General features: G+C 39.9%; 6 protein-coding genes and 4 long non-coding RNA genes across 14 annotated transcripts in view; 4 read left to right on the forward strand and 6 right to left on the reverse strand.

Annotated features, from left to right (window-relative positions):
• Positions 1–12,772: 12,772 nt before the first annotated feature.
• AP3S1 (adaptor related protein complex 3 subunit sigma 1) lies at positions 12,773–41,791 on the reverse strand. 4 transcript variants are annotated; one of them, XM_066339257.1, is made up of 7 exons: positions 41,506–41,789; positions 39,429–39,520; positions 36,926–37,037; positions 28,475–28,546; positions 23,260–23,367; positions 20,314–20,355; positions 13,900–14,085 (listed from the first exon to the last, which is right to left on the reverse strand). In XM_066339257.1, the coding sequence occupies exons 1-6, from the start codon at positions 41,572–41,574 to the stop codon at positions 20,320–20,322; spliced, it is 489 nt and encodes a 162-aa protein (XP_066195354.1). In that variant the 5' UTR covers positions 41,575–41,789; the 3' UTR covers positions 13,900–14,085; positions 20,314–20,319. The 4 variants fall into 4 exon arrangements, with proteins under 4 accessions (XP_066195355.1, XP_066195353.1, XP_066195354.1 ...); XM_066339258.1 differs by lacking the exon at positions 20,314–20,355 and having other exon boundaries at positions 12,773–14,085; positions 41,506–41,765; XM_066339259.1 differs by lacking the exon at positions 28,475–28,546 and having other exon boundaries at positions 41,506–41,791.
• On the reverse strand, positions 32,565–36,162 carry LOC136374082 (uncharacterized). The gene is made up of 2 exons (XR_010745812.1): positions 33,409–36,162; positions 32,565–33,368 (listed from the first exon to the last, which is right to left on the reverse strand). It is a non-coding gene; the product is annotated as an uncharacterized lncRNA (long non-coding RNA).
• Positions 41,767–44,634, forward strand: ATG12 (autophagy related 12). Its single transcript, XM_066339260.1, has 4 exons — positions 41,767–42,043; positions 42,184–42,320; positions 43,803–43,865; positions 44,221–44,634. Exons 1-4 carry the CDS (start codon positions 41,872–41,874, stop codon positions 44,278–44,280), a joined length of 432 nt encoding a protein of 143 aa, XP_066195357.1. The 5' UTR covers positions 41,767–41,871; the 3' UTR covers positions 44,281–44,634.
• An 8,831-nt stretch (positions 44,635–53,465) lies between these two features.
• On the forward strand, positions 53,466–63,364 carry CDO1 (cysteine dioxygenase type 1). Of its 2 annotated transcripts, none has more exons than XM_066339820.1 (5): positions 53,466–53,703; positions 55,816–55,893; positions 57,783–57,940; positions 60,293–60,478; positions 62,588–63,364. In XM_066339820.1, exons 1-5 carry the CDS (start codon positions 53,525–53,527, stop codon positions 62,650–62,652), a joined length of 666 nt encoding a protein of 221 aa, XP_066195917.1. In that variant the 5' UTR covers positions 53,466–53,524; the 3' UTR covers positions 62,653–63,364. The 2 variants fall into 2 exon arrangements, with proteins under 2 accessions (XP_066195917.1, XP_066195916.1); XM_066339819.1 differs by having other exon boundaries at positions 53,480–53,703; positions 60,293–60,462.
• LOC136374453 (uncharacterized) lies at positions 55,886–65,681 on the reverse strand. Its single transcript, XR_010745902.1, has 3 exons — positions 65,131–65,681; positions 64,572–64,613; positions 55,886–55,953 (listed from the first exon to the last, which is right to left on the reverse strand). It is a non-coding gene; the product is annotated as an uncharacterized lncRNA (long non-coding RNA).
• A 30,761-nt stretch (positions 65,682–96,442) lies between these two features.
• On the reverse strand, positions 96,443–101,176 carry LOC136374075 (uncharacterized). Its single transcript, XR_010745810.1, has 3 exons — positions 101,056–101,176; positions 99,004–99,183; positions 96,443–97,089 (listed from the first exon to the last, which is right to left on the reverse strand). It is a non-coding gene; the product is annotated as an uncharacterized lncRNA (long non-coding RNA).
• On the forward strand, positions 100,666–107,576 carry TMED7 (transmembrane p24 trafficking protein 7). Its single transcript, XM_066339249.1, has 3 exons — positions 100,666–101,241; positions 102,569–102,814; positions 104,702–107,576. The coding sequence occupies exons 1-3, from the start codon at positions 100,738–100,740 to the stop codon at positions 104,936–104,938; spliced, it is 987 nt and encodes a 328-aa protein (XP_066195346.1). The 5' UTR covers positions 100,666–100,737; the 3' UTR covers positions 104,939–107,576.
• Positions 102,349–114,623, reverse strand: LOC136374074 (uncharacterized). Its single transcript, XR_010745809.1, has 2 exons — positions 114,434–114,623; positions 102,349–102,628 (listed from the first exon to the last, which is right to left on the reverse strand). It is a non-coding gene; the product is annotated as an uncharacterized lncRNA (long non-coding RNA).
• Positions 114,624–115,552: 929 nt separating this feature from the next.
• Positions 115,553–119,389, forward strand: LSM5 (LSM5 homolog, U6 small nuclear RNA and mRNA degradation associated). The gene is made up of 5 exons (XM_066339250.1): positions 115,553–116,768; positions 117,183–117,278; positions 117,499–117,526; positions 118,138–118,210; positions 119,123–119,389. The coding sequence occupies exons 1-5, from the start codon at positions 116,723–116,725 to the stop codon at positions 119,153–119,155; spliced, it is 276 nt and encodes a 91-aa protein (XP_066195347.1). The 5' UTR covers positions 115,553–116,722; the 3' UTR covers positions 119,156–119,389.
• Positions 119,390–136,222: 16,833 nt separating this feature from the next.
• The window catches only part of LOC136374248 (serine/threonine-protein kinase PAK 3-like), an 11,157-nt gene continuing 4,678 nt past the window's right edge, over positions 136,223–142,701 (reverse strand). Inside the window, exons 3-12 of the mRNA XM_066339552.1 lie at positions 140,964–141,086; positions 139,854–139,995; positions 139,397–139,460; positions 138,763–138,811; positions 138,344–138,456; positions 137,967–138,084; positions 137,470–137,569; positions 136,998–137,194; positions 136,768–136,905; positions 136,223–136,524 (exon numbers count right to left, since the gene is read on the reverse strand). Coding sequence (XP_066195649.1) covers positions 136,423–136,524; positions 136,768–136,905; positions 136,998–137,194; positions 137,470–137,569; positions 137,967–138,084; positions 138,344–138,456; positions 138,763–138,811; positions 139,397–139,460; positions 139,854–139,995; positions 140,964–141,086 — 1,146 coding nt within the window. The 3' untranslated portion in view covers positions 136,223–136,422. The remainder of the gene's footprint in view (positions 136,525–136,767; positions 136,906–136,997; positions 137,195–137,469; positions 137,570–137,966; positions 138,085–138,343; positions 138,457–138,762; positions 138,812–139,396; positions 139,461–139,853; positions 139,996–140,963; positions 141,087–142,701) is intronic.

Genomic DNA, 142,701 nt, shown 5'->3' on the forward strand with positions numbered 1-142,701 from the left:
ATAGATGTTGGCACCTTTCCACTCAGTGGTTAACAAGGTTAACTGGACTTCATGACATGCTCAGGAAGACACATCCACCATCAGACAGTGATTGTTGTGCTTTTTTTAAAACACTTATTCCTTGTTTCCTTTTTCAGCATCCCTGGCAATTATCTTTCCATGCATTGTGTTGCTTGGGTGGATAAACTCTCAGAAGTGTAGCTCTCCAAATCCAGTAGAGAATAAGCTGGGCCATGAAATCCAAGCAGAAAGACACTCCAGTCCCCTTTTATTGTTTTTCTGAAGTCTGGAAGACAATCCAAATAAGCAGATAGATGGAGAACTCCTTATTAAATTCCTTATCTTATGGCAGAGCCTATCATTATTAGTTCATTCATCTATCTACAGCTGGGCAGATAATAGGGATTTTTATCTGTGTAAAGAAAGAACCTTAATTAGGATTGCTTCTGAGAACTTTTGTTTGCAAACAAATTGCTAACTAGAAAAAAGAACACCATAAGCAGAGGTCTGAGGTTATTTCATGACCTTGGCTTAGGACAGTAGTAGTCACATGTTCAAATGCCTTTTAAATATGGCCCAATGGACCTTCTTGTCTCTTCACACACAGCCATACTGTGAACCATTTATGAATGTTAGGATTTTGTGGTTTGCCATGCTATGTGGTTTCAAAATAATGCTGAACTTGTCACCAGGGTTGACCCTGAAGAGACAGACTTGTTTAGATCATTCCTTGCCAGTCTTTGCTGATTTTTGCACTATTTAGACGAGTTTGTGCAAACTGTAATATCAAAAAAGCTCCCAGAACTAGAGGTCCCAAAAGAATACAAGAAAGTACAAACATGCATGGAGCAACACTGGCAAATCCGATACACAGGTTTCAGCCCCTCATCCTACTTTCAGGACCCTTTACAAAACTTGCTTAACCCCTTAGTCCCATTAAAAAATACTTGGTTAAATAAACCTGTCGTTAAAGCAAGATCTAGCTTCAGTTTCCATTGTTCCTGTCACAGTTCTATGCACAGAGGTGCAAGGGTGTCAAGGAAGCTGGTTTGATCAGTACTGCTTGGTCTCAGAAATGTAAATTGTAGGTTTATTGGTTTCTTTCCTAGTATGCAGCTACACACACTGATTGCTTCCACTAATTCTGACTGGAGTCTCAAACGAGAAGTTCAACTCTGTTAAAACTAGCATGACTTATTTTGAAAAACAACACTCTGTGGTCAGAGCTCTGGATTTCCTGATCCTGTTTCCTGGTGCTTAAGACTACAGAAGAAAAAGCTCCAGATGGTATAAGCCTGGCTTGTAACCTCTCCCTACAACCTCCTTAACTTAAATTAACTGGGAGGGATATGAAAAAAATAAAGATACAATGTTTCTTATAAACCAATAATGGTAACTGTAAACACAGGTATATTTCTCCCATATAACATTAACTGCCACCTAAAACAACGGATTTTCTCTACCTTCTGAAAGTACTAGATTTTTGTTATTGCATCATACAGAAAATGAAAATATCCATCTTCTATTAGTTTGAGATGTTACATACTGAGAAAAAAAGTCTTTTATAGTGGTTTTGATACAAGGTAGATGAATGTATTGCATGTTTTCAAACAGAAAAAAACTATGCAAATAAGGTCAAACCTCTTGTGGCTGAATCCATGAAGTAAATACAGAACATATTTTGTTTGTTTGGATCCTGGGGGAACAAACTGTTTTTATGTAGTCATATTACACTAAAGTAAGCACTGTAATGTATTGCATTTCAAAATCACATTATTTATATAATAGGGAATGTACTCACATCCAATATAATCAGTGTCAATCACAAAAACTGGAAACAATTCTGGAAAGTGAAAACTTGTAAAAACACTCCTTTGTTTTCTAAATGTTGACATACAAGGGAGGAAGAAAACCCACACTTACAGGCCTGAAGTAAACTTCACATCATTAGGATCCAATTGTGAAAAGCTGTTTATCATACATAACTTTCTTACACAAGTCTGATTCAAAGTGGCTATCTTTGAAACATCCTGTCTTGCTAAACTCCACTAGCCTCACAATCTAGGTCTTCATGATGCTGCATTTTACCTTGATTCCCACACTTGTGTTTCACTAGAGAAATGTCTTGATAAAAATAATTAATGTAATTCATCTTTAGTGAATAGCACTTGACAGGTATTGCTAAGGCTGAGTTGCTTAAGACAACTACAGTTTATTAGGGGTTAGGAGGAGTGCCTGGAAACTCTTCCAAGTTTGAAAATTATTCCTGCACCATTTAGGGAGAAACTCAAGATGGTTCAAGATTTCCTGCAAAAAAATTGGGAATGAGAACTTCAGAGTAGTAATAACACTTTGTTAATTTGGAATTACTGCTTGATTTCAGGGATTCAGCTGTCCAGGCACCAGTGCCCGCTTTGGTAGTTGTTTTGGTTGTAAGCAAAAGTTGCATGCAGAGAAAACTGTCATTTAAAATTCCTGTCAGCAAACGTTCACTCCTTAACAGCCATGGTCACAACCAAGCACCTTCTACAACACTCTAATTTTGCAAAATTCATAAACTGCTGAATTGATGCACCTCTTCCCAGATAAACAAGCTGCTCTGTTTTGATTTACAAGTGATTTAATTTGGGAATTCCTGTGTTGTAGAGAACTGTGACATTTCTAAATAAACAATGATGCTGAGCACAAAAATGCTAGTCTCTGGTTTGTGATCCACTGAAACATGAGATGGATCTCAATATTCCTAGAGGAGGAGTAAGTTTAGCTGATTAGTTTTAGGGATACAAATAAACATGTTTCTAATTACACCAGTGAGTCACAATAGAGGGCTGGTTAATTGGGTAGTTTTGTGCCTGAAGTTCTACTACCTCTTAAAAAAACAGTGTGCTTGTCCTTCCTTTCCCCAGGCACAGCTGACTTCTTAGTTAATCAACACAGCTGAAACAGTTTAAGTCACAATTCTCAATCTCCTTTATTGTGAGGACATTTAACTTGTCACTACAAAGCTCTACATAAGGAAGTAACACAGCCTCCTTGCTCGTTGTGACAAGTGGTATGACTGCTTGAGTGTGCAGAGTTCAATGACTGTTCTACTATACTAACAGATCTGAAAACATCCCAGTTACACCTGCTCAGACCACCTCAATTCCAAAACATTTAAACATCTACTTTTCAATGTTATTCTTAAAGGGGTAGAGAAGAACATATTCAAACATAAACCAAAATTCAAAACATAAAATCCAGGCTTTTTTTTTGTATCCTGTTACTTCTTAATTAGAGGCATGTGATTCTTCAGACTGGAAGTGCACCTTAGACAGCTACAACTCCAATTTCCTGACAGCTTTACTTTTGTATGATTCTGTTCAAGAGAAACCAGAGGATGGAGAAGAGTAGTTATCCAAAATAGAAATTTTATGCAGGTTTGGTTGTGGTTTTTTTTTTTTTTTTTTTTTTTTTTTTTTTTTTTTTTTTTTTTTTTTTTTTTTTGGTGGGAGGTTTGTTGTTCTAAACTACAGAGAAACCATGACAAATAAAGTTTAATTATGACAGCTGTGCTTATTCCTTGGTCACTGTGTACACTACAGTCATCTTGACAAAACTGCCACATAAAGTAAGGCTATGATTTATTCATCTAGGATGAAGTACCTTTCACAGTTAGAAAAGAAGTTCCAAAAAGGAATAGAACAATAAATTACTGTACTTTATCTGTGTATCTCTATTCACCCACCTATCTCATCTCCCCTGTAAGCCCTGTCCCACACACTTAGAAACAACTCCTACACAACTTTGAAATGTCACATTAATGAATTTCCAGTATATATCAGATCCCATTTTGCTCCATAAGCATCAGCAATAACTCCTAGAGCCCCACCTTGATTCAAATTCACTCTCTTCCAGTCTCTCCACCCAAACAATTCCATAACCAGAAAGTGACATGCCTTACCATTTAACTCTAAATTCATAATAAAACGATGCGCTAATAAAAACAACACAACTTTTATGTGTTCACTCCATGGCTAAGCAGCTATACAGCTCTCATTTGGACCTGTATACTTCGGCAAATATGGTAGCATAACTCATGCAAATTCTCTATAATGAATAAAGTTGATTATATATATGTATGCATGCATGTATGTATTTTATATTAGTGTGTTCACAAAACAGAATCAATGTGAGTTTGGTATTAAGATTTCATTTATGATGGAATGTCTCTCCACCTGGAGAAGACATTTCAGAGCCATCTAAAGAGAGAACTTCACCCATATTTCTCACCCCCAGGGGCTTAATGGGATCTATATTGTTTATTCAGCCAAATAGCTCTGCAGCAAAGCCACAGCCCCCCTGACTTTCTCATCTGGCAATCTTCTAACAGACTGCACCTTATGCCAGAGTCCTTCAGTAGCATCTTGATTCCTACCCTCCCATCCTACATTTGTGAGTTATCATTCTGTGTTTTTTTCCTTCAGAAATTTCTACATGTGGCCTCTGTGTGCCTGACCTCCTTCCTGTGTCTTTTTCCATCACCTCTCTCTGAAATCCCTTTTCCCAAAAAAATTCTTTTCAACTTCTTGCCAAGAAGTTTAACTTCTTTTCTCCTCTTGGCAAGAAATTCCCTTTTACAGTTTCTAATTGTATACTTCTACAAGTTTTCTACTTCTTTCATTTGAATCCATTAAATTAATGGATTTTGTCAAAACCACTCTTGCCTGATGTCAAGCAAGGAAGTTCAGTGACCTCTCACACAGAAACACTGGAGTTGCAGTTTCCTCTCCAGCTAAAGTGAGGGGTATGCAGCTCCCCATGTGTGCTGTAACCAAGGTTTTCCCACATAAAAAGCTGTGAACCTGAGCTGTCCATCGGATCACCTATAAACCATCACTCTATTCAAACTGCCTTCCCAAACCCCTCATCTGCTAAATTAGTAAGAATAATAATGATAATGATGATCATTGTCATCGTAAAGGGGAGGGGAAATATGACAATCTTATCTCTACAAAAACTCTAACTGAGCCTTTTTTTTATACTGGAACTAGAATCTAGGGAAGGGAAAAGAGAACAATTTTGCTACGGCAAAGAAAACATATGGTGTAATAATTAACCTGGAGGCAGAAAAAATTTTGCACTGGCCCTGTCCTGAAACCGTGTGTGCTAAACAGGTCTTCAGCCATTATATATCACTGCAACTCCCAAACCTTTGGCACAGTATTTATATGTAACAATAAGACTAAGTAAGTGAAAAGCCACTAGCATTTCTTCTGGCAATTGACTATCTCTATTTTCTTCACTGTTTCCCCTAACTTGAAACACCCTGCATTCAGCCTCCCCGCTGCTGTCTAGACACAGCTCTGCTTTTGCCATCCAACCTCGGGTGAGTCTGTAGCCTGAAACCACAGTAGCACATTCTCAGGTCTCTCATACATGCTGTACACTGAGGACTCACTGGAGGCTGCAGTTTCCCCCCCTAAAGAATCCAGGCTCCATGCTAATGTACCAGGTTTCTCTAGCTAATGAAGATGTTACCAAATGATAAATTGTCTGCACCTGGTGAGCTAACATAATGCTTGTTCTCCAGAATCACTGGCCTATAGAACTGCACAATGCCCATTGTGTAAGAAAGAGAACTGGAAGTACACCAGCCCAGTGCCCTGCCAACTCAGCCAGGTCACCTGGAACAGTGGGGTCTATGACCACCAGGGACCACCAGAGACACTCAGGACAGAAGGTAGCATGCACAAAGGGGAGGGGAAATAGGTTAATGATTTTGGGGAAATGTATATTTATTCTGGGATAATCAATCAATATGTGTGTAAAATACAGTATAAAACCAGAAACATTCCTGTGTTCAGCATACACAGATTTTGGAGGAGCTATGCTCCTTGTGCATCCACTCAAATAAAGAATCCCTGCTTCTTAAATACACTTGTGTTAAGTAGTTTTTGATTTTACCAAAATTTTAGTAACAAAGACAAAACTTAAGAGGATCAACTTGGGAGGAAGTGAGTGAACCGCCTTCATCTTGAAAGCTCACTTAAAACCCTTGTCATCTTCATTAACAATTCTAGCCCTCCCAACATATTCAAACCTTTATTTGGAATTATTTGGCTAAAAATTATGAGGAAGGAGTGATGAGTGGGAAGAACAATGAGAGACATTTGAAATTCCAGAAGTGTGTCCTATGAACAAGTATAACTGTCACAACACACATTGAACAATGAGTGAATGATAGACACCTTTACAATCAAACTTAGAAAAGAACTTCTTATTACAACTCTGAAGTATGAAAGAAACTGGTATTTTCACTCCTGATTTTGATCAAGAGGCTTTGTACTCCTTATATTCTCACAAACAGAAATATCTAAAAGCTTGAAAGATATGGATGCCAAGCAAACTTAATGACTCTTGAATATTATTCATTCTTCTGGTGAGCAGGAGAGAAATTTTCTTAAAGAAACATCACTTGGCAATCCCAGTCTTGGCACTAAAATTGACACAAACCCTGAAGGAATCCAGCCCTCCTCTCCTTTTAGTCTGTCATTTATTTAATAGGTAGTTTAGGTAGAAGGGGCTAGGGGAAAAGGGAGACTGGAGAACTCATCTGTCATCACTACATACCTTGAATATTCACCCCATCAGCAGCTCTATCACTGTTTTGCATCAGAAAGTGTACAAACAAGGTGTAAGTACTTTCTTATGTCCACAAATGCTGCTAATACTACATAGCACTTAACTAAGAAACAGTAAATTTTCTTTTCTCACATTTAAATCCATTCATTTTTTCATCTTTGTTAGTGCTTCCTTATCACTCATGTTGCCTTCAGATAAATGATTGTCAGAAAAGCAAAATTATATCAACCACCAACTGTCAGATAATACACACGTTTTAGCAGTTCAAAGCTCACTGCTTTTGTCTTTAGCCAAAAAACACCTGGGTTTGCAATAGCTATTTTCTCTCCCTCTCTCTCTCTCTCTCACTTAACCCAATAGATTATTTCTCAATTCTGTCACACTTTTATTCCCAGAGTATAAAATGACCTTTAAAACGCCTTCTTTTACAATCTTAGTTGCACTTGTTTTTCTTACAGCTTTTGGGCAGCATCCTTTCTAAGCTGCTCTGCGAACTACCAATTTCTTTTTGCCCAAGCCCTCTCTTAGTATTTGCCTCCTGGGAAACCTAAGTGAGTTTTAGCAGGAAGCCTTTTACCACACATACTTATGAAAGAATGAATTTAAAGTAATGACTTCATGCATGATGCAACGTCTTAATGAGTTACTACCCTATCACATCATCTTCCTTCATCCTACTCTCTCTCTTACTATTCCCTCGGAATTGGTTGGGATATATTTAATTTTCTTCAGCAGCACATATGATACTATATTTTGGGTATGTATCCAACCAGCACAGACAGCACCCCCATTTCAGTTGGTGCTATTGCAGTGTCAAGCAAGGCCTTTTGACATTACCCCACTCCAAGCAGGCTGGGAGTGCACTGGAAGCTGGGAGGGGACACAGCTGGGGCAGATGTTGTGTTGTGCTAACCCACAAAGGTTGGGTAAGTATTTTTGGGTAAGTATATTGGGTAAGTATATTATTAAGTATTTTAGTAAACTGCAAACAAACCAAGAAATACTATAGTGGAATTAAACTACTTAAATGGGCTGTAACAGATTCCTAAGAACTGAAACTTCCAAGGACAAGGAGACCTGTTTGATAGGGTAATACTTGCAAGCTTTTGCAATCTGTTGCACTGAGGCCATGAGGGAAAAGATGAGTACTGTTTCTTACTTTCCGATTTCCTGTGTGACTCTAAATTGTAAAATGCTCTCTCTGCTCCTACCTGCTGATTTTTTTCCTGAAGGTGATCTCTGCGATAGCATCTCTTGCCAAAGACCTGGATTAGGCCTGTTGTGTAGCCTCATAGCCCCTAAGCCAATTGTGTTTCTCATGAGGCAATGGTAACACCTCTTGAGGCTTCCTCAGACCATCAGTTCTATACCAGAGTCTCAAGTTACCCTCTGGCAAGAGGATTTCATACTAACTTTCATTCTCCCTCCTTTGCCTGCACTACAGTTCCAGCATGCAGCTCCACAGAAGGGCTTGTCTCTAACCAACCTTTAGCTGTCCTTGATTTTGAAGCACCAAGAGAAACCTCAGCCAGTGTACGGATGCCTGTATTAACATACTTCTATACAGAAACATGTTAATGGAATCGCTGAATGGTTAGGACTGAATATTAAATGTCATAGTTCCAACTTGCCTGCCATGGACACAGACAAATTTCAATAAATCAGGTTGTTCAGAGCTCTTTCCATGTTGGCCTTACACACTTACGGGGTGGGATATCCACAGCTTCTCTGGGCAACCTGTTTTACTGCCTCGCCCCATAGTAAAGAATTCTTTCCTAGCGCATATAATCTCAACTCACTGTCTCTCAGTTTGAATACATGTTTTACATGTTGCCAGCACAATCATATCTTGAATGACTGCTCTACACCTTGAGGTGGGACAGCAGCCATGATGTGCCCTGCTGAACTTTGCTGGAGTACCAGTCCTGAAAACACACTAAAGACAGGCAGACAGAGAGGCAGACATACAGACACAGACAGCAGTCCATGTGGAAACAGACTTTGTATGAGAGCCAGGCAAGCAATGACACATGATATGTAACAGTGTCTCCGGAAAGGAAAGGAATTATGAATTCTGTCCTCTGACCCAAACAGTTCTCACATGAAGTAAAACAGCACCTCACTTGGGAATGGGATGGCTGTTTGAACTGTGAAAGATCTTTGCTGTTCTGACACATATTAGCAGAGCAAATTATTGCAATGTCTATTTCAAATGCACTGTCCATTTCAATTTTGCTTCCCTATTCTGCAGACTGCTTGGTCGAACTTGTTCCGCTGGGCCTTTAGAGGGGAAGATGTGGGTGCCACACACTGTGGCTACACAAATGAAGTTTCTCAGGTGCACACGGAGACTGCTGATCACACAGGTATCCTACCACGCACATGGCTCATGCAGTTACCCAGCACACATCCTAACCTGTAGCATTCAACTCATGTCCCACAGCAAATCTGCTTGCTGAGTCCTAACAATCCCATGAGAAGAAGGTCTATGGATTTATCTGTGAAAGCTAACAAAAACCAAGGAGACTACAGAGAGGTGTTTATCCAAGCAGCTTGCAGCTGTCGTTACAGGCCTGTATTTATATGCAGGTCTGGTAACAAGTTCATAGTCCTGTTCAGAAAGAATCTGGAGAGGGCTTTGCTCTACTCCTCCGGCAGCTCTTCTGGCTGTTGTACAGCACAGCCAGCACAGAAAGGGATATACAAGGTCTGTGTGCTGCTGAGTCTCAGAAGAACCCAGCTGGGCAGGAAAGCAGTGCAGTATGTCACAAGTGTGCCTGTCAGTCTGTCTCAGGGGACGGATGTTGGATCAACTTCAATGTCCCTAGGATTCCAGTCACGGGCATATTTGCTCTGTGCAAAGAGAGGATGTCTTGACCTGTGGTTGCTCTCAGGTCAGACTGCACTCCTATTGTGCCTCAAGATCAAAACCATGACAAGAGAGAGGTGGCTGCCAAGATAACATTGCAGAATGACTACCTTTGTGGTTTTGCCCATGGAATGCAAGCACTGAGTATTCTGAAGTAAACACTGAACACCAAAAATTGCAAGGACAGATCATTTCCCTCCATGGCAAAAGATTTATGATTTGTTATGATAATTGTTCACAGCAAATAGCAAAACTTTTTGTAAAATTAATTATTCACCTTTAGTCAGGTTTCAGCAGTACTTGGTTGCTTTCCTTATTCCTCCTAAAAATTATGAGTACTCTGTGCTGAAGCTCAGAAATACATTTTCTGCAAGACCTAGGCTCTTTTTTTTATATACTGCATGTAACTTGTTTTTTTTTAACAGTTATAAGCAGACAATTCCTTTGATATGCCCTGCATTTGCTGTAATTCTGTATCATGGAGTTTTATGAGGTAACCCTTAGAACTTTAACAAGTTCTCATTTGACTATCATATGCCTAAGCAAATCTCAGGACTAATTTTAGCATTTATTGGAATATGCTGCTAGAAAAAAAGGTCAAATGTGCTCACAGGAAGGCAGGACCAATTTGAATTTTTGGCTTGAACCTGTTTCTCCTTGCAACAAATGACACTTTCCTCCATCTATCTGTGTCAAGCAGAAACAGCAGCAACACCTGTTTAAGAGGAGGAATTCTGTATACACTTGTAATGTAGAATTTTCCCTTTTCCCCATAATATATTCAAAACAGTGGTGTCTAAGGAGGAGAAGAACACAATGACACAGCATGTGTTCTATCTGTGCTGCTGATACTACAGACACAAGCATTCTCTACCAACGTGAGATACTTACCTTTTAACAAAAAGAGTCAAAATGCTTTTTCCGAAGTACTTACTGCCCCTGGTCCAGCAGGAAAACTAGTTGCTCTGTTCCAAGTCTGTGGAGGCAGATGATAATGTCCACTCACCCTACTGAAATATTATCCTTTCTGCCCTTCTATTTGTTTAGAAGAATCCATCTTGCAGTTCTAAGAGAGTCCTGGAGTTAGGAAAAATGGCTTTCAGTGATTAATTTACTGGTATCCTTAAGAACACCACTTAAAAGGCAGACCCTATGGATTTGGAGAATGACAAATTAGTAGCCTGTCTTTTATATCTGACAGATGACTCAAGATGACCTTTTCTTCTTTTTAACAATGCGCAGAAGACTTGATGTTTTTTATATATATATACATACATATAAACATATAAATATCCACACACAAACACCTGTATCAGCTCACCTATATCTGCTAAGGGTGGGTTTTTTCTGTTACAAAAGCATTAAAAACATTTACACTCATAATCAAGAGCTTAATAATTTAGCTCGCACACTTTGTTTCCATTTTTAAATCCTAAGAAGTGGTTGAGAGGAAACTGATGAAATAAGAGAGAGAATTCAAAAGGCACATCTTTCTCATGAAGGTGAAGAACAAAAGTAGATCAATATTGTGGAAATCCTATGAATATCTGAATGTAACAAGAGACAAGCCTTACAAGGTAAACAGAAAGTATACTATTACCATAATTTCTATTAAGCAAGTATCCCCTCTTCCTAGCAGTGTCTAACAACATGGTAAGAGGACAGTACCTCCCCAGGCAAAGTAAAGATATTCCTCTGGCAAAGGGGTGGCAAGCAAAGATTCAGCTACCCTGAGGAAGCTGACACGGTCATAGCAGCTGTGTTTATTTAAGGGGAAACCACTGAGGCTTTTCTAAGGACCAGAATTTCTCTTTGAAAGGAGTGCAATTTTACTGTGAAAAATCTGATAAAGTGTTTCTTCCCATCTAAAGATTTTCTGAGTAAGGAAGCACCAACTCTGAGCTACAGCCTCACATTAAATATTTTCTGGCTAGTCACAGTAAAGCTTCGTGAAAAGCCTGGTGTCTATGAAAGAGCTGTCCAGAGAAAAGGCCTTTTGGCAGACGACATACCAGGTCAGAGAAAAGCAGCACAGACAACAGTAATATAACCAACAAAAACTAAAATAAAAGAGTTTAGAATAGCTATATAATTGTTAAAAGTAAAGATGTAGTTCACTAAAATGAAAGACAGGCTGGCTATTGACAGGTGAGAAGTTAATCTTAAATATGCTTCATGTCAAGATGCATCTCAGACATACTTTCTTTTATTTGGGTGTTTCATCCAAATAAAGACAGAAAATATTTCTCTGCGAGGAATGAAAAATGTTTTAACTACATAAACTTACAAATCTGAAAAAAAAAAGGGAAGAAAATGAGACAAAAATAGAGGACTCAGAAGAATCTCTGAAATTTTGAGTTGCTTTAACAAATAGCCCAAAGAACATTCTGTAGGTCAGAGTACCAAATGTTTCAAAATGTCCTATTCCTCCTTTGGCAGAGAACTAACTATATCATCACAGAGGCAACAATGAGGAAAGCTTTCAACATCTTAACTTCGAATGTCACATATGCCATGCATTAGCAAAATAAACAGAACTAGGAGAAAGCAGGTAAAATAGTAACTTTCAGCTTTGTACTAAGATGTCCAACTTGGGAATACTAAGGAATACCTCACAGGGGAAAAAAAAAATGGCCGTATGTTTCACTCTCTCAATTTCTTTAGTCAAAATGATAAAGAGGCAGTCAATTACTTAAACCCTGCCTGAAATTTCTGGAAGTCTCAAACTAAGAAAGTTGATTTGGAGGAATAAATATTCTTTTCGAGAGGTCTGGAGAGAGCAAATGTGTTTTCAAAAGCATTTTTAAACAGTATATGTTAGTTTATGTTTACTTCTATTTACTGTTTACTACTTATTAAATATAAGTTATTATATATATAAGATATACTGTTTACTATTTATTAAATGTAATACAAAGAACATACATGAAGCTGTTGTTCTCCCCCCACTCCACCTTAAGAAATACATGAAAATTTCTTGGATTCTATCAGATTTTCTACCTCAAAAGTAATTTCTTCTTTTCTCTCTCAAATACTCTCAAAAGATGTTAGTTACTGTTGATCAAACAGAAAATGTGATGTGCTTTAAATTTTAGCCTACAGACCAAGTCTTAACATTCAACTGAAAGGAAAAGAACACTTAGTTTACATCACATACAAATCCCTGAAGTAATGCAGGACTTCTCAGATTAGTCCTGAAATCCGCTGTTGTTGATACAATATCACTGCATATACAGTATCAACTAAATACTTCTTTGGAGAAAAACAGACCTCGCAGAATTCTTAAATATCTCAATTATATTTTTATTATTCATTTGAACAGACTAGTACATCACACAGAGCATAAAAGCATGATTATAAAAAGCAATCACTATCCCCTTGTTATGTTTTTTATCACAGAAGAGTTTAGGAGCTGAGCAACTTACACAGAGGTGATAGCACTTAGATTTCTCTGAGGTCTTGACAATATTATGTGACTTATAAATCGAATTCTCAAAGTAGAGAATCACAAATGTCAAAGTAGAGAATCACCAGGCACAGAGTCCCTATTAAAGTATCCCCATTTATCTTTCCAGAGTGCCTTTCTTTATCACATTATTTGATAGACTGTCATGTACAGGTTTGAGCTGCCCAAATATAATCTCCTCAGCCCATTCTGTGCTTCTCAAAACAGAGAGCAATCACAGGGCCCATTTTTCCCCAAAACAAAGTCAGACCATCAGTGAAAGACTATCAGATTGTGTAAGTATCAACATATATATGTAAACAAAAGTAATCAATCTTCAATAAAGGCATTTTTTTCCTTCTGTATAATAATGAACAACTTTTGTGAGAAATGTAAAGAGCCAATATGTTCAGCACAATACCCCTCTGTAAGCCCTTCAGAGATTAAATTACAACATCAATGTCTGCTACAACATTTATATATAGTCAACTGGCTCCATGAATAGGAAATACCGTGGTTTATTGCAAATGGTAGACTTCAAAAAAACAGGTATTTCAAAGTTCAGTTTGTTATGATTTTATTTAAACAAAACATGAGTTAAATGTTTTCATGCAACACTTGCACTTAAGTCTTAAATAATCATTACAAACAGAAGTAGTTAAAGAACACACTAATTATAGACTTTGGTGAATGTATTAAAAATCTCAGCATTATACTTTATACAAAGTAAAGAACATCTTAAATACTTCCCCAAAATACTGCAGCAGCTGAGACACAGTGATATGCCTTGCAAGGGCATAGGAATGTAATTTAGAATTCACATGGGAACTACCCCTTTCCTTTAATTTCACAAACAAGACAAAAGCAACATTCAATTCCACACACTGATTTTTCAGGTTATGTCTATGCAGTACCTTGAGTTTTATCCAAACAGTAAAAGTTAGACATTTATTTAGTAAACAATTATGCAGTAAATCTCTATTACATTTCTTCCTTGGTATTACCTGGAGTAGTCATGTTATTTAAAAGTGGGCAGGTTTGGTACTTTTATACTGATGTCACCAATATTAATATTTCTTGGGATCTCTGGCAGATTCATATTCTTTACAGCTGAAACAGCCCGGGCTGGAGCTCCTGCTAAACCAGCCTGTATATAAAGTGAGGAAAAATGCAAGTCAGGCAAAGTTGGTCACAAGAAGATTCACCAGCAATATACACAGACAACTAACTTTTAAAGTATTTCCATGGTTACACAATTAGAAAAACCACATGGTAATTGTGTTTGGAATGAAATGGATTATTTGGAAATATTAAACCAGAAAGAGAAAACAGTTCACATATTCCTTTTTAAATGGTAAAACATGTAATGTCAACTGGATGGAAAAGTATGAGAGGAAGGAACAGGAGGCTTATCCAAGCACACAAAATGTGTACATTACAGATCAGACAGTCTCGAGGTATTGGGTATCCAATGTGCTGCCTTTGTCTCTTACCTACTCTAGCAGTTCACCTGGTTCACACTTGACTAACATTGGTTACAGGCTTAGAATAAGTAACCTCAAAGTAACAAGGTGCTGAATGTAAGTCAAATCAATGAACAGATACATACACACACACAGAGGCATGTGTATATGCACACATAAAAAAAATACATACATATACACACACAGTGGTTCTTCAAGGTGACTTAGACTAAGATGAAAAGGGTAAACACCCTGCAATTGTGGGTGATGAAAAGCATGCAAGACAGATAATTTCTACAGACAAACTAGAATAATCTGCTGTCCCATAGTAACTAATTATACACTAACATATCTGCATCCCCTTGGGCATTACACAACAACAGTTACGCTGAATTAAACTATTAAATTAAATAGCACCTATTTTTTTATAAAGTCCTCTACTGCATGCAGTCTCTTTGCACACAAAACTAGAGCCTTTCTGTACAAACATGCAAATTTTACAATAGAGAACTACTGACTTCCATTTAGTTCTGCTTTTAGATAGAGTAGCTGCCAAGTTTACACACTGAGATATATAATGAAATACTAACAATTTACAGCTCAGAGGCCTGAAAACATACCATAAATCATCCTTCCCTCTTGCTTCTGAAAATACCTATTCAAAATCTTGTTATTTTAAGGACTATTAAAACAAGACTAGGAAGTGTTACTACTATATTTGATGTTATGAAAAATACTATTAATTTTAAGTATGGAAATGTTTCTCCTATAAGTTCAGATTCTCTATGTAGATTTAGGATTTTCAGTGTGGTTTTACTTCAGGATTGCCACAAAAGTGTAAAAATAAAAATTATTTTCCCAAAGGAAAAAAAAAAAAAAAAAAAAAAAAAAAAAAAAAAAAAAAAAAAAAAAAAAAAGGAAAATTTTTAAAAGAAGAGCTCTTACTAGCAGAAAAAGACATCACAATCCAAATTCTGTGCATATGTAAAAAAAGTAACTTTTTTTAATGTTTTAAAAGTAAGCTTAAAAATATTCAAAAACAGTAAAAAATACAACAACAGTAAAAAATGATTTTCAGAACTACTAGTTTTAGAGTGTGGCATCTTGTAGACCCAGTAAAAAGCACCAATCCACAAGAAACAAAGCAAGATGCTAGAAATTCGTTTAAAAAGAGACTAAGCCTGTAGAAATAGAAGGTGTTTAATTTTAGGATTGTCAAAGACTGAAGAAATCAGTCCACTTACATATAAAGTATTTCTGAACAAGAAATATAGCAAAATGAAAGAAGAAGTCTTCAATAAGGTTGTGTCATTTTTGATTATTAAAAAGCATTGGTATGTGACTACCACTCAAAGTATAATCTGTTCAGATGCTTGGTTTTCACTGAAATTCATTGGAAGTGCAGGGTAAACTTACTGAGGAGTACACCTGACTTCCACCGTGTCCACCTGGCACAAAAGGAGACGGATACCCCACACACTTATCAGATAACAACTCTACTTTTTGAAGGCTATGAAAAAAATATTTTCTCCCTTTTACTGCTCTCTTGTAAGAAATAATTGTAAAGTCAAGCTAACGTGAGATTTTCACTTAAAATCCTACCTACTAAAATCCTTCCTTCTTCCTTCTCCCTTCAAAAACATAACCCAAGTCAAAAGAAACCAACTGAAGCTTCTGGTTTTGAACTAAACCTTTATGTGGAAAGTCTAAAGCATCACAAATCCCTACATTTTAGTCATGGGACAATTCCCAGAAGAAGAAATAGAGACCAGAAAGCCATGAGTCATCTATTAACAGTATCTTCCCCGTCAAACCCTCCTATGTGAGACAAGCCAAAGCTGGGAATAGTATGTGGGGGCTGAGAAGAAAGCTGAGAAAACTGAATCTCTAATGCACCCAAATTTGCTCTCACCTTGGCCCTGACATAAACAAATTACCAGTTCTCAGAAGTACAGACTAAGTAAAACTCAAAAGGTGCAAGAAAGTATTTTCAAAACCCTCTTTTTCCTTCATTTCCCTTAACACCACCAAGTCTACCAGGTCATTCACTTCAGAGGCTCTTTCAGTAAAGTAAAACCTGGACCTACCACTAGCAGTATTAAGACATGCAAGTATCCAAAACCTGCATCCTTGAATCTGCCATAAGTTAAAGGAGCAGTATTAGACATTGCAATTTCTTTGTATTTATTAAAAAACAATCCAGAAGGCATGAATATGCCCAACACTGTCCTTTTACATCTGAGAACTCGGAAATACTAATTTTAAATCAAGAGGTAACCACGAGTGAAGTCTTAGTGGATAAAACAATAAACGCTTTTAATCCTTTAAATTCTATTTGCAGTAATGGAAGAAAAATTCATTAAGCAAAATGGGGCGATGTAAACTGTTTTCCATAGAGAAGATGAAAATACTAATTAAAAGCAATGAATTATACAATTTACAACTGAAATAATGGGAAATCAGAAAAATATAATAAGTAATGACATGGTAGCACATGCCTGGCAATTCAAAGGAGAGGTGCCTTCTGAGTGACTTGGATGGAAATTCTTTACCCTAATTTAATGGAAGTTATTTATTCTTAATGGACAAATAACATTTTTAGTATAACTGGTCATTATTTTTACCTACCTGCTACTATCCTCTTTATACAGACTTACAGTCCCTGCCTCCTGCCCCAATGGCATAGGATACAATGGAGACACAATTGAGAATTATTAAAAATACCACAACTGACATGACCACTGCCCTTCCACCTCCCTACACAGTCACAACTTCCAACAGTCACGTTTCATGAGGACCATTCTGGATCAAGATCAGTGAAGATCCCTGACAAACATCTGTCGTCATCAGATTACCTATTTTTTTTTTTACAGTGAGATTATCTTTCACTATCAGATGCTGAAGTGAGATTTTCAAACTTTACATTCTCTTCTCTTCTAATTCTCCATCTTAAGTGAATTTGTAGAATAGTGGATACATAAAATGCATAGCAGAATGCTATTTAACACAATTAATGTCCACCCTATCAAGCACAACACAGTTACACAACATTTCTAAGAGAGAGCAAACAGTTCATAAAGAATGTCTAAAGGAGAAAATGACTGAAAAGCACTTGAAGTCCCAAGCTGGATAACTAATACAATTCAATTCAATATTTGAACTCCTTAGCACTCCTTTTTAGCATGTCAGGCAATAAACCAGTACACAGTCCTACCATTTCTTTTACTGGAAGTGAATGGTATTTACAAACACAAAGGTACAAGGAAGTACTTTCATCCCTATGTGCTTTCGAGGCATCTTACAGATGCCTGATTAGTACAGTTTTCACTGTAACACTGAACTCAACAAGTTCCACCTGTCTTTTTTATCACATAATTCAGCAGTAAGTTGGTGATGTGCAAAGAAAAAACTGTTCCACTTGAAAAAACAAAACATGTAGCAAGCTTTAAACATGCAATGAAGGATGAATTCTGTCACAGCAAGCAAATGACTGAAGCAAGTGAAACTGAAACTTCTTAAGACATAATTAATGCAATTTCAGAAAGACAATATGAATTCCATACAGCTGGTATAACAATAAACCAATACAACACAGTTTTGCTGCAGCTCCTTTGTACTCTCAATTTCAGTTGTTGTAGAAGGATGTGCTTTAATGTTGAAATGCTGCATATTAAAATTTTAGAAATGCTTGTAAACATGTTCATATACTTTTAAAGAGCAATACCATATATGCAAAAAAAAGACACTATTTCACAGGTTGAGAAAGACATATTTAATAACAGAATGTTTACTCTACTGGTCCTAATCTATCAAGTGAGAAACATAAGTGTCAGTAATTTACTTAGGTCATTATTCATCACTATAGGAATCAATTTTCTTTGTTCTTATCATCACCTTTTCTTAGAATGCACAACTGGTAACTCCATATCAAAGTGATCCCAGTAGCCTCATTTTACTCTTTAAAAAGAAATTCAGGTAATTTTTGAAAAATATACACATCACAAACATTATTAATACACATATACAAATAAAAATGTTCCAACTGTCATCCCAAATAACTCTACACAGAGCTGGCTAGCACTAGAATAAATATATAAAGAACCACAGCCTACTGGAAAACAAAATAATGAAGGCTAACACTGCAAAATATGCCACCCTTTTCCAGATACTTCAGAGGTACTAAGACCTCTCTGCTGCTGATGTTTCATAGCAGTGCTTCTTTTCAGAACAAGTATGACTTCAAAGCAGCAGGAATATGAAATCATGAAAGGATGCAATACATAATATAAAGGAATGATAATGTCCCCTGCTCATGAGGTTAAATAAATGAATGTAATTAGAGAAAAACCAAAATGAAGTCTGCAAGTATATTAAAATGAGGCCAAACAGATAAGAAGACTTAAGACATACTCTTAGGAATTTTAAGCACTTGAATCACAAAAAGAGTAATGGATGAGAATGACTAATTATTTCTTTGTTTTTCATTGCCAGACCCAAAAATAAAAACAGAATATGTGTGAGCAGAACACAGAAAAAGAAAAGTAGTTTTGCACAAAAAGAAAAACAAAACAAAAAAAAGAAACCAAACCAAAAATCTGAGATCGAGCTCCCTAGTGTTACCAATGAAACACTTGTATGTTACAAGCGTTAGTTAACTTACTAGGCAGAGGAAAGTCAAGTCCCTGATTTTCTTCATGAGCTGTAGCATACTTCAAATATAGGTTTAAATGTTGCATGTTACCAAAAACTACTTTTAGCTAATGCTTTTATAACTCAGTGTTACTAAATCCAATTGTAGAGTTGTATTTGTTAAATCTTAATGGTATTGCAGTACACTATGCTACGAAGATCACATAAAAAGTAAAGAGCAAAGCTATTAATAAATTAAATAAATTTCAACTGCTTAAGATTCCACCTGTTTAAACTACCTGCAGTTTGAATACACAGAGACTTATAACAAGTAGAAATTAATTTTGAAGTACTTCCTGTTAGTATTAACACTGACTGACATTCAAACTGTTGAGCTAAACTAGATATTTCAAACAACAAATAGCAGGTGACATTTGACCATAAACTGAATTTGAAATATATGATTTCTTTCTCATTTTTCTGTTCTTTGTTAACATTCGTGTTCAGGGACTGCGGTTACCAGGATATCTTAAAGCAAAATCCAGACATTCAGATTATAATGACATCAAATGTACATCTAAAGCTGAGTACATTCTGACAGCCCTTTTCATTTTATGTTCAAAATACTTAAGGCTGGATGATCAACTTCAGAATTTCTACATCATCTTTACAAATTGCACTGATAATTTTAATCTCTCTGTACAGAACTTAATTCAGTTTGCTGGTTTTGGTGGTGGGATTTTTAATGTTTCATTCACCTGAAGCTTATTCTGAAACTTCTCTTTGCAAGCAGGTATAAGTTCATTGTTTTTATCTGGAAATACTAAATAGTGAAGCAAAAGCATTCATATTACTCATTATAGATTATCAGGGACAAAATTCTCCGAACATTGAAGTTATTTGTATTATAGCATCATATTTTATTTTGTTATCTTTGTGTTCATTTTTATTGACATTAATTTTTCAGGGTTTTTGGCTAATATTCGCACAAGTTAATACTCTTTTGTTTCTTAACAATGATACAAAGAAAAGTTAAGTTCTAAAATGCAGGAAGAGAAATAAAATAAAAAATATGATGTCAATGAAAAGCTAGTAAAATACACTATAGCCAATAAAAAGATGAGGGAACTACAAGAAACTAGCACAAAAAGTAGGCTACAAGGACTAGTATGGGTATTGTTACACATAATTTTTGAGTCTGGCCTACGTAATTTATTGCCTTTGACATCATTTTGCTTTCCCTTTTTGTTAAAATTACATTTTTTTCTAAAAGTCAGCAATACCTTTGTCTACCTGTCCTGTCTGGGAGATTGAAAGATAAAGGTCTGTAAGAGAGAAGAATGGAAAGAGCCAGAAAAGATCAGGAGGTTCAGAAAAAATGAGGCCCAACTTAAAAGTCTAAATCACACGCAGTTGAACACTCCAAATAGAGAAAAGATAGCCCAGGTTTACCTACAATACTTCCAGAAGTTCTGAATACAATCCCAATGACCCCTCTCCCAAAAAATTCCCTCCCTTTATTACAATGATTCTTTGGTTTTAGGATTGACCAGAAACCCATTCACAGACTAACACTAAACTGAAATGCAGGGAAATGCATATTAGACAACATTTCTTAGGGTACAAATAGTTTCCTTTCAGCCCATCCAAACAGTATTAGCTGAATCACAAGTCAAAGTTAGGGACTCCTTTATGGTGGTTTAATTAATCTCTATTGAAAATATTAACAAATTCCTTGAGCTGATAACTTTACTCAAATATTAATACATGAATTTAATAAATGCATTCAATCTTTTTCACTAAATTCTAACTGAAAGCCTGTTTAGAAACCGAGTGCATAATTAAACATATACATGATATTAAATCGCTAAATTTTGTGTACTACTGAAAGCCAGATGGGCACATAAAACCAGAAGTATTTCTGAAAATGTAAACCAGTTACAGCTCCATTAGTTTCATCATTTCAGGTATAAAAGAAAAGGCAATTTAACTTAAAATAGCCGCTCTGTAAATGCAAGAGGTATGACAGTGGTCTAAAAGCCAAAGAAACTAAAGCAACAACACTGTGGGCAGAGGTGGCACTCCTATAAACTAGGGACTACATCAATAATAATTTCTAATTTCTTTTTTTTAATTAAAGAAAACTAAGAAGATCCACTAGTTTTGATTTCTTAGTGACCAGCATTCAAAACTTATTAAGTTATTACTTATTTTGATTTACATGGATTTGCCTTTGTCTTGAAAATATGTGTTCAGGAAAGACATACTTGAAGATTTACAATCTTGATCAAAAAGACAAAAGGTAAAGAAATAGCAATCAGGAAATTTCTGTGCATATACATGAAACAAATGATTAGTGATCAAAGGAAATAATTACCAAGTATTGTGAGGTATCTCAGCATTACAGTAACTGTTGAATTTGAAAAAAAATAGTCACTGAACTAAGGAAAAAGAAAGTATTTGTGGTGAGCAGACTGTGAAATGTCCTGCTTCATCCCAGTCACCAAGTATTTTAGTTTATCACTGCTATTCCTTTACCTTCCATAACTCATTGCTGAAGATAAAGGAGTAAGTACTCATTTGCTTTGTATACACTTCAAGTTCTATGTGGTTTTTTCAGATCATCTACCATTTACTTTTACACTAAATGTTCTTAAAAGAAAGACTAATTTACTGATGTACAATGGAAGACATCAAGTACTGGAGTTGGCTCCACAGAATCGAAGTGTTTCAGGAGACTAGTCAGAGATTGGTCTACAACTTGACCTGGTAACGGAATTTACATAATTAAATGCTTTCCAGTAGAACCAACATGTACATAATTCTTGGCAGAAAACAGCTGCTCAGCAAGTTCAGTTTTTTGCAAAATGGCTACTTTTCTATCAAATAAGGAAAAATGTATGTATACAGAAGTTATTTAAATATAGTAAAAATTTATGAAAATAACTCATATTCATCATAATAGTCACCTCCGTCATTAATGTTTCATTCTGAGTGTGAAAAAAACATTGAAATGAACACTGGACATGTTCAGAATCTACCACAGAATCCTTTCAGATCCATATTGCTATGTACTTTGTCATATCACACCTAGCTTTTTCTTGTTTTCCACATATTGTTGTCCTGGTTTTGGATATAGTTTCGAAGTTGTGCAAGACAAACAATTAAATGTATTAAAAAACCCCGTGTTGGCACAGTTTGAGACTGCACAGTAAGAAGAACAGTATACACTGTACCACAAAAAAAAAAAAAAAGGAAAAAAAAAGCTGAAAAATTAATTTCTGTCTTTATTGCATTTCAGTTAGAACTAAGAAGTTCTCTGGTCCTCTCCTAAAATGCCATTTAGTTTATATTTATGTCACCTGGAAGATTTCAGTCTACTCAGTTGACTTCAACTTTAGAAAGCCTCCAATTCATGCAAAGGCTTGTTTAGAAACAGACTTAGTTAAGATATATTAGGAGCATTTTGGCTTACAAGGCACATATGGTGACGTTAAAGGGACAGCAATATTCTGTATGAAAGATATAGTAATTCTAAGATCCTTTCTTAATCTAAATGTCTTTCCTAAACACAAGTTCAACAACTGATGAATTGAAAAAGGATTCCCACAAATCATGTGTGATCCCTCACTTGGCCTGTTATGGGCTAATACAGAATATAATTTTCTCACTCACTGTATTTTCTCTTCTCACTGAGGACCAAAGGCTCAGACTATCCAAATTTCAGAATTCATATTTACTTTGAAGTGTCTAAGATGAGGCTTTAAATTTTATCAAGTCCATTTCTGTCCAATTTATTTTCTTGTGTTGCAGTATTACTGCTGCTATTTATTTCAGGTGCTTTGAAACATGCTATCAGACAGGAATATGTAGTTTTGGAAGATACACTTTGTTTCTTTATCTAATTTTATTTTAGTGCTGAAGTCACTAGTCCAGCATAACAAGTAGGCTGGAAATAAAAGGTTTTCCACAAGAGAAACTTAGAGAAGTACATAAGTATCTTAATAGCAATGCTATTAGATACAAAAAGCACAATCTAATCAGCAGCGACTAAGCAGTAATAACTTATGACAAAAGCTACAACACCCTCAGATACACTGCAAATTTAGGCACTATAAGCAGGCAGCTTACACTATCTAGTTTGCTATAAAGGACAAAGAGCATTACGTAGCATGCATTTACTATAATCTTGGTTTTAGTTTAGAAACTACACAGTGCATGACTCTTACCTCAGATTTCTCCAGTTTATTTTGTGCATCAATCTGAGTGACAATTTCATTCATATTGGTCTCCAAAACCATTCCACCCATGACCATTTCAGCCAATATATTATGGACCTAAAAGAGACCAAAAGAAAATTTAAATATGCAAAATACTCTCCATACAATCTGGAGAGGTGATCTAGGTACCTCATTAGAGGGGAAACATGTATTCTGTAAGTCACTTAACTAATGTCAGCATCTAATCTAAAGCCAGTTGGGAACAAAGCTCAAATTTCATGTTCCTTTTTCCAGTATCTTCTTTCTTCACAGCTCTGTTACAAACTCATCAGCTATACCACTTACCAATGCTAAGAAACTTTCACATTCTTCGTTCTTTTGTTCCCATTTTCCACCCAATTATTAGAGTTTGAATTAGCATCAACAGCAGTAACACCTCTAGGAAACAGGTCCCACGAGACTAAACAAATCACTCACAAAACTACTCTGGGCTACACCTGAGAAGAAAGAGACTCTGATATTCACCCACCACAGATCCCAAGATTTGGCTCAGAAGTAGAACTGACATTCCTGAGACACAAGATAAATATGGCGTCTTCAGCATCTACAGCTAAGACTGACAGCTAGGACTCAAACTGCAGGAGCACATAAACCAGCTGCGGACATTACTGAAATGGGTATGTTTAAATATCCCTCTTTCCTGCAGCCCTGACTTGAGGATGAAAGCCTTGGTTCATGAATCACTGCTTCAGAGTCTGCACTCAAAGCATATTAAAGACTAGTTTGGGTTTTTTTTTTTTCTTTTTTAAAAAGCATCCTTCTGCACACCTACTAGTAAAAAATCCAGAGTTACCACACAACATATAGTATTTTAATCCGTTATTACTATTTAAATCTGAAGACAAGGAGCATTTTTTCTACTTTTTAGAAATAAACACGTACAATCTGGTATCTCAAAAGCATAATTCTAACTACCATTTTGGACATTCTCCCAATCTCCCTGTGGATTGAGGATAGAAGTAAATCTCTGAATCAAATAACCTGAAGATAGTACATAAAAAACCAGCACAGTTCTTGGTTTTGTGTCACCCTAAAAAAATAAAAAAAAATAAATTATTTTCCCTGATAAATTGTAAGTGTATTTTTGTATGAATTTATAATTTAATATATCTAGAGAGGCTGAAAACAGCTCTTCTTCAAGCCCCTTTGGGCTCTTCCAAATCCTTCCTTTCTACATGCTTCTTACTCCTTTGCCTGCAGTCTCTAGAATTCTTCCTCAATGCAAATAGCCCTATACCTTGGGTCATGCTTTTTACCTTTCTCTGCATTTTTTCATACATTCAGGATGCAATAGTGAAGCCTAACACACAGCATTTAATAATACTCAAAGCATAGATGCTTTAAAGAAACTCAAATATTTTATCCCTTTCTTCTAAAGGGAGGTTTTCTAAAAAACAGCATATAATTAATTTTATTTGGTAATCTCCATATGAAAGGAAATCACAGCTTTCACTAATAAAGTTTTGTAACTATTGTAATCCATTGATTCCCTCCTCTTAAATATATGTTTACTTATATGCAAGCAGCAGCAAGATAAAAATAAACAGTAACTGTTCTTTCTTTTCAAACTGCAAAATCACTGCAAATACATATTAGATGTATACATACACATTATTGCCTCTATTTTTTCTTACTTAAAAAATCATTATTTTCCTAAAGAAACAACAAAGTAATCTTAAATAAAAATGTGTTAAGTAGCTACAAAGTGCAAAAGACACTTCAACAGTGTATTCAAAATAGTATTTAAGTGAAAGATTGAAGACACAACAAATACCTTATATTCCAAAAGAGATCTGACTGTTGAGAACATCGACTTTTTAAAATCTGCAATTGCTGGTTTGTAATAGCAATTTTAAAGTGTTCTTACAAAAATCAAGAGCATTTTCTATTTATGTTCAATGCACGCTCTAAAAGCAGGAATGCATACTCTAAAGAAGAAGGAATGTACCAAGAAAAAACTCAGGAAAATTTGGCAAACACATTTTCTCGTCTTCAAGAAATTTGATTCTGGATGGTTCACTGTTCTGGTTAGATAATGAATCTTGCAAGAGATCATGATACTCCCAGAGATATTTCAATAGGTGCCAAATAGTTGTGAAAAACACCAAAGTATTCCCTTACGTCCCTAGCTGAATATATTCTATTATTTCAGCTGTATAATAGCTTCCAGTGATGCCTTTTCCATCAGAAAGCATTAGACTCTTGGACTTGGTGTAGGAATCAGTGCAGGACTGAAATAAACCTGCCCCTCCTCCTCACAAGACATGTCTTGCTCCAGCTGTAGCAAGTTTTTTTGGCTGCTTGTAATACAGATCATCTTTAAAAGAGAAGTTAAATTCTCTCCTGTAGAAACTACACGTCTTGACATCCCAAGTCCTCATCTGCTACAGCACATCAGAAACATTCATTCCCGCCTATATTCCACTCTCCAAATGAATTTCTCATACTGTATCAATATTCTTGAATAAACACCGGTCTTGGGTCCAGGTTACTGTAAGTCACTGCTGAGTCCTGTACAATTATTAACACTTGATGAACATAAATATTTCCTTACAGAAATGCCACATAAAACGTTATTTAAGGAGGCAACAGCTGTTGAGAATACATAGTTTAACTCTTCTACATGCCACATCCTCTATTTACAAGATTAAACATTGGTTTTGGCAACTCTCACTAGAGAATTGCAAGAAAGCAACGTCCCACAGCTTCATCAAGAACTGAAGACACAGAGCAACTCTCATTAAAATAACTTAGCCAATCCTCATTTTTCTCAATACCAGACCACTTAAAATACAAACATTTGAAAGGTTTCACCCCAAACAGCACCCACACGTCAGCACCCATTATAACTAAGAATGGCTAGATCAAACAGAAGCAACTACTCTTTTTTCCTTTTATAAACTTGAAATACATTAACAAGCCAGGCCACAAATACCTGACAAGAGAAAGTTAATGTATTAACTCTGAAGGCTCAGTGCATTATGCTTCTTGACAAGGTGACCTTATTAGCAGTTTAAAGATAATTTAACACTCTAATTTCACTCTCACAGATACATCTTCCTGTTCTGTTCTCAGGCCTACAAGAATACTGATGAACTTAAACTGGAGGGAAAAAAAAAGGAAGAATGGAGATGACATCAAATTAGTCACAGCGGCCCAACTAATGCTACAGTACAGCTAATGGCAGCCCTCCATTACCACAGAAGCTCACGTGTCTACAGTGAATTATTTTGTTCATTTACACTCAAGTTAAAAATCATTGCACTAGTTAAAGTCAGAGTTTTTTTAACTCAAGGTTTCACTGTCTTTTATTGTGAAAATGGATTACTTTTACTAAATATCTAACTAGTATTTAGAGTTCCCATTTTCCTCAAGTTTGAAAGTTCTAGTCTAAATATTTAATGGGATTCTCCAGCAGATTTTTAGATTTTTATATTTTTAGTAAATCAAAAGAAACAGTTAAATTCTAGCGTCCATTTGATATTTTCAAGAAGAAATATAATCTCATATCCAATACAAAGTAAAATATTTTTCAAGAAATTTAAGATTTTGAAGCACCCAAGTTGTCTACGTATTATCAGAAATATTTTATCAAGTTATGTTAAGCTGTACTCTTTAATTAAACATGCTACAGAGCAACAGCTCAGTGTACAGATCAGCCAAAGCATTCTTTAGCTAAAGATCAAACTTCTTCCCACAAAATGACTGCAGTACTTTCATTCTTTAAGCTCAGAAGCCAATATATAAACCACTCATAAACTCTTCTGTACTTTAATCTGTCGTTTTGGAACTATCCAAAAAGTTCCAGCCATGGAAATGACTAGAAATCCTAACTTGACCTAAGTATTGGTTGAACACTCACTCTAGGCAATTTGCATTTCACTGTCTGGTCAAGGTGCAAGTGTTTCCTCCAAAAGAACGTTCTAATTTTGAAACACACTGAGTCAGTTTGAAATAGTTCTTTCAGATACCTAACTAGGTATTATTTTTAATCTACTTTTTTTATCTTCCTTTCCTTTGACACCTTTTGCTGTTGTTTCAGAAAGATGTTCACAGATGAGGAAAGGTGACCGCACAGAAAGCAAACACAGGCACAAAACACAACTGAAGGAATAAATTCTGTGTATTAAATTCGCAGCATTTTAGGTATTACATAAAAATATGTCAAAGTCCTTTTAAATGAAAGGTGAGTATAGTAAGTGCACTTCTCTAAACTAGATTCATAAGTAAACACTTGTTTCTTATAGCTGGAATACTCAAACAAGAATGTTTCTAAATGTTTGAAAAAAGACAAAGTCTGTTCAAGATTTTAAACAGACAGATCCACACAGCATCTAAATTACACGATCGTAACAAATGAAAGGCACCTTCCAATCCTAACGGGAAAACACTTAACTTCAGTTCTGAGTTATATAAAACCTAATCATAAACAAAATGGCACATATTATTTCTTCAAGTTTTTCCTCCACTAAGGAAAACTTCAGATGTCTTCATTCATATGTCTAAAATTTTACAATTTTGTGTGCAATACTATTATGCAGATCTTCTGTATTATTTTCTTGTTCCTCAGAAAGGCACATTCCATTGCAGCTTTCAACTAATAAAAGTATTTTAGCAGACACAGTCTAGATTTCACTGATAATTAAATCATAGAATCATTGAATCAATAAGGTTGGAAAAGACCTCCAAGATATCTAAGTCCAACCTTTGACCAAACACCACCATGTCAATTAAGCCACAGCACATAGTGCCATGTTCAGCTGTTTCTTGAATACTCCTGGTTATGGCACCTACATCACTCCTCCAGGCAGTCCGCCTCAATGCCTGACAACTCCTTCAGTGAAGAAATTCTTCCTGATATCCCACTTTAGGCCATTTCCTCTTGTCTATCCATAGTTACTTTGGAGAAGAGACCAACCATCATCCTGTTACAGCCTCCTTTCAGGTGGCTGCAGAGGGCAGTGTGGTTCCCACTGAGCCTCCTGCTCTTCAGCCTGAACACTCCCTGCACCCTCAGCCACACCTCACAAGCCTCACTAGAGCCTCTACCAGCTTTGTTACCCTTCTCTGGAAAGTAAGGCAGAGTTTAATACCAGGTATCAGCTGAACCAAACATTTTACTTAAAATAAATTATAAAAATAGTACAAGATGTCATTACAGTACCTTATCTACATGGAAGATTAAATCCAGCTCACAGACATTTTCAAAACATTTGTCTAATGTTTCCACAAATACCTGCAAAAAGGAGAAAAAAGCGCCAAAGGTCAGTCTTTAATAAAAATGCTACAGTTCCATTAGGTGTGAGGTTTGAGAAAAGCAAAAACAGAAATCAAACACTGGTCAGATCTTAAGGCATTGAAGGCATCTACAGAAATTATGTGGTTAACATAATGCCAAAAGTATGTTATCTATGTAGATGGCAAAACTGTATGCACAAGCCAATTTAGGTTAAAACTCTGCTGAAAGGCACACTGCTTCAAACAACAGATACATCTTGAAAAAAACAGTAACATAACCTATACTATAATTTTCTCAGCTGTGATTCAAAGTACTCCTTCCCATTTAATTAGAATTTAATTATGAAGTTAAAAAAATCAGCTTTTCCCATCCTTGTTTCTAATAATTACTACATTGAAGGCATCTCCTAATTACCTAGACCGCTAACTTTGCTTTTAACTGTCAGCATCACTCCTTCCAGCAGCAGTACAGCAGCTTTCACTTGACTTAGGCACACTGAATCCACGACGAAAAAGGCATCTGTCTCAATGTCACACCCTCTGATCCTGTCAAGGCATACTACTGTATAAATTTAGAAAAGTCTAGAAGTTTATACTTATACAGGAGTTTATATTTACACTGGTAAATAAGTGATTTCCGAATGCAGAATACAAAAGCATAAAGCATAAAATCCAAGCAGCTGCTGAACTCCCTGATGCTCCCTGCCTGTACATCACCTTGCTCTTGGTGTTTCTGAAAGAGATTCCTTGGCATTTAAGTTTGTACTTTGGTACACCGAGAACACCCAATCCCCAATTAGTCCAGATAATGAAATTATGATTGCACTTGCAGTCCTGAAGTTCCTGAATGCCAATCACCATGTGCTAGTGCTGAGTGCTGTCAAAGACTCCAGTCTTTAAGAGTTGTATGCATGGTTCCCTTTGTCCAAGGGATAACTCCGACAGACACAGGTAATGCCAAGATCTCTCTAAGCTAAATGTAAGGTTGAGCTTAGTGTCTTCAAAGTTAGAAAGAATTTCTTAAGAATTTATTGATCTTTTGTTAATGGTGAGAAAATTACCTGCAACTTGTTGGAATTTTTTATCAGTTTATGTTTCAAGGCCATTTTGTCACAATATGTATTTAATATTATTTATTTAGCTGTCACTGTATGCAACTTTTATTCAATTCTAAACTGAAATATCCTAAAGAAGCAATACAGAAGATAAATATCTCATTCTGATTTTCTGTTCCACATGATTTATGAACTCCATTTCAGAGGCACCAGATTTCAAACTGCCTAGGCCCAGAAAAATAGAAATGAGAAACCATGTCCTGACATAGATCACAGAATTATTTAGGTTTGAAACCTAAAGATGAATGAGTTGAACAGGTAAGCCAGCACTGCCATATCCAGCTCTAACCCAAGTCTCTAGATGTTTGTAAAACACTAGGCATGGTAACTCCACCACTTCTCTGGGCAGCCCATTCCAACGTCCGAAAACCCTTTCAGTGAAATTCTTTCTAATATCCAGTTTAAACCTCCCTTGGCACAAATTGGGGCTGTTTCCTCTTGTCCTATTTCTTCTTTCTTCTTTCTTGGGAAAAGAGACTGAAGTATCTCTATAACCTCCTTTCACATAGTTGTATAGAAAGGTAAGGCCCTCCCAGCCCTTCTTTTCTCCAGGTTAAACATCCCGAGCTCTCTCTGCTACTCCTTTTAAGACTTGTGCTCCAGCCCCTTCACTGGTTCCAATGCCTTTCTCTGGACTTGCTCCAGTCCCTCAATGTCTTTCTAGTAGTGAGGAGCCCAAAACTGGACACAGGATTTGAGGCATATCATCAGCAGTGCCCAGTACAGGACAGACACTGGCCTCACTACTGCTGATCTAAGCCAAGATGCCGCTGGCCCTCCTAGCTGCCTGGGCACAGCTAGCTCATGTTCAGATGCTGGCAACCAGCACCACCAGGTCGTTTCCACTGGGCAGCTTTCCAGCCACTGTGCACCAGCCTGTAGCACTGCAGGGACTGTTGTGACCCAAGGTCAGGAACTGGCATATGGCCATGTCCAACCTCATACAATTGACCTTGGCCCAGCCCTCCAGCAGATCAACACTCTCACCCAGCACAAAGTCATCTGCAAACTGGCTGAAGGAACACTCGAACCCTTCATCCAGATCACTGATAAAGATATTAAAGAGATGTGGGCCCAACACTGAGCTCTGGGGAACACCACTGCTGACCAGATGCCACCTAGATGTAATCCCATTCACCTCCATTCTTTGTGGATAAAAGTCCTGCTTCTATAGACATGTATTTATACCTACTGACACAGTGAAACAGATATCCTGGCCATCAGCCATTCCCAACTGTCTACCTTGCAATATCAACAAAGATTACTTTTACATCTTAATTGCTGGTCTACAGATCCTGCTCACATTGTAAAACAGAGGACAATCACACTGTGCCCTTGCCATTACTACTACTATTAAAGTCTTCAAAACATTGAGGTCGTACTATAAACTAACTGATGATCCATGCATTTAGATCAAGGACTATTCTTTAATAACAAAATACAAATCTGTCACTTAAGCTAGGAACATAGAGCATATTCAGAGGCAGACTCAGGACGGTAAGGTTTGGTGACAAGTTAACTAAGAAAATGAATATGCTTCTGTTAAATTATACTGAAGCTAAGCCAAGCAGGGATTCTTTCAGTTGTTAATTCATTGTGAAAATAACAGTCTTCTACAAAAAAAGGATGTGAGCAAACAAAAACACTTGTATGTTAAGAAGAAAAAAGTACACAATTGACAACATGTGCAGCAGAACAAACCATCAAAGATACTCTCTTACTTTCCTTGCACCATAGAAGAATGCAGTTAACAAGGACAGTGCTGTTTGATTATTAGCTGCAAGAAGAAGATTGGAAACAGTGTAAATGCAACCTTTGTCCAATGGTTTTAGTTACAAGAGCTTAGAGTTTGACACTATTCCTCACATAAGTCACCAACTGTACACATAATTCACACACCCAACATCTGTCTAGCTCCTCAAAAAACAAAGGAACCCATTAAACACAAAGGCAACTCAAGAATCCAAAAAACACCCCCCTCCAGATACATTAATTTAGTAGCAGCATGCATGCCTCACACACTAACAACACAAAAGTTTAATTTTTGAGACATTCTTCCAGTAAATAAAGCTTCTATAGCAACACTTGATTCATTGTTGGAGTGGTCACTTTTAAACCTTTACCTATTACACAGCAACCCCACCACACACTAAATAAACTCACAAATCTCTGTTTACAGTGCATGATCAGTAAAGCACAACAAACATTTTTTAATCTAAGGGCAATCAGCTGGCACTGACTATTCCTTCACAAAGATTTTTCCCTGACTAAGGATTTCTCATGGAAACTTCAAAAATTTCCCTCATCATCCATTCATGACGGCAAGTTCAGTCAGAATAATACCAGAAATGATAAGGTCTACATTCATTAAAATGGTCTTTTAAAACACTGGTCTGCTAAGTAAACTAGATTTTTTACATTAACATTTCTTGGCCTATTTTAAGATGTTTTCAATGAATGAAATGGTAAATAAAATCAGAGTCACTTCCATCAGAATTTTAGTTGAATCAAATGAATTGCACGCTGTGGCAAGTAGTGCTAAAATTTAAGTAATCACTTCAGATGCTGAAGACTTGTAGACCAATAACCAGAAGACAAAGCACATCAATTTTTCTGGGACACATACACATCAGTTTAGACGCACCATGTGATGTTACTGAAAGAGTACTAAATGAGTGAAATAGCAGGAGAATAAGGATGCATACACAATTACTACTAGCTCCCTCTTGTGCTTAATTTTTGAAATGATAATCTTTTATGGTAAAAAGAACAAACCACGCACATCTCCATGTAAGTAAACAGAAAACATAAAAAAAAAAAAAAAAAAAAAAGAAAACCCCTACCCCTTTCTTTTGTAAGATACATGAATTACTAAGGAGAGATACCCACTGGGAACATAAATTATAGGAAAAATACCGGATTTTTATTGAATATATGTAAGCCATACATCAAAACATAAAACATCACCTTTATAATGAAGGGCTCATTTTTAAAATTAAATTATTTGAAAATACGCAACTAAGACAAAAAAGGAATAAATCATACATCAGTAGGAAGATAACAAGGGCAGCAGAACACTCAGAATACCTAATCAATTAAATATATCTAAGCACACATAATGTCAAACACAACAAAAGCAGGTAAAAAATGAGATAAAAATAATACTAGTATCTCATACCAAGAATATCCCCTTCTTCTTCCTTACCTAAACAGCAATGGTAAACCTGTAGACAGAAGTAATTCAATCTGCCCACCATCATATGGCTCTCCGATTTTTATTCAATTAGTTTTAAAGCATCTCCGGTCAGGATCCTTTGTCTTTAAGAACTGAGAAAAACATGTTACATAAACTGCACTGCATATCCCACACGCATCTCACTGAACACCACTATCATGAAAGGCTCTTTTGAATTTCCCATGGAAGACTGATCTCAAAACCTCCACTGCTTGCTGACGCATTATGCCTTCAACATACAGCCATGGGCCAAGACACTCACAAATTCTTAGGGCTGATATAGGCTCTTAGGTCCATAAGATAGCTAAGGTACCACTGTAAACATCCGTCATTTTTTCCTTATGGCAGCCCACAGCTAGTTTTCACATGCATTTTCCTTCCATACAGTAAAACCTTACACTTCACAGGCTAACACAAGGACCCTCAAAGAGCATAACAGAATTTATACTGAATCCAAAAGACTGCAAAACCTAAGCATAGGGTTTTGCTGAATCCAAAAGACTGCAAAACCTAAGATGGGTCACAGATGTTGACCCATCTCCTAGTCCAAGTAAGCAAATACAATAAAAAGAAACTTGTGCTTATATTAAGGAAAAAAGGGAAGAAAATGGTCAAAAATTAACAGTATGAATTTGCCTTAGGTGCTTGAATGAAGAAATCCAAACTGTAGACAGTATCAAACCCAAGGCAGAGTCTGTGATTTGTAATGCACGCAGAATATTCATAAAGCCTAAGTCAAGAAGACTTACCTGTGAAGCAGCTCTGACCTAACGAGGAGGTAAGTGGCATTCACAAAAGTATCGTAAGTACCAAAACAAAAACTTTCTGCTGAAAAAAGCTGCAGACTGCCATACATAATCTAATCTCCTGTGCATTTATGCAGTTTCATGACAGAAACCTCCAAAATGCTATACTGAGTTCTAGGTTCATTGCACCAGTTCCATCATAAACTGGTACCTTACCTATCTATTTACTTAGACAATTCATTGTATGAATGACTCATAACAAAGTTCAGATGTCTTACTCCTACCTGTGTTATCTCTGAACAGTAAGCAAAGACGTATAAGAATGGTTTAACACTACTCATGGAAAAAAAAAACCTTATTTGCTCAATTCAATATGCATGTATATATACTGTTAGTCTACACTGCATGTGGGATTGACAAGTAATGATAAACTTTCTGAGGGCCCTCTCTCAGTAAGGGGCCCTTTCAGATACATTTCATTCTGACTGCTACTGCTAAGAAGATTAAACAGATCCTTCCTCTGAGCCAGCCTAGAAATTAAAAATATTTAATTAATCTCTACAGTCTTAATACTCAATATACCTCTAATACTTTATACTATAATCAAATAGTTGAATTACAATGATTAAGAGAAACTGGAATCCTCAACAGCTGTGAGTACTGTGGCGAGACTGTATAATTTATAAACAAAATCATACAGGTCAGAAAAACAAAGTATTTCTACAAATGGAAATAGCATTTTTATTTCAGTTTTCTTTAAGCAATTATGTTGACATGCCATTAGGCACTGGGGCATTTGGAAAAAATGTGAAATACAAAGACTAGGAGATTAAAATCTACTGAAGTATTTTTGGTACAAGATGCAAAACATTTTAGAGGAAAGTCTGATTCTCCAATTCAAAAGTTTGGGGGCTATATAATTACAGTTAGTAGTAATTTCCTTCAACACCTGAACATACAAGTTAGGTTGCACTGCTTATGTATGAATATGCTTCTTTTCCCTGTTCAAAATATTCTGGCACTTCCAAGTAAGAAGACACACCATACAACAGGCAACTAAACAACCCTGTACTACAACAAACTGCTATGAACAGGTACAGCCATTGTGCACATGACTTGTTGCAGATACTGGCATTGGGGTTTGAGCCACCAGACTGGCCCTCAATCCTAGGCCTGTGGCGCAGCTATAAATTATGTTAAGGCGTGCACATGGAATAGTGGGTTTCTAGGTGTTGATATAGTTTTGCAGTGTGAACATTTTAGCCACCTTAAGAATAAGCTAAACAATGTTTGTTTGCATTCTTTTTATGACCTGTCATTGTAAACTATGCTGAAGAGTATAAAACACGTCATTTGAGAGAGAATAAACGGAGAACATTGTGCTAACCATATTGGCTTGATCTACGTTGCTCCTGTCCAGCCTCTCACTATTTCAGAGTCCCTGTCAACAACTTGTTAACGCTGCACTGTTCTGACCTGCAGAATGTTCTATGACTAAAGATGATTAAGAATCCAGAAGAGAATTTCCTCCCCTGTTAGCCACACAGGGACTCTTCTGGATCTACTGTCCAGAAGAGCAAGACTGGAGCAGCTGTTTTGAACAGTAGGAGGTGTCTATGAGAAGCTATGCAGCTTCAAGAAAGGTCTGCAGGGAATTGTGAGGCGTTTGAGACTCACAGAGCTTCTACAGTGAAATAACCACCTGATACAGTCCTATGTCTCAGGACAGATTTTAATCAATTATCTTCATGTACAAGCTTTTGAAAGGCTTAACAGTAAGTTATATTTGCTGTTTTATATACATATTCATATAAATACATTTAGCAGTTTAAATACTGGCCACAGCACCAAGCCTGCCTGAGTGTTAGAAGCATTTGAACAATGCCTTAAGGCACATGGTGTAATTCTTGTAGTGTCCTGGACAAGGCCAGGAGTTGAACTCAATGGTCCCGATGCATCCCTGAGCTGGAAGGAATTGTACCTGGAAGCCTTGCAGAAGACATTCTATTTGAGGAGTCAGTGATCTTGAACAGGCCCTGTCTGCTCTACTGGGCTGAGCAGTCTGGATCTTCTTAATATAATCCATAACCTATGATCTCCTTTGCAAAAATGAACTGTAGGAATGGAATGTACTGATTCTGACTAAGAGGCTTCTGCATGTTTAGGGGTTAGTCATCCATGTAACATATCCTGAATAAACACAAAGGCCTGTGCTGTGCTGCAGAAATTCCTTGGCTAAGGGATAAACTCAGCCAGCTCACTGTAATAGAGGAGCCTGCAGGCAGCTCCCACGTGGTGCTGGTAAACATGCCACCTGCATGGCCTTGCCATGAACTAAAACTGCAGCGAGTTTTCCTGAAAATATCCTTTGGCAAGAGTTGTTTTCCTGTGAGGAAATTATATAATAGCTCAAAGACTCAAAAGAGGGAGAGCTTCTCTCCATAGACAGGATCTGTATTTCCTCACACACTGTAGGAAAACCCACCTGGGCTCCACTGGGTGTCACATGAAGGTGGCATGCCCAACACTTGAAAGAGGTATACGATTTACCATCTACATTCATCTTCTCACTCCATTCTATTAAGCAGTTATCTTATTAAACCACTTGTGCTGTTGAGCCTTTCTTACTGAGACACAGAAAAAACCTAGGCTTATGCATCTTATTTCTCCAGACCAGCCTCCACCTTATCCATTCCAATTCCCCTGGCACAGAACACATACCTAGGGGAACATTTGCCCTTCTTTTCTAAGGCATACCTGTCAAAAAACTCATAAGGCACAAGGAAAATTTAATCCAAAGAGATTTTGGACATATTTATGTATTATACATTTATAGTAAATATATATGTGCATGAGTCTGGGTATATATTAATATACATAAATATGTATATACATACAAAGCATTGCCTATCAAAGGTCTCATAATCTACACTTGTATAGCAAATGTTAGAACTGCGCCATTTTTATCTGCAGTCAAAAAAGGTCTTGAAAAGCTAAAACAAAAAAATAGTTTGTGTTCAGGAGAATCCAAACAGTTTCCTCACTTTCCCATCAACTTGGGAAATGACTTTTTCAAAGACAGCCCATAAAACTGCAAACAATCTGAAAATAATACTCAGCACTTCTTAGTATGTTCACAGTATAAAACCAACCCTCCAAATATTACCAAAAAATAAAGGCAAGCAAAATATTCAAGTTCTAAGCTACTTCAAAGTTCAATAACAGTTACAGGAATAAAAAAAAACCAAGAAAACAACCCACAAAGCAGCAAAACAACTTACCTGTATGAGGTCTAAAATACCAAGCTCACTTTCTGAGGAATCCACACAGAAGACAAAATACAAGGTGGCATAGTGTCGGTAAATTAGTTTGTTATCAGATCCGCCTATTAACCTAAAGAGGAAATAAGACAAGGAAAGCTTAGGTAGCATCTCAGGATAAGCTGAGCAAATTCTCAGTTATTTAAATTAATAGGAGGCCTATTATTAAAAGCTGGAACTTTCCCAAATCCAACTATATTGCCACTTTTATTTTGTGATCTAATTGCAATAGAAAACTAAAGTAACAAGACAGACCAACTTATATTATGACACAACCACAGTTATTGTTATCCATATTGATAAAAATGACATCAAACTGTGCACCTTTTTATTAAAATCAATTCAAACAGATCACAAAAAAGCAGGTATTAAATGTACTTCCATTCCACACTAACAGGCAGGCACTGCACAGGGATTAATCTGCTTTACAGATTAACAGTGTGTGCCTATGAATCCTTCCGTGACCTTCTCAGAGGAGCATCAGGAGGAAAAAAACTGTAATGAAGACTGTTAATAACCAAGAACATATAACACTAGCGCTACAAATGTTTGGTATCTTGAGAAGTCGGACCATACTTCAAGCAATAGTTTATGAGGCAATGTTACAGGCATAGAAGCAACTGGATTTTTATAGACTTACTAATCATCATGGCACTGAATGAGAAGAGGTCTAAAGAGGTAGGTTTTCCACTCTTCTGCTATGGCTTTCCAAAAAAAGGCACATAAAGCATAGAAGATCTACATTAGATAACTGACATTTGCTTTGAGCTGTAAGTGGCCTGCTCCTACAGAAACAAAGTATTTTTGAGGCTGAATCTACATGACCATAACTATCACAGTTTTTCCTTAATTCTGTACCAGAATCGAATCAACCCATTTGGTGCACCATAACTCATCCCCTTAGTTTCTGTCATTATCACAGGGAGAGAATACACAGATCTTAAAAAAAAAAAAAAAAAAAAAATTAGGTCACTTCTGCTTAAGCATTCTGCTCTGCATTAATGCTTGGGAGAGGGCAGGGATGGGGGTAGGGAAGGGGGGAATCCTTTGTGAAGAGCAGAAATTATGTCTATATATCAGACAACACTATTACAAACAAATAGGACAGTGGAAAGACATAGCAATTAAGGATTCCTCTTTTGTGATATATTTACCCAATTCTTCCAAATACTTCATACTTGAAGTACACACAGTTCTACACATAAACTGTTGAGGCCTTTGGGTACACTGCAAACTATAAAGGGAACCCTGTCCTGAGAAAAAATACTGAAAAAAATATTAACCCTGTAATTAAGCAGCAGGAGAATAGCCAGAATTGTGCTCTGTCCCAGTTTATTCTTGCTAAGCAGCTGTAATTTTTTAAAAAGTTCCAAATGTCTTCTGCCTTTTACTTATAGAATTCAAGCCAGAATGTTTCCATCTTGAGATCACCTCCAAGAACCTAAAGATATAATCACCAGATCAAGAAGAAGGACATCCTAGCAGATATGGTACAGCTAACATTTAACTGAATCTGCACACAGAAAATCTAGGTGTTAGCAGACCAACTTTCACTAACCAGAAATTGCATAATATTTAACAGACTATGACAATCTCTACATAATAGATAGGAGATCATGAGCTTATTCCATCAATTCTGACTCCTTCTTCTAAAAGGTAGCTTTTTACCTATTTACTCCTGCTAATGGCTAATAAGTACTTCAAAGTAAAACACATCTTAATTTCAGAATTTCTTCAGCTAAAACAAGATGACTTTCAGAAACAATGAAGATGATTCAAAAAAGATTATTTTGCGTCTTACAGAGACAGGAGACATACGCCTCACATTTCTCCTATCTTGCCTTTCCTTTACTAATAAAGTATCTTGGTTGAAACTGTACTAGTTAGCACATTTAAGACCTTTTTTTTTTTCCTTCCTAGCTCAAATTTTAGGAGTTCAAGCCAAAGAACAGCTCCAAAGTATTTAATTTTCTGAAGATTTAGCTCAGTTGGGCAGAGCATGGTGCTAAAAACACCAAGGTTGGGCTGTGGATTCCTGTATGGGCTGTTCACTTCAGAGACATTGTGGGTCCCCTCAGAATACTCTGTGATTCAATGTGTATAGCAAATACTAATGCCTCTTAAAATGTGATGAGAAATCTTTAGCTTGATTATAGCAAAACAACTGCCTGTTCTTTCCCCACCTTTGTATCTGAAACAATCATGACACTAGATACAGCACTGTGGCCATCTCAGTGCTAGGGAAAAAAAAACTTTTATTGCCTAAGACATTTTGGTACATATAGCTATGCTTCAGTTAGTAAAGAATAAGTACACTTAGTGCAGAATGATAGGGTTCCTTGTGTATCAACAAATCTCAAGTGACATGGCATTTTACATTACAGCTGTGAAAAGTTGTACTGCGACCAGAAGTAACAATACTTGAAAGTCAGTACTGCGCATTTATTTCAAACTTGATACTTACAGTCCTCCTTCGAGAAAATTACAGACATTTTCATCACGTTTGGATACTAAATGGAAAGTTTCTCTGATAATTTGTTGCTGCGTATCTTCACTCTGTGAAAGAAAACACACTTTGCTAAAAATGATTGACAATTCAGAGTGTACAAGATCATAAAACACAAGGCATATCAGCACTCTTAGGCTATCTATTTCTGGAGCCTTAAATCTGCCAGTTAACAAGACGTGGATTGTTTGTACCATTTCAGCACAAAAAAAAGCGCCATTATTTACAAGTTGCAGAAATTGCATCATAAAGTCACCCTAGGACAAGTATTACTGAGAAATGTGGAAATGTGATTGTTTTTAAGCAACTTCTGTAAAAAAATTAATCTAAAACTAGGGGTTTTTTTAAGTAAACCAGAAGTGTTCTCAAGCATCTTCCATTTTCTGTATCTCCAACATAGCCTGAACAGTTACAGTCATGCTTTGAAACTACTTTTATCATAAACAGAGAGTAAACGAAGTTCCCAAAGCTTGAAGGGAGCAGGGAAGCTACAAACCCCAAATACATAACACTCCCAGAAATAGCTTAAAATACAAGGGCATCATGAGCAACAGGTTCTCCTTAACTCTCAGCAGATCAGAAACACCATTTCTGAGACTGAATTCTTCTGGCACTTTAGAAATTTAATTTTTAATATTGAAATTATGGACACAGGTCTATATTCTGAAAGACAAAATGATGGCATATATTTTAATTGCCATAAATTAATATTTTTCTACCTAACTGCAAAATATTATTAATTTGATTTTATGCAGTTTCCATTCTCAGCTAAAAAATTTAGATCCATTTTAAGTTTTGTATTACGAAAAAATAAATGCCTCTTTCACAGATCTGACCACATTAATCTCACTAGAAAGCAGGAGATGCACCTTTTGTAGAAAAGAGCTGAGATTTGCCTGCAGTACCAGTTCGATTGACACTAAAAAATGCATATGCTTCAAAAGGTCCACAAACAAATCTGCATTATTGAAATCACACATAAAAATACAATCTATATGATTGCATCTGTTTCTGCGCACCAGAAAGTTTCTTAGTTTAATCAGCTATTCACATCTTCAAAACTTCAAAGCATTCTATTTATACAAACACATTATCCTATTTTAAGCATTGAGAATTTAAGTTGAATTATGAAACTAGTAAATCCGAATGGTTTTACAAAAAAAAAATCTGGTATCCTCTGGAAATTTGTTCCTCTCCTTCTTCACTCACACATAATACCTGTATCAGTTACACTCTTTTAATTCAAAACCTGACTGTGCAACCTGAAGTGTCACAGTCATCATTTCTGCTCTGAGGTGTGCAATCCCTTCCAATAGACTATGAGTTCTGCAACAGCCAGAATTGCAAGAAAGGGGTCACAAATCCAAGTAACTGCACTGCTAGAAAAAGAGTAGTTTCTTTACATAACTTTAAGAAATACCAATTGTCTTGTATTTTAATGCCCAAGCAGACCTCAGCATATTTGTCAGAAAACAGAGTATGCTCAAAATATTATCTAAAATTTCTTATCCTTGAACTAAATCACGAGTTTTCAGTGCACCTTTTTTCCATTCAGATCGAACGTTTGAGCTCCATTTACAGAGCTGCTTAGCTGCTTGCCTTCCACAACTGAAAAGAATGCTCTTTTCTAGTTCGTTACGTTTTCATGTTAACTGCAATTTTATAGCCCACTGGGAGCTTCGAAAAGAAAAGGTTCTTCTTAGGAACCCATCTGCCCCGCTCTGCCAGCCTTGCCATAGCAGAGACACGCAGCCGGACAGCAGAGCTCAGAGCAGCGCTTCCACACGACAGCCGGAAGAGCCAAGCCTGCCGCTGGACAAGACTCCCTCCCTCCCCCCTTCATCTCCGGAGCTCCTAAAAGGCAAATCCCAGCACCGGCTTTCTTCGAAGCCTGACGTTCACGGTCTCACACGGCCCCTTTCCCCACGGCGCTGCCCTGGGCCCAACGTAGCCGGCAGGGCCGGGCCGGGGGCCCTCGCGTACAACGCCGCCGCTCGGCCCCCGCCCGCCCCGCCGAGCCCCGGCCCGCCCGTACATAGCGCTGGTAGAACTTGGAGAGCCGCGGCTTGCCGTGGTTGTTGAAGATGAGGATGGCTTTGATCATGGCGGGGCGGGGGCCGAGGGCGGCAGCCGGATGAGCTGTACTGTATCCCACTCCCTTCTCCTCCTTTTCCTGTTCTCCTTCCTCCTCTCCCGCCCTCTGCCCAGCCCCGTGCCGCTCTCGGGCCGGCGGCGGCGGGGAACGCGCACACGTCACCGGCGGGACGACTCGCGCCGCACGTGACTCTCCCGGAGTGTCACGTGACGGGAAAGCGGCTTCCCACGAGGGACAAAACACCTCGGGGGCGGAGGCCGCCCCTCGAGTGGCGTCACTTCCCGCCGCCCGCGCAGCAGCGGTACCATGGCGGAGCTCGAGAAGCTGCCGCCGCCCGCCGCGGCGCAGAGCGGCAGCCGGAGCGACGGTGGAGAGGAGACCCCAGAGGGCGCGGCCGCGGCGGGGCCCGCCGAACCGGGCCCGCCTCCGGCCGGGTCTCCGGGCACCGAGGAGCCCGCGGGCGACGCGAAAAAGAAAAGTAATGGGGCGGGAGGCCTCCGCCGGGGCGGGCGGGCGCGGTGACCGGCAGGCAGGGGGGCCAATGGGCGGCGGGGGCGGGCGCTGTGAGCCAATGAGCGGCGGGGGGGCGGGCCCACTGTAACGGGTTCCTCCCCGCAGTTGATGTGCTGCTGAAGGCTGTGGGCGACACCCCCATCATGAGGACCAAGAAGTGGGCGGTGGAGCGGACCCGGACCATCCAGGGCCTCGTGGACTTCATCAAGAAGTTTCTCAAGCTGATGGCCTCCGAACAGCTGGTACGGGCGGGCAGCGGACGGGGGCTTCGCGCACAAGGTCCACTCTGTCAAACCCTGCAAAGACACTGTTGGAATCCAGTCTACAGCTGCCTGTAGGAAACTTGGAGTAGGACCACCGAGACAACTATTCCAAGTAGACTCAGGATGTAATATTGAGCGAGGTGTAGCAGCGGAGTGGGGGTGTGTTCGGCACTGACCTTTGGGCTTTTTGCACTATCTGTATTTCTTGGTGTCTTGCCAGGCAGAGCTGTGTGCACCCTGGGCAGCCGTGTATCCCAGGGGAACGTTCCTAGGCACCGTGTACCTGGGGGAAACTGGATATAGAGACAGAGTGTTTGAGAAACAATCTGGAGTTTTTAGGATCAGCTTTCTGAGTCTTGACTGTCTTGTTTCCTTCAGAACATACATCTAAAATAGTGTCATTACTTCATAGGACTGATTTTGCTTTTAAAATGGGGAGTTGGGAGGTGTTTGCTCTTGGGCAGCAGATTACCAGTGTTATTTCTGAGTTATTTCCTGTGGAAGTGAGTAGCCAAAATGGCCTTGTGATAACACTGGAAGAGCTTGTAATACAATTGGACTGCTTTTGTTTTGCAGTCAGCTCTCAAAATCCATACTCAGACAACATCCAAGTCCAAAGTTTTTATTTAAGATATACAGTTAAAGCTAGACTCATTAAAGCAGTCAACTAAAGGTTAGCTGAATTTATTCTGGTTTTGTTTTGGAGGATCTTATGTAAGTATATAAGCGCATAAATGCGCCTTCTCATTCACCTGGAAATCATGAGGGGTCTGCTTTTCTGTGGTTTAATATCTCGAAGAAGATTGATAAGTATATTAACTAAGGACATTCTCTACAGTTCGATTCAGTGACTATCATATCATTATCTCAGGTCAAAAAAAAAAAAAAATAGGACCATGTAGTCTTCCTGGATGTGGCTGAAACCTAAGGCTATACTTTTAAGAACAAAACACCAGGAATTTTATATCTTTTATTTGGAAATAGTACTTGATGCCCCAGTACCCATTGCTGCCTCACATGGCAGATCCCAAGTCCCTCTTTGTCATTGTGGATTAGCTCCTGTACATGTAAACGCATTTTTTGGAGCAGGAAGTGAGAAGGATGACTTGAAAATAGAGCAAGATTTTCTGTAATGGCCATTCTAATTGAGCAAATCTGGAATAGTGTGAGTGGTTTGAGTTGAAATAAGAGCAAGAGTTAAACCAGTAAGTTCACTTTGTGCTGCTGTGTGGGAGAGTAACAGGTCAGCTTGCAGGAAAAGAAAGTCAGCACTTTGGCTTGGTCTGGCTGGCCAGACAGAGATGACTCCTCATGGTCATGTTGCCCCTCCACACTTAATGGAAGATAGTAACTGGTCATATTCTATTATATGCTTAAAGATTATGAGATAACTTTTGACTGCAGAATGATTCTTCCATGTTCGCAGTGAGAATTCCATCTTCTCTCTCTTTTTCTTTGCAGTTCATATATGTAAACCAGTCTTTTGCTCCATCTCCAGACCAAGAAGTGGGGACCCTCTATGAGGTAACTTCCATCTAAATATCCTTTCCAAGTGTATTTATCAGGATTTGTCAGCACACCTTGAACACTTGAAACGTGTTACTGCCCCTAGCAGTAATACCTTGCATTTAGTGTAGTGTAGTTGATATTTACAGATGTGTGTGAATGTGACCCAAAGAGATGCGACTTTATGCAGTCCTTGGAAATGCATTTCTTCATGTGCAGTGTGTTGTTATGCCTCTCATTGTAATGAGGAGCTTTCTCATGACAGGGTTCCATGACACGTTTATCTGATGGGAAGGCTTTTTGTTTTGCTTTGTGTACTTTGTGCTAATCCATTAATAATTGTAACAGCTTTTGTTTTTTGTTTTTCTTGCAGTGTTTTGGAAGTGATGGCAAGCTTGTACTGCATTATTGCAAAACTCAGGCATGGGGATGAATGACTGGCAAAACAGCTGTTCAGGTTTTCTCTTCAAAAATGGAGAAAGGACTAAGACACAGAAAGAGGGATTTTTGCATTGCTGCCTATGAATATATGATGCAGGTGAACAGCATAAGCAAAGAGCTGGCTAGACTGTACGATCACATGGCTTTTTTTCTGATGTATTTGGGATGCAGGAAAAACACCTGCATCTGCCATGTAGGGTAGAGCCAGTGCTCTTGCTGCTGACTACTTAATTGCTGTATCTGAAGGGAAACTATTTCAGTTTTCTGCAGGACTGACTGGACAGCTCTGTCTATATGCTGTACTGAAGATAAAAGAACCTTTTTATTAAATGTAACATCTGTTGTACATATGGCGTGGGATTCAGTTTACGTTTGATGTGTTGTACATCCATGGTGTGTGTCCTGTTCTTTGTGAAGTCTTCATCTTGCCTGTGCATTATCTCATATCATTTTAAGATACTGTTTTGATTTTTTTCTTGTAATATATAGGAATTGATATATAGTCTAATTACTCCACCCTTTGCCTTCATTTTATTGGTAATGTGAGTACCTTCTTTATAATTGCACAACTTCATGAGGGGCCTCACAATACATCCCTCCTCCAGAAATTTTGTAGTGATTTGTTGAAGACTCAACACTCAGCAGTTTTCCAGGTGTTTCTTCTGACGGTAGTTAATGACTTGCATCTTTAGCTGAATGGTGTAATTAGCTGTTGCATCTTGAGTTCATGAAGAAGTAGATAACATATGCTAAAAACTATATATATTATCTTTTTGACTGTTCTTAATTTTTCTGTTTCACCAGTTGGGTGGTCCACTAAACAGTAGAATGCAATTTATATTCTTTTGCTAAAAATAGCAGTGAGGATTGACTTGAGGTTTTTTCCATTTTTGAAGAGGACTTGGTACCTTGACTAGGGTGCTGAGTTTTGCTTTTATTTATTGGAGAGTTTGGGTGTGAGGGGTGGAGATTTTAATGGGTTTATTTCAAATGTCTGTTGTACAGTCTTTTATATTTGTTTAAGCTGAACCAAATTAGTTGTTTGCTTGTGGAATGTTCTTATGCTACATGACAGTTTTTGTCCATAATCCAGTTTTTCAGCACAAAACAGCCAGAGGTCGTTTCAAGCATGTTTCAACAATGGTCTTGAACTGCTATTTCCTACATAAGTGGCTCTTATGTAGTATCTGCAACCTGTGTATCAGATTTTTTTCACCTCAGAGGACTTCTGGAAGAGTAATACCCAGCTTAACTTATTGAGGTTGCCACAGTTACACAGGCATATGCCCTGAATGCTTGCTATGTGAATAACTTGATCTATCTTGGCACTTTTTAAGTGGAAAACTTGGGTTCACTTCATTAAACTAGCAAGGCAGAATTTGTTGTAAACTTAAAACTTCAGATAATCCGTACTTTTGCCTGCTCACAACCCTGATCTCATGAATCTCCATCTATTTAAAAGAACTTTTGCAGAGGGAAGCACTCTGATTTTGTCTGGTTGAGGAAATTGCCTGTCTAGTTACTGTGAGGCAAGCACAACCTCGACAGCCACTAGAGGGTACACAAGGACAAAGGTATTTGCATAGTTTTATCTAGGGCTCTTTTCCAATTTTTTTTGTAGTATGTCCACATGCTGGCCTTACAAATATAAGTAGTTTGTTCTCCCGTGTGACAGTATGTTTACCTAAGATAAGCTACTAGTCTGGTTCTTTTTAAAGAATGTTGTATTGGTGCCTTTCACCTCACTTGATCTTAACAAATGAAACTACTGATAAACTGTAAATGTGCTCTTCAGAAGTGAAAGAAGATGAAAGAAGGTTGATGTGTGTATGTGTGTTGTGTTTTGGTTTTAAAAAGTAAAAACACAGATCTTGAAGATGAACTGTAGGTCATTTTATCTGCCAAATGATTATAAAAGGTTGTCCTTTATGCTGAATCTATAAATAATTTTTATCTTCTGAAGTTAAATTAAAAAAACATTTGCCTCAAAATGTGATTATCCAATAATGTAAAAACCACAGTAATGGTCTGGATTTGCTTTACCACATGCATTTTTCCACCTGGATAAATGAGTCGTGAAGCTTTGAATTATTCATTTATCTAAGATTCAGCTTGTTCCTTGAACAATACTTACTTACTACTGTTTGCTTACTACTGTTGAGCATTTTTCTGCCCTCAGTTTTTCTCTAACCCCAAGTAATTTTTTCTTGGCCCCTAGTTTACCAGTATACAGTGAGTACTTACCTGAGCCAGCCCTTGCTTTCTGTTTCCTCAGTGTTCCTAAGTGGCTAAGTTACTTTTAATGGTTTCCAGCTCCAGTTCTGCCAGTTCTCCCATGAAACTTCTGTACCTTCTTTACAGAGAGAGTCCTCCTTTGTGTTACTGTTCCCTGTAGTTTTGTACCTTGTGTTAGGGAGGTGGTCAGTACTTACCTCTGGTAGGTCTCTAAGGACCATTGATTCTTTCTATCTGAAGCTGAGGTGTGGCTTTAGGTGGCAGATTTTTCTTTCTTTTTTTGTTCATATTCTTAAGTAAAAAACTAGACCACAAACATGTCAAGTAGATAATGTGTCAAATGAACAAATTAGTGATTGTATTCTAGAAGTACAAGACACCAAGTACATTGCTTGTAGAATTTGCAAAAGACATGTTAAATCTCTTATTTTTAAGAGACACTTACAGCTTCTAAAATCATAGATAATCCTGAAATGCTTATCTCTTTGAAAAGAATATATCAGAAGCGCAAGTTGAGTATGACCTGTGTTCTCTGCATTTCGTATGCCTTGAAAAAAAGTGACTATCATTTAAGTGACTTCAGTTGCTAGAGTGGGAGAAAAAGGGTATGAAAGTAAGGACTGACTCTTGGACAGATCAGTGAGAGCTGTACAAAACAAAAAAGTCTAGATTTACTCAGAATGTTGTGCTTAAATAATTATGGTACTATACCTGATGCCTTGAGAAGGCTGACCTGGACAGAGACTAGACAGAGCTAAAAGAACAAAGTAGGTATTTATTAAAAGGCCTTTAAGGGTACACTTTGAGCAGGACAAGAGCCTGGCCAGGGGTACACCCAAGGTGACCCAAAATGATCACAAAATGGATGACCAGTCATGAGGTCTCACACTTTCGTAAGTTTTGGTTCATTTGCATATTGGGTTTAATTGTCAAATTACAGCTTCAGGTTATGAAGTTCCATCTTCTTGTTTTCTCTCTTCAGACCATCTTTTATGTTTTTGGGCCTAAAAGTTATACTCATTGTCCTTGGTCTCCAGCAGGAAAAGGATTTTTTTTTTTTTACCAGCTCTTTGAAGCGAGCTTACTGGCACTTAACATGAGGCTCAGAATTACACCCCTAGGCAGCACAGAATCTGAAAAACATGAAAGCTAAAACTTAAGGCAGTATACTGATATACTATACTGAACTGCCGGTATCTGTAATGTATTTTAATTCACTTGATTTAATGTAATTGAATTAACAGAAAAGGCAAATTGAAAAAAAACCCTAATTTTTCATTAATTTTTAAAGACTGAGAAATAAGGTAAGTATTGGAAAGGGAAGTTACACATTTTTATGAAAGACCTACTACTTCACAACACCCTGATTAAAAAAATGCTATGCAAAATTCAGTTATTTCAAGTTAAGCACCCTATTTCAAGTTAATCACCAGGTGCAAACCCTTTAAACTGTGAGGCACTATTTTTATGAATTATTATAATGGTTTAGAGACTAGCATTAATGACAGATTTGTAATTTGTAGCTTGAACTAATCTTAAATGCACATGGAAACCTGAAGGAGCTAAATGAAACTAAATTTACCTCAAGAGTGAAATGATAAAATACATAGTTGTGCCATCTATGTGCATGCTGACCAAATGTCATCATTTCCAGGACTTTGAAGACTCGGATATCTGCTGCTAAGACCTTTACAGAAGGTGGTGTCTATATTAATTATCCCCACAACTTAATCTTGAACGTAGTGATACACAGTAAAGTCACAGTAGTGGGGGTTTGGAAATCCATACATCCATTCTTCAAACTCCTTCCAATTCCAAAGCAGCTTCTTTTTACTCATTGTTGCTGTTCATGCTCATTTTGCAAATCAGATTCTGCCTGTTTGCACAACTTTTTGGCTTACGTTTTTCTTGACTACCCTGAAGTCTTAGTTACTCTTCAGGAATACAAAGGTTATTCAAGACATTATACTACATCTTCATCTTAGGGATGAGAAAAAGGAAGGGGGAAGCAAAAATTCCTTTAACTCTGGGGTTTTTCGTGATGACTATGACTATTCTAAGCTTATAAAAGCTTCATAAAATTCAGCGTGCATTGAAAAATAATAGTTGTTTTTGGCCTTGGTTTGTATTGGATCATCAAGAGAAAAAAACACTTGACAAAAAAACATTAAATGTGGTTTTTTTTTTGCAAAGACCATGCTTCAGCTTTGGTACTACCATATTTAATATGCTTCCAAGGCTAAATGTCTTAAAAATCCATGCCTTCCTCTTGCTTTAATGGCCATAACGCTGTGAGATGTCAGATGCCTCTTTTTAGTCAGAATTAGAGCAACAAAAGCTCATTTAGAGATTGTTTCATCCTAAAAGAGGTAGTTAAAAATTGTTGAATCACATTTTTGACTGAGACCAAAATTAATACATTAAAGGCTTAATGTTAAACCTGTCACACTACATCTATGTCACTAGACTTGGTAGTACCAGGAAGTTTTCTGGGACAGTAGCTCAGTCATCTGTACAGTTGGTTGTTAGAACAGTTGCTGGTACAGATTTTGCCTGTGCTCAATTCAGGAGTGAACAGTGTCCCATTTCTGGTGGGCCGGTTGGATGTGATCAGCCTGTTACAGAGTTTAGAAGGTAAATAACATTGATGTAATCTGTTCTTTGCAAGCTGGCCCCTCTGCCAGGGATCAATCCTTGGGATACTTGTTTCTAGGTACACAGGTGAAATTCCAGGTGAGATTTGATCCCTTGTATGTGCAATGAGAAGAGTTAAACTTCAAAAGAAAAAAATGTGATCTCTCTTCAAATTTTGGAAGCAATCTAGGAACTTTTTTTAAATTATTGCCCTGCATTGCCTCCATGCAATCATCTCTAAATGACTAAATTGATAGGCTCTAAATGCCTGCCAGTAGCCACATTTAGCAACACTTTTTGTTAAGTGTGCAGATTATAAATGGTCACAAAGTACTAGCTATATGTCTTGGTTCAATCATACCTTCCCTTATTAAAAGTAGAACATTACTTAAAAGAACATTACTTTTTTTTTTTTTTTTTTTTTTTTTTTAAGTGCAGGAGTCTTGGAGTCCTTACTCTCTATCTTCTCATGTTAGAGATGATGGTTCCAATGCAAATTATTTATATAATGTGTTTGTATCAATTAGATGGACACAGTGTAGCATTAAAATATTATTGTTTGAGGGCCTAACTTGAAAAGATTTGAGTTCACGTGTTCCAATTGCAAAAATCAGTATATCATTTAAAGCAGATAAAGATGTTTCCCTTGTACTCTGTTTGGTAACAGAACTAATAGCCCTAAAGAGTTCTTAATGGGAAACCTCAAAGAAAAAAGATCTCCAAGCAAAATTATGCAGCAATACTCTTAATGCAGAGGCTAGCCAGCACTTTGGCTTTTTCATGTAAATATGATAAATTGAAAAAGACCACAAACTTACTTTCAAGTGTCTTTCTTGCAGAGAAAACTGTTAGTATTTTGTATTTTTTTATGACGTGTGCATGGTGTACTAATGTCCCACCCAAAGGGGATCAGATTGATTCTTCCAAGAATCCTTTCTGTGCTGTGTGGTTTAATGCCACACAGCTCTTTACTGCATTGTTTGGAGAGTTTTTACCTTCAGCAGCGCTCATGCGACTTAGTAGTAGTTGGTGTTTTTAAAGTATGACATAATTTTGTATGCGGTGTCCTCATTTCACTCAAGTTTTACTGTATGTTTTTATTCTGAAGATGATGTTTAACTGTGTGATGTTTGATACAATTTGTTCTCAAGTTTTTTTGAGAATTGCTGTACATGCAGCAGTTTCTCATGTAAGATCTCTTATGTAGTGAGTGATCAATATCACTTTACAGGTTATAGGACTGACGAACAGCTGAGGAACTGATACAATGATTCATGACTACATTGAGTCATGTAGTCCCAAAACTTGCACTACAACTGCAGATCCACGTTTTTTCCTTAGAGCTCTCTACAAACATCAGAAACTTAGGTGAACAGAGACTTAATGAAGGGATGACTTAAGTAGTCCTTCTATCTAGAGGAGGAGGTGTAAATACTCACTATGGTGTTGAAGTGCTGTTGCCTGGCCAGGCTGACAGACAAAAGAGACACAGCATTGTTGTTTGCCACAAGAGTCTGGTCATTCAGGCAACATGGATCCCACCTTCAACTAGCTCACAATTTTTATTTGGAGTTACAAGATGTAAAATAAAGTACAGCACAAGCTACATTTGCAGGCCTAGTAGGTGGTGCAGAGTGTCTAAGCTGGAGTTGATAATTCTATTGATCTGACTTGAAGATTTTCCTCAATAAAGCATGAGAGAAACCTTGTGAGCTGCACCCCAGTAGGGGGTGACTTGCCAATAAGTGCCTGAGCACTTCAGCTGGTTAGTCTCTCTTGGAGTTAGATGTCATGTCAAATTATTGCTTGATTTGATTATACCTGTCTTCTGGGTAATAGCGAAGTGCTTCAGCATTTGTACCTAAAGCAAAGCTTTTATGTTTAAAGCCCAAGCTCCTATTGTCCAAAACAACTTTTTAATAGAATACTTGAGAAATACATATAATAGTTAATTTCTGCAGGTGTATGATTTCCAGCAATAAAAGTGCATAAAATCCTGCAGTCTCCTCATGCAGAATCACAACTGATAATGTAAAAGCAATTTCCATGCTGTGTGGATTTCAATGTTCTCTTTTTTAATATTGAATTTTCAGTGACAGTTAACTCTTAATGTGCTCAGACTCTTGTGCCATTTCTGTCAATAGGGCATAAGCAAAAGCACAAGCTGGAGAGACATAGATATTGTTCCTAATGGTGTTCAGGCAGTCAAGTAATCAACTCCTGTGGAAGTTCTGGGGATCAAAAAGTATGTTGAACAATTCCAAATTAAAAGCTGTAAACACTTTTGAATAGGAGCAAATAAAAAGCATAACTATATAAACTGTAATAAACAGCAGCAATTGGAAACTGCAGTGGGTAGATCTAGCCTCATGCCTTACTTGTAATAGAGGAGGGTATAAAATTTCCTTTTATTAGTAGTATTTCACTAAGGATCTCATCAATACTGTGGCAAAGGAGTCAAAGTACTGAGGTGTCCCAGGGCTTAAGTGCAGTGGCATAACTCTTTTTTTCTGTGGATTTGAATACCAGGGAAAATACCTCCAAGCACAAGTGTACGAATAAGTAGAGAAATATAGCTGCTGAAAATTAGTTTCTGTCAGATCCTGTGAATATAAGAATAAGACAGAAAATACTGGAAAACTTACCTCATTCTTCATTTCACAACCCTTTATTGTGATCCTTGCAATTTATTCTTGAGGTGTGTTTTATTCCTTTGGGCAGTGCTTCCAACAGCCACCAAAAGAATTTGAATTCTGTCTTTGAAATAAATGAATGATATTTCACACCAATTCTAACTCTTTTAACCTACAGCAGTTTTAATGGTGCTGTATGAGACCATGTAGGTAAGTTCTGAAAAAAGGTGCTAGTTCCGCATCCAATCTCTTGAAACCACCAACTAAAATACACCAGAGGCAAGTTTTATTAAGAAATAACTCACTCTTAATTGTGACTTTGAAAAAGCTACCAAGGGAGGTCACATGTTTGTTCATTACCTGCATTTGGCCCAGGAAAACTGGACATGGCTGCTAAGATCAGTGCCAGGGTTGTGTTTAAGAAATTTGGGATAGTCTTAGGTTCTCTCAGACATTAGAAAATATTGGAATCATTGCAGATTTTTTTTTTCACACACATACCAACAATACTTTACAAAATACTGATATGGCAGGGTCTGCTTTCTGCATGCCAGGAGAAGTTCTGGAATGAGGGCTGAAAATGTACCTATTTGGTACATTGATTTGTGTTTTGCTCCAGTGTGCTAAATTCCAGTCCCATTTAAAACTGGGAAAGTATTCCCTACTGTAGTAAAGCCAGAAATTCATTCAGCCTCTTGAGCTTTATCTACTTTAATAATGGCACTTCTTTTTGTCATGTCTGTACTTTTGTGTACAGGTCAGGGAGAGGGAAGAGAAAGAAGGTGTTCTAAAAATCCCTTAGTAATGTAACTGTGGGAGAAACCACAAGCTGCCAGTGTTGTGAGCACTTTAGAGCCTCAAGAGCTATAGCAGCCCACATCACCAGTCTGCTTTACTTCCCGTTCCAGAATTATAAGGCAGACCTAAAGAGCTGAACCTTTTTGCTTTTTAAGAAATATGGATTTCCTTAAAACACTGTTCTGTGGTGTGTAGTGAATTCTGTTGCCAGAATTCATCACTAATCAACATTTTATTAAGAGCTGAAGTAGAAAGGAGACGGCTGGTGTGGCATCTGCTTGCTCTGGTTGGATAGATTGAGGAGCGTGGACGGTCTGTCAGGTTAGCACGGTCTCTTTTGTCCCATTCACTTTGTTTCTGGCTGTCATTCTGAGTGCTAGTGGTTGTGGCAGCCCTAAACGTTCCTGCAGAGTGCACTGGCTTTTAACAAATAGCACTTTTCAACGGGCAGGCTGTCTATAGGCAACCTCCTGCAATTTTCTGTGTTTTAAATAGTTGTGTGTCTTGTTTTGCTTTTCAGTTGAGCTTTTAGATGTATTTCTTCAAACCAACGTTTAAGTAACGGAGGCAGCGGCAGGCCGCGCTCCCTGGCAGAGAGGGAGAGATGCTTTCCACCCGGCAGCCATAGCCACTTCTATTTTTCTCGCCGGGGACACCGAAGCTCCAGACGCCCGCCGGCCCGACCTCCCCCGCTCCGCCCGGGTTCCGGAGGGGCAGCGGCAGCGGGCGGTGCAAGGAGCCTCTGCAGCCGCCTCCGGCTGCCCCCGCCCGCCGGGGCCGGTGGCCGCGCTCACGGGGACGGGGACGGGCAGCTGGCCGCGGGCCCGCCCGCCGGGGCGGTGGTAGGCTCCCGCCGTGCCTCCCGGCGCATAAAGGCAGGCGGCGGGGGCCGGCCAGGGGCAGCGGCTGGCGGCGGCAGGGGAGCGACCGGCGGTGATGGAGCAGCCGGTGCAGACGGAGACGTGGAAGGCGCAGAGCCTGGAGGAGCTGGTCCGAATCCTCCATCAGATATTCGCCGAGGACAAAGTCAGCGTGGACGAGGTCCAGGCGCTGATGGAGTCGTACGAGAGCAACCCCGAGGAGTGGTTGCAGTACGCCAAGTTTGACCAGTACAGGTAGAGAACACCACGGAGCAGGGAGCCCCCGGCCGCGCAAGAGGCGGCGAGGCAGAGCCGCGGACGGGACCTGGGATCAGCAGGGACGCAGGGCGAACCCCTCCCACCACCGCCTCGACCCAGCCGACAGCCGCTTGGCCGGCACCGCGGGGCCGAAGGGCAGAGGCGGCGGGGCGGGGGTCGCAGGGGGCACAGCGGCGGAGCCGGGGGCGGGGAGCGGGCGGGGCGGCCGCGGCCAATGGCGGCCTCGGGGCACGGGCGGGCGGCGGCCCCGCTGACCGCGGCCGCCCGCCGCAATGGCCCGGGGAGACACAGCGGAGCCACCGAAATGAGCGAAAAAACGCGTAAACAGAGTTGGGAGAAAGAGCCCGAGAGAAGCACGCCGGCGGCGCGGGGCGCGCTCGGTGTCCGTGGCGGAGCCGGTGCCCGTCTGCGTGCCCTGCCTCATCGGCGCGCCGGGAGCCGCCTGCCCCGCGCTCCGCCGGAGTGCGGATCGAGGCTCCCTGCTGCTCGCCGCCTGCAAGGAAAGTACCTGTTGCGGTTTTAACTCCCTCTTGCTCTGCTACCAACTGATTTATCTTTGCTACTGTTGGCTTCTCTGTCTTAAATTTCAAGATAAATACATTTCATTCGAGTACTTTTTTTTTTTTTTTTTTAAAAAAACCCAACCAAACAAAAAAAACAACCGAAAAGCCGCCCCGAACTCCAAAACTTTTCCTTTAACTGTGTCATAGTGAAAGCATCATTCTAGCTTGACTCTTTTTAGCCTTCTTTGACCTCTCTGTGACTATCTTCCATTTGGAACAAATCCTGGTATCTGTAACAGAACATAGGAAACTAAGAATCAGGAAAACAAAGTGTGTTAACATTGGAAGTATGCACGGCAACCTTTTACGTATTTATTTATTACTCATTGTTTATAAATTTATTTTGTCCAGCCAGAGCTGTGCAGAAAAAACAGCACTTGAAAAGTTCTGTCAAATGCTAGCATTGATTACTTGTTTTCTGACATAATTGGAAAAATATGTCTACATAATATGTGTTCAGGTTCTGGATGCAGTGAGAGGCAGTGTATGTTCGCTTTGAAAGTAGTTTGTTACAAGCATCCTTTCTTGAGTAAAATAGAGTGGATTTATGGGGATACTAATTTGAAAGCATTCAATTGACATCAAAGTGCACTTTCTGTGTGCCTTTGCTTGCATTTTGCAGGTGAGATGAGGTGTACCATGGTAGGTATAAATATTTTCTTTACTTGGCAAAGTGCAAATACTTATGATTACAGCTAAAATTAAATCTGAAGGTCCCACTGAGCTAGTTGTATCGTAGCATGAGTCCCAGATCAGAAGGGTCACACTATGAGAAGGAATAAAGCAAAATCCAAATCCCTTTTCTAGTGAACTTTTCAATAAAACATGATGATGAGCTGTTCAGGGAACAGCTTATAGGAGAGTAAAAGGAAACAAACATAAAATGTTATTTTAAAAGAAAAGTTGCTCTAATAAACTTTGTTTAGAAGTAGATGGTGGCAAAATGTCCTTCGCAGGTGCTTAATCCACACAAAAATGCTACAATACAAGACAGGGAACCTCCAAGAACAGAGTAGGAGGACCATGTACAGGAAGTCTGACATCTTCATTCTTTGTTATTTTGGCTTTGTACAAATGAGTTCTGTGTAAGAGAAGGAAAGCCAAGAATATCAGAAAAGGAACTGCAGAAAAATGTAACTATGTATTCTTCTTGTTTCATTGCAGTTCTCTGTTTCTAATTATAAGCCAGCTGCTGAAGTGACTTCATTCAATAACCATTTTGATTTGATCCTGTCTACCACTCTAGTCTGACTCATAGTTCCCAAACTCCAATCATCTATATAATTCAAAAGAAATAGGATTCTAAAATAATAGATGTTCCTTTTTCTTCCCAGAAAAAGAACTTTTACCAAAAAAAGCCAAACTTACAAATACAATTTCATTTTTTCTAAGTAAAACTTGATTTCAAGAAAACAGAAGAAAAAGAGGTTTTGTATGTCACAACCTTCTCTCATAAATATGTTTGTATAATTTTCTCTTTTATAGACATATTAGTCCAGTAAAGACCAAACACTTTGTATTGCAGGTATACAAGAAATCTGGTGGATAATGGAAATGGAAAGTTCAACTTGATGATCTTGTGCTGGGGTGAAGGTCATGGCAGGTTTGTATTCAAAGACTATGATTTTAGCAAACGTATAAATTCCCCATATCTTTCACTGTCCTACAAAATAGTTGAAAAATAAATCAGTTCTATGTGAGCTAACAGAAGGTGTCTGGAAAGTAAGCAGTGCAGAGCTCCTGTTAGTATAGCAGTCCTGAATATCTGCTTTAGCTTTTGCAAGTTTGTACTTCATGGCCATTTTTAAAGCACTCCTTCAAAAATGCATTGTTTTTCTACACAAGCTAAGCTTCTCTACTGTCAGAGAAAGTTTTTAGTCACAGAGATACAGTGATTGGTATGACCCTGTTCAACCTGTCCCATGCAAGAGACCCATTTAACACCCAACTTCAGAAGCAGGTGCAGTTAAAATAGTCTTTGTTCTCTCAAGTTGTTTAAATCTGCCTTTGTGGCAAGATAAGAAAAGTAGATTTGGATTAGGACTGCAGATAGTGAGGAGGGAGCCCCATTCCAGAACTGTTTGGCTTTCTCTAGGTTCATGCATCCACCTTTTCCCTCAAAATAGATCATACTGCTGATGCGTTCTCCTGAGTTGTGTGCATAGACTGTAGACTTGGTTGTGTTGTCCTACAAAATGTCAGGGCAGAATCTGTCTCTTGGAGGGTCTTTCGTGAAGTACAGGCCAAAGCAAAAAATACAATAGCAAAATATGCAGGTTTTGACCAAATATTCTCACATCTAAATAGAAAACCTAAGGAGATGTTGGAATAGTTTTTTGTTTGTTGCAACTGATCATGTACAGTATTCTTTAGGGGATGCCATATGACAGTCAGAGCAATATAGAACAGAGCTCACCACCTCTACTCCTTCTGGGCTGCTCCCCCACAGCCTGTAATTTATGTTAAACTGTGTTCAAGTTGGATGGGCATTTGTTACAGCTAGACTGAGACCAGTTGTTCTTGCTTCCTACAAGAAGAAGGTCAGATTTTCTTCTGTTTTTTGGAAGGACCATGACAATTCAGCATTTGTGTTCTGTCCTTGAAGCAAGCTCTGCTCTCTCAGCTTCTCAGTTTGCAAGAAGTCCTAGTGTTTGTTGACTGAAAACAGTAATGTACAAGTACCAAGTTTTTGATTGAAACTCATTGGTGCTTTACTTCAGAGGATCAAATTCCCTCTTCTCCTTTCCCCCTGATGAATGGAGATCCCTCCTTTTGGCCTAATTCCATTTACTTCTATAACAGTTAGTCCTGTACTTAAAAAAAACCCTAAACTAATACTAAATTAAATATCTAACCTATATGTAATCTCTAAATGTGTCAAAGAAAACACACTTCAGAGCAAGAAGAGAGATGAAGAAACCAAACAAATCCTACCAGATTCTGTTGGGTTTTAATGTGAAAATGCTGGTGAAATTAACAACTTAGTATAGCTGGTTGTATTTAGTACTACTGGAATACAGCATTTTTTTTTGAACAATGCATGTGAATTCCAGCAATAAAGGGGCAACAGAAATTAAGCAGAATTAGCTCATTTCGTCACATTTTGGGAGCAAGCAGGGTGGATCAGGTATACATGCAAGTTTATATCAGCCTGTCTGGGATCATGTTAGAAGCATTGTTTTGTTTCTTGGCCCAGAAGAGTTTCTGCATTCTAAAGAAATTTTCAGCCCTACACCTTTCTCCAGACTTTCTTTGTATTTCTCCATGTCAAAGTCAATATCTGACTCTTCTCCGAATCCTGCTGTACATGAACTTATCTCAATATATTTCTATAGTAGCAGTTTTAAGTAGACATCTCTTAATGCATGTCCCTTATGCAATGGAATTTCATTCTGAGGTTTTGTCCCTATACAATATGCCACATCTTCTGTCTTGCACTGAAATTACATATGCATATCATGCTGAGTTTGGTTATTCTTTTCACATATATAGCAGTATCCATGATCACACTGACTCTCACTGCTTTATGAAGATCCTCCAGGGAAATCTAAAGGAGACTCTGTTTGAATGGCCTGGGAAAAAAGGAAATGGTGAAATGACTAAGAAATCAGAACGAGTTTTGAGAGAAAATCAATGTGCCTACATTAATGGTAAGATATTAATATTGTTTTGACAACTATCTGTCCATGGGTCTTATTCCTAACAGAAGAGTTCATCTGCTTTTTAGTCTCCTACATTTAACAGTATAATACCTATAGCTTTATGTGCAGTTTAAGAATGTGACTCTTCAGACTTTGCACAAGACTGTATTTAGATTCAGTAAAATAACCACAAAAAAAAGTGCTTTTCACTCACTCTTGAAACACTGTAGAAATTGTTCGATAATTTAATATATTCGGTATCTCCTCTAGCCCAAGCAGCCTTTAGCATTGTGCCCCTGGTGATTATCTGAAATTGTGTATAAACATAAACGTGAATAGCATTTTTTAAGAAATAAGAGAAGCAAAGTTTATATAGCTTGATCACCTTCCTTTTTTTTTTTTTTTTCCCCCAAAGAAGTAATCCTTTGAGTCAGTCATGGAAAACTTATGTTGAAAATGTAAAAGCTGTCTATGAAATAGATTGACCAGCCAGGAACAGAAACCTGCAACAGTGCTACTTCTTGTCTAAATCAACAAAAGGCTGTAGTGCTGAACTGCAGTGTGAGCAAAACTGAAATTCCCAATCTACAAAAAAAAATACACAATATTGAGAACGACTAAGATTCCATCAATAAAACTCTTTAAGTATGTAAATCCATGCTATCGTCGCATGCTTTTTGTATTTTTGAATTACTACCTTGTGCTTTACTGGAGACCATCCTGGAGTTGCCATCTGAGTGTAATGTGTGCTGGTGCATGAAAGACACTGCACATCATGCTGAACTACCTTGAGTTCAACAGAACAAAGGTGAAGTAGCAGACAAACAGGTCATCTGCTTTATATATCATGGTTTAAACACTAGAGAACACACATTGTGGGGCTGACCTTGGGAATTTCCCAGCTAGAGGGAGCCTCATGTTGAGTTATGAACTTAGCCAGGGTGAGGGCACTGGGGAGAAAGACTGGTGTTCTGCAGCCCTCTGCTGAAGTTCTGCCATGCTAAGTGAAAACACTAAATTGATAGGGCAGGAAATGCAAGAAGCGGCTTGACACATCTGCTGATGCTCCTATGCCAGAGACATGGGTTCTCCATCTCAGTCAGGTTTTCCTACATATGCAGTTCTTTCCAGTGCAAACAATTGCAGACTGTGTGCATCTTTTCCAGAGCTTCCTCAGTTGTTTAAAACAAATTTGGTGTCCAGTTCTCTGAGGCTGTTTGGATCTCTGCCATGTTTCATAACAGATGTTTTGGTTTAACACATTAAACAAGCAGAAGGAAAACACTGACAGTGTGTTGATTGCTATAACTGCATCAATAGCAAGGGCCTTCATGATTCTACTGCATGCTGCTTGTTTGCTCTTGTACGTAAGGGTTAGAACCCACTAAACTGTGTTTATTTGAGTTCCCCGCTAGATGAGCACAGATTTAGGACTTTCCTCCCCAGCTTCTACATCCTCTATTTAGATAAAGTATGTTAACAACACTTAGGGCTTCCAATCAGACTTAAGAGTGTACTCATGACTCTCAAGGTACCATGGCTATGTTGCACAATACAGGTCCAGATATTATATAACAAATTCAAGTACAAAGGCCTGAGTTGTTTTTACAGCAGGGTCATAAATTAAATTCAAAGTCTCTCTTGAGTAACTCAAAATCTCCATTTTAGTGTAGAATGGACATGGTTTGATTCATGGATGTGATTCTTCATGCCCTACATTTTTAAGTAATAGCTTGATTGTGCTTACTATTCAGTCATGGCTGGAAGTATGCCAGTCACTATTGATTAGTCACCTTATTGGAAAGAGAAAACAAATGAAAAATGTGTTCTCCAAACCAACAAACTGGAACGATTTATTAGGAAACAGATGTCTGCAGTAGAAGACACCATATCTCTGCCCTAAGTCCATTCCCCAAGTGCACCTTGGTGACTTTTAACATGAAGAATTAGCAACACAATTTTGCCCCCATCCTGCTTCTGAAATACATATAACAAGAGCTCTCCTAGGAAAGTAAATGAGCTTGAAGTCCTTTGGGAATGAGAGCTAGAAAAATACTTACAGTATCATCTTCCTTAATTTTCTTCGGATTTCTGTTGGCTTTTATCATGTGGTAGATAATCTAGAAATTACATGAATTGTGAAAGGCAGTAACAAATTTTTAATTACCAATGTTTTTAGGAATCTGTGCTAGAGAACAGCAGTCAAATTTCCTGTACTGGGTTACTTGTTGCCCAAGGAAGTGTGGACTTGCCTATTTGCTCATGAGTTACAGTATAAAAAACATTCTTTTCCGGGCAATTGAGACCTCATTGGATCTTCCTGCTAATATACCTTCTCATTTTGTGCCTTTGCTGGCGTAGACTCCATTGGCCTGCACCGTGTGGAGAACATAAGCCACACAGAGCCTGCTGTTAGCCTGCATTTGTACAGCCCACCCTTCGACACCTGTAACACTTTTGATCAGAGGACCGGGCACAAGCACAAAGTCACGATGACCTTCTACAGCCAGTTTGGAGAAAGGACTGTCTGCGTGAGTACAAGATGTGGTGCTCCTCACTCAGCCCCGGGCTCCGAGTCCTGTGGGAACAGGCACAAGGTGCTGCCCTGCTGCCTGCATAGGCTACAGTGACTCTGCCCCAGAACAGGCAGAAGGGTCAGCACCTCTGCCCTTCCTGGGCCATCCCTGTCTAGGATCAGATAAAGCCTCTTTCCAAATATTGTTTGAATGGTTGAATTGCACTTCCCTTGTGTGGTGTTCCCTACCTCTCCTTCTGAACACAGAGGATTAATGAAACATCTGCTACTAGTAAACCATCTGCAGGCAGCAAATTATGGTATACAATCTACTCAATGGGAAGTGTGAAGTAGCTACATTATTTTGGCCAGCATTAGTCAGGTGAAAGGTTTCCTGCCTAAACTGTTCTGCCAAAAAGGATCACATTACAAAATGTTTTAAACCTTGTAGTTTATTGTAAATATTTCTTGAATCAATTCAATTCTTCAGAATCACCATACTCACAGATAAAGACTTTCTCTGAGGGTAAGAGTAGGCCTGCTGTGTGTTGTCCGCATTCTTGGCCAATAGCATGAGATTTTATTTGGGTAGGAAAGAAATCTTAAGACCATTTTTGGAGCAACCAAGCTAGGACATGTGGGAGAGATTAATAGGGTTTCAGCACTAGTCCATGCACTGGGAAAAATAACTGCTTACTTGTGGAGAAAAGACTGATTCTGGATGTTTAGCTGCAGATGTTCAAACACTGTTTGGTTTTGTTTGATACTTACTACTTACATTTTCCTTTAAGCCAGAAATTCAGTGCTCAGGAGTTTCCTAGTATGAGTCCTTAGTCAGATCAATTTAAAGTTTTATATAGTTGACAAGTACCATGTAAATTATTCCTCTGAAGCCTGTCACATTATCAAACAGTTGAAACACAAATTTTTGACCTTCCCAAGTTTGAAAAGTTATTGAGAAATAAATTTGGAATTATAGGTCAGATTTTAAAATTTAATTAATGTGGAAGAATTCTGAACAAAATTCATGCAAGGATTCAGTGTTTGTTTGCTTTCTTCTTGTTTTAAGTTTTTATTGAATATTAAGTAAATAGGATAGTAAGTGAGACTAGATATTTTGGCTTGGAGTTTTTCCCTGCTTGGATCTGTACCCATCTGACACTGTTTTCATCATTTGTGGGAAAGTGGATCTGGCTTACAGGAAAGAACTAAATCTTAATCATGGGGTCTCTCTCTGAATTCTTGTAAATGGAATTCCATTAAAGAAGAAGGTGATAGCAAATCTCATTCAGCTGCCTAAAATGACTTCATGCTACAAAAACTTTCTGGTCTCAGTGGCTTGGTTTTTGGAGAACAGACTGGAAAAGTAAACTTTCTTCTGCTTACCAGATCACAGAAGGACACAGGGAGGCCTCCAGGGAGGTCTATAAATTATAAATACCAGAAGAGTAATGTAAAGTACATTCGTGTACCTTTTATGAATGAGAAGATTGGCCTAACAAAAGTACATTAAGTTCTTCTTCTTTGTGTTAATTATTTTATAGGTAAATCACATGTGATTTCTTGCCTCTGGCCATGATGAAGTCCTGATTAACTTACTCTCCAGGAAATACACAATAAGTTATATAGGTTTAAAAAAAATAGTATGTGTGTCAAAGGACTTGCCCATGGGAGTAACTGCATGGTTCAAGTACAAACGATGAGACAAGTGATAGGAAAGTTCATTGACAGAAAATTTTTGTCTTGGGTGTCACAGCACACCAGTTTCTTCTGCCAGGAATTTTGCAGGGGGAGGCAGTATCTCTTTGGGGCCTGTCTTCCAAGCTGGACATCCAAGCAGTTTCTGTCAAAATGGAGTAGAGTGGGCTGTCAGGGAGAGAAGACAGCCTGAGGGACGAAGCAGTCCTCAGCAGTCCCTTCTGCCATGGGCTTACTCACTATCACCCAGAGCCAATAGACAGGGTGACTTTGTCAGGCACATAGTGCCTTCTAAAACACTTTGGCAAGGAGCACTGAAAATATACACTCCAAGTATTTTAAGGTGCTGAGCTACTCTGAGAACAAAGGTCCACAATGAGACCACAAAATAGGCAATGACAGTCTCTTTCCTTAAAGAAACAATCTCTCCTCTTTCTTTTCAGGCTACAGGAGTGCCGCAGGAGAACAACTGAGAAGCATCTGCATGCATTTACATAAGACCTGCTGAATGTTTAACCAGGGACAGAAGACTTGCATGGCTAAGGCTGACAGCCAGATCAATTTCAATTCCTTGTACGTTGGAGTATACTTGGGCAGCCTCCAGACCGCACGCAGCTTCCTCAAGCAAATGCCAATTATGGGACACTAAGCTAACTAGTGCCATAACCTGCTTCAGAGGTTAGATGCCTTTTCTTAGGCTCCTGTTAGAATTAAGTAGTTTGTTTTCTAATTCTAGCGCCTCTTAAACTCCACCTCAGATTTCATACTGAGAATATCAGAAATAGGCTTTTTAAACATCATCTGATTCTTCTCAATAGACCTATGGGGATGTATGCTCTCAATGTAATTAATAACTATATAAACTTCTAAGCTTCCAGTCACTTGTACCTATGTGTAGTACAGTAGATACAACTAACAGCAGTGCCTTTTTTTTTTTTTAATTAAGTCTTTTAGGTTTTAATGCTTTAGGCCATCTTGATAATTTTGTGCATTTTTTACTCTTTTTTTTTTTTTTTTTTTGTTACAATTTAATTTGTTAGATTCTGTTTTAAATAGGAACGGAGAAATGCTTCATGCATGATGATTTGTAAAACTGATTGTACAGATATTTGACTTTTAAGAAGACTAATCATACTTAATTCAGCTAATGTCCAGTTCCCAAAGTATTCTGTGTAGCTAATGAAGAAGAAAACTGAAATAAAACTGGATTTCAGCACAGATTTCAGAGTTTTCAGCATTTTTTTCATGGTAACTGAAATACTCATCACACTTTACCAAAATCCACATTCCTCATGAACATCTAAATATTTTCCAAGTTTACTGTTAGAAAAAACTTCTAAAAGCTGGCAGTATGTCAAACATGCAAAGAATCCTGACTCCAATTAAGTGAGTGGGGAGTTCTGTCAGTGAGTGTGCTGATGTTTAGTTTTATCCTCCAGATTTAGTGACAGGGAAAGAATCTTCTTAAAAAAGAGTTAACTGTAATTACACACGTAAAAATCTGCCAAGCTGTCTGCACAGAGACTATCCCATTTATTTAATACATTTAATAACATATTCTCAAGTAGGGAATATGTAGCAATTCTCCTAGTCTTGCAAGTGACTGCTGGTTAGTCAGCAGTTTAAATTTTATCAGTATTGGGTTATGATGAGTCACATATTTCCCTCTGTATTGATAAGCCCAGAAAATATTTACTTTATGTGACCCCATTTCCAGAGAGGCTGTGTCAAATTTTTAGAACATGTTTGAGCAGTGTAACTGTTTTTGAATGAACCTATGCCTTGTTGTGAAAGTGTGACAGCATGAGAGATGAGCTGAGGCTGGCAGTTTGGCTGTCATGCTTGTGCAAGGTCACCTACACCAGATTGCTCAGAACTATGTCCAGTTGGATTTTGAGTATCTACAAGAACCGAGGCACTACAGTCTCTCAGGGCTTTTGGTGTTTTATCATCCTCACAATAAAAAAGGCTTATGTTTAGACAAAATGTCCTGCACTTCCGTTAGCACTCAGTGCTTCTTGTTCTCCTCATCCTTCCTGCAAAAAATTAGCAGTTTCACTTAGCTAACTTCAATTACAGCATATTCATCAGGCTTTTGCTTACTAGGTAGAATTAGGAACAAACTCTACAGCTTGTAGACCACATATTTAGTCAGGCCAGGGGGAATGGAAGATCAGAGAGACAGCCAAGAAGGCACAGTAGTGATGAGAGCAGCTAGCTGTTCTAGGATGCATATACACAGAACTCCAGATAGTACTCCAGCTAGTCACTCATATGCCTAGCAAGTGGGACAGAGGAAATGCAGGCAGAAGTGATAACAGCAATCTACACAAGTTGTCCCAAATACCATTTAATCACACTAAGCATGATATCATACATTGCATAGAATAGTACAGGAATTTAGGTGTTTCAGAAGACGATACTTACCAGGTATTCGTGTCCTCTATACCTCAATATATGGGAGGTAGCCTGCCCAACATAAAGGGTAAAAATAGAGAAAACCTCAAGAGAAATGTTTAATTGGGTCCCAAGTCCTTAGAACACACACCACAGCCACCATCTTTGCTATGTCCTAAGCATTAGCTACATGAAATGTTCTGAACAGCACAAGCACAAAGCTACTACCTACTAAAAGAAATATTCAATTCAACAAATATCAACTAATATAATGAGAAGTATAATCACCTTTTTACTCTCACAAATATACGTGTATAACTTGTGCTGGTTTAAAACACAGGAATCAGTAATGGCAAAAAGTATTTGTACACTATTATGGCTGAACAGCCAAGGTATTAAATCTTCTAGCATATGAACTACCTTAGCTTTGGAACAGTGTTAACTGGCCATCTGATGAAGTAGCAATATGCTGTAGGCTGACAATTAGATTTCATTGGGCAATGAACAGATGTTTAGCATTTCACATGCTTTTACCTGAAAGGTGCTATTGAGCAGTGTCACTGTAAATTGAAGAGAGTTAAACATTTACCTGGGATACTGCTAAGATCCTTACGTGGTGGAAGATACTGCCTCAAATCATCCAGACTGGTAACAGCAGGAGGAACTCTGCCTAAATATGATTTGGTATTTACTTCCAATACTTCAGTGAATAAGCTGCAACAGAAAGACACAGGAAGGCAAAGTAACGCCAGGAGTGGAGTGAAGTGCAGTATTTACATAATTTCAGCAAATTCCAAGGGTGTGGTGTTTTTGGTTTGGAGTGTTGTTATTATTAAAAATTTAGCAAGAAGAGAAACTGTTTATCAAAGACATGTTTGAGATGGGACGGCTCTATAGCAAAAAGTCACTGAGAAGGCATGTGCCACATGCAAGGGAAAAGATGACAATGGGGACTCTCCAGGAATGGAAAGGCCATCTCAGTTTGTTTGGCTGTGGCTGACAAGGGCTAGATACACTGAAGTTGTAGATGTGTTTGAGGGAGGTGTTCACTTATGTATAACCAGCAAGTGAGCAGCTCTTCTGCTCCATATGCTGAGGTCTAGAACCTTTAGCCTGTAGCAGAAATTGTTGCTCAGAGGGTTCCTTGCTGCCTAATGAGTTTCTTAATATTCTTGCAGATAATTGAGCCTAGAGTTACTTTGTGTCTGACTCACTACAAAATCTTGGCATACACAAATCAGTTCAATTTGTTATTTAAGCCTTGAGTCTCTTCATGTTTGAACATTGTTCATCATTGTCCATTGCTGATGTATAGAGGAACACAGAATCAAAATTCACTCTATATATAACACTTCTTTCATTACAGGCTTTTTTCCCTTAAACCACAAGGATACAAAATAAGCTATTCACTAGCTAGTTCTTGTAGTTATTTTTTCACACTCCTCTCACGACTGAGAGAAAGCTGTGTTGCAAGAATATAGCCTTCCCAAGGGTAAAAGAGGTGACCTGCCTATGTTGACTGTTTGCAGAGACAAACAGAACAAATCAAGCAGAAGCTCAGTGCTTTTCAACCATACTATATACTCCGCTCTTGCCAGTTTAGCTCATGAAAGATTTCACTGTCTTTGAATGTTAGAGTCTTATGTTCTGTGAATGGAGAGTTATTCCATTCACAGTTGCCTGGTAAAGGAAGCAAAACCACCATGGATCTACTGTGCAGGGCTTCAAGACCAGTTCTGACACTTGTAGCTCTTATGAAGCTTTATTCAATAATTTTTAATCTCAAATCTTTGAATCCAGTGGTGCTTAAGACTACAGCATATTTCTTCAGGGATGAACAACCCCCAAAATACACAAAATCCGCTGAACTAATTGAACTTCTGTGCATGTCACACAAAGGGAAACGGGGTTTTTCAACAAGTAATGAAAATATCTCATGCCTTTTCCAGATCTGTCTCCTCTTCCCTTTGCTTTTATTCTCTAATTCACTAGAAACCTTTGGAACAGATAGACAAGTACATTATTTTCTCTAAAAACTTAACTTTGTGACATTTAGGGTGTACCTCCTTCCTCTCTCATTGCAGGTTGAGAGGAATTCATAATGTTAAAATCAAGTCTATTTGCACTTCACTTCCCAATAGGAAAAAATGCTTTACTGAACCAGAAAGATAAAGTCTATATGCTGTTCAATGACTTGTGGTTTGGTTTATTTTTCATGCCTATTCTACTCTTTCAGGCCCCTGTGCTTTCTCTCAGGTTTAGTTTAGCTATTTGGTTGACCTGTGGTGATGAAGAATATTTTAAAACATAATGATGGATACATACGAATTAATGTATTTCTTAGGAGATGAAACACCATTAACCTACTTCTTTAATTTGTAATGGTTAGAGGAACAGCATAAGAGGATTGTGTGGCACATGCTACCCTTATCTGGCCAGTTTCGCTGAGATCCATGAATCACATGAATCACAAAGCTACCATGAGAAAAATATATTGCCTGACCAGAAAGCAAAATTTCTGCTGCAAAAGGAAGCTGGCATCTTGTTCTCCATTCCCGCTCAGTACTCAGAATCAGATCCTCAGGATCTCTTGGTTTTCTTTTTCTGTTTGTTTCTGTTTCTGTTTCTGTTTTGTTTGTTTAATAAAATCACATTATCAATGCAAAGAGTTTGATTTTCATTGTAAACCACTGTTTTGGGAAGCTCTGAGAGCTACAGTCAGAGAAAGAAACTTCCTCTTCTCTCCCTAGTTGAAAAAGATGCCTCAGCAAAATATCCACTGTTAACTCTGATCAAGTAAAGTTGCTGAAAAATTGTTTCAGTCTGCAGGCATGTATACAGCTTTTCCATTAAGAGAATTACTAAACGGCTGTGTGAGTGCTTGGAACCAGATGCAGAGACCTCCTGTTGTTGATCACTTACTCAGTGGATGGTCCTGAAGTTGCATGTCCTAAGCATAAGGACAGGTATTTCTGAGGGGCAGCAATAGTTCTGGACATTGAAGAGCTATACTGTAAATGCTGAGGGTCTGTTGCTACTTCAAAGACCAAGTTCATTTGAGGTTTGGTTACATATGCTGACAGAATGCATGGTTTGAACCTTTCACAGGAATATTGAAAAAACCTACTGGAGGCACCAAGACCCGTGGCATATATCTACTCCTCTGTTATAGCTAGGGCTCTGAATGAGCCTGAGGTTGCTTGTATGAGAATATTTACCAAGTATATTCATAGGGAGAAAACAAGCACTTTGAAAAAGTTTTCTTTATAGAAAATGTGCAAAATAGTCCTGTTTAAATTCAGATGCTGGAGGACATCTTATCATCTTCGTGGGCTAAATTTTTATCCAATCAAGGTTGGAATAGCTGTGCTGTTGTCAATGGAATTAAAATGTTTTACACTGATTGAACAGCCATTACCAGGACTGAGTATTTACTTCTGGTTACTTATATTACCTGAGATTACAAACTATGTCCCTCCCTGAACATGGTTACTTATGAGTGAAGAGGTGCTGCTTGAGAAAAGATTTAGCGACCAGTTTCATGTCCACCAGGAGTATTCAGAATTACAGTCTTCAGACAACAGGCAGGTATGAGAGGAAAAGCCTCTTCCTACATCATTGCATCAGTGAAAACAAATAGCACACATCTCTGCTTTTGGACTTCACTTTGTTGCTGCATTGCAATGTAGACAGAGATTAAGAAGGTCCTTTAATTTGTTCTACCTATTTTGGGGTTCTGTTATCTTGCAAAAATGAAAACCTTGTGTTAAGGTTTATAATCTGAATTCTGGCCCCTGTTCTGTTGGCACAAAGCACTTGAAAAAACAACTTAAGTAATTTTAAGACTCCCAAACTTGGAATTTTTGCTAACACACTGTTTAGAGCATTTTGCAAAGTATGGCAATATTCCAATTGTAAAATTTCTTACACCAGATAGGAAAACAACCCCAAGGTTCTCAGTGAAATTGAATTGCAGAAAGTAGAAAAATGTAAATTATTGTTGCCTTTTTATAAGCAATGTGATATCTCTTACTCAATTCCTGACTCATAAAAGCATGTAATAGGCATTAGAGTGTAAATCTGAAAAAAATTGACTGTTGCACACAAAATGAGTTAAATTTTGCCTAAGTAACAAGTATAGCCTCAACTGCTTCAGCATCTGAGCTCCTGAAGGTTTTTATTCCTACAGTATCAAGGCGAGTAATATGAAGTTCTATAATTAGAAGGGAATTGAGCACAGAGAAATTTGTGGCCTTCTGTCAGACAGGGAAGATAGTTCTACAAAAATGTTGCAAACCTGTGCTATTTTTCAATAAATTTAGCTAATCTTTACTTCTGTTGCTGCATAAAAAAATATAATCTTCCATGGAGAGCTAAAACAAAAGAACTTGCTCTTGTAGAGCAACTATGTCCTCTATGAAGACAGCTAAGGAAGCTAGGTCTTTTCAGCCTGGAGTAGGGAAGGTTGCATGCAGACCTCAAAGCAACCTTCCAGTACCTGGAGGGGCCCTACAGGGAAGCTGAAGAGAGACCCTTCATCAGGAACTGTGGTGACAGGACAGTGGCTCCAAACTGAAAAGGAATAACTTTAGATTAGATGTTGGGATGAAATTCTTTACTGCAAGGGTGGTGAGGCTCCGGCACAGGTTTCCCAGAGAAGCTGCAGATGCCCAAACTCTGTCAGTGTTCAAGGCCAGGTTGGACAGGGATTTGAGATACCTGGTTTAGTCCATGGCAGGGTAGTTGGGACAAGATGATCTTTAAGGTCTCTTCTATGATTCTGTGATGTATCATTCAGTTACCCTGCACTTCTGTTGAAAGAATAAATTTGAAAATACAACCTAGAAATATCAAATGCACATTTACAGAGAAAGCCCACTTCAAAAAGGAGTAACATTAGGTATTTTGTAGTAGTTTTTGACTCTGAAGTCACAACCTTAACATTCAATAAAAGCAACTTATATAATCCAAAATTCCCAAACACTAGTTTTCCACAGGTCTTTTCCACAGAGCTGAAAATTATACAAAACAAATGGAAAATTCTTTTCATAGACTCATACTGAAATACAGGAGGGGGTTTGGAAACCAGCTAGTTCCAAACAAAACAACACCAAATATTGACTTGCCTTGGGAATTCCCTTATTTTCAACTGCAGAGCAGCTAGTTAAGAGGATCCCAAGCAGATGAGTGAGTCATGGAATCACTGTAACATTAAATGCTTACCTTAATTATAAAGCATTTCTCCAAAACAAGTATTTCTCTATATCTGTAAGGGATATCTCACTGTCACTTGAAAATAACGATGTAACTGCAAATAACTGCATTTTCACCCTGCTACTAGCTTGTATTTACAAGCCCTGTTGAAAGCCAGCTATACCATGAACCAGAGAGATTCCAAAGCTCAGGCTTTGCCATTTACTGCAGCTTCACTGGGGTCAGCTGTGTGAAGACATTTGTACACTTCAGTGAGGAGCCACCAGGACCAAGATTCACCAGTGGTTTGACATGGACAGGTCAAACAGTTGCTACCTTCAGCTATCCATCTGAACATATATGTTTCAAAGGCTGGAACCAATTTGTGGGTTAAAGATGCTTCTGAGCCACCACAGTCTGCAGCTTTGCATATTAAGGTCCAAATTAACACCAGATTTAATACATGCAGAGCAATAAATCACCAGAATTTATGAAGAGCTATGCAAACTTTCAGCTGCTCTTGGTGCAAGGTGGAAAGTGTGCCAGTAAGGTCACACTCGAAAAACAGTGAAGCAGCAACCTGTTAAAATGTAAATCTCCTCCTTATTTAGGACGTGAAGAAAGAAACATTTTGGTGTTGTACCAGGTATACTCATCAACATAAGAATTTGGAACTACTAGTGGTTGCTTTAACCCTCTACACAGATGTTCTGACCTTGTGGTTAAATAAATACCGTGGCTGGAAAGCAGCTTCATGACACTAATGAGAAGTGACAGCACATTAAGTTAGCACACAGATATTCCTACATACTGTGCTACACTCTGGTTATTAAGCATGGAAATTATCCCATGCATAAATAAAGAGAATTTGAACGGCCCTGGATAATGGACCATGCAGAAAAGAAAAAAAAGATGATGCCCTTGAATCAAGTAGTTCTACTGACAATAATTATGTGGTTCTAAAACCTACACAAATCAGAGGTCCTATTTGCCCGCACAAATCAGACCTCAAAAGAATATTTTATAGCAGTATGTAATCAATTTACATAGGAGCACATAAGATCTCCACATGCAAGATTCCCTTGAGGACTTTGCTAAGATTGTATCTTTAGAAGAGACCTAGAATTATTGATTGTTGAAAGGGCAATGACTTAGCAGTTAAAAGCCATGCTGATTTCTCAGTGATGCAAATAGCTTATACCAAACATTAGGAGTGTTGAGAAGATATTTAATTTTGTTTAATAAGGACATGAGGTTCCTATTAGGGGTCAAAATATGGGGCTTTGCCTGCTAGGGTAGGGACATCATGGGTTACAGGAGCCAGTATTGCCATCTCATTTGAATGAATCATGGGTATATCTCAACTAATTCTCTTTTGCTGATTGATAGGAATCTGTTGCATCACACCCACGGGAGCACGGTTCTGGGGTACACACTGGGCTCTTAAATGTCTTTGGGTAGCTGCAGCTTTGTTGGCATTTCTCCTAGGGAACACCTGTACTAGGTATGTTGGCACAGGATCTCACAAGCCAACTGACTTCTTAAGTAATTTCCTGTGTTAGCACTGGCTCTTCCAGATATGTCAGTAGTTTCCATGGACTCATCCTCTGGCATCACATTTCCAGATGAGAGACAAGGAAGGTAATTGACTTACAGAGAGTCATAATGGGCGCATGGGGTCTTTGTGATAGGGTGGATCTTGTAACTAATTTTTATAATTCATAAATTAGTAAGAATAATGCTCCAGAGACCCATAAAAAAGAAAACATTAATTTGTACAAGAGTCATTAGATCAGCTAGCACAATTAAGAGAACACAAATAGGAATGAAGGACAAGTTTCAGGCAAATACAATATCTTCCTGCATGGATATAATGAGCACATAGGATCAAATCTCAGAAGAAATTTATGTTTGAGATAGCAACCCACTGGTTTACAGGAAATTTCTTGATGGAGGTGAGATTCTTTTCTAGAAAGGCAATATCACCCTGAAGAAAAGAATATAAAATGGGATTGACAAGAAATTTGTAAAGTAAAACAATGTCAGAGATCAGAAAACTTTTCATATTAGTACTTTTATATTAAACTTTAACTATTAATCCTCAAAGAAGTAGAATCGGATGCAATGGTGTAGATCTCTCTCTATCCTAGTGATGTAATGGCAAGTTTTTGAGGGCAAGTTTTTGAGGTTGAGGATTTAGAAAGAGCAGCACCAATTCAGCAATGTTCATTATATCTCTCAGACCCCCTTGGGAGAGACAGCTGTGATTTAAAAATTCCTGTGAACTCTTTTGAGTCAAACAGGAGACAGACTGCTCTTTCAAGAAGTGCCTAGCACCAAAAGTGTGTGGGCTATCTGGGATCTGAGACTCTGTGGCAGTTTTTGTTATGTTCTGGCTCCAAACCACTTATTTTCTTTACTTTCCAATTACTTTTCATTGCAAGACACAATATTAGTTCATCTCACAGGAATTTGTTTACTGTTTTCCACAATTTCAAGCCTGTTTCCTGGTTAGTTTTCAACTTGGAAATTACATTTTTCCACATAGACACATTTTTTCCCCCTACACTTCTGATTAGATATTTTTTCCACTTTTTGCTTTGCTCCCGTAAGTACCATTACTCCTGACTGAAGAACACCAGCTGGCCTGCAGCTGTATTTTTTATGTTTGAAGGTCCTCTCCAGTTACGAGGGTGTCTTTGCTGGATGCTGACCAGTAACAACTTAGCAGAGTAAAAGCACGGAAAATAAGCCAGGCATTTTAAAGTGTGCTCCTGATATGGTTTGTAACTTATTTTTCATTATCTTGGGCTCGCAGGAATATGCTGTCAGCTTAAAATCTGGTTTTATTCCCTCCTTTCTCCCACCTTGCCATCTTGTTTTATTCCTTTTCCTTCCTGACTTTCTCTGCTATTTTCTTTCCCTTCTCAGCTTCCATCCCCTCCTGCCTTAATGGTATTTTCTAAGCATCATGGACTGTAGCCAGGAGAGGGAATTTGATTTTGTGGTGGAGCTCTAACAAAGCAAGAGTGGGATGCTTAAATGGATTGGCAAAGCATCACATTCAGTATGGAAGATATTAAGGTTTTTCATCCACTCTTCTACCATACTGTCTTTTTACAGAGATTAAACCTGCCAAATAAATGTATCAAATTGATAAAGTCCTCTGTCTTGCTTCCTTCTCCTAGTCAGTGGTGCTTATACCAATGCTAATATAGAGGCACAACAGAGGATTCTCTTTGCTTAGTGACATTGTACTTGCTAGCATTAAGTCAAATTCCTTCCTGTAAGTCAAACAGATAAGATGTTAAGGTTACAATTAGGGGACTGAAGGAGGAGGATATTGAGGTAACAAAGAAATTGTCATTTCCGAGTGAAAAGTCTCCACATTATGCGATACCTTCTTTTGGGAGTCCTTTTAGTTCTTAAGACTAAAATCTCAAAGGTATCACATTTCCAAAGAAAGCAAGAAGAAGGAATTGAAGAGCCAGATCTGCTGTCTGTGCAAACAAAAAGCTCAGCACCTTCCAGGATAGCCCTGATAGACATGCTGTGCACTGTTGATGATGTATCATCACACTGCTGTGAGCATGATGGAGTAGAGAAGTGGAACCAGCCCCTGCATTGCCAGAACACATCAAGATTAAGTGTAACATAAATCCTAGCAGCCAACATGAAAAGTTCTACTGGAATATTGCACAGTAGCAGCTGGAAGACATTACATTACAATTAGAATGGGCTCCTACTCTAAGACTGGTTTGTTTAAGATCTGAGTGCTTCTCTACTTCAGTAGTAAAATATTTTAAATTATAATACAGTTTTACATAGACATAGTCACACTATATACATCATAATATATACATAGTCACACTATAATACATCATCCCCACTCCCACCTGAGAAGGCAGAAATTTAAAAACTGTGCCATAACTTCAGATTTATGCCCATACTTCAGGTTTATTTAATATTTTCCATGGCTCTACTGATTTTCTACTTTCTAAACATATAAACTTAGCTAAACTGAACATATTCAGGCAAATAAATTAGGAGGGCTCTGATGAGTATGTTTTCCTGTTCTAAGAATATAAATCATACACTGCACCCCGAAAGGATGATCAAGAGTTCCTTGGCAAAGGGTTTTTTACTATAAAAATATTTACAGTGAGACTTGTGCTAAAGGACAGACAGAACCAACTGAACCTATGTTTGCAACCAACTGTATCTATGTGTATATAAACCAACCAACTCCCAAGAACTGTGTCTGGATCTGTGTACAGATTGTATGTGTGAGATAGGAATTACTATTTAAAAAATTAAATTTAATTCATGCCTGTCTGCCCTCAAAGGATGCATACAGCTGTGACCAGAGCTTGAGTGGGTGTTCTGTTTCTTCTGCTGGGACAATTAGAAGTGTCCTGGACCTCAGAACCTGCACTGCTAAGAGTAGAGTGCCTGGGGATTTAACTCATGCTGTATGTCAGACTCTGCAGCTCACACAGTCACATTCCTAAGGGACATCCAAAACAGAGCATGGAATGAAAACTGTGATGCTCTGGAAGGAGAAGACTCATTGTAGTCTCATGTCATGGTAGGCACAGAGGAAGTAGACGGTGCAAAATGAATCCAAGACAGTGGGCACCTTAGAAGAGAAAATACTTCTCCCTTCAGTTGAAAAAGGGCTGGAGAACTGGTTTTGTACTTTTTTCCTGAATTCAACTGCAAACATCCAGTTCTCACTGGTATTTATCAGATTGCTTTCCATTCTTTAAAATTATACACTGTAGTTGAGGTGACACATTTGACTTAAGTTCATCCACGAGTTTCTTCTCCTTCTGCAGCTTTAATGTCTGGTTTCTTAGCACATCTCTTATTCCTGTAGACATACTCTCTTGTGCACATAACATTTGAGCTATGCTTTGATAAATGTCTGGGATTTTATATTTTGTACTGCAAGGTATTTGGTTTACAGTTACCTTCATTTTCTGGGACTGCCATTAATTTCAACTTCTGTATCTTTGCTTAAACATGAAATGAACTACTCAGTGATGTGATAGCTTATTACACTTAGGTAGAGCTGGTGAAATCACATGATTATATTGATCTGAGCTGAAGTTGGGGTTCAGTTTTGACCTTAGACATACACAGAATTCCTGCTGATTACAATGAAAATTAGGCATATGCAGCCAAGGCCCAGCATTTGGCCTTTGGTCAGAATGTGTACTAGGTTTTGCTTTTCTCTGGAAATAGAAGTTGTGTCAAAAACATTGCCTATTTGAAACTTGTTTACTTTTGCTTGTCTAAAGCAAGTTTGTTCCCATCATCTGACCTCACCTGAAGGTCACAGAGCTAACTTCTAACTTTGCCAGCTGTAGTTCTCTCAGACTGCCAGTACTTTTGCATCAATTATGAGGACAGGTCACATCGCCTTGTTGACACAAAGATATGCCTTTGCAATGCAGCCCAGGGATGACACAAGTGACACTGTCTGTCCATTTCACAAGCTGAAGTATTACGTCAGTTCTTATTGGAAATTCCCCCCAGTCAGGCACCTAGTGAAAAACAGTGGTTTAGCTGTTTAGATGGTACTTAGTTCTGTTTATACAGGAACTATTAAACTAATTTAACAACAACATATTTTAAACTGCCACTTTACACAATGGAACCAAGAAGCTGGCAACTGCTGAAAGTAATGTTAATTTGAATGGCCTAAACAGAGCTGGCCAGATTTTTTTAGCATTTATTTTAGTGTCATTCCAACAGAGTGCACAGAAAGTTGAAGGTGAGGCAAAGTTTTCTCATTCTGGTTCCAGTCAAAGGCGCAGCAAGAGATTTCCTGCACTGACAGCTTACATTGTCTGAAGATAAAACCAGAAAAAGTTGTAGGGTAAAGGAAGAATTACTGTACAGTTGCTGAGATTAAAACTCCAGGCAAAGAAATAATTATTTGCTCAAAGTTACCAGAGGTTGTGGTGTTCTGAGGAACTCCACTCACTGTTCCTGCACAAAGCACCAGAGTATTTTTCCACCCAAGTTTTGCTCCTTGACAAATTATTAACATTTAATAATGTGCATGGCAGTGTATAAACACACATCAAGTCAAATCAAAGTGGTTCTGATCAGCTGTGGTTTATGCCTATCCACTGTGTGTCTATGTCACCCATAATGCCAGTGAAAATAGTTATCCAAGTTTTTAAGTGGTTCTAGAAGCAGAACTAGGACAGACATGAGGAAGAAGGGAATCACATTTACTGCAAAAAGAGACCATGAGGGTTTGGATGAAGTTCTGAGACACCCTTACGCATGTGACCACAGTTACTGCTGGGCTGAAAGCACCACAGAGTAGGGCTACATAAAATACTCTAAAGCTTGTGACATAGTCCACGTTGGACTGATAAAAAGGTATGCATCTCTGGAGACATTCTGTGCAATTTCCTACAAAGACTTAAGCCTCTCTAACTGAATTTAGTGATGTGCTTCTGATGCTAGAATAGTCCTTTCCGGTAGCAACCTCAAAGTCAAGTTTTGGAATCACCTGAATTCCAAAAAACCATGGCAAAAATTGAATTTGGAAGAAGGTTGGTCCTTATAAGTAAGTATTTAGAGATGTATGTACAAGACTTAGGCACATGTAAAGTAGAAAGCAAGGATTGTTAGGATTATCATTTAAGGAGGTAGGGCTAAAAGAGGCTTCTTTTTCTATATGAGGGGAAATTTTCTTTCTGAATTTTTAAGTTCTGTGGGATTGATTCCTTTTTCTGGTCTTGGCATACTACTTGTGCAGGCCCTACCAAAGTGATGACTGCATACCTTCAGGCAAAGTCCTCATTGTTTGGTAGGATCATTTCCCTGATTTTCCTCTGAAAACATTTAAAGCAGTTCTCCTTCATAAGATCAGTTGGTTTAAGTTTTTGTAAGAAAGAGTTTAAAATTGGAAGACAAAACTGCAGTCTAAGTCTTCTACTCAAAGTTCTCTTCTTCTCCCACTGTGCTCCCAAAATCTTGTGCAAAAAATGTATGCTTTAAGATCATGGTAAAAGCCTGTGGGACACTACAAAATAGCAGTTACTACTGAAAGTTTGATAGTTAAGTTGTGAAGAGATCCATTGTCATATCTGTTGGGAGGTTGATGACACCAGCTTTACTAAAGAAATGTGAGGAAATACGTCCTTTATTAGGACAGATTCTGAGAAGAGAATGAGGTAAGGCTTTTTTGCCAGACTGTCAGAGTCATATTCTCTCTAATGGTTTAAAAGTTTAAAAGAACATGAAGGGAAAGATCTGCTCTGTGTCAAGTAATGGAGGAGCACACGAATAGGTGAAAATTCATGAGAAGAAGGTGGGCCTCTTTCAGAATTTACACACTGAGGAATGTGACAAAATTATTTGGTATCCAGAAAACAAAATGTCACACAATTTTTTGTCAAAATGCTGGATTGGACATGTACATTTATACCTTTTTGCTGCTTCCCTCATCTTTTTACTGTCTTTCTCTCTTTTGAAAAATAGTAATCTTGATATTTCTATGCATTCAATTATTTCACATATATTTGACATGTCAGAATATTTGGAAATATTAAATTAGATAAATAGTCTCATACCAGCGAGACAATTCAAATGTTAATGTAACCATAGACGCTTTATTCCTGGTATATTATTACATGGTGAATATCAGGGCTGACTCTGCCTCACTTGCTATATACACATTCAAAAAGCCCACCTCTGAAACGAAAACACTTCTAAGTATTTTGGTCCATGTAAATGCCAAGTTTTTTCAATGTGTTTGAAAGACAAAGTCCAGCATGTTTACCCTGCAATACCCAGATAAGTGTTTTCATAGAATAATTGAGGTTGGGAGAGACCTTCAAGTAATCAAGTCCAACATTGAATCCAGCAATGCCCTAAAACCCCTAAACCACATCACCTAATGCCAGATCCAGATGCCTCTTCAGAACCTCCAGGGATGGTGATTCCACCACCTCCCTGGGCAACCTATTCCAACGCATGACCACCCTAACAGTGACAATTCTTTTCTGGTGTCTAATCTGACTCTCCCCAGTCTCAGCTTAAGACCACTTCCTCTTGTCCTCTCACTGCAGGCACTATAGGAGATACAGACCTCTGGCTCACCACAATCTCCTTTCAGGGAGTTGCAGACTGTGATGAGATCCCCCCAGAGCCCTCTCAATGCTCTCCTTTTAAAAGGAGAAATTTAAAAATTAAAGCTCAAAATATTAGAAAAAGGTAGAAGTAGCAGCTGTTTCATGGAAAGTTTGCACAAGTTCTTTTAGTAGACCGTTATGTGTAACTACTGCTTAAAAATGTGAAATAGCTTTTTGTTAAAAGATGTAAAACTTAAAATACCTGCCTATATTCTCTGGAGTTTTTTTCTGGTTTTTATTCTTTATATAGAACACAAGGTCTCACTACTTAACAAAGTCTATCTCTTCAACTTTTCTTTATTTCTGGCATATAAATTTTAAACACAGGAACATCCAGCACTTTTAACTTTGTTCTTGTTTCACTGAAATGATGTGGAGGAAACAAAACACTAAACAGAAACTAACATCTCTTTGTTACATCACATGCTGATGAGGAAGGTAGAAATATCTACTCTGAGTTCAAGGGTCACAGTTGGACTGGAAAAAAAATATTTTTCTTTCTTGCCTGGCTTTCTGAATCTCAATAATCTTTCAACAAAAGACCCTTTAGATTTGCATTTATTTGTGACTGAGGAAGAGGTATTCAATTTCACTGTTGCCTCCTTCCAGCCAAACCTATAATTCAGCAGCTTCCACCAGCATGCAGAAAAAGAGTTGTCAATCAGCGGTTAAATACTGACATGAATAATGCCTTTGTCAATATTTCTGCTCTGCCTTTGAAAGCACACAAGCCAAAACAAAAAAATCTTTCGACAGTGTGCGAAAAACAAAACTGAAATGCCTCAACAACTTTTGGCAGCTAGAAAACTCCCCACATAAAGTCTTAAAAATTGAATGATCTTTGTCAGGTGGAGGAAAGCTTGTGTTCTGAGATTTGATCATCAGGTAGTTCAGCAGTCCAGCTGTGTGTCTTAGAAAAGCATTTCTTAAATGTGTCAGTTTGTTGGTTGACTTTTATTCACAACCACAAAGCACATGCTGTCATTATTGTATTTATCTTGAGTGAATTTCCCTTTTAAAAGCATTAGCAAGACCCTGAGTTTCCAGATCCTCAGTCAGATTTGATACATTCTAAGTTCCGCCTAATTAATCCCCAAGCTGGGTGATTTCCTTACTCGGAAGAATAAGGATTTGAGTTTATGTTGTTTCCTTTTAAAATTCTGAATGTTCTTGGTGTCACAGATTCAGGATGACTCTTTGGTGGCACCAGCAGAAAGCACTAGGTAAGTCAGGCATAGATGAAATATTTTGTGTAATGACCTAATTCAATTAAGTTACACAAGCGTACCTCTGACTTTAAATTTAGGGATGATTTGAACTATTCAAGTGAAATGCTGCCCAGCTTCTGAGATATTTTGCTTGTTCTCCATGAGGGCTCCACTGGAACTGTTAGCAAAGCCTTTCTGAGTGTGAAGTGCAAAGAGCGGAGATGAAGGCAAAAAAAGACAGGCAATTTTTTAAGAGGCAGCAGGAAAACAAGAGCTTCACACAAGACAAAGAATACACTTTCCATATACATAAGCTTAAAATCATCTGTGTTGGATAGTGTCAAGGACAGGTATTGCAGAAAATATTGCAGGCAGCAACTAACTATAGAGTGTTGGAACAGTTATCTTGAGTTGCACAATCATACTTGCAAAACTGAATATTCAGACTTGTTCAGATAAAAGGGCACATAGGCCAAAGCTGCCAATTTATCTACTGCTTTTATTCTCATTTGTCTTGGATTTTAACTTTCACCATGATGTCAGGGAAATTATTAATAACTGTCTAACATCCAGCAGACTCAAAAGCAGTACCGCTGCTCAGTCTGCTCAGTCTGCTCAGTCTGCTCAGATGCTGCTAGGAGTCCAAATTCTCTCAACAGAATTAAACCCAAGACTTTGTGTCCCAGTTCTTTGTCAGAAAATTGTCTTTGATTTAGGCTTTTTTACAGGATAAACTGCTTTGTGTTCACACAGAACAGTTTGGAAAAGTTTTTTTCAATCATCAAGCATTTTTTGTCTATGAGCTAATATCCTTTGCAAGAGCATGTCTATGATAGAATTGTTATGTTTTCAGCAGTTACCTATAATTAGATTAACAGCTTCCTCTGTATAGTCATTGCTCAGATTTGCAGCTGATTTAACCTGTGTCTTTAGGTCAGTCAAAAGCAGTTCAGCTGACTGTAACCTTTCACTTAGATTTTAAAATTATTTTGTCTTGGTAAAATTCTAGTTTATTTATCCTCAACATAGTTTATATCAGAGCAGCCCAGCTGCCTACCTCTAGGTGCACTTGCTAGGAAGGTCCTCAATTCTATGATCACTGGGAAAAGGAAGAAAGAAATTCCCCAGCATACCAAGCCAACAACCCCAGAAAGCATGGATAGAAACTTGAGGGTCTTTGAAAAATGGGGAATGTGGAAAGCATCTAAGTGACTGCAGGTGCCAGGGAGGGATCTCTTTTCCAAAAAGATATTATTACAGATTCTTCCAAGTAGATTTAGAGCATGACAATAACAATCTTCTGGAAACTTAAGACACATGTGAATATTTAGGTGGTGGACAACTAGCCTGCAGTTTCTGCTGAGGAGAATACTGACAGCTAGAATGCAGGCTGGCATAAACCTCCTGAAAATAATACAGTATAACACATGGTCTTAATTTAAAGCAGGTCAGTGAAGGCTAGCTGAAACAGGAAGAGACAGATGTAATCTTTGAGATAGAAATAATTTCCAAATGATGCCTGAGAATATATGCATGTAGGTAGATGGAGAGAGACATATAGAAACATTTAGCATACAAATGGAAGCCTAAATTGTAGGGTTTTAGATCACATTCTGTAAAGATTTGTGGCATTAATCTGTTGTTTCTCATGGCACCAGGGATACTTCTAGCCTGCATTTTCTAATGTAGTAAAACTGGTGCCTTGGAATGAAGAGCAGAAAATAGCTGAGCAAATCTTGTTATTTTTCCTGGTGTAATATTCTTATCATGATAATTAATTAAAAACTTACAGATAAATTTTGAATTTGCAGTCAGTGCTTATGGTAAAATACATTTTTTCTAGATCTTTATCTAGGATGTGTAGCTATTCTGTCCACTGAAGTCAGTGAAGTAACAGTGACCTAAATCATCTGAGCTTTAATCCTGCCTGTGGCTGGAAGCCCAGTGTTTCCTTCTGAAGCTTTGAAGTAGCAGAAGAAAACACATTAGATGGAAATTACACTTAAGTTTTGAACCAGAGACCATTTATTTTCTTTGGCTTTGCTTTCTGGGTTGTTTCCCCTCATTTATTAATCTATTTATGAATTAGTCAACACCTACCAAAGGTGATACTGCAGGTGAAATGGTAATCACTTATATATCTGATGATCATTTGGACTATGATAAGTAGTATAACACAGCAGGAGTGGATCTATAAGATAAAACAATTCATGGCTGTTCCACATACATTAATTTCAGTAGGTTTTCTTTAGATTGATCCTGCCCTGATTCTGCTGCTCATTAGTAGCCAAATCAGTCCAGGAGCACATCTTCTGGATAGGAGTTACCTGCAGGTAGTCCAGATAATATGCTTTGAGACCTCTCTGCAGCATGGTAGGTGGGAAAAATTGGGAGGTTTTCTTAAAAGTTGTGCTTCTGGTCTCACCTGCAATGCAGTGTAGAAAGATGGTTTATCACCCTGTCCTGAAGATAAGCCATCAGTTTTCCATACTGCAGTAAGTGCAGTCTGTGTATGGTCTTGCAAGTTCTCCCTTTGTTAAAAGTCTTCCGACTGGACTATAGGTAAACTTGCTTCCAAAAGGATAGTTTCTGAGCAAAAGGATTGCTTCCACTTTTCTGTCAGTAGAACATATCTGGTGTATAGCATTGTTTACACTCTTCTTAGGCATTCCAGAGAACAGCTATTTCTTATTTTTGAAGTGTAGTGAAAAGGAGACAAATCTGGCAAAAAAGAGCAGGTGGTAATGGCTTAGAATTTGTGCTCCCTTCTTCAGGCAAGGTGCTTGACCCGAAGAACTTGAAACTGGAGCTAGGCAAGCTCGCTGACGCAATACAAATGTCAGAGTGATTGGAATTTCCAAAGAACTGACCAATACATTTTATCTGGAGAGAAAATTACTAAGCTATGAAATTTTATACATCTTCAGTTACATACTTTCATTTTTGATATGCCCAAATGACCAACATCACTTTATTTTTCACAAAGCAATAACTTCTCTAATCAGAAGGCAGACAATAAGAGATTGATTTGAAGTCATTTAAGCAATTAATCAGTATGCTTATTTGACAATAATGCTTCCTGGAATAAGTCTGAAACTACTGTTGGCCCAAATATCACATTTGGTGAGAACACTTTCCAGAGGGTAGCTGGAGGTGGCCCTGACAGCTGTACTGAACTGTCATGCTGCACATTCCATGGTTTAAACAGTAATTTATTTTGCAATCCCTGCATCATCAATTCTGGGATGTTTGTCCAGAATGTTTAATGTTTAAAGAGGTCAATATTTAAAGAGACCTGTTTTCAGCAAATAAAACCTCTTCGTTGCTTTAAAGTTAATATGTCACACACTTTGACGGTGATACAGAGCAAGAACTGTCACCCACAAAGTGCCAGTGCCTCTGTTAAGACAAGAAATTATGGTGCCAAGTGAACCACTAATGAGAAAGACTGTTTAAAACTTCTGACGCAGTTTCTGAGTATCTTAGTAAAGTTCACCGGAGCTTAAAGGAAAAACTCCATTTGTTAATTCTATCCAAGACATGCAGGGGAACAAAAAAGTGTGAAGAGTACAAAACAGGCTATATAGGATTTGCCAGTGCAGAGAAATCTGCTGCTCTGCCTTCTTCTGCAAGCCAGCGTGTGAATAAACAGGCATGTGTATTGCCAAACTGTGGGACACACTGCTGCTCCCAGCAATGCCTGTAAGACCTTACACAATATCTTCTTCCAGGATCTCTGCTTTGAAGTAGCATGGTAATGCTTGGCATTGAAGTTCTCAAAGGGATGCTGGAAAAACCAAAATAGCAAATTTGTGGGTTGTGCCACCCACAGGGGAAGGTGGTGGCAATAAAAGGTGGTACTACAGGCACAGAAGTTACAATGTACACTACTGTATGGTAATAAAAGCAAAGAAGTTAAGGGCTGGTGTAATCCTTTCCTGTGCTGGTGACTCGAGGTTAGCCTTTGCATCTGCTAACCCCTCTGCTTCTAGATCACCCCCTTTGCCTGACAGGGCTTTCTGCTGCCAAGGTCTGTGGAAACGACGCTGGGAAGTACAACCCGCCCTCCCTCTCCTTCCCAAAGAGGAGGAGCGCTCCCTTAAACAGACGAGCAAAAGAACGCTGAGTAAAATCCATAGTTATCAGAGTCTCAAGGATCTGTATGCACCTGTTAATTTAAATTCCTAGAAACATTAGTGAGGGGACTTCTGAATTTATACCAGTCTTTACATAAATACAAACATAAAATTTATTCTGACTCCAGGAAATTCACACCTACAAGCAAAAAGAAAACCATTCAACTGTTTTGGAAAAGCACCCTTTAATCTAAAATCATTTTATTTAGAGGTTCAGGTTAAATATCTTGATGTAGTGTATTTGTTGTGTAAGCACAACACAAGAAACATTCTTATAATTTTAATTTTTCTGATTTTTCAGAAGCTGTGGCCATTTGTTTCCAGATAATCTATGCAGTTTTGATGATTCTAGAAAAAGGGGAGGTGTTTAAAAACATATTGGCTCTTGACAAGGAAGTTTGGCATTTTAGGCTGATGTGATTTTCACTTACTGAAAAATCGCACCAGATAAAAGCTTTCCTTGGCCAGGAATATTTTTGTTTGCTTGTTTAAAAGGAGGACAAAACACAGCTTAACACCTCCAAGTACCATTTCTAAAGAAATGAGGGATGTAGTTTGTTTCACCAACCTAAGCAGTGAGGGCTAGAACTTCTGTAGTCCCTAAAGGGGACTTTCTACTAAATAGAAAAGAGAAACAAAGAAGATTTATAAAATAATCTCACTATCCAAGTCTCTGCACTCCCTCTCTCTCTACACTCTCTGTCTCCAGACCTAAAAATGCTGCGAAGTCAAGGCAAACTGCCAAGAGTTTCACACCCAGTGCTGAACTGGCATAGAGTCAAAGGTTGCTAGTTGCATTTGGATGCCAAAACAAGGCACTGCTCTCACTACTGGCTTTTACATGTTCTTTTACAAAGCTAGATACTTTGCAATTTTTGCCTCTTCTTCGAGCTTTCACTGCTTGTTTTTCCAAGTTTTCTCTGAGTGCTAATCTTGCAGCTGGAAAGAAAGTACATTGCATACTAAAATATCCCTCTTCAGTAGTAGATGTTGATGTATGTCCCTCTTCTGCAAAGGGAAGCTCATGCTTCAAGTGTTGCATGCTCTGCATATCTCAGCAGTACCAGCTCAGTGCTATTCAAGCCTGCTCTTTGGTCCACATTCACCATTCGGCCACACTGAGTCAACCCCCAAAGCCCCACTGAGAGGCTGCCTCAGTCTAAGCTCCACAGTGTGGATGGAGACAGACTGCTCTTTCTTAGAGCCCCCAAACACATCCAGACTTCCACTCAGAAAGAGAGCATGTTAAGTGCAATACTGCTCTGTCAGTGCAGACCATTGACCCTCAGTAACACTGCATGAATACACTCAGTGACTGACTACTGGAATTTAGAAAGCCACAGGCCACACCAGTTATGATCTGTCTCTGATCCCTGGTCACAAGTAATGTCTACTCTCAGAAGATATACTCGTACAGCAAGATTTTTGACCCATACCTTGCAAGCATACTTTTGGGATACCAATTAGCAACTAATAACTCACAAACTTTACTTTAAGCGCACTGAATAGTGTTAAATGCTTTAGGATCAGTCATGAGTGATGGTTTAAGCTCCCAGATCTGCCTAAAATCCTTTTATTTTATAAACACATGAGTGTATCAAAGCACCTGATGAAATGGCAGATTGACACACTGTCAAAAACTGGTATTATGGTACTTTAATATGAGGTTCTGCTCTCTGGGAAAAGCAAGGGCTCAGTCACAGAAAACTCAGTGTAACATTATTTCTTGGTGGATGTCCCAGTAGCCTCTAGAAGCAACCAATAAAACTGAGCAGATATCTCCTTGTACCACTGCAAAGTTAACTCTGGCAGTGGGGGGAAGAACCACTGCAACCTGTGGGGAAGTATTTAATCTCTGTTCTCCTGTGTAATTCTCATCAACACAGTAAAAGGAACACATACTACAATTAATGATTCACACATTTATAACTCTTGACCTTTGTTAGCCAAAATACCTAAGTAAACCAATCTCTACACTTAAATTCCTTGTAACAGCTGTGAATAAGGCAAATGTAAAAAAAAAAAAAAAAAAAAAAAAAAAAAAAAAAAAAAAAAAAAAAAGTTGGGCTGGAAGAAATACTGGTTCAATTCTTTAAGGTAACACAAAGCAGGAATACAGGAACAGTGAGATGGAGTTAAACAATAAGGCAAGTGGTAACTACTAAAAACAAAATGTAAAAAAGCTATTTTGCTTGTGTTGCACACTTGAATTTTGCAATAATAACAGGTTGTTTGTTTATCTCATCCAAGAAACTGTTTCCTCATTTCATGTTACAGCAAACAGCTGACTAGGTGAAAAGGGTTGATCAGTAATTTTAAGGATTATGAATATATCACTGAACAGGTTTCAAGTTATATAGTCATCAAAAAATCTGTTATCTTTGCAGCAGTTTATTGGACAGAGCATGGTATTTTGACTATTTCCAATTCTTAGGATGGCAGGCACATCCTAAAAGAATATGTAAAATATATACATATCTCCTTTTAATTGCTATTGTTTTTGGTTTTATCAATACACTAAAATGAACAAAGTCTGAAACTAAATTTTATGCTCTTGAACCACAGCAGGGTTCCTTTTCTGAGTACATCTCACTGAAGGTCCTAGAGCTTGTAGCTAGACTCTTGTTGTATGGCAGCAATGCATGCTTCCTATATTGCAGTAACAAAAGGCATAATGGTAATTTAGAAGCCTATTTGTGTCAGGCTAGCAAGGGAAAGCCAATGAAGAAGCAATGTTATTAGGAGAAATAGTGCATCTCACACTCTCAAGAATTCAGAGCTCTGTTAACCGCTAGTGAAGAAATTTCTACCTCTTTTAGCAATCTGCTTTGGAGGCCAAAAGTAAATTGGGATCCATAAGCACTATGGATTCCTGTAGCTCCACCTGTTATCTGTTACAGCAGGATCAAAGCTCTTAACTGAGTAAACCAATTTATGTTTCTGTATTTGAATCAAATATGCTTGACAGTGCACACCCTACTGATTAAAAAAAGGTGCTTAATCAGCATAAATGCATGCCTTGTGCACAAGAGCCCGGAGTTTCACTGGAAACAGACCGTAGAATTTCAGCTAGGGAAAATGTCTGTTGTCCAGATCACTAGTGATTTGGAAGGTTGCTTCTGTGTGGACATATTAAGTACACACAGAGACCTATAAAAGCGATGGCTGTTGGAGGACACTGGATCCACATGGCCGCAGAAAGTGTCAGAAAATAAATTGTTAGAGAGGTTTAAAGGGCAACAGAAGGACTCTTGTTTTGTCACCCTGAAAAGTGTAACATATAAACAATGAACATGGGAGCTCACTCAGCAATTACTCAGAGGTAAAGGGATATTACTGTGGCTTCCAACATAGAGACATAATGTAAGTAAGTTTGTGTCCTCCTCTAAGATTCTTCTTACAACTATTTGTTACTAAAGACAATTAACAGTTATCCAAACAAACAAACCTTTCACTCCCGACATTTTAAATAATCTAACAAAGGTTATTTTTTTCTTCCAAAACCAATTCCTGCTCTTCTCTTTTATGGACTCACTATTTCCTTCGTTCTTCATGCTCAGGACTCAAAAAGTAAAGAGGTTCTTCATTTCTGAAGTGAAATAATGCAGACTTAAGGCATATTTAGAAACAAACTTGTGGTTTCCCCCAAGCCTCAAGCTGCTCTAGGAGACAAAGACCTAATGTTCTTCACTTTCAGGACTGAGAAGCAAGAAGAAGAAAGGAAAAGCTCTCTTTAATTTTACTCATGTACTACTTGCGTATTTCCTTAAATAGAAGGCAAGCAATGTAATCTAAAACACCTCAAAACTGTTTTCTTTGACTTTAATTGGCTAGTAGTTTGAGATAAGACTCTCAACTAACATGAGCTTCAATGCTATACTTCAATCCATCCCTTCAGTGCTGTAACTACTGCTTTGTTATTGCAGTGTATACCTACAGATATTGCATCCACTGCATATTAAGGCATAAAATCTGGTTTAAAGGCATCCATGAGAATTTTGCTACTTCCTTTGCAGTCTCAATTTCACTTACAGCTTGTTGAATCACTGTTTGGTTTGGATGGTTTTTTTAAACAGAGTGCAAGATGCAGTTAGATGCTACATATCACATTAATATTTCTGATTATTCCATTGATAACCACCTGAATTTTTTGAACACTGTGATATGAGGAAACCTTCATGCTTTGTTTTCAGTATTATTGCTTTTTGCAAATAAACATTTCTTGTTAGTCTGCCTAAATGAGACTAAAACAAAAAAAGGAAAGCAGAACAAGGCTTTTAAATTTTTAAAAGAAACTTGCTGTTTCTAGGTATGCAACAACAGTTGCAAAAGCCATACCAGGACAGAAGAGCATCATACCAGGAAAATGAGCAACTAATCCCTGGAGACCTTGCTCTTGATATGGTGGAGAAGTATCTGAATGTTCAGGAACACAAATATTAACCTAGTATATTCAAATCTATGTTCTTTGGAAATGTGACTTCTCAGGAAAAAACAGATCTGCGTTAGCGAGCCTTGCAATAAGTGACCTTTGGTATTTTCTCATTAAAGTAAATAATCATACTGTTTTCTAGCTGTACTAATGATTTCTGTTGTCCAGTGAGACAGTTGTTCTTTCTCTCTTTTTGTCAGTGAAACAGGTGGAATATCTTCTTAAGATTAGAATAAGTGTATCAGCATAGTAAAACACAATTTAAGAGACAGATCTTTTTGAACCATGACAGTATATAAAATCACTGCTCCAGGTCACTTAGTTTTATTAGAAATGAGCAGTGCAGGATCCTTCATTGCCAAACTTGCCTTTCTGATTACTTTCATTTCTCCACCTTTCACTAATATTTCCATTTCGCAAAGCAAGCATAAACCTGCTCAGTTCGGCACAGATGCAAATGACTTAGCAATTGCAACCACAATTGCCCCATTATATAAGTGCATTTGCTTCCTATTTTAATCAGTGCAGCAAATTAGCAATTGTATAAATGTGCAATTAAAAAACCCACTAATGTTAGAAAACATGATAGAGAAACCTTCATTTTTGAGATGCCACTACCCTCCAGCTGAATACATCATGTTCAGTGCTATAGTTTTCGTCTGTAATGACACACTACCTAGTTCACCTGTTTCTGCTCTAAAAAATGTGCGAAGTTGTAACTTTTGTGCCCTTTTGAAGAATCAAGAGAATCAAGAAGAATGTGATGCCTTCATCTGGGTGACCTCTGCAGGCCCAGAGATGATCAGTTTGTTGCATTAGAGGTATCATGTATTGATCCATGGTAAAATTTAGCAATCTCCACACTCAAGATCCTTTTAGACTGGGGGTAGCTGATCTCACAGTGAAAGAATTAGCTCTTTCTAGAGAAAGGAAAAAGTTAGTTTTCCCTGTTTGTATTTCTTTATTTTCTTGGACAGATGATTTCAAAACTACAGCTCTTTCTCTATTCCCTTTGTAACACTGTTGAAATAGAAAAGCCTTTTTAGGACTGCCATCCTGGATAACTCTCCCCCTCAAGGTATGGCTAATATTCTGAATGTCAGCACAAGGAGTAAAGGTGTGCATGTCCCTTGACCTACACAGAAAATTAAAAATTATGAACAGCTTATGACAATCTACAGAGAGATACCAACACCTTTGGAAAGGAAAAGCACATACAGATATGGGGGAGGGAGTAATTTCATGAAGTCTTCTCTCTAATTTTTAAACTTAATATTATGGAAAGTATTACTCACAGTTTCAGGGGCTATTTTATTGCTTGCCCAAGCCCAAAGCTGCTTCAAGAACACAATATATGCATATTTAACATGCTTATTCCAGGAAGGAAACAGAGTTTTTTTTCATTTTTATGTTCTCTCACTTTCTTCAGCATCTGGTATATTAAAAACATACAAATGCAAAGGGTATTCATGAATGAAAGATTCCACCAATTCTGTTGGTCACCAGAACCATATGTATTGGTGTTCAGACCTGCAGAGTGCAGTAATGATAACTACTATAAATTTTGCAGGTACAGCCCTACAATTTAAATTCCTCACCAATTAGAAATAATATCAAGCCAGAAACATAAATTCTAACCCAGAAAAATTAGCAGAATATATACTATAAGCATCTAAATTCCAGGAAAAAAAATTGCATGGGTTTTTGCAACCTCCTTACAGTTTTTTCTACAAAATTCTTTAATATCAACATCAATATTTTGCAATTTAACTATAGGCATAATTTTTAAAGTCCTCTGGAATTAAAATGCTGCCACATGTGACTTTCAAAAAATGAAAGCAGTTTTCTAAACAAAGTCCCTGAATTTCTTGAAATACTTTATTTTCTCTGCAGTGTTTCCTGACATTAAGCTTTCAGTTTTGTCTAATGTAGAAAAAACTGTTGTCAAAATTCTGCCTGTACCATGGTAAGTTATTAAGCAAATTAAAATCATATTATGACATTAAACCAGATCTAGGTTTTTATTTCTGTTACAACTTTAATTAATACATACTTCTTAAAACATAGAGAGCTTTATCTTATTTTTGTATTGAAAATGTGACACAGTATCCTAACTTGTACAAAGATGCTGAAAATTAACAAGTGCAGTTCCTGGCACCAAGATGATTTACAAACACTTAGAACTTTAGAATAAAAAACATGTCCTACGAAACTGACTTTTGTTACTGCCTCTCACTTATCTTCAATAGTATCCTAACCTTTCTTCTGCCCATAAGCAAATCTAACTGTTGAAGCAAACCCTCACATTCTTGGTCTTGCCTTCCTACCACAGCCACTTTGGAACTCTTCTCCTCTCTGCTTTAAAATGCCTCTATCACACCAGACCAGGTTTGTCAGATTACTTGTTTACCACTTTTGCTAACTAAACAAATTAACCTTTTGCACTGAAAGAACCTGTGAGCATCTGAGACACAAAGTAAATTGCAAAATTATCAAGTCACTAGAAATGTATTTTGAAGGCAGCTGTAGGTACGTGTGTAATTTTACATACTGGCATAAGGATACTATCTTCCCATGTCTGTGATTAACTACAGCCATAATCAAAGACTTCAATATGTAATTCAAAACACAGCATGGACATCTCTCTGGTTTCATAGTCCATACTGGTATAAACCTGGTTATCTATTAACCTAGTGATAGCTACCTGTCTTACATGAATGCAATAGGCCCTGCAGACTGGACAGTATCCCTTATAGAGACAAATAATAAACATCACAAGTTTAGGTGGATTACTTATGCAAATAATTTGAAAATATCTTTAGAAGGGCCAGATGAGATGATAACCCAAGAAATTACAGTAAGTGGAAACAGAAAATATGAGATTGGAATAAAAGCCTTAGGAGAGAGAAAGGGAGCAGTTTTTATTGTCCATCAACATTACTATTTTCCTGCACCCATGATGCAGTAAAGAACAATAGCAATAACAATCAATCCATAAAAGCGTGGCATCACACTTGTTCTTTCTTTCAAAAAATATTTCTCTCTATTGCCTGGTGGATACCCCCATTCATCCCATTCATCAGATTTTATGACAGGACTTGCATTACTGTTTTCTCCAAACAGAGTGGCAGATGAGCAGCAGAGGCTGATCGTAATATCACCTCTAATATGAGCTGGTTTTGTACTTCCTCACAGGTGTTTGTCTTCCACATGACCAACAGCTGAGGCCAGTTCAAAAGGATGATTAAGGCTGCAATAGGTATGAAGCCAAGTTTCCTCCTGGCTTTTCTTCTTCCTGCTGTGCCCCTTGGCAGAGCTTTGTCATTATGGAATAGAGGTTGATGGAAGTGAATTCTTCTTAAGCAGACTGGCTTTTGTTCAATTTTGACCTAGGCTTCCGGCCCAAACTGTTAAGTAATTTGCACTGAGAAAGCTCTGTGTATCTGTGTATAAGGTTCGTGCTGGGTTTTGGTTTGGTTTTTAGGTTTTTGTTCGTTTGATTTTTTGGTTGGTTGCTTGGTTGCTGTTGCTCTTTTCTTAGAGGCTTTCAGTCAGAGTCAAGCTGTGGTACAGAGAGCCATTTTCTGAAAGTGTGCTCTGGGCAAAGGATCATCATTATCAGCCTTATGCTAGCACATTCTTTGAAGTTTACATGAAATTAAGCTTTAGATTTACATGCAAATGAAATTATTCTTAGGTTTCTATACCTCTATTTCTTTATGTGGGCCAATTGCAGAACAAATCAGGGAGGCATGCTGCGTTCTGTCACTTCTTGTCAATTAATTAATTTCTCTTTTCTCCCTGTTTCTCCCATTTCACAAATGGGTGAAAAAAATGGTGTTCACACACTAAATTTTTCTTTATGAAAAATGAACACATGATTTAACAGCTCATTTTCTGTCACAGCCATAATTTCATCATGTGAAATTCAAGCTTGCTCTGTGTTCTAAAATAGTCAGCATGTTCGTCATCTTTTTGTGGACAGGCAAGAGGCCAAATAGTTTAATGGGTTTTACTAATCCTTTTCCATTTTTTCTTGGTACAACTTCCAGAATGCAGTATCTCCAATGTCTCTGCACATGTCTACAAGCCGAGACACTCTTTAGCAATGTAATTTTTTGGGTGCCCTTGTATCAGCACAACGTTCACAGAGCATTTTGTGTAATTGTTGAAAGAGTATCCCTCTCTCATTTTATTAGCGACAATGGTAGACAACCAGTCCTATTGGTCTGTTAGAATTGTCATCACCCCTCACCCAAGTTCAAAGTATCTCTAGCCAGCCTTTACCTAACAGCTATTTTTGTTGAATGCTTTGGAAAATCATATAAAAACTGTATGTGCCTTTTGCTGCAATATACACTTTACAGATCCTCCAGTTACTTCTTTTCCAGCTAAAAAGAGATGAGTAAGGACTATAAATAGTTCCCATGTTTCTTCATCTAACTGTAAGTCCCAAAATGTACATTTACCTCCCTCTATCTTTTTCTGCACAAGGCAATTTTAGAACAGCTACAAGGTCCTAGGTAACAGCTTTGTTGTTATTATTTTTAATCCCACTTTGTGTGCTTGCTTTTCCCCTTTAATTCTGTTTTCCCCATCTGCATTCTACCTCAAAAAGTCCTTCTGCTGTAGCTTCTTCTCCCACTCCACACTGCTACATGGGGGTTTTATCCAGAAATTGTTTAATGGATGATCTTTGCCTAGACTTAATCTGTTACAAATTGTCACATCCAGGCTTGAACTCTTACATTTTAAACACTTTGACAATACATTGCTTCTCTAAATGCTTCTATTTTCTGTGAGAATACATGAATGTACCGATATCTTAAAAACCTTAAGAGCAGCAAAGCATACAGAATAAGTGAAAAAAGCCACAAAACAAAACTCCAGCTGATGCACAGTGGACCTGATTATTTTGCTGGAATCACTATGAATGGGGAAGAACCATTCAGTTATATTACAGAAAAGAAAAAGTGAATTATAGAATGGTTTTAGCTGGAAGGGCTATTAAAGATCATCTTGTACTAGTCTCCCTGCCATGGGAAGAAAATCCGGCCTTTAAGCACCATCCTCAAAGCCTTCCTCAAGTCCCACCTAACCCCATCTCAAGAACTTCCAGGGCTGGGTAATCCGCAGCTTCTCTAGGAAATCTATTTCTGTGTCTCACCATCCTCACAGTAAAGAACTTCTTCCAAATAACCAATCTAAACAGGCTTGTTTCAGTTCAAAGGTATTCCTTCTTGGCCCATCACTACACGTTCTTCCTCAAACTCCCTCTCCAGTTCTCTTGTAAGTCTCCTCAAATACTGGAAGGCCATTAAAAATTTTTCTTGGAGCCTTCTCCAGGCTGAGGGTTAGGGTTGGTTTTCTGGGCTGTAAATGCACATTGCTGGGTCATGTCCAGCTTCTTGCCCAACAACAACCCTCCAAGACCTTTACCCCAGGGTTACTCTCAATTCATTCCCTACCCAGCCAGTACCTGTGCTTGGGATTGCCCTGACACACGTACAGCATATTGAACTTGGCCTTGTTGAACTTCATGGTGTTCACATGGTCCAACTTCTCCAGACTATCTAGGTCCCCCTGGATGGCATCCCTTCCCTCCACTGTACCAGCTGCTCCACACATTCTGGTGTCATCAGCAAACTTGCTGAGGGTGCTCTGAATCCCACTGTCCCTTGTCACCAACAAAAATGTTAAATAGTGCTGGTCCCGAGGTTCTCTGACAAACATAGCTTGTCAGTATTCTCCACCTGGACATTGAGTTTTTGACGGGAATGACTCTCTCAGTGAGACCATTCAGTAATCTCCTTATCCTTTGAGTGGTCTAGATGCCAAACAAATGTCTCTCCAGTTTAGAGACACAGGTGTTGTGTGGGATGGTGTCAAACACTTTGCACAAAACCAGGTAGTTGAGGCCAGTCACTTTTCCCTCATTCACTGCCTCTGTAATCATGTCAGAGAAGGCTACCAAATTTGACAGGCATGATTTGCCTTTAGTGAAGTTTGTCATGAATCACCTCTGTATTTTCCATATACCTTGGCTAGTTACCAGAAGGTTTAGATCCATAGTTTGCCAGGCACTGAAATGACTGACTGTCCTGTAGTTCCCTGGATCTTCCTTCCTTATCTCTCTTTTTAAAAATACAGATTATGTTTCCCCTTTTCCAGTCAGTGGGAACTTCTCTGGGACTGCCATGACTTCTCAAGTATGATAAATAGTGACTTAGCTACTTCATAACCAGTTCACTCAGGACCCAGACAAGCATCTTGTTGGGTCCCACTGACCACCTTCAGGTTTCTTAGATATTCTTGAACTTGACCTACAGCAGGTGGTTCTTCGTTCTCTCAATCCCTGCCTTCACCTTTTGCAATTTGGATGGTGTGACTGGAGAATTTACTGGTGAAGAAAGAGGCAAAAATCTAATTGAGTACTTCAGCCTTTTCCATACCTTGAGTAACCAAGTCTCCTATACATCCTGAGAGTTCACATTTTTCCTAGTCTTCCTTTATCACCAGGGTACCTATAGAAGCTTTTCATGCTGCTCTTGATGTTCCTGGTCACATTTAATCCTATCAGTGATTTAGCTTTCCTAATCTAATCCCTGGATATTCAATCTCTCCATATTCCCCTCAGGCTACTTGTGCTTCCCCTAAGTCTCTGTAGGCTTCCTTTTAGTGTTTGAATCCATCCAGCAGCTCCATGATCATCTGTGCACACTTCCTAAGGTTTTTCACCTGGCTTCCTGTTCACTGGGCGGCTCCTGAGCCTGAAGAAGGTCATCCTTGAACATTAATCAGCTTTCCTGGGTCTTTTTCCCTCCAAGGCTTTAACCCATGGCACTCTACCAAACAGATCTCTCTGAGCTGAGACATCTCCTCTGAAGTCCAGGGCTTGCTTTGCCCTTCCTCACTGCCCTAAAACACCACTACTTCATGGTCCCTGCAGCCCAGGCTGGTGTCCTTGAGCTTCACATTCCACATCAGCCCCTCCTTCTTGGTGAGAACAAAGTCCAGCACAGCACTTCTCCTTGTTGGCTTCTCTATCACTTGGAGAAGGAAATTACCATTGAGGCATTCCAGGAAACTCCTGGGTTGCTTAATGCCCTGCTGTAATGTCCTTCCAACAGCTAGTAGGGTGGTTGAAGTCCACCATGAGGACCAGGGCTTGTGAACATGAGGTACTTCCTACATGCCCATAGATAATTCATGTCCCCTGTCCCTGTCATTCCTTTAATCCTGGCACATCATCCATCCCCAGGCAGAACTCCACGCACTCCAAGCTTGTCATTGACACAGAAGGCAACATGTCCTCCTCCTTTCCCCTACCTGTCCCTTTTTAAAAAGGAATATATAAAATATAAAGAATTATTATTGGTTTTGGTATTTTAAAATATGTCTACTATTATGAAGCCACAATATTGGTTCTAGTACTTTCAAAAAGTTTCTGTAGGGAGAATGATGTATTTTATTAAACCAATTATGTATAGTTGTAAAGATAGTAAGTCATTAAGTGTTATCGTGGTTTAACTGCAGCTGACAGCTCAGCCCCACACAGCTGCTCACTCATTACCCCTAATGGGATAAGGGACAGAATCAAAAGTGAGAAAGACAGTGGCTTGAGATAAAAACAGTTTAATAGGCAAAGTAAAAGGCACACATGCGCGCAAAGTGAAGCAAGGAAGTAATTCATTTCTTCCCATGGATAGGCAGGTGTTCAGCCGTCTCCAGGAAAGCCAGGCTTCATCATGCATAAGAGTGATTGGAGAATAGAAATGCCATCTCTCTGAACCTCCCTCTTTTCCTCCTTTGTCTTCCCTCAACTTCACATGCTGAACATAATGTCATAAGGTATAGAATGTGCCTTTGGTCAGTGGGGGTTCAGCTGTCCCAGCTGCAACCCCCTCTTAGCTCCTATCAAATCCCAGCCCACTCAGTGCTGGGGAGAGGTGAGGAGCAGAAGAGGCCTTGCCTTTGCATAAACACTGCTCAGCAAGGAAAACACACTGAGTTATCAACACAGTTTTCAATAAGTTCTGGACAAGTCCAAAACATAGCTCCATACTAGCTACCGTGAAGAATATTTACTCCATACCAGACAAAATTAGCATGAATGTTTTATAACATGTTATAAGTACCATTATAATCTGAGTGAATAAAAGTGCATAAATGAAAACGTAAACCTTTCTTTCATTAGGTAAAATGCAACAGAATTATCAAAATTCAGCCATGACTGGGAGGAAAAAAAACAAACCAAAATAAAGGTGAGCCACTGGGATGAGTGCTTTGGGAAGGAATGTTAAAATGCTTTGTTTACAATCTGGCCAGGGCATCCTTTGGGGTTCCTATCTAATTCAGTACAGCCAGCCTTTCATTCTCTTTTCCTGGATCTTTCAGCCCTTGCACAGACCCCTCTCCTTCACACCGCCCACAGAAGTCCAGCTTTGGACTAACAGGAATAGATCTTTCACACATCCTGAGCACTCAAAGTCCTAACAAAACTAAAATAATTTGGAATGGTCCTACTGTCATACCCTAGCACTACATGCTGTGTAACAGGGCTGGGGAGGAAGGCACCTGTCTCTGGAGGAGCCTGGGAACTGTCAGTGTCAGCCAGAGATTGCTGAGAGCAGGTCACATCGGCCAAAGATGCCAGAATAGAGAAATGTCAGACATTTCCTATGGGGTATAATTTCTTGATTTTCTATGGTGCAGATTTTGCAGCTCCCTCCCTGCTCACAAGATCAATGCTTGTAAGCCTCATTGCTGGAGATATCTTTAGGTCCTGGTACTTAAAAGACTATGTGGCTTTCACTCCTCAATAGTGAGCCTGAACAAGGTGTAGGCTTTAGATGTTGCATTCTGTTGAGCTATGCCTACATTATGTTTGCCCAAGATTGACAATATTTACTTTAATATTTTTAGCTTTCTGATAACCATTTATCATTGAATTGAAAGAATTAGTTTGAAAGGAAGAAAAGCTTAGGTACTGAATATACTTTGAATAAAAACTGAGAAGCGGGAACAAAAAGGGTAAGGATTTTAAACCAAAAGAGGGTAGATTTAGACTGTATTTAAGGAAGAAAATTTTTAGCACGTGGGTGGTCAAACACTGGCACAGCTTGCCAAGACAGGGGTAAATGCCTCACCGGGAACACTCAAAGCCAGGTCGGATGAGAGTCTGAGCAACCTGATTTAATTGAAGATGTCCCTGGTCATTGCAGGGGAATGGACTAGACAACCTTTAAACGTTCATTCCAACCCCAACCATTACAAGGTTCTATGTAAATTGTGTTGTCCCAGAGCTCCCTCTTGTGTGTCACAAAAAGAACAGCAGGTCCATGTCTCCACAGATCTCGCCCTGGGCCTGTAAGTAAATCTTTTCCGACATTTGCAATCATGTTGAGCTCCCTACCTTGTCTGAAAAGAAAGAAAGAAAAAAACAAACAATAAACCACCATGGAAAGGACATTTTGAAACAAATTCTAATCCATTCAACCTCCTAATGCACAAACGTATTTTTAAAAGACACTGAAAATCAAAGGACTGTGTTTATACAAATACAGGTTCACAAATTGTTCTTGTCAATAACTCAAGACTCTGCAAGAGTGCATGTAGGGTATTTCAGATGAAAAAAGGAGTCACATCATTCCAAACAGTCTCTCTTCTTTCACCACTTTGCACTGCAGCAGCTCTCAGCCTGCACCTCTGTGAAGCTCTACGTGTGGAAAAACAGTAAATGCTTGAGTTTGCCTAAATCTGGCTTTCATCTAAAACATTTATTTGATTTGTTATTTTCTCAGTACATTCTATTTGAATGTGTTTGGGCTTTTCTGTAATCAACTAACACAAGCACAGACAGTAGTGTGCTGACTTTTTAGACTCAAGCAAGCTCATTTCTTGTTTGCTGCAGTTTTGGAAACATGAGAACAGAGGTTAGAAAGTGCACTGAACCTTGAAAAAAAACGATAAATTCAAGCAGTTTTAAGGTCCAGTGACTTTTTCCTCCACAGCATGACTTTGCACAAATCACACTGAAACAGTGTGATGAAAGTGTTTTTGTATACTTGACTGCACTTCAAGTGTTTTTTGCAGATGCTGGGTTATTCAATGCCGCTTTTTGAAGTACAAGGGCTACTGAAAAGAAAGATTAATCTGTATTTTAGCTTGTCTCGTTTATTTTACCAATTTTAGCCTATCCAAAATTAAGTACTACATTGGGAAGTAAAGAGGAATTAATTATCTTGACATCAAGGTCTATTATTTATATAAAATCTGCCAAAGCAAGTGCACAGCAAAATGCTTTTAAAGTGGAGATAACTTAAAAGAGGGAAACTTTACCATTTTAGGTAGTTTGAGTAGCAAGATAAAGTGTACTGTGGCATATGCTTTAAATGAGAATTAAATTAAAATGTCAAAGTGGATTTTTTAAAATTGTTACAAACAAATAAATTTCTGGAAAGATATTAAAGGATGGCAAAGGTGAAGAAGAGGGTTTTTTTCTGTCTCACTATTTAAATAAAAGGAAACATTATTTCAGTCATAGGATCTTATAAGTCTGCAATTGCATCCGTATCTACAACCTCTACCATCTGTAAAAGGTCTCTACTTCAGGAGAAAAGATCAGAAACTTGATTAATCTACTAAGCAGAGAAGAAACACCAGCACCTGAATATCCTGTATTTTGCAGATTTCTTTGGTCCTTCTGCAGTGGCTTCCACATGTTTTTGAAGAAATGAGAACTGCTTGTACAACTATGGCTCATTAGTAGTCTTCAGGAGAGCACATTTTAACTGTCTGCACACAAAACCCATGTCTATTTAATTTTCCAATTTTAATTTTCCACATACAGAAAGCAGCAACATACACTTACAAATCAAACAAATGTAAAAATAAAATGAATCTTTGTTCTTTTTCTCTAATCTTTGACTTTGCATGTAAGGTAAGAAGGATCATTAATAAAGTCATGTATCTGTGCATGCATGTATGGCGGAAGTTGTAATACAGATTTCTGCTTGCAAATATTCTGTCATAATAGACAGAATCTCTCTGCTCACCAAATGTCAATCAATGTAAAACCAGCACATTGAGGAAAAAAGATGAAGATTTTTCTCATGCAAGAACTGTTCTGAGAAACACCTGAAACCAACTCTCACCCTGCTTAAACAGATTGTCCAGTAGGAAAAAAACCCTCTTCATATGACTCCCTCTAAAATATATTTCTTGAACTTATATTCTTAAAACGTATTTCCGTTTCAAGCTGCAAAAGAATTATTGAAATTTGTAAGTAGTTCATGACTGCTACATATATAAAACAATCAGTCTTTAACAAACCCACACAAGATGAGCTGCAGGCATACCACACAGTGGAGCTGATGCTATGCAGTTAGTGCTGACAGCTCTGCCTGGTGGTGATGTAATGAGGAGTCACCAGGGTTAAGGGGACCAGCCTTGAGAGCTTCTTGGACACAGCTTGCCTTCTTCACTCCGTTGATGTTTTACAGTCTCTGACCCCTATCCAAAAAAAAAAGCATTACATCTCATCTGCTTCTGCTGATTTATTTTGGGGATTGGAACATCTTCTGGGTTTTTGCTTATTCTACAGATGCCACTAGACTCCTTTCTTGTCTGCTCTGTATCTTTCCCCCACTGTGTTGTTGTATGATTATTTGGTGATAGGTTTCAAATCACCATTTCTTAGGTAAGCTTCATTTGGCCCATTCAGTGAAACTTTAAGAGAATGGTTGGTAAGAATGAACTAGGAAACTGTAAGCTGTAGATGATCACTTCATTTGCTGGGAAAAATCACAGAGGAAGTCCTCCTGAAATGAATTTCTTGCCACACAAAGGAGAAGGTGATTGGTTGATACAATTCCTACAAGTCTGTGGTCACTGATTTAAGTAAAATGACTGCAACTGCATCGTATGCCCCAGATATATAACCTGCTTTTGAGGAATCTCAGCTATCAGCCAACACTTAAATGCTATCTAAAATAAAACAGCGTGTTTAAATGAAAACAGCAAACATCTGAGGATTAATTGTAAATGGATAATGTCTGCCTTAGCTGCAAGATGGGTACTTGGTAGAGCACCTGCTGTGTCACTATAACCCACACCTGCAAATCTATCAGAGCCTTCTACTTAAGAATTTTGGGTATCTCTGCTCTGTGAAATCTACAGTCCTCAAACTGATGTCCAGGTTTCTTACGCAGTGGCAAGGATGAAACTCATACATTTCACAAGCTAGCACAGGACTTCTCTCTTCAAGGTGAGAGGATGATGCAGCAGCACCCCTTTGCGCAGTGCAATGTCTCTTTTGGCAATAGGTACTTCACGCAGGTTCAACCCCTCTTCCAGAGCAGCAAAATGGGTGACGGACCTGCTGCATTACCAGCTCATGCTCCTGCCTGGGAGGTTTGAGCTGAGTTTTCCTTTTCCTGCTCTGCCTAATTTGCCACAGAACTTAATAAGAATGGAGGATATCTTCGATTTCTTTTTCTGAATTTGTAAAAATAACTGAGAAAGGCTGAGAGTGTTGAGGCTAGAGAAGGGAAGGTTGTGTGCAGACCTCATAGTAACCTTGCAGTATATGAAAGCGGCCTACAAAGAAGCTGGAGAAGGACGCTTCATCAAGATCTGTAGTAGGAGGACAAGAAATAACAGGTACTAGCTGAAAGAGGGGAAAATTAGGTTAGACATAAGGAAACAATTCTTTATAGCGAGGGTGGTGAGACACTGGAACAGGTTGCGTGGGGAGTGTTCAAGGCCATGCTGGATGGGGCTCTGAACAACCTGATCTAGTGGGAAGCGTCCCTGCCTATAGCAGGCGTGCTGGGACTCACTGATCCTTTCCAACTTTCAACATTCTACGATCCCATGGAGTAGAACTTGAAAGCAGACACTCCTGCAATCAATGTGAGCATTTTGAACGATGTTTTGTATCTCTGTTTATTCATTAATCTCTCACTAATTCTCTGCAATGAATGTTCAAGAATCTGCGCAGCAGAACTCTCCAGATTCCTCCCTGTGTGTTCGTGCTTCTCGGAGGCCACCGAGGTCGCTCTTTGCATGCGCTCGGCCACAGAAGCCCGCCATTTCCAACTTCAGGGCCTAGCGGCTCCCTCAAGAAACTTAACCTGCGGACAACGGGGCCGAGCGGACACCCGGCCGCCAGCTGCGCCACGACGGGGGGAAACAGCGACGGCGAGGCCCCTTCCCCGCCCCTTCCCCGCAGCACACACGTCCCGGAAGCGGTCCGGGAAGGCGCCGCTGCCGCGCGGGCGCTTCCGGGTGCAGCCGCTCGTCCCTTGGGCCACGCCGCGTCCCGCCCGCAGCCCCGCAGCCCCGCAGCCCCGGCCGCCCAGAGCCCCTCCGCGTCCTCCTCACCTCTCTCCGCGCCGGGCGATGCCGCCACGGGGCTCCCGGGGGCCGCTGCCGGCCTTGCTGCTGCTGTGGGCGCTGGCGGCCTGCGCGACGCGGGCCTCCGAGATCACGTTCGAGCTGCCCGACAACGCCAAGCAGTGCTTCTACGAGGAGATCGCCCAGGGCACCAAGTGCACCCTCGAGTTCCAGGTATCCTGGCGGGAAGAGTAGCCCCGGGCGTGGCGCCGCGCTGGGCCGCGGCCCCGAGCCCAGGCCACTGCCGGGGGGACTCACACTCGGCTCCCTTCCTGTAGAGAGTATTCGGGAGCAGCGCCCGGCAAGGCGGCAGGGGCTGGATCCAGTGAGAGGCTTCCAGCTTGGCTGAGGGAAACTGTGCGGGAGCGGCTGGGAGGCTTCCGTGCAGTGCGGGGCTTAGTGGGACACAGAATTGGCCCTGAAAACTGTCTTTGTACCCTGGTCCTTGCCATGTTGTGCCCCACCCGAACAGCGCAGGGAGCACCTAAAGCACACTTGACCAACAAGGTGCAGCAGGCGTAATTTCCCTATGGTTTGTGAAGCATCGACAGGAATGAGCACAGTACGTCTTAAGAGCTAATGGTTTGTATTTTAGAGCACAATTCAGATTTGTGTTACATACTAAACAGTAAAAGGGTGATAGGAGAAGGATGCGGTACAGCCTCACTGTTTTGGTGCTTCTGAGGGTATCAGAAGGATTGGAACCTTTCAGTCTGTTACTTCAGTAAATTAAGTCACTGATAGTAAGAGTCATCAAAATACCAAATTGTGAATACCTAAACTCCCAATCAGTCTTTCTGGAGAATCCAGGTAATAAGACACGGTAGACCAACAGTAATCAAAGCCTCAAAAACCCCCTTGGGACAGTTGGGAAGTTTTGATTCAGTTTCAGGCATTTTGCAGATGTGCTGGGTTTTGGAAGAATTCCTGTGTCTAACCACAGGACTGAGGCAGCAGGTGCCCCAGAGTGTTGCTCTGTTGACAGAAGCAGACAGGAAGACTCGACAGATTGAAATTCCTGTTCTACTGGTCAAACACCGTTCCTGCAGCCTAATGCAGCTGCTATAGTAAGGCAGTAGCACAGAAAGGAAATGTGCTGCATGTTAGCTGGATGGATTCCATGGAGGACTTGAGGGTACAGCAAATGTCAGGCTCATTACAGTCATGTCTTTGCTGTCCCATGGAGTTTCATCTACTGCAGCCTTTGCTGTTGTATAGTTAGTAGTAACAAAGTAAATAAAATTGTTGTCCTAAGGGTTTGAAAATATGGGTGACATTGCATATGCTGAACTTAAAGCATTTTTAATTATTTTCTGTGTGTTGTTCAGGGGAAAATAATTTTGCAGACTTGCTTTGGAAGATTCTCAGATGAATGCATTATATTTTAAAACACCTGTCAAGGCAAAAAGCTTTGCAATTCCACCTGCCGACCATACTTCCTAGAAGAATTACATAAATGTCCATTTTTAAAAAAAGACAGTTTCTTGGTTTTTGTTTCCAGGTGATCACTGGAGGTCATTATGATGTTGACTGTCGGTTGGAAGATCCAGATGGCATTGTACTGTACAAAGAGATGAAGAAACAATATGATAGCTTCACATTTACTGCGTCCAGAAATGGAACATACAAGTTCTGCTTCAGCAATGAGTTCTCTACTTTCACACACAAAACTGTGTACTTCGATTTCCAGGTTGGAGAAGATCCACCACTGTTTCCTAGTGAGAACAGAGTTACTGCACTTACCCAGGTAAAATGCTGCTATGTTTGACAAAATTTGTTAGGTGAAGGCAGTTTTTCTTCGAGTTCACTGCTTTAGTTATCTACATCACTTTTGAAGATAAATTATTTGAAGCTTTTAAAATACTCTAAATTGCAACAAATAGGCTTTCTTTGTAAAGATAAGATTTGTTGAACACAAAAAAAGCTGAGAAGGAATGACTAAGAGGAAATTAGGACAGAAACTTAAAGCCGCTGTTGTTTGGGGTTTTGTTGTTTGGGTGTTTCTGAAGTTTTTTTTATTGTTTTCTGTTTGGTTGGTGGGATTTTTTTGAAGTTTCTAAGGGAACGTCCTTTTAAAGGCACAGTATTATGTTTCTTGACATGCGGATTTCACAAACTAGATATTGGTAGAATAGGGTTTAAAAAATTCTGAAGCTCTGGAAAAACTCTCAGAATTATTTACGTTTAAAACAATAGTGTCTATTTTTAGGAGGAGGACTCATGTAACTACTGTTTTTAAAATAGGGAAGGAAATTCCAGCAAAATAAATTAATAAAGTCAGGTGTATTTATCTGGCTTCTAGATATTTGGGCTTTATAAGTCTGTAAAGTGTCAGAGCATTGTTGTATTTTAAGGATTTTACAGTTTTGTAGCACCTCTACACAATTTAACTACCTTAAAACTTTCTTTGGAACATTTCGTTAATTCCTGAAGTGTTTTATTTTGTGTTCAGGTTCTTGATACTGTATCTCTTAATTTCTTTTCCTTGCTTCTTTGGTAAGGAGATTCTTTTAACAGTTGTGGTCAGGCTTGTGGCATGACCAAATTTGGGCAGCTTTTCATGGGAACAGTAAAGGTAAATCCCTAAAACCAGAGTGACCTTGTGTTTAAATCCCTTGTGCAGATCAGGATGTTTTTACAATTTACCAATAGCAAAACTTAGTTTGGAAAAACTCATCCTAAATTTTGTCAAGAAGATTATCTTAGACTTGTTCAAACAGGGTTCAAATATCTTGAAAGTCATTGACTAAAAAATACAGTTAGACACAGATATAAGTGACTGAGAGCAACCCTATATGGGTGCTAAACATTTCCTATATAATAATTTCTGCTGTTTCATCTTCAGGAACTACTCATTTTAAGCCATTAAAGAAATCTAAATTGTTAGTAGGAAATAAGTATTTTGAAGATCTATTGACTAATCCGTTAGTGATCAAAACACCGTGAGGAGAACCTTCATTTACAGCATATAAACTGAAACTGCAAGAAGTTTATATAAAAAATTATCTAGGGTTTGGAAAACCAATAATGCTTTATTTAAAATGAAAAATTATGAAACTGGTCAAGTTGGTAAGTATTTTTATATAAGAATGGTATTGAGTGTTCAGGAGCACTGAAGGATAACAGTTGTCCCTTCTCACCACTTTTTGTGTATGTGACTAAAAGAATGGTCTCTTGACAACAAAATAGACATTGTACAACTTGGGTGAGAATTAATCAATGAAGAATGTCAAATTTGTGAAACAGAAGCATTTAATATATGCTGTTTGTGTCTTAATATTATAAGCAACTGTTTTCCTGTGGAATTAACAGCTGGAGGATCACTGACATTTAAAAATATTTCTGATGTTCATTTTGAATTCAGGTATGAATTTAGAATTTGTTCATTAATTCTCATTGCTTTTTATTAGTTCTGTGGTTTTATCTGCATCTGTATTTAACAGTGTCACATTTTTGTGTGTAAAGTTTCGTCAGTCTAAGTTACATTTTACTGTATGTACAGTATTTCTATCTGACATTGGTCTGAGTTAATTCTTAGCTTGCAAAGTTACATGACTCCTTATTTTAAATTTCAAAGCACAAAACCACTGAAACGGTTCTTAATTCCATGTTGTGTATTTGTTTGTTTCTCCAGATGGAGTCTGCGTGCGTTTCAATTCATGAAGCTTTGAAGTCTGTCATCGATTATCAGACTCACTTCCGCTTGAGGGAAGCACAAGGCCGCAGCAGAGCAGAGGATTTAAACACAAGGGTGGCCTACTGGTCAATAGGGGAAGCAATCATTCTTCTTGTTGTTAGTATCGGGCAGGTATTTCTCCTTAAAAGCTTCTTCTCAGATAAAAGAACCACGACAACGCGCGTTGGATCGTAACCAGTAGCAGCAGTGCTTCGGGTGTGTTACTCATTACAATTAGCGGTTCTCAAATTTACTGTAGGTACAGCAGTCTGAATTTATGCAACGTTCAAATGTGTATACTCCTCATCTCTTAAAAAACACAAAACAGACCCAAAAGGTTATGAAAGGGACACATAATTTGAAATATTTTTAATGATCCTTTGGAATTTAAGTGTTTCAATGCCTATATTAAAATATCAGGCAGTGTCTAGTCTCTCTTTATTTCGACTGATACTAATCCAAATCAAGTTTGATTTTTACCAGTACAATTAGTCATCTGCAGTGTAACACTTGAAAATAACCCAACAGTCTAGTGTCTGATATGAGAGATGATATATATGAAAATCTCATTTCATTTTAATTTTCAGGCTGAATATCTTGGATTATAAAAAAGAAAATGTGATTACCGTAGTGCACTGTTCTGAAAAAATGCAATCGTACCCTTTGCTTATTTGTAAAACTGTTGAAAGCTTAGCACTACATTGTGGTGCACATTCTTTGTCAGTCTGGAAATTCTTCATCCTCAGAAATTGCTGAATTTTATACTACATTATGACTGCTTAAACATATATTCTTCTATATTAAAATAAATACATTTTTTCTTTTGCAATGCTTGTTTTACTGAAGAAATTGTAAACTGAGACTACTCAGGAAACCACTTCTGCATACACAAAAAATCTAAATTTCCAAGTTTATGTAAAAAACATGCAGTAGAGTAGGGAGACTTCTAACTTTGTCATTGAACCTGTGCACATATGCTGCTGCTACTTTTTGCATTTAAGACCAGAAGTAGCTTGGTTTGTTAAGCAGCACAGCACCAGCACTGGATGAGGTTGTATTATGTGCTATTTATGTAGAAAACCTTTTACTAAATCGTTTTCCTAGTAAGAGGGCAATTTAAAATTGATACTGCATTGCACAAGTGCTGTAAATATTCCTCTTCGACATGACAGCCTTGTGCATCTAATTGCCACCCTATTTTGTTAGTGGTCAGGAAATGTTTTGAATATTTCAGGTTATCTTTTTGTAGAGTTATTAGAGTTATATTGTTTTCACTGCTCATGTTCAGTAGCTTACGTACTGTAAAATTCTGTTTCATTTGGTTGTGGAAAGTAGTAAATGTGTGTACATGCCCCTAGCTTGAACTGAGCTGGTCACGTTAAGACTAAACTCCTTCAAATGGCACTGGAAAAAAAAAGTAGGCTGACCAATTCTTAAATGCACACAAACTAAAGTGAAAATTTGTAATGTATTACTTAGCTAAATCAATCTTATACAAGTTCTTGGCAAGCAGAGAAAGAGTGCTACACCCTTATTAATTGCCTGTAGTATTTCTAGCAAAAGTGTGAAGTTGCATGTTAAGGTGACACTTGAACAGTCTGAAGAATTGATCTAAGATGATGTGATTTTAAAATCATGTCATAGTTCAAAAAAATAGAAGTGCCCCTACTTTGTTGTGAACTGAATGACTGCTCTTTTGGAAACAGAAGGAGAATATTAGACATCTCAAAGATTACTTAGAAGGTCATTGAGATATTAAAAATCTTTAAGTAATATTCAGGATGTAAAATCCTCTATTGAATTTCTCCTTTGCTGTCTTCTACTGAATTTTGACTACTGCAGTCCCATTTTGGGATGCAGGTTCCCCAGAAATAGTTAGACCCACTAATATGAGAAAACAAAAGTCCAGGTCTTGCGACACAAATCTGTGCCTGCACACAACATTCTTGATTGAACCTCTGTGCTTTCTTGTCTTTCAGCAATTGATGTCTAGTACTTTTTGTGCTATATTGCACACAATAATGAAGCAAGTGGTACACTTTGGGTGCAAATGTCAAATGAAAACAAACTTACTTTTCCTAGTGTTCATTATTTCTGGAGTTTGAATATTAGTTATATAGCTTTAATCACAACAAAGGCATTTGTTTTAAGGCTTGAATTATACTGGGGTTTTTTTCCACTGAGTTGTTCCGTGTGCTGGCAAAATTGGTATGTAGCGCTATAAAACTGATGATGATCAGCTGTTGCATACATGTCTCTTTATTCTTTCATAATGTTTGAATGTGTGAAGTGGACTGTTCCATTCAATATTACTCCCACAGCAGAGGTTTAGTGGACTTGACTTTTCCATTAAAGTTGGGTGTCTGAACCAGTGTTCTGGCATCCTGCTGCATAATATGCAGCAACTGCTTAAAAAATGCCTTTAATTTTATGTTGTTAAAAACATGGCACAAACACACATTTAAACATAGCTGTATATAGTTTTTAACTTACTGAATAGGATATACTAAAACATACACGCTAACACAGTGAGTGAAGAAGTGCATTGTGACCTTTGGTTAAAGCTGCATCTTTTTAATATTATGAACAGTTTGGTTAATGGTGTGATGCACAAAACACTCTGTATTAAAGGGGATATAACTGTGTTTTTAATAGCTAAATGCTCTGGGTTTCAGCTATGCGTTGGATGTTTTATGTTTACAAGACTTCTTTTTGTGTCCTGAAATGTCGATTCTTTAGTTTGAGGGCATGTGGGGAGAAAATTTAGTTTGAACAAGACGAAAAGCAGACCCTGTGAATATTGTATGGGAAAATAAAAAAATTAATATATGAATGTGGTCTGATTGTTTTGTTTGCATATGGGATTGGGAACATTATTCTTAAAAAATAGCTTTGAATCTTAATTTGAATAGTCAGCTTGTGTTTTAACAAATTACAGTTAATCTACCTCTTGACACTTGATCATTACTTCAGCCATGCTTAGCAATGTAGTAAAGTTACTGGCTCTTTGCTCAGTACGTCAGTAATGCCGGCAGTCATATTCATAAATCTCTTCATGGTGGAGTTGAATTCAACGTATTTAATTGCAAATGCTAAGAATTATTTGGGAACTACTGCATCTTTTCACATTAATTCTGTAGATACAAAGTTACAGGAGGAGCTGGAAAGATGCCTTCAATTAGTGTTGTCCAATTACAAGATACGAACTTCAAGTAAGTAGTAACTGAATGTGTGGTTTGAGATACTTTAAATTGTGTTGCTTAGGTTTAGAGAACAGGTATGGTAGACATCATTGTTTTGTGTGGCTACTTTCCAGAATTACTCTTCTTGCTAACTCAGTTATTTTATAATCAGAAAATTTCAAGACTATGCAGTTGTTGGATTAAGAAAAGCTTTTGTCTAGAAGTATGGGTACGTTCTCTTTCAGGGATATGTTACTGTTATGGCTAAGTAGTTGTCTGTTGTATTTCTCTGGGGAATGGTTTTTTCCCCAGAGCCCCTGGAGCTTGCAACCCTATAGTTTGACCCTTCCTTCCTTTCTGGACCTAATTGGCTGAGTTCCAGCCATCCCCCTTCGCAGGAGCCTTGATAAGGTCCTGCTCTTCCTCTTCTCGCTCTCTTACTTCCTGGGATCCCCTCTTACCTCCTGAGGCCTTCTCTTACCTCCTGGGGCCTTCTCTTACCTCCTGGGGCCCCTGCCTCCTACCTCCTGGGCCCTTGCCTCTTGGCCCTCCTGCCTTCGCCTCCCCGTATGGAATAAACATCTTGGATCAACCCTGGGGGTAAGAGCCTCTTTTGGAATCTTTTGCCCTGGTCACCTCGTAGCATTTCCCCCAAAGCCTCCCAAGAAACAGAGCTAGCCCCGGGGGGCTGCGGGGGAGTGCTTCAGTTGTCTGGGGCTTTTTTAGGTGAATGGCACCCAGGATTTTAAAGTAACTTAAGTTATGGTCTGAAGTGCTTTTCTGCTGAAAGCTGATAATCATACAAAAATAAAAACAAAAACAAAATTAGACAAAGTGAAAATAGGAGTCAGTGGATCAAGTGACATGCATCATGATGATGATGAAGGCTTTTATCAAGGAGGGAGTAGAAATGTGCTTTGGACCACCAAAAATTTAAACAATTCCTGAACTGCCAGGCTATAAGAGGGCAAAAGTGCAGCAGTGATACCACAAGCACCTCCTTCAGGGGTGAGATGAAACCAAGAGTGTAACTGAGGTCCTAAATGAGATGGATGAAAAGCCTTTCACTTTCTTCGCCTTGACATGCAGGATCGAGTTCCAGAAAAGCAAGGTTATGCTATCTGCACACTCAGGGTGTTACTGATTTAATTTAAGTGTTGTGAGATGGGAAGAAAAGTGGTGACTCAGCATAGCTTAGTAAAAACTCTTGATGATAACAGCTCTCAAAAGGTTCATTATTTGTATTAAAATGTCCTGTTGCACTCTACAGGACAGGATGTTATGTAAACATAAGGTGGTTTTACTTTGCAACACTTCTAAGCAGATTGATTTGACTACTCACACCTTCTGCCTTACCTACTGACAAGAACCAGCACACAGTGATGGGAGTGGCCTGGTCAGTATCTATTGCACGTAACATTTTTAAGCAAGTGGACTGCTGTGTGTGTCCTTGTTTTATGTCACTTATTACAGGCTGTTTTGCTGGTGAATAGGAAAGGGAGTGGCATGGGTTATGCTGTAGTTTTGTTGCCACCCTCCTGTTTCAGGGTAGAAAGTCCTTAAATGAATTATCTGAATAGTGCAGAAATGAATCCTGAAAGAACACCAGGTTCCTTAATTTCACTGCTGATCATTGTGTGTTTGGATATCAGTAGAGGCCATTGAACAGAACTTCCTCCTCTTCAGGATCTAAATCTCATTGTGAGGCACTGTGCAGCTCAGAATACAACAGGATGCCATCCCTTCAACAGCTTGCATTGTTCAGGTGAACAATGAGTGCATTTTTTAGTGTGTTTCCCCAAAAAGGATGCAGTGACCTCCTGCAAACGTGTGACAGTGCATGGTCCATTACCAACTGCATATTTCAGAGGCCTCCACTTGATCGAGTATTCCTGACTTCAGCAAGAATCTTTTTGTTACAGATGACTTCTATGCATATCTTGGACATTCTTTCATAAATTAATGTACAGGGATTTTTCTGGCATCAAGGACAACAGATTTATTCAGACTATACTGTAACTGAATATTCATTATAAAGCACCAAAAAAAGAAAGTATATTTGATATGCAGAATATGAAAAACCAAAGAAAAGCATTTTCTTCCAGGAAAAAAATCAAATATGAGGAAAGAGGAGTTGGGAAGGCTAACACTGATATGAGGCAAGGGCTTTTTTGGCACAGTACTGTCTTTTGCTCTGGTGGTTGGAGAACACAATACCACTAGATGTTGAGAAAGTAACGCAACAGAAACAGAATGAGGGGGCTAAGAGAGGCAGAAAAGGGGAAAGAAAGGGAAGGAGTTAAGGAGTAATAAAAGGATGGAAAAAAGGGAGAGAACAGATGGGACAAAGCGGAGAAAGGAGCCTGTGTGCTTTGTGAGGTTTAAGGAGTATCTAGCTTGCTCCCTATGGACAAGAGGTGCTCTGTCCCCAGTGATGCTGGTAGCCTTTAGTGGCTGCTGCCCCCAGTACGGGTTTACAGCGCAATCTGCAAATAGCAGCTGAAAATCACACCAAAATCAACTCCTCCTAATGCATATTGGCACACATGTAATGAGGAATCCAATGAAAATTACCCTGGGGAAACTTAAACGTGTCAAAGGGTGTGTAGGGGGGATGTTGGAATAATAGGTGGCTGCTACAGGGAGTGAATGTGAAGAATAGAGAATGGTAACAACCAGAAGGAGCTGTCACCTGTGAAAAACTCTGCCTCACCTAAAACCAGCCTTTAATGCACTGATACAAACTCACAGTGACTGCATTTCTGTGTCAGTGATTGTCCTGATCTACTGACTTAAGATAGTCAGCTGCCTACCCATTCTGCATGTCCCTTTCACTCACAGACATGCCTAAGACATTAAAGACCTTGCTTATTACGACTCCATACTTGCTCTTTTCTGGAACAAAAGCCACCATAATCCAAAAATTCACAGAGCAGAAAGTGAGTCCATATTTCATGACTTGCACAAATCCTTAGGTCAAGCCCCTAGGGAGTTACACTTCATTAGGTGGAATTGTGCAGCAAATGGAATTTTCACCCTCTTGCCAGTCTCACCTTAGAAAGAAATTGCTTGAATTTCAAAATGCAATTAAGATCTTCAGAAAGCATTGGAAAATACTACTTTTAGATAAAGTATTTGGTATTGTCTAAATATTGCCGTTTAATTTCAATTATAGATTGTTATGATTTACAATACATTGGAACACAGCACATGACAAGATGTTTAAAACATTTCTTTCTTCAGGTTACTATGCTTTCCTGCAAGAATACTCTTGTTCAACACCAAAAACTTTCTCATACTTTTACCCCAAAACCTCAAAAGTTAAGAGTTGAGCTGCTGGCAGCCAAGAGTCCTGCACGGAGTGCAGTCAACAGCAGAGAACAATTGTGGGTGTCCTGGGAATCTGTATCACTTGGTAGGGTTGGGCTCAGGATATCTATTTCCTTTCCATAATATTTTCTCATGACCTTGAGTAGAAGCAGGACTGCTATTAACTAGGATTTGTTCTGATCACTTGACTGAAAGCAGCGATTGACTGAAGCAGCGATTTTTCTTTGAAGTACACCTAATGCATAGCAAAAAAGAAATAGGATGAATGGCACATGTCTGCAAGCGTAAATCAATATACTTCATGAATGCCAAGACACAAACATTGCTGCCTACCTTCAGCTCATCTCTGTAAGACTGAACTTTCTCACTATAAATCCTGACACTAGTGCATGGTAAAAGAATCCAATTAAGTACAAAAATGAAATAGAAATATTGAACTTCTGGCAGTCTGTTGTGGTTTGAAAACAAACCAAGTAAGAGGCTCTAAGTCAGGAATAAAATTCAATGAGAAGAAAAGGAAAATAAAATAGAATAAAATAAAATAAAATAAATACAAAAAGAAAAAACAGTGACAGAGTCAGAATACAACCTGATCAGGGTGATGGAAACAGTCCAGATGAGGTGGTCTTCCTGAAACAGAAATCTTCTAGAAAGGTCTGGTAGCTCCAGTCCTCTGGGAATCCAGTGGGTGAGGGCTGCTTCTACTGTCCCAAATCCCAGCTTATATCCAGGTGAGAATGCTTGGCTCTTCCCCATGGGCGGAGCATCTCACAATGGGATGATGAGTCATGGAAGAGAGCCTTAATGGCCCATTAAAGAGAGAGAGTCATGCAAAAGGCATTGATGGGCCATTAACTGAAGATGGTGATAGAATACATCCTAAACTACAACCCAGGACACAGTCATACATCTAAACCTTCATACAGAGAAGGATGACTGATTTAGAGCAGGGAGTACTAATAGCTGCATTGATAACTCATCTTCTTTACTAATGCATAAAAGAAAACAAGAGTCCATGGGTGATAGGAACCAGGTTCTGCACTGGAAGGTATTCAGAAATTACAATCTTGGGATGTCTTGCTGTGAGAATTTAATCTGAAATCACTGCAGAAACTATATTTCTGCCTGTCATTTTGGTCTGTCTGTCATCTACTGGCAGATCAAAATGCATTGTAATAAGGAGATCCCTGCTTGGTGAATACAAACTGTCACTTAACACTCACACTGCCTTTGGAATTTTGGATAGGGAAGGCTCTGATGGGCTTTAACCATATTCAAATAGTGATAATGATAAACCGCTTCATCTTTGTCATACCTGTGGTGCATACTGATACAGCCTGAATTCCCAATAAGCACAGACCAAAAGTAGTTCTGAAGTCATATCAAAAGTCCCGGGAGAGTGTGGCTAGCCTGGCACTTAAGCCGACTGGATGTGTCTTCTCCTCTTGAGGCCCTTCTCCTTCCTCAGGACATCTGTGCATTTTGTGACAGAACCATCCACTTCCACTGAACTCCTTGGAATATCGCAAGGTAAGAACAGGGATCATTTGGATCTGAAGAAGGCAAATCCTCTGTCTCAAGTTCCCCACTGAGCCTGTGGAAATAACTCCAAGGCAATATTTGACTCAGGCTATGAAGCAAGACTTACTGAACTCCATGTCAACTTTCAGATTCCAGGATGGCATGGCAACCATCCTACCCACTTTGTGAACTCTAATAACCCTTAGTCTTTTTCTTGTTTATGCTTTCAGCCCACCCAGGCCTGCAATGGCTGGTATCATGGATTAAATCACTGGGAAGTGGGAATGCAGGCACATGGAAGCCAGGGAAGGGGCGGGGTGGGGGGGGGGGGGTGGTGGGGTGGGGTGAAGCAGTTTGCTTCCCAGCACTTTTTCAGTGCCTGTGGGAATGTAGAGTATCTTCGAGGCTGTGGTGATTGATGATGATTCAAAACTGTTGCACAGTGTGTAGCTCTAGTGTAGCTCTTGAGCGGTAGTTGTAGAGGTTAAAACCCTCCAAAAGACAGAAGACAGCACTGGACAACTTGTCTGAGGGCAGTGCTGCACCCCAGGGATACCTTAAGGCAGAGCAGGTGGCTGCTCACTGATTCCTACTCTTTAAAAAAATCATTGATTTGGAAAGTTTATTTTCAGTATGTTGACTTTCCCGTTTGGCTGATTTGGGTGACTGGCTGTCAGTATTTTCCTTCATATCTTCATTTCCAAGAACTTCTTTCAGGTGTGAAAGAAACACCCATTCTTTGGTGTCTAACATTAGTACTGCAGGACAGCAAATGGATGCAAAAAGTGATCTGGTATTTTTTCTGCCAACATTGAGAAACTTGCAAGGACAAAAACTGTTGCTAGATGGCTTATGCAACAAGATCTTTGAAATAAAACAGATAACAGCAAACTCCTGAAGCTGAGTAGCTGCGTACTCTGAGCACATCTTTACAGTTTCTAGACCAATAAATAAATAATATACTAGACCAATAACTAATAATACTTCCTGTGCCCTACCAGGCATTCTGAGTAAACACAGCATTCCACAGCTTTCATGTAGCTCTGATGTTGAGTCCCACATTTGTTCCCTTGCCCTTTCCCCTCAGAATAAAGTGTATACATTGAAGTTAGCTTGGGTGTTTCAAAACTATGCTGCTCTTGCTGTAGTTTGCCTGCCCTGTGGCTAGGCTGCAAGACTTCTGCTGTGAGATTATTGCCCTGCATTTGGGACCCAAATGAATGACAATGTGTTTCCATGTCAGTATCCTAAAGATAAAGTCTTTATTGTGATTCTAGAAAGCAGAGAAGGACAGTGAACAGGTCAGTCTGCCAGTTTTGTGCAGAGTGGCTGGGCAGATGGAGAACACAGGTAAGTATAGGCAGTGTAGAGGCTGCAAAGCCAGATATTTCTCAGACCCAGGCAGAAGTAAAGGACAATAACTGAGCAGCACTGGGAACCACAAACAGGGAAAATGCTGTGGCCGTTCGCATCAGGTAGGGTGCAGAGCTGAAGGGATAGGACAACAGAAGGTAAATTAGCTCAATTAGCAGAACTACAGAAGTTCAGTCAAAAAAGTTTTCCCCAGATGGCACACTCAGGCTTTCAAGAAGGGAGAGACTCCCCAAAGATCAGCATTGCTAGAGTTGGGATTACTTCATGAGGGACAGTTTTCTACCTGTGGCTATGTGACAAGAATTCGCTTCTTGTGAGGAGAGAGTACTTATTTTCACAGCTGGAGAGCTCTTCAAATGGCAGCAGCTGAGAGAAATGCAGACACCTTCAGGAGAGTTGCAGGGCAGTAGCAGTCCTCTGAAATTTATGCTCAGACTCTCTGAGTTTCCTAGGCAAGAGAGCAATGATTGCAGTGCACCTTGGAGGAGCAAAGAGCATAAAGAACAGCAAGGAGCAACTTGATGCTGTCTGAAAGTTCTGTTAGTAGACACAGATACCTCTACTTGGGAAATTAAATGACAGCCAGCTGCTGGGCACAAAGGCATCAGGCTTGGTGCAACATGAGAGTCTCCAGGGTCGCAAATTCTTCAAAGAAAAATGGCCATCTCAAGAGCTTTATGGGATATGGATATCCCATAGAGGGATATGGAGGATCAGTGGGATTCAGTGGTACCTTACTGACAGTTTCATGGCAAGGAAGCAGTCAGGGCCTTCCTTTCCCTCTGCAAAGCTCTGGCCATTGCCCTTCTACCTCCCCCAGTGCCAGCAGAATACTCCCCATGTCCACTTCCCATGTCCCCATGTTCTTCTGCTCCTACAGGAATGCTGTCTGGGCCTTCATGGCCCATTCCCACTGGCACAGCTCCTGTGATGCCAGCCGGTGCCTGTGACCAGTGGGACAGGAGCAGGTGGAGAAGGGGTGAGTGCCAGTGACCCCAGTGTCCACAGTTTCAGGGAGCACCTCGTTCTCTGAGCAGTGATGGGGGCTTCCTGTGATGCTGGGTGGTAGCCAGTGACACCCATGTGCAACTCTGCCCAGTTTTAACTGGCCCCAAGGCAGCTCTCCCCATGCCCAGAAGGCCCAGAGGGCTGTCTCTGCCCTCAGTGGCCACTGGGCAAGATGAAGCCAGCTGGGAATGGTGGTGGGATGAAGTTAGCGAGTCAATGGACAGACGTGGGGAATGCAAATCGGCACATAAAACAGTGGGGCCAGCAGCACCAGGCATGATTGTCTCCTTGTGCTCGGCACTGGTGAGGCCACACCTCGAGTCCTGTGTCCAGCTGTGGGCCCCATTACCAAAAATCAGTAAAAATAAAAACTCCTAAACACTAATGTAGCATTAAGAAGCCAGCATTCTTCATTTAGAAGGATGCATGAGGGGATATCGCCTCCCAAATCTCATTCATGCTGAGTTTAGAGAAAGCTCTAGTATAAACTAGAGCTTATATACTGTATCTTACATACATATTGATAGGTTTTCCTAAAAGAAACATAGGTATGAAATAATTTCTCTGAAGTCATTAATAGATGCTCCCTCCCTTCTCTCCATGTTTTTCAGTCCTGGGGTCTCTTTAGTGATCCCTGGTGATCAGGGACCCCAAAGTCACAGCTGACGGCCTAGCGAACCAGTAGAAGTTGGCACAACTGGGCTGGTTGCTTTCCAATTTGTCTTGCTACAAAATAAGCATTCTGCAGTTCCATAGGTCAATGTCTTTTTGAAAAATAAGCATTGTTTTAACCCACTACGTGCAAACAATTCATCATCTGGCAACAGGCCTCTCTCTGCAAGAAGGATATTGAGGTACTGGAGTGAGTCCAGAGGTGGGCAACAGAGCTGATGAAAGGTCTGGAGCTCAAATCCAAAGAGGAGCTGCTGAGGGAGCTGAGGCTGTTTCGTGCCAAGAAAAGGAAACTCGGGGGACTTCCCACTCTCTACAACTGCCCGAATGCAGGTAGTAGACAGGCAGGGGTTGGTCTCTTTCTCTCAGGTCACAAGTGACCGGACGAGAGAACAGCCTCAAGCTGTGCCGGAGAGGTTTAGGTTGGACATCAGAAGGAATTTCTTCATAGAAAAGCTGTCCAAGGACGTGGTAAAGTCAGTGTCGCCGGAGTTGTTTAAGGAAAGATTAGATGTGGCACTCAGCGCTATGTTTTGGCTGATATGGTGGGATTCATTCACAGGTTGTCCTCGGTGATCTCAGACATCTTTTCCAACCCGACTGCTTCCGTAACGCTGTAAGAGCTGAGCCGTTACAGTGCACACTACACACACCGCGGCCCTGGCGCGGGGACTCACAGACACCGCCAGCAGCCCCGCCGAGCCCGGCACGACGACAAGGAAGGGCGCAAAGGGGCGGGCGTCCTTCAAGCCTCGCCTCTACGCGAGCAGCACGCCGCCCGGGCCCCGCCGGCGCCGCCACCGGAGAGCGGGAGGCGCTGCGGGGCGGGGCGGCCGCAGGCCCGGCCCCGCTCGGGGTGCGGCGGCGGCCATTGGCCCCCTCCGGTTCCGACATGGCTGCCAGCGCGGTGTCCAACCCGTCCCAGCTCCTGCCGCTCGGTAACCGCGGGGGGCTCCCGGGGCCCCCCTCGGGGCCCGGCCCGGGGTCTTTCTCCGGGAGGCAGCGGCGGCTGCGAGCCCCGCCGGGGGCCGAGCTGCGCCGGCGCCTGGCGGGAAGCGGGAAGGCGGGAGCGCCTGGCGGGGCCGCGCGCGGGCCGGGAGGATGTTGGGATCTGGCCGGGGAAAAAGGGGTGGAGTGGGCGATAGGTGTGCGGGTGCTGGGCCCTGCGGGGGTAAGGTGGGCTGTGGGAGTGGGGGTGGGAGTAAGGATGTCGGGGGGGGTCTGGTTGGTGTGGGAGAATGGAGGGTGTAGAGTGTGTGAAATGTGTCTCTCTTCGTGTAAATAAACACGAAAAACCTGAAAGGCTCGAAAGAGTTGCTTTGTAGAGCGTATGTTGTACTGTGTATCTACAGAACTTGTGGATAAGTGCATCGGTTCACGCATTCACATCGTGATGAAGAGCGACAAAGAAATTGTTGGGACACTTCTAGGATTTGATGACTTTGTCAGTATCCTTTGGTGGAAGTTTAAGGCTGTCTGTTTCATGCTCTGGCCTGAGTAATTTATAGCTCTTGAGAGTTTTGAGTTGACTGAATAGAACGTTTTATATGTATTATTCTGATATTTTCAGCTTCCAGGTAAAATCAGTTTTTGGTATAAAATGAAAATAGCATTAAATATTCTCATTTTAAAATCTGTGCTTTATTTGCTTTGAAACTGGATTTTCAGATATGGTGCTGGAAGATGTTACAGAATTGTAAGTATATTTTATGCTTCTTGTTGCTATTTAATGTTTGGTTCACTGAGGCAAAATACTGTGCAAGATCTGCTAGCAGTATGTTTTTACATTTTTGGAATATTTGGCAGCTGACAAGTTTAACCTTGGACTTAAAATATAGAAAGTGATCTGTTTAGGACAACTGTGCTATAGAGTAGCTATTGCATGGTTTATACTTGTGTGGGGATCCTCTTTGTAGTCTGAATGTTGCATGGGTTGTGTGGCAAACTTTCCAGTAGTTCATTTGTTTTTACAGTTCCTTAAGACCTTACGCAAACATTCAACAATGTTGCAATCTTAAACATTTTCAGTCATAACATTGTTCATGTGTCATATTCAAGAAATTGTCAAGCGTTAGAGGGTAAATACTCATCTCCATGCACTGAGTAAGAAGAGGCCTTTTTAGATGCTAGTTACCTTTCTGTACTAGGTGCTCCATTTATCAAGATCATACTGCAGTATTGCTGATTTATTTGTTAGTTCCAGCAATGGTCATCTTAATATAGAGATTTCTGTCGGTTCTGTGATCAAAACTGGAGCCATTTTCCTTGGTTCTGTGTTCTTACTTACTGTTTCTAATGCTCCTTCAGTGAGATCACACCTGAGGGCAGAAGAATCACAAAGCTGGACCAGATTCTGCTCAATGGAAATAACATAACTATGGTAAGTCATCAAAGGCTGCATTGTGTCTGTAAATCAGTCGGTGATTGTATTCAACTCCTTTAAGCTGAGCTTTCCTGACAGTTCCATTACATCAGGAAGTTTAAAGTAGCTTGTCTGCATAACTCGCCACAAAGCCTAGACTTTCAACACAAGTGTATTCTTAATTTTGTGGGAAGAGGAAGGCTCAAGTGGGAAACTATGGGTCCTAGTTGGCTCTGTATGAATGAGGAATTGTCTCCATTGTGTTGTTCTATCTATCTTGCACCTCTGCATTTTGTGTCTGAGCAGGTGCCATCCTGTGCTAATTTCTAAGCCATTTTCTGGTTTGGTTATTGTTTAGCATGTTGGAAGGACAGCATATGTTCTGACTCCTTGCATGGGGTGAAATAGTTAAACCGGTGGTGTGTTACTCTTGAAGAAGAACCTGGTGAATTTTCAGCAAGATGCAGATACATTTCTGCATTTGGTCTCATGTCTCTTTTGGGGATGTATCTTCCCGTATTAGGAGGTCCATGCTTTAGACTTTTTCTTACTTTGATCACAAAACCAGTGAAGCTTTTTCTCTTTAGAAGTGCTCAGCTGATTATGAGGGAGGTATCAGTAAAAGAAGTGGTTAATCCTTTTTTTTTTCTTCGTTCACATTTTTCCTTTTGTATTTCTTTTTCTGTTCTTCAGTACTTTGCTTCCTTCTCTAGGAGATGCTATGCTGATTTACTCCCTGCTGCCTTTTTGGTTTGTGCCTCTCTGGTAATAACTGACTTCCTCTTTTGGGAGAGTCTAAAAGCCACTTTCATAGTCTACCATGAAGTCTCCATGTCCTAACATGTTTGTTGTAAAGCAAGAGCTGTCGAGTATGGGTTTGCAAAGCTCAACTCTATGGTGCTAATGCAAAAATGTCTTACTCTTTTATAGTTGGTTCCTGGAGGAGAAGGACCTGAAGTATGAAGACATGATATCATATGTACTTTATGCATATATGCAAAATCTAAATAGGGATTTTGGGGTAGAAGTGTGTTTGGATATTGATTGTTTGTTTGCATTGCTTACAAACTTGACATTTTACAAAAGACAACCCTTTAGGAAAGGTGCTGGTGGTAATGTTGACTTTGTAAGTTGAAATCATTACTTTCTTGTAAAACCACATGAACCTCTTCTTAATAAAAGGCTTTTTTTTTTTTATTTTGTTATTGTTGGTTACTGTATTCTGTTATGTAAGTGCACAAGTTAGATAGTTTATAACTACTTGATGGAGTAGAAAATGACAGTTGTGCTTCAGTTGCCATCAGTCTTCATTTATTCCACATCTGTTGCATTTGTTTCTGGCCCAAGTCTATAATAAACACGTCAGGAGCCAGGATGTTGCTGTCCTTTGGCATACAGCCAGATACTGAGCTGGTGTTTTTTTCAAACGCTATGTCACTGGAAACCATGAGGCAGAGTTCCGTAGAGTTCTGAAAGCCCATCAGACTGGGTGCATCTGTTTGATGCTCAGCAGCCTTTGGTTCTGCTGGCCTTGAGGTTCAACTCTTATGGACCATTTTGCTTAGTGGATACTTACTTTCTTACTTGGTGGTACTCTGCTTTCTTACAGCAGAGGCCCTGTAATGGCATTTGGCAAGTGAGAACAAACAGACCAGACCTATTTCATGTTCTAAAAATCCCCAAGGCTGGTGTTAAAACTTCTCACTGGTGTCAGTGGTGACTCTGGTTTCATCACTTGATGATACTGTGTATACTCAAATTCAGAGCTGCCTGTGGCTGCTTGCATAGTTTGGAACACTCATTTTTAGAATAGGAGAAACGAGTTTCTGTTCTCCTGTGACAAATTCTTGCAAGCTACTATTTAAGGATAATTTTTTTGAGGAATTACTGTTTTGTTATGAGGCCGTGGTCCCAGAGCAGCTTATGCTCTGGGAGCTTAGTACACCTCTCAGCTGGCTTCTGTGTATAAATGCCTTTGGAGAGGAATGCTAGGTGCCTGCTGTCACTGTTGATAAGGAGGGTGCAGCATAGGCTCATGGGCTTGCAGGATGTGCTTTGCCTTCCTGTTAGCAGAAGAAGGAAGAGCTAAAGAAAGGGGCTCAAAGTGCAAGATTCTGCAAGGAAGCTGCTGTACTGGATCTTTCTGCTTTGCCCCTAATCTGACAGAAAAGCTGCCTTCTGCTAGCTGGGTGTGTGCTTACGAAGCAATGAGAACCTCTTGCCTGTTAAAAGGGAGAGGGAAGCCCTCCTCTCTCCCAGGTAGTGTGCGGCTTCTGGCTCATGTGTTCTGAATAAATGATCTGCGATTGCAGTGTTTAGATTGTGTCTTGGCAATCTATACCATTTACTCACTGAACATGTTTGGTTTTTTCTTTCTGTCTCTGTTTCTTCCTCCAATTTTGTCTAATGCATGTATTTAAAAAATACACTTTTTTTAAACTTAGATTTGATTGAAGTGTAATCTGTGGTTGTTTGCCTCAAATGCCTTCTTTCCTGGAAGTAAGTTGAGTGTTTTCAGAATAAATGAGAACACTTCAAAGATTTCTAGTTAGGGTAGCATTACTGTGTTGGGATATTGTTGAATAAAATTTTGATATTTCTCCAGTGTATGCACTTGATTTCTACTTCAGTAAGTGTTTTGAAAACAGTCATGCTTCTCGAGAAGAGTAGATCTTGATTCAAAAGCAGCTTTTACTCTGACAGCACAAACATCTTACTCTCTCAGGAATTTGTTGCCTTGAAAAAAACCCAAGCAACTTGATACTACCTTAGTTCTTGCTTGATTGGCTGTGTTTTGTTCCACTTAGTCCAGAAGGAGTGCTAGGACTTATCTATTAGAAAGATGTTTTAATTCCTGACTCACAGGTCTGTAGAGATCCATCTAAAGAGAGTTTGTGCGTGCAAACACTGTTAATTCTTTCTAAGATGAAACATCTTTTCACTGTCAGCTAAGAATACAAAGTATTCCAGGTGAGTCTGGTTCATTATTCCTGTAGCCTATTGATTTGGAAGTGCAGCTAGTAAGCTTGTCCAGTAAGTAAGTAGTGGTGGTTTTTGTTCTTTGTCTCCTAGAAATCCAAGTGCCTAATTATACTGCACTGTTATGGAAATCGGTCTTCTCCAGAATACTATGCAGGGTGCCACCGCATGTAGGTCATTTAAAATAATAACCTTAGGCTTAAAAAAGATAGAAAACTGAATGAGGCTTTAAGTTTAGAGCAAGATAGTCAGGTTGAAATAACTTTGTGGTTATGACATGCACAGTCATGATTCTATTGAAATTTATGTTTGTTTTGCTTTCTGTTTTTCTTTTGGATAGCACTGGTTGCAGTGATCTTTAGTTCTATTACCAGGTTGTCTGTCTTAGTATGGGAAAAAGTTCTCTTCTGCCTACTGTTTCAGTACAGTTGCTCATATTGGTTTAGGTGTAAATATCCCCTGAGTAACCTCACTGAAATTATTAAAATTAACTCCCAGGTCACTAGTAATTCTTAGCACAGTCAGTGCTTCTAAAGTATTCTAATACTTTATACTAATACTAAAGTATTCTAAAGTATTCTAATACTTTAATTTATACTGTATACTAATATACTAATATACTGTACACTAATATACTGTAATTTAGCACTCTCATCGGTAATGTGTTGTTTTGCAGGTGTAAAAATATTTTTGTCAATTGAACTACAGCCAGACACAATGTAAGCAGAGAACACTAGAAGATTTATTCCAGTTTCAATTCTAATGAAGCTGGCCTTGAGGCAGTTGATACAAGGAGTCAACAAGTATTTTCAGAAGCTTGCTTTGACATTTTTGTACTACTATAATGAACAGGAATCAAAATTCAGCTTTGTTTTGACTGCTGCTGCATTAATGCTGGGCCACACTTTTGCTTTCTGCTGAAAGAGAGAATGGATTTGAATTAATCATTAATCTGCAGCTTGATGTCATTTTCATGAAGACACTATGGTTCGTTAATTAAACTGTCAGAAACAAAAGCAGGGATTAAAAAATGATGCAATTTTATTTCAGAGGTCCTTGCTTACGTTTGTACAATATATTGGATAACCATTTTCTGCAAAACCTAATATATATTTAATGGCTTTTTTCTATAAGCTTTTACAAGCTCACATTCTCTTGAAGCCGCCTTCTAGAACTTCAAAATAAGCATGACAAATGAAGTATCTGTTGCTTTAACAGGAAAAGAGTTACAAGAAAAGATGAAAATATACCTGTTTAATCCATTATGAAGAAATACTTCAAGCAAATTGAATATGATCTTCATACATCAATACTTGATACAATTTGTTAGCTGTTTTCGTTCTTTTTTCTGTGATGTATTTAATCAAAATTTAAAAATACATGTTTAATAGAAAAAATGGCAAAGTACTGTAGTTTTATTCCAATTAATGGGTTCTCAAAACCCAGAGTAATCTTTTTAAATCTAATTCAAACCTGTAATTAGTCAGTCTTTGGTTAGGTGGCTGGTTGGTTTTGCATCCTTCTTGGATCCTCATGTTTTGTTTTCAGTACTTATTAAAAAGAGTGGCCCTCAGCAGCCATTAAGTGCAAAGTGATTTGTCAAGTCCTGCTGTCACCTGCATTCCCCTGGCATCCTGTTTGGTGAAGAACTTGACGTTGCAGCAGCCCCTGCACAGGAAGAGGAAAACACAGATTTATAAATAAGCAGTTAAAATATTTTTCCATTCAGTAAGCACCGGTATATTGTTGTGATTTAGGAATGTTACTCCCCAGTTCAGTGCCTCTACCGAGGCCCTCTCAAACTGTAAACAGTTTTTGACAGTCCATTGTTACTGTACAAATTTGCCAGAGGCTGATGGATGGTAAGGAATATGATGCCTACTCAATACAGTGCTCTCTCTCAGGGGTCTATGAGACTACTTTTGAAATTAATTCTATTGTCTGACTCGGCTCTTTCTGGGGTTCCATGTCACCACAGGGCTTGCTTTTCAAGGCCCAAGATGGTGTTTGGGCACAGGGTACATCTGCAGCTATCCAGTGATTGATTCCACCACTGTCAGCACATAGCACTTGCCTTTTGTACAGTTTTGACCATTGTTCCCCGTACTATAGAGGCTTTACTTGGTCTGCTTGAGTGCAGTGTACATTTCACAGTTAAGGAAAATCCAGGAAATAGTGTCCATGGTAAAGTCCACCCCTCAGTCATGAACCCATCTGTATTGTTGCTTCCCTTCAGTGATGACCTGAAGCATCATCGGCCCAATGAGCCAGAAATAATTCACTCTTTTTTTTGCCAATCCAGATCTACCTGAGACACTTTAATCTTGGCAGTCCAATCTACCTGTTGGTTGTTGTGATGTTCTTCAGTAGCCCAGCTCACAGGTGTGTGTGCATCTACATGATGTGCTTTTACAGCCAGCTTCTCTACATAGGCAGTGATGTCTTGTCATAGTTCAGCAGCCCAGACTAGCTTACCTCAGTGTTGCGAATTTATCTTTTTCCATTGATCCAGCTTCCCCTACAGAGCATACTTTTCAGTGGTCAGTGTAGAGGCAGGGCACTGCCCATTTCTCTCATACAGTGATATCTAAAGCCATCTGTATGGCTTTCAGCTCTGTAAATTGACTTGATCCAGTTTGTCCTGCAGTAGCTTCTGCAACTTGCCATGTAGTGCTCCGTATAGCAGCCTCCAAGTTTTGATTTATCTCCATGATATGGCAGGAACTGTCAATGACGAGGGCATGTTGCTTTCCTTTTTCTGGTAGCTCATTATATGGTAGGGCCTCCTCAGTACATGTCACCTATTTGTCCTCCTCTGATGATGATAGTCCAAAATGTTTGGCTTCCTTGATTTCTAAGCTCCGTGGGTGATTGGTATTTCTTATTTGAGCTTGCTGTCTGGTCAACACAACTCACTCACTCCATGTAGCATCAGTGGCATGATGTGTGGGACTTTCCCTTTGGATATCCAGCCTAGCACTGGCAGTTGGGGTGCCAGGAGGAGCTTTGGTGTGCAAAGCAGCTCAAAACCCTTCATAAGTTGCCAAAATATCTTTTTCAGGTGGGGTGTAACAGGCCTTGTACAGAGATCTCTTGTATCTCTAAGCCTCGAACCCCACTGGTCATCCTGAAGTCTTCCTGGGTACTTTTTGCCAGAGACCCAGGAAGGACCACTCTCCCCTTCCACAGTGTAGATCAGATTTTTCATATGTGCTTCTATCCTGACTAGCCCAAAGGTTACTGCATGAAGAATCTCCTTATTAGTTCATTCAAAAGCCTGCTGTTGTTCAGGTCCCCACTTCCCCACTTGAAATTATGCTTCTTCCATGTCACATGATATAGAGAGGGTTTACAATCTGACTGTAATCTGTAACGTGAATCCTCCACAAATCTACAGTGGCCAGGAAAACCTGTGCTTGCTTCTTGCTGGTTGGTGGGGAGTTGGTGAGGACACAGCTACTTGTTTGCTGACCACATCCATTGGAATCTGATGACATCCCTCTTGCCATTTTACTTCTAAAAGCTGAATTTCCTGGGCAGATCCCTTGAGTTTGCTTTCCTTTATGGCAAAACGAGCCTTCAGGAGGATCTGGGTTATCTTCTGCCCTTTCTCAAAAACTTTCTTTGCTATGTCGCCCCATCCAATATCATTGAAGTACTGCAAGCGTTCTCACCCTTTTCTAGTGCAGTCTGGATCAGCTCATGGGAAATAGTGGGGCTGTGTTTCCATCCTGGGGCAGCTGCTTCCAGGTGTACTGGATCCTCCTGCAGGTGAAAACAAAACTGTGGCCTGCACTCTGCTACTAAAGGAATGGAAAAAAAACACATTAGCAATGTCAATGGTGGTACTACTTCGCTGCCCTGCACTCCCGTTCATATTGCAGTTCCCAGCATGTCCGGCACAGCAGCGGTCAGAGGTGGTATGACCTTATTCAGGCCACTGAGCGTCTACTGTCAGTCTTCACTCTCTGTTAAGCTTACACATTGGCCATATAGGGCTACTAGAGGGTCAGCGAATCTTGCCAACCATTCCCTGGCTCTCCAGCTCTCAGATAATCTCCTGGATGGGTGTTACAGAGGCCTGTTTGGTGTTATATTGCTGACACTGAACTCTTGTGGTAGCCATCAGTACCTGTTTTTCTTCAACTCTCAGCAGTCCCACAGCAGAGGGGTGCCAGGCAAGATCATCTTTGAGAGAACAGCTTTCCCTCACACTTGACATGAGCTGCCTCTAGAAGCTGAGAGTTTCTGTTCTCTTCCCAATCCTCTGGTCAATGCCCACATTCCAAGACAGAGATCCCAGCTGCTTAGCCTCACTGCCATCCAGTTTCATATCATGGGCCAAGACCATGGGCTGTCCTGACTGTTGAAATGTATTTGTATATTTCACAGCTCACCTGGGGATCGGGATCTGGTGATTTTCTCTGGTCCTGCCTCTTCCTCCTGTTTTGAGGGCTCTGCTTCCTCTTCATCCCTCACAGAGTGAATTGATTACATGTTGGATTTCCTTTTCTTTATAGGGGTGATTGCTACTGGCAGGGGTTGTTCCTCTGGTTCAGCAGTAGTTTGAATGGCCATGGTGCCTGTTTGTCTGCCTTCTTCCTCCTCCCCCAAGAGTGATGTCTACTGTTGAGCAGTGTCTGGTAAACAGTAGCCAGACACATTGCAGAACTTCATGCCTCTCTGGAGCTGCTACAGCATTTTTCTTTGACGTATTTCATCACTTTAAGAGGTTCCTGTAGTTGTTCACGGGTGAACTGCTAAACCGTTGGAGAGGTCCTCGAAACACTGGTCCATAGTCCTCCTCTATTCCACTTGTTACTATTCCACTTCAAGACAAATCTCTGAAAAACCTCCCTAGAGATCTTTCTTGTCTCTAAATATGGTGTGCCCTGCACTGGCAGACCTAGAAACAAGAACATGTTTTCCTTAACATCTAAAGGGAGTTCAGAATTCTTAAAAGATGTTGTAATTGGCCTGAAGGGGAAAAAGGGGGTGAAAGGCTGGGTAAAATCATCCTCCTCTTTCCCCCCATAGACTGGATTCTTTTAGTAATGGACTCCTAAGGGTAGTGCCTTAGTTAAGGGTGAGAAAGCAGCACTGAATACACATCCCAAATGACCCTTAACTTTATCATGTCATGAGCTGCTATCAGACAGTCCATCAGAGCAATCCTGATCCCTCTCCATGCTCTGAAAAGGGGAAACACAATGGACACACAGTGCATATACGGGAATGTATTGAGTTTCTGTTGGCCAGATTTTGGTACTGAGGGGCTACAGGGATGGCTTCAGTGAGAGGTTGCTGGAACTTCCCTTACTGTCTGCTGGAGCCAATGGCAGCTAGATCTAGGACAGGAGTGTCACTGGCCAAGGCTGGACAAATTAGAAATGATGGGAATGCCTCTATGACAGCATACTTAAGAAAAAAAAGAAGAGTTATTGCACAGATGTAACTGTGGCCAGAGAAGAGCAGAAGAATATTTGACAGGAACAACTCTGCAGACGCCAAGGTTAGTGCGGAAGGAGAGGGAGAGTTGAGATCCAGTTGCAGTCTGTGGAAGAGAGCTACTCTCGGGAATGCTGACAAGGAAGAGGCTGTGAATTCCTGGGAAGCCTGTACTGGAATAGGCTCCTGGCAGGGACCTGTGGACCTATGGAGAGAGGAGCCCATGCTGGAGCAGGTTTCCTGGTAGGACTTGTGAGCCTTTGGTGGACCCATGCTGGAGCACCCTCTTGTTTAAGCACACAGTGGAAGAGTAATCTCTATTGCAAGCAGTTTGTGAAGAACTGTTCTTTCCTCTGGGAGTTGGCACAGATAGGACCCTGTGCCACCCCTGAATCTGTACTTCCTCTAGCAACTAAGTGGCAACTGCAGTTCCCATTGCAAGGGCTGCAGCCGTAAAATCTTACAGTGATTTCAGTCTTCCTTCCTGTACTCAGCAAACTCTTAAATGAGTGTATGAACAAGACATAGAGAAAATGATCCCTTTAAAACTCCTACCAGAAGGCACACTAGAACCAGCAGCAATACATGTGGCAGCTTCAGAAAAACGAGACATTCCATTGATTGTCTCTCTTGAACTCTTGAAATAAATCCCTAATCCTAAGTAGAAATCACTAAGTAGGCACACAGGCAATGTATCTATAACTTGACAAAAAGTTATAGAAGTTTTTAATGACCATACTTTATTCACTGGTTATAAAAGTTAATTTTCTGTATACTGTTTTCAGTATAAAATAGTTCTGCCTTAACAGAATTAACTAGATTGACTGCCTTATTAATGTTTTCCCCCTCATATCATCACTGGGTATTTGATCTGGACCTTCTAAAGGTCATAAAATAACTGTATCCAGTGTTTTCAGGAAAAAAGCAAGCATAAACACTCCTTACAGTACTAATCTCCCTAAAGATCACCCAACTCCTGTTAGAACCTTAGTAACATGACATGCAATTTAGACTTCTAAAAGTAGATTTTAGTTCCCAGCACTTACTTTCCTGTTCTTTTTTTTTCTTTAAACGCTTTGTCCGGTCAATGGCAGCCAACTCAGCTTTCAACAAGAGGTAACGTTTCTGAATTTCCTGCATTTTTGCTTGCAGAACTGTTATGCGCTCTGTGCTACTCAAATTTTGCAAGTCAGCTGCAATTTAAACAATTTCTATTAATTATGGCATTGCAGCATATCACAAGCCTTCCAAATTTTGATGAAGGGGGAGGGACTGAAATCTTAGTGATGTGCTTTGAGGTGGCAGACAGCAAAGCTGAGAAACAGTAGCTGCTGTTTATTATTATGTCTTGACTGACACAAACACACTGAAACTTCTTCTTACGAGAAATACAAACAAGTCCTGGTTCATTAAGGCAAAATGGAAGGAGAAGATTTAAAAATTAATTATCTAAGAGGCTGAACAGAAACAGAGAACAAGGAGTAAAACAGCAAGAATGAAGAACTATCAGGATATATTACAAAATAAAGCAAATGGAATTTTAGAGGGGAGTGATTTTAGAGGGGAAAACCCCTCAAAACCAGAAAATTCCAAAAGCCGCCTTATAGTATATGGCAAGATCACAAGAGGCACGTTTCAAAGATACTTACGCACTTGAAAACTCCATTTGCAACCTTTGGGCAAACGTTTGCCGTGTTCTTTTAGATCAGACTCTCTCTCTCCACTTTCCCCACATTTTCCTGTGGGAAGGTAGATTGTTACAAAGCAAAGCAACTTTCCCACCCAACCCAAAGCTTACCAGGAGCTGCCTCACTCTAACATGACAGAACCCATTCTGGTGTAGCAGCTTGGCATGCAGCTCTCTGCACCATGGGTGCACAGGACCACAACCCAAATCTGTACTGGACCTAATTCTGACATTTTGGGAAAGGGAAACCTTGCACTGGAAACACCAGCTAGTTAGTTGTTGTGCACGTAGACTCAGATCTGTTCTGTGGATTTATGTGAACCAAAGTCCTACAGTCCTAGAAGGCTGATAAAAGTAGCAGACTGTGGCTCCACAATCCATCCCAAAAACTGGCAAGTATTTAACTGAAAGCATGTGTGCATGAACATAAGGAGGTAGGGTAGGGACACACTTCCTGGAAGGAGATTCTTGAATACGATCCAGCTGCTCAAGGTTCGTATTGCCACAGTCCACTCTACTCTCCAACTGGATCACGACAGCAGTGCACTTACTGCTTTAGAACCACAGCCATAAATAAATTGCCTGCATCAGAAAATAACGCAAAGAGGCACTGTAATGTTTTCATGTAGGTGCCAAAATTATCCACATCTTTCTAGGTATGGAGCTATATAGTCTTTAAAAGACTTTTCAAGACTGATTATTACATCCTAGCTCCTGTTCACCTTTTTAAATATTCATTTCAAACAAATGACATGGTACTTTCACACAGTTTACTTCACATTGAGCTGTTGTACTTACTCCTTTTATTCTTCTTTTTGATGTTCACAGATGTTTTGAGGCTTGTTATCTGCTTTTTGGAGGAGCTGTCTCTTCCCTGAGTATCTTGAAGGGTTTTTTTGCCTCTAAACACTATAAAGGAGGAAAAAGACCCCCAAAAGTAGAAAGAAACAGAAATAACAACACCAAAAAAACCTGCGGTTCTGTGTGTTTTTCTCAAAGTATGCACATCTGTGATGAACAAAGCAATAGAGAGATATTTATTGAGGCCTGCCTATTGACCTCTTCTAAACTCTCACCTTTGTTGAAGGAAACACATTTTGTTGCATTCTTTTTAAACAACACTTCCAGATGAATGATGGTATAGCACACCTTAAGGGCATTTTGAGGAAATTCAGTTAATTGTTAACTGGAATCTGTTGCAATGAAAAAAACAATTCTGTCATCTCAGGAATATAGTCAGAGACGTATTTTCTTCCTCAGTGTTAAAATGTTTTTAGGTGCTACAGCACAGTGAAAGCAGCTGTTTTTTTGATGAACTGCAAAAGACACAGTCAATTTAACAAAAAAGCTTTTGGGTCCAGCCTTGCCAACAGTTAAAAAAGCAGGCAGCAATACACTGACATCATGTGCACAAGTGTTGGCTGTGTTTATTGTCCTCTATTCTCTGGTGGTCTCAAGATTAATCTCAAAATAACACCTGAATGTGAAATCCGGCTAAGTATGCCAATGTTTGATTATCTGCTTGACTTCCATTTTTCAGAACATTAATTCACAAGGGGCAATGGTTGCCCAAACATGCAATAACTGGCACTTTCTATCCCACATTAAATAGCTTACAGAGAATGAAGTTTTATGCAAGAAACAGCATCTTCTATTTGTAATCAGGGCACTCAAAATGCTTTCATCTTGCTACAGTAAATATTCCTTACAATATGTTACAGATTGTTCTTGACCTTTCTCATCAGGTATAAACATCAGTTTAAACATCATTCTTATATACTTTTTTCTTCATTGAACCATCATAATTCCTAACAAAAGGCCAAGAAGCTTCCTGGCAGTTGTATTTTATTTCACTACATGATTACAGCATTTCCACAGATTTGAAGTAGACAGTAGGCTACTATTTCCTACAAAAATTCACTTCCCAGCAGCAAAACTATAGCAGAATGAAGATACATCCGCAATGGTAAAATGAGAGTTGCATAAGTTGAAGACAGCTCTTTTTACCCTTTCCTTTACCATTTTCAGCATGCTCTGGCTCTGATTGATTACCACTGCTGGAGCTGACACTGGCATCAAAACCTTTTGAAGAAATACTTCGCTCAGACTTGAGGTGTTGCATCTGCCCTGCAGTATTCTGTGGCTCTGCTGTGCCATCTGTTTCACTTGTGATGCCTTGTATCTCTTCTTGATTTGGTGGCAGGCTGCCAGAGACAGTGACAGTGGATTGATGGTTACTGTACTCTACTACAGCTACAGAGGAAGGCAACTCAGGAGTTGGAGGAGTATTTTGCACTAAAAACTCTTCTTCCTTCTCTCTGTCAGTTTTATTCTAGGTGAAAGAACAGATGAAAAACCCTTCCCATTTGAGCAATTACAAGATTATAATCTTAAAATTACACAGTGCTTACAATTACGTTAAATATTTGATGTGTAGAGGAAAGCTCTCCTCTGTTGCAAAGAGCCGCGGGAGACGAGTCTTATGCTATCATGGTCAACAAGTCTCAGTTTATTGCTTCCAAAGTTATCATACTTATACAGACAGTAATTAGCTCATGCATATTGCAAAAATACAGCTCATTATTGGTTGTACTTTCTATGACACATATAGCTTTTGTGTTTGGCCTTGCTGTTGCAAATTCCTTCGCTTTATGTATCTTTCTGCATACTATGTATTTTCAACATCCCTGTTGCTAACTAACATCCATTCTCAGGGGTAATGTATACTTGCCACCAGCCATGTAGCTGATGGCTGCACTTTATCGTGGCCCTTGCTACGCAGCCATTCTTCTGACAAACTCTCCACACTCCTCTTCATTTAAAAGACTACAAGTACCTTCCTACAGTCCATGCTGAGACCTTTCTACTGAAGACACGAACTTTGTCAACCCCAAAACAAATGTGAAAGCAAACACAGCCTGTGCTGTAGAAGCAGTGGGGCTGGAGGGTGACGGGCACAGCACGGCAGCCGTTGGGCAGTTGAGCAGTTTGTGGCCGTTGGGCAGTTGGGCTGTTCCTTGGCACAGGGGTTCCACCACGCTGCAGGGGTAACAGTGGGAGAAGGTGGGGCAGCAGGAGCACTGACTCCTGTGGCAGAAGGAAATTCTTTCTTGCACCCCTGAGGAGCCTAACCTATGCCTAAATATCAATTAAAAAACAATTATGAAGGAAATGCTCTGAAATAAAATGATACAGATCCACACGAGTCCTGTTTGCTCTCCAGAATGAGCAGAGGGAGCTCCCAAATTTCACGTCAATTTGGCTTTCAACAGTGATAAAATTGGTTATTCTAATTTGTTCATACATAAATTTAATTTAAAAAAAAAAAGTGAAAACCCCAAAATGTTTATGGGAAAAGTTTTCATTTTTAAAAGGCTGGGAAGTCACTTTTCCTGTCATGTTGTATGCCAATCAAAAGGAAGCAGAATGGAGTGTACTTAAGAATGTATCAAGCCTAAGTTGAGGGTAACAAGGGCAAAATGGGGAGTAAAACCTTTATTTTCTTTTATTCTCATTTTTGGTACTTTACTTTGGCCTGTTTTTATCCATTCATCGTATCTAAATACAAAAGTAAATTGTACACATTTATGGTTTTTAGCAGCAATATTTGTAAGAGAAATCACTGGAAGCAAAAGAAAATCAGGAGCCATATTAAATGGAATTGGGATTTGAATAAAGAAATTATTTGTGCACTTTTCAGTTTGCTAAGTTTCAGCTAGAGTTCAGTTCTCCATGTATTGAGACACTGAAGATTAAGGCTTTTTTACACTGACAGATAAGAGTAAAAAGTGCAGTTTTTCCAGTCAGCACTGAACAATAGGTTCACAGGAAAAACACACCACCCAAACGAAAATTCAGTATGGATCTGTAGCAGGTTTACTTCATATATATACTGTAAAAATTTAACAGTAAGGTTAGATAAACTGTGAGCAGATAATAAACTCTTTTGAGCCTGAGTGTCTGCAAAGTGGATATTTGGAGTGACTAACCCACCTGGGGTCACTAACTTTCAAGTCACTGACGTTGCACTAAGAATGTTAAATTCTTTTTCACTTCAAGGCTTCCATTTTATATCAGAATGATACAAAGCAAACACTACTCCCTAAGCACCAAGATATTAACAATAGGCATCTTAAGATCTAAGGCTGAGCCTGTTCAATCCAAAACCAAAGAGGTACATTCTCAGATTGCCTTGTAGATCCTCCACAGAATTCCTAGAGAGAAAACAAGGAATAAATAGTATTTTTCCAGCTGCTAGATTTACACTAGCAAAGGTATCACATTCTCAGGAGGACAAAGGACCTCAAGGAAGTAGCAAGCCTTGGTGTGGTGGTTTAGCATGAATGTGAAAAAGTTTTTTCCCCTAAGGAAGTTCCAGCGTGGATTGTGATTGACAGCTTGGCTGACAAATGGGAGTGTTTCTGTGTCTCTGGAAACACAGTCTTGAATCACAAGTCCTGGTGACTTTTTCCTTTCCTTTTCCGGTCGGTTAGAAGGTAGCATCTCTTGTGAGTCGAGGTTCGGGCTGGGTCCCCCAGGGCCAGGCCAGCCGGGCCTTGGGGCAGAGCCCTGCCTGTGGGAGAGCAGTTGAGGCTGGCCGTGTCCCCTCTGTCCCCTCCCGGCTCCTCCGATGGGGACAGGAGGAGGAGGACTGCAGACCAGCAGTCTGCCCTGCGCCAGGACCACGGTGGCCGTGCTCTGAGCCTTGGTTGCCAGAGCTGCTGGTCCGAAGGAGGAGAGACTTTGTAAGAATTTTTCTCCGGAGCTCCAGGAAGCTGATCCAAGTTTGAGTCGCTTTCGATCTGACCAGGGCTGGAGGAGGTTTCGTCCATCAGTGTTCCTGAGCAGCTCTCTCTCCCTTCCTCCCGCCACCATCACCTGTGGCCTTGAAGTTCCTGGAGTCTGTTGGAGAGAAAAAACCTTTGGGCAAAGACTTTAACCCTTTTCCCTCCTCCATGGAAGACAGAGGGATTTGAAATTTAGAGAGAGAGAGCATTGAGACAAAGTCAGTGAAAGAACTGAGAAAGACTATTGGAAGATGGGATGGAGGAAGTGGACATTTCTGAGCGGACTTCTCTAGATGTGAAGTATGGGGAAATGGACTGTTTTTGTAATATCCTAATGCTGCTTGGGGAATGCAAGTTCTAGCCAAAGGGTTGTGTGTATTGATATACATGGGTTTTAACTGAGAATTTTGAATAGACTATGTCCCTGGCTCCTGGGAAAGAACAAGGAGGTCTCTATTTCTTTTGAGATAGAGGCAATTTTAGAGATAGAAGAGAATCCCTGTTTTGTACTAGAAAAGCATTCTTTAAACGATACCCCAAACATGTGGAAGCCCATGAACAGCGTGGAAAAGCTGTTATATGGGTGAGACTGCACAGAACTGGCAAAAATTCCAGGCAGTTGCAGATCTGTGAAAAGCCACCAGACCTTTTTCTTGTGGCATGTTCTCCATAACCCTGGAGAGGCTCTTCACCCAAGGTGATGTAGGATTGTGTTTAAATGGTGGTGACTGACTGAAAATCATAGTTTTCTCTCTGTGGTGAGTGGGAATGTGAACAGTTGGGGGGGGAGGAAGAGGGAAGGTGTTTGTATGTGTCAGAATGTCTCATTTTTTTTCCTCTTTTTCTTTAGGGTATATTAATAAAATCTATCTGTTTTTACTGTTAAGTTTTGCCCTCTTCTCCCAAAGTCCTATCTCCCAGTTGATAAATGAAATTTGGCGAATGTGAAACCACGACATAAATGGTGCGTTGGCTGGGAGATCGAATTAAAACTATAACACTTGGGAAATTCACCGAAAAGTTCCAGTACTCCTCTCTGTAGCTCATAACATGAAAGAATCAAATTATTTTTGGGCTGTGATCAAAAAAGGATGAGAGCTAGTCTCCTATCCAGATACTGGAATATTGGATGAGGGCTCCAGTTTAAATTTTTTTTAAAATAGTTTCCCTTCTTCCCCTTCTCCCCATCCCAACATACACTACTCTTCAGATCTTGAAAATTCATCATGTGTGTTCCTTTTTCATTTCAGTGGCTGACTGTAAAGTACAAAACTTGTATATTGGTAAAGCTTCAACAAACTGAGAAAGAAATTAGTAGTTGGACGTGTAGCTTCCTGAAGGGAAGAAAGAAAACTGTTGACTAGAATAAGCCTAAGTTTTAAATGCCTGAAACCCTCAAATGTTTTGCGATATTGTACTATATGTCACACAGAGTTAAAGCAACCACAACTCATTAGTATCTAGACTTCATTGTCCACTATGCTTAGAAATGTTGGTTGAAGGCAGTTCATGTCAAAGATCCGGTTCCTGTAGATCACTGTAGATATAGATAAAAATCCTACAAAAAATCAATGTCAAAACAAGCACTAGTGAGACTTTTCTCCTTGGCTTAGGTGCCTCTGGAAATCACCAGGCCTAGACACAAAGATGTGTATTCAGGGGACGGACAGAAGCATCATGCTTAGCTCTCTAACTGTGACCTTTACTAGCAGACCTTACTAGCAGTTAAAAAATTATATTTGTCCTGCTCTTAGCCAAAGCCAGGATGGAAATCAAAGTCTAGGTGACAGAAGTAGGTCACAAGGCCCTCAAGCCTTTCCAGAAAAGAAAAACACAAAGTACAGTGAATTTGCCTCAGGTTTACAGGAGTTTTTTACAGCTCTACAGACAAGTGATGAAGCTTAAAAGATGATGGTGATGGACAATCAACATACACACTGAAACTGAGTGAAGAGGAAGGAGACTTGCAAATTAACTTAAAAGCTGCACAGAAAGTTTCTCTACTTTTTTCAGGTACTACAAGTTTTGAATAGCAAAACGTAGGAGTATTTCAACTTATTTCTATTAATTCTGGAATAAAGAAAATCAAATGTGTGTACTCCTGCTTACATAAAGTAAAGCACAAGAAGCCATTAGACTAAGAAAAATTGTGCTTAGAAGGCTGAGGCAGCCTTAGGGGTAGGAGGAGTGGGAAGGCATGGAAACTGGGCCTGTGGGCACCAGTCAAGGAGCATCCAGTCCATGAGCAGCCCCTTGCTGTGGGTGTCCCAGCCGATGGAGTTGAAACGGAGCCACAGTGTGCTGGGGCAAGTGCCCAGGCAGTGGGCTGTGGGTAGCAGGGGCTCCTCCATCAAACTGCTTGCTGACGGGTGTGATGTGTTGTGTGTATGTCCAACACCAAGCAACAGCAGCCTGGCCCAGGTGTGGGAAGAGGCCAAGGATGTAGCAGAGTGAGACTGGGACTATTCAGGAGGCCCTGGTGTCTGCACACACCCATGAGGGAAAAGGTTGGCCCAGAGGATTTCTGGGGTAGGTCTGTGGTGAAAAAAGGAGAAATGAGGAGCAGGGAGGAAGGGTCAGATGTCTATGAGAATCCCATTACATCTCACAGATGACATAGTGAGAGGAGGGCAGGAACAAAATGGTGATTCCTGATGACCACCCTGACATCTTCAGAAGAAGAGGCACAGGAAGGACTGCACGTCTGTCTGCTGGTGTTGTCCTGAGTGTGAGCTCATTCCTGAGTGTACATTGCCCAGGAATCTCTCTCAACTGCCCATGGGCATTCCCCAGTTCAGGTGAGCAAAGCTGCTCATCTCAGCATGTTTTTTGGGCTTCTGACAGGGACTGCCCAGCTTATGTAGGAAGGGAGTCTTCCAACACTGTGGATATTTTAGAGTTTTATTGTCAGCCCAGCTAAAACAAAATATCCTCTAGCTTTTTCTACATCTTCATCATTCTGTCCTCTGGGTGGCTTGCTCAAGTTGGCAGCTCAGAGTGTATGCCTGGTCCAGTTCTGCTAAGTCACAGCTTCTTCTTTGATAGCCTAATTCTTAATATGACAATTCATTAATTTCTCCTTAAAAGGATACTTCTGGGCTTCCTTACATCAACAATACTCTACTCTTAGCTAAACAGTGATCCCACAATGAAACCTCCTACAGCCTATAGTCCTAACTAAAAACAGCTAAGCTAAGAAAATCACAAAACTTAAGATTTCCTATCTATGGCACAGTTCCTCATCGAATCGAGGGGGTTGGCTGAATCTCTGCCTAAACACCACACATCCCCCTTTCACTCTTCTGTGCTGGTGGGCCACAAAGTCTTCATCAGGCACAAGTGTTTCCTCTCCATTCTTCCTGCACTTGCTTGGCTGAGATGATCAGAGCAGCCAGGCTGGAGACAGGCTCGCCTGAGGTCACAAATGGATGCTGCCCAGAGGAAAAACAAAAAAGAAGGGGACTGTTACTTTCCAAGGTCACATCCTCATGGGCTCAAGCAGGATTCCTCGGCTACAAGAAAGACACACAAAGAGGATCCAGAGCACCATGCATCACTTAGCCTTTCTGTCCCAGACATATCTCACCCAGGCCCCTATGGCCCACAGTCCTCTCCATCCCTTCATGCAGGTGTCCTCAGCTCACAGGGCTTTTTGCTGCTTTGCTTTTTCTAACCTGCAGGAGTTCCTGGGTGGACCAGCGCCAGTCCTCATCTGCCTGCAGGCAGCAGTGGAGGAAGTCGCGCAGGAGAGCTGAGTGGTGCCTGGGGTTTTGCAGTTTTGGGGGCCTGTTCCTTTCTATCAGTTCAAAAACCTATGAAAACAGAAGAGGACGCTCTACCTGCTGCTTTTCTAGCTACAACAGCTGTCTCCCCACAGCCCCCCTCTTTTTAAGATGCGCCTTACCCTGAGACGGGGTTCCCTCTGGTAAGGAGCTTCCCCTTCCACCATTTCCAGCCCCATGATCCCCAGGGACCAGATGTCCACTTTGGGGCCGTAGGCTTCTCCTCTCACCACTTCCGGTGCCATCCAGCTGGGAGTGCCAACGCTGGAGCTGCACTTGCTGTGCTCAGGGGTAAGCTGAGCACAGAGACCAAAGTCAGCTGAGGAGAAAAACAAACCCGGTCAAAGCCAGTTACCACCAGCAAACCAGGCAAAAGCATTGCCCACTCCAAGCCTGACAAGGCCATTGTGAATCTGCCTGGAAAAGCAGCAGTGGTCTGCTTCCACGCAGCTGTAGCCAGGGAAAGAAGGAACTGGCTGCTTCCAAAACACCCTCACAATTCACATACTGGCCAAGCAGCACTTCTGGGCATTTGGCAGTCACCTAAAACATTCCCACAGCACATGGTGGGAACGCTGTGCCAGGGATACCCACCCAGTTTGACAGATCCGTCCATGCCCATGAGAACGTTGCTGCTTTTGACATCTCTGTGGATGACTTGGCGAGAATGAAGGAAATGCAGTCCTTGCAGGCACTGAGAGAGAAAGGAGGGAGGAAAGGGTAAAAGTCCAGAAGCTGATTTCATCCCGCGAGAAAGGAAAGAGCTTGATGAGATGGACAGCTTTCTCAGGGAGTTGTGAGTGCAGCATTGTGGTGCTGTCAAGAGGAGGAGCTTGCTGGAAACAAGTGAAACCAAGTGAGTGAGCAAGTACGAGTGTCAGAGGACAGAGAGTATGTAAAAGTGCAAGGGCAGAGCCTAAGAAGTCAGGTACAACAGCAGGCAGTTCACTTCTGATGCTCCTTCTTCTTCTTGTGTCGTGACAGCTGCATCAAACCAAAGCTGGGAGCAAGAAATCTCTGCTCTTATTACCCACCAGTTTACAAAGACCATTCCCCTGCAGCTCAGGGGAAACACAAGCAGGATCTCTCACCTCCCGACAGATAGCACCTATCTGTCCTTCCTCCAGGTACACTGCCCTCAGTACATCAAACAATGTGCCGCCATCCATGAACTCCATCACCAGCCAGACTTCTTCATTGACCAGGTAGCTGAAAGAAGAAGACCGTGGCATGGAGAGAGATGAATGGGCACAACTCAGTCATCTGAGGGCCTGACTCAGATTCTTGCAACTGCTCTCCAAGCTACGTATGCCAGGAGAGGTTATTGCACGCCAGGTGCAACCTACTCCTGTGTACTGGGCACTAGTAGAAAAATCAGAAACAGGTCCGTTTTCTGCCATTGACCAAAAGGGTTTGTAATTTCTGGCTTGCACTATCTAAAGGAACATTGACATGAGAATACCCCAACCTGTCTAAGTAGGTAACAATATTGGGATTCCTGTTGTCCCACATGACCAGGATTTCAGTGACAGCCAGCTCCTCGGACACGTCCTCTTGAAGTGTCATTTTCTTGATGGCCACCTAAAAGGACGTTGAAGACCGTTAACTTGACAAGTCGCTCCTTGCATGAGATCACAAGGAAGACGGAGCAAGTGTTTGTGCAATGATATAGCCGAGTTGTGCCAAACTTGTTACTAGTCAGCAAAGCTTAGGAGAAGCACCAAAACCCATCCCAAATGCATTCTACATGCTGAGCCTAGTCTGTGCTTCAGAGGAACAGCCTCTGCTGCAGAGATGGAGAGGCCTCCCAAAGTTCCAGCCATGGCTCACAGCAGCAGGGAAAGCACTCCAGAGTGGCAAAATCTGCCAGTGGTGTTGGCATTTTACCTGTTGTCCTGTGCTGGTGTCGACAGCTTTGTAAACAGCTCCAAACCCCCTAGAAAGAAAATGGCACCAGAAAATGCCCCTTAGTCCTTGGCAGTAAATGCAAGCCTAGGCATGAGACCTCCCCAGGCTGCCGGCAGTCTTTAGAAAATGCCTGGCTGCAGTGTCTCTGCAGCCAAAAGCACATCAGTCCACCAGCCCTCTGCCATGCAGGGTGTCCAAGAGAACACCAAGGCACAACATGAAGACCAAGGGCTGCTGCAAATCTCCAAGGCATATGCCCAGTTAGTTCCTTATCAAACCTAAGTGGGGCTCTATGTGTCTGTGAGTCTGTGTGCACGTGAAGTAAAAACTGAAGAAGACTAACTTTGAAAACTGTCTTTCAGAGCTGTTTTCTGGCAGCTCTTGCATAGCAAGCTGCTTTTCTAGGCCATAAAGCTTCAGGGGCAGGAGATCTGCCAGGTCTTGCTCCTTGCTGTAAGCAGGACATTGCCAGCATCACTTTGTCTTTGATGATGCCTTCTTGACTGCTCTTGACTGAGCAGTCCTGAGAGGTGGCAGGAGATAAAGCCAGAATCTGACCATTGGAGCTTGCCTGACTTCCTGCTTGATATTGCACCATGAAAGGTGCACTTACCCTTGTCCAAGTTCTTCAAGCAGCGTGTATTTGCTCATTGGCTCGCCCAGACTCACAATGCTCCCTGAAAGACAAAAGCAGTGCATGGCACTCACTTTCAAACAGAGATGCCACTCTCCAGACCATCCAAAATGCAGTTCCACTGTCGGGAGCTTGAGAGCTCCCTGGGGCCTGGTCATTCACTGAGTGCTATCTTTCTGCTCAACCAAAAAAACCTTTGCTTTTTGTCTTTGGCACAGAAGGCAGCCCAGGCAGAGCCAAGCCAGTCCCAGCTGCCCTCAGAGGCAGCAGGAACACCCTGAGTACTCTCTTGCTGTCTGAACGAACAACAACAGCTTCTGTAGAGAGGCCTGAGTGCCTCTGAGACACTAAACCCAGGAGGAACATCTGGCACTGCTTACACCAAGACATGCAGACAACACACTGCTCTAGCACACCAGAAATACACCAGACATACTCAGTCTCTTCAGGCTCTGCTCCTGTCTCATCTGAGGCTGCTGGGCTGGGCTGCTGGACGAAGTGCTGACAGCTTGGGGAGTGCCGGCTGCTTCAGGCGATGCTGCTCTGGCGGCACATTGAATTGCAGAGTGTGAGTGGAGCTGGGACAAGAAAGGATTGCCTGTCAGAAGGCTGTCTGGCACAGACGCCCCAGAGCACATGTCAAAAGCAAGGCCTTAGGAAGATGCTGTCTGCCACCACCAGGACTCCTCAGCTCACAGGTTTTGGATGTCCCTTACTCAAAGGCAATGGGAAAATCCCAAAGGTTACTATGATACACCAGCTCATGGCCAGTTCCAGGTTACATTTTATCAGCTTTGCTGCAAGAGGACTGCAGCAAGGTATTGACATGGTTGCAATGATCAAGAAAGAGATTGGAGCAAGGTTCCAGAGCCTTGTTGCTTTCCTCCTCCTCCTGAGGAACAAAATCATCCTTGAGTTGTCATGGAAGTGTCTGACCAGAAGGCCAGAACATGTTCTTTTTCTGATCGGTTTCACTGATTCCCCCTTGGTATTTCAGGCTTTAGGGAGCAGCCCTTCAGAGCTGCATTCCTACGCTTCTGAGACCCAGCTGCCATTTATAATGTGGAGCTGTTTAGGATTCTTCTCACCAAATACTGTTCTGACCACGTGGAAGTGAAGTGCAGTCTATGTTGTGCCTGAAGCTAATTAGCCCATGGAGAGGGGTAGGTCCTCTCCAGGAGCCAGTGTCTCCCAAGTATCCTGCAAAGGTGCAAACTGAATCTTTGGATCACCCTGTCTGCTGACCACAGGCAGCCTGCACTGACATTGGGCATCAAGAGTCTCATTTCTACACTGGGAATAATTTCATGCTGCTTCTTGTCTGATCCCAAGGGACATTCTCGGGCCCTCTCAGCATCCCAGCAAAGTGATGCTTCAAGGTCAAAGTTCAGCAGCTGTTAGCCCGTGGCTTGACTGAAGCAGCACTACATCATGGCAGGCCCACAGCCGTCAGCATCTTCAGCCATGAGCACCACGGCCTGGGTCATCTGAAACTTGAAGCTTTGCCCTGCACCAAAGGCAGGTGCCAACCACAGGTGCTACTTACTGGCTCTGCAAATTCAGGCTGTGAAGGGACAGCAGCTGCAGCTTTGATGTTGTTTTGCTCCTCTTCAGCCTCTTCCTCAACAAGAGAGGGAGTTAGAGGAGGTGCTGAGCCTGCTGTTGAGCCCTGCAGACAGATAGCAATGAGAAAGACTGGGAACAGCCAATTCTTTAGGACCTGGTTGCTATTGAGCTGGCTAGGGGATACCAGGACTAAGGGGATATCATAGACTTTCATACCAGTGGGATTCTGAGTCATAACAACCCTATCAAGACGTGTGAATTAGGTGGTATTCCTTCTTGCTGTGCATTCCATCTTCCAACCGGGCTAGAATCATCAAGACACCCTTTGGGCTGCCACACTTGGCTTTCATTTCTTGAAAGGCTCTCCATTGGAAAATTAGAAAAGAGCCAGTGCTGCCTTTGCTACTGCTGATGCCAAGAGCCACTTGGGCTTTCTTTCAGCCTCCCATGCTGGCCTCTACACTCTACTGCAACAGGCTCACAGCTTGCTGCACAGTTCTTACACACCAGCAACGTCAGAGGTTCCTTTGCCACTCACCAAAGGACGGGCTTGTCTCCATCTGCGTGTGAGGTGACCTGCAGAGAGCAAGGGAAAAGGAACCAGATGCCCTTAGAAAACTGCCTGTACTGTGGAGTCCCACAGGACAAGTCAGTCTCAACAGAGAGCATTTCCCTTTCCCAACATCCCTCCAGGAGCAATAGTCTTTCCCACAGCAAGCAAGAGAACTACAAAGACACCATACTAGGCTCTGCCTACATTTGGGCCTCTTTTCCCAGGAGAGAAATGGAAGCAGAGCCATGGAAATGCCAGTTATTCTTTAACAGTCATGATTTCTATTCCCCCCAAAAGCACAAGCAGCTTTTTCCTCCTCTTTCCTGTATTTTATAAATTTTGGAATTAATTGAATGCACTAATTCCCATCAATTTTCTGAAGACACTACCCCAGGAAAGCTTCACCTCAAGGCCCCTTAGCTGTGGTGGTTCTCTGCAGAAGTAATCAGGGAACTGCTCCTGGGATCAGCAGCAAAGCCTAACTGGTTTGGAGTTTGCATTTCATCACCAAGGGAATCGCTATCTTGGCACACCATAAAGGGTCGAGTCAGATAGCCAAGGCTTCTAATGGCAGAATTTAGAGCAAAAAGATGCTTTTGCTCACTACTGGAGAGAACCACAGGGTTTTTAGAGGTATTTCTGAGGATCTCTCCTTAGAGTCTGTAACTTGCAGGTTGAAGCAGCAAGCTGAGGAAATGACAGACTCCATTGCCATGCACTCTCCACCCTCCACCAAGTACAGCTGATGCTTTGCAGCTGATGCTCTTGACAGGAGCTTTAGCAAAGTGCTGGCACCTTGATGGCAATTTTTTTTCCCAGATAAACTGAGTCACTACATGAGCATAAGGAGCAGAGTGAAGCAAAAGCCAGGTGATGTTACCACCAGGATAAACCTTTCCTTACGTGTCAGGTGGGTCAGGTAGTAGCCAAAATATGCCAATGAAAAAACAGTGCAAGCCACGGCATACGCTTGCCCCGTCATTTTAGCAGTGCTGTGTGGGTTTGCACATTGAATTATACCCAAAGGGCAAAACCAAGATTCCTCTTGCGGTGCAGGCCGTCTGCTGAGAGCTCCTTGATCACAAGAATCCTCCTTTAGTGAGTGAGTAGAAGAGCTGCTTTGCAGTAGCAAGGCCCTGTGCGCACTGGGACAACGTTGTGCTGG

The sequence above is a fragment of the Sylvia atricapilla genome, chromosome Z, assembly GCF_009819655.1.
Source record: "Sylvia atricapilla isolate bSylAtr1 chromosome Z, bSylAtr1.pri, whole genome shotgun sequence".
In the NCBI taxonomy this organism is placed as follows: Eukaryota; Metazoa; Chordata; class Aves; order Passeriformes; family Sylviidae; genus Sylvia; species Sylvia atricapilla.

What these genes read in the sequence shown, in the direction of transcription:
- AP3S1 (XM_066339258.1), bottom strand. Translation starts at nt 41,574, where the DNA reads ATGATCAAAGCCATCCTCATCTTCAACAACCACGGCAAGCCGCGGCTC. An exon ending in GTATTTTAGACCTCATACAG is followed by an intron (nt 28,547 to 36,925) that starts GTAAGTTGTTTT and finishes TCCTTTTTGCAG; the next exon opens with GTATTTGTGGAAACATTAGA. An exon ending in ATAAACTGGAGAAATCTGAG is followed by an intron (nt 14,086 to 23,259) that starts GTAAGAGTCATG and finishes CTTTATATACAG; the next exon opens with GCTGGTTTAGCAGGAGCTCC.
- ATG12 (XM_066339260.1), top strand. Translation starts at nt 41,872, where the DNA reads ATGGCGGAGCTCGAGAAGCTGCCGCCGCCCGCCGCGGCGCAGAGCGGC. An exon ending in TGATGGCCTCCGAACAGCTG is followed by an intron (nt 42,321 to 43,802) that starts GTACGGGCGGGC and finishes TTTTCTTTGCAG; the next exon opens with TTCATATATGTAAACCAGTC. An exon ending in AAGTGGGGACCCTCTATGAG is followed by an intron (nt 43,866 to 44,220) that starts GTAACTTCCATC and finishes TTTTTCTTGCAG; the next exon opens with TGTTTTGGAAGTGATGGCAA.
- CDO1 (XM_066339820.1), top strand. Translation starts at nt 53,525, where the DNA reads ATGGAGCAGCCGGTGCAGACGGAGACGTGGAAGGCGCAGAGCCTGGAG. An exon ending in GCCAAGTTTGACCAGTACAG is followed by an intron (nt 53,704 to 55,815) that starts GTAGAGAACACC and finishes TTTGTATTGCAG; the next exon opens with GTATACAAGAAATCTGGTGG. An exon ending in TGGGGTGAAGGTCATGGCAG is followed by an intron (nt 55,894 to 57,782) that starts GTTTGTATTCAA and finishes TCACATATATAG; the next exon opens with CAGTATCCATGATCACACTG.
- TMED7 (XM_066339249.1), top strand. Translation starts at nt 100,738, where the DNA reads ATGCGCTCGGCCACAGAAGCCCGCCATTTCCAACTTCAGGGCCTAGCG. An exon ending in AGTGCACCCTCGAGTTCCAG is followed by an intron (nt 101,242 to 102,568) that starts GTATCCTGGCGG and finishes TTTTGTTTCCAG; the next exon opens with GTGATCACTGGAGGTCATTA. An exon ending in GAGTTACTGCACTTACCCAG is followed by an intron (nt 102,815 to 104,701) that starts GTAAAATGCTGC and finishes TTGTTTCTCCAG; the next exon opens with ATGGAGTCTGCGTGCGTTTC.
- LSM5 (XM_066339250.1), top strand. Translation starts at nt 116,723, where the DNA reads ATGGCTGCCAGCGCGGTGTCCAACCCGTCCCAGCTCCTGCCGCTCG. An exon ending in AGGATTTGATGACTTTGTCA is followed by an intron (nt 117,279 to 117,498) that starts GTATCCTTTGGT and finishes CTGGATTTTCAG; the next exon opens with ATATGGTGCTGGAAGATGTT. An exon ending in CTGGAAGATGTTACAGAATT is followed by an intron (nt 117,527 to 118,137) that starts GTAAGTATATTT and finishes ATGCTCCTTCAG; the next exon opens with TGAGATCACACCTGAGGGCA.